This window comes from Oryx dammah, unplaced genomic scaffold, assembly GCF_014754425.2.
Source record: "Oryx dammah isolate SB20612 unplaced genomic scaffold, SCBI_Odam_1.1 HiC_scaffold_4, whole genome shotgun sequence".
Lineage (NCBI taxonomy): Eukaryota > Metazoa > Chordata > Mammalia > Artiodactyla > Bovidae > Oryx > Oryx dammah.
In genome coordinates this window covers 29373141-29517319 of record NW_024070188.1, presented here as the reverse complement: position 1 = coordinate 29517319, position 144179 = coordinate 29373141, and the positions used below count along the sequence as shown (strand labels likewise).

The 144179-nt window shown below is 41.4% G+C and overlaps 3 protein-coding genes, 1 non-coding gene and 1 pseudogene across 4 annotated transcripts; 4 read left to right on the top strand and 1 right to left on the bottom strand.

Annotated features, from left to right (window-relative positions):
- The first annotated feature begins 10825 nt into the window (after positions 1-10825).
- On the top strand, positions 10826-11882 carry LOC120862535 (annotated as a pseudogene).
- Positions 11883-53655: 41773 nt separating this feature from the next.
- Positions 53656-71415, top strand: NR2E1 (nuclear receptor subfamily 2 group E member 1). The gene is made up of 10 exons (XM_040239339.1): positions 53656-53704; positions 53776-53921; positions 54933-55265; positions 58512-58599; positions 60301-60536; positions 61795-61941; positions 64010-64106; positions 64494-64643; positions 65734-65839; positions 69887-71415. The coding sequence occupies exons 1-10, from the start codon at positions 53656-53658 to the stop codon at positions 70047-70049; spliced, it is 1515 nt and encodes a 504-aa protein (XP_040095273.1). The 3' UTR covers positions 70050-71415.
- Positions 71416-74883: 3468 nt separating this feature from the next.
- On the top strand, positions 74884-74955 carry TRNAE-UUC. The gene has a single exon. It is a non-coding gene; the product is annotated as a tRNA-Glu (tRNA).
- A 13416-nt stretch (positions 74956-88371) lies between these two features.
- Positions 88372-139892, bottom strand: SNX3 (sorting nexin 3). The gene is made up of 4 exons (XM_040238555.1): positions 139389-139892; positions 99791-99886; positions 90591-90715; positions 88372-89132 (listed from the first exon to the last, which is right to left on the bottom strand). Exons 1-4 carry the CDS (start codon positions 139548-139550, stop codon positions 89027-89029), a joined length of 489 nt encoding a protein of 162 aa, XP_040094489.1. The 5' UTR covers positions 139551-139892; the 3' UTR covers positions 88372-89026.
- LOC120862532 (actin-related protein 2/3 complex subunit 1A-like) lies at positions 102355-103910 on the top strand. Its single transcript, XM_040238554.1, has one exon. The coding sequence runs from the start codon at positions 102477-102479 to the stop codon at positions 103578-103580; it is 1104 nt and encodes a 367-aa protein (XP_040094488.1). The 5' UTR covers positions 102355-102476; the 3' UTR covers positions 103581-103910.
- Positions 139893-144179: the final 4287 nt, after the last annotated feature.

The following is a 144179-nucleotide window of genomic DNA, read 5'->3' as shown; positions in this document are numbered from 1 at the left end:
TCCCACTCACCCCCCTTCTCAAGTTTAAAAAGAATAAATGCAGCAGGCAAGTCTGTAGCCCTGAAGGTTTAACTTTTTTTCTTTGCAGCTTGTCAATGCGACCATTGCTTTGATGGGAGGCTCCTCAAGGTGACACATTTCTGAACTTCACCCCCTTTTCAAACTAACTCCCTACCTCCTTGTTAGTGGCCAGCTCTGAACTTCTGCAGAGTGTTTTTGTGTGAGTCAAGGCTCATTCACGGGCGCTTTTGTGGGCCTCTCCTCCTTTCAGGCCTCAGCGTGTTACACCAATTAAAGGGCGACGTGCTGTAAATGTAATGGGCCGCGCAGCAATTGTTTCTGACAAGCAACAAAACACATAGATCCACCCCTTAGATTAGGCCGTTGAAGGGGAGGTTGAGGCCGGTCAGTTTACTGAATAGTTTGTGAACTGTAATTCTGAGGACTCCTGTGAAAAAAAGTCTCTTCCCCTCTCCCTTGCCTTGCTCCCCCTCCCCAAAAGTACCAAAGAAGAAAAGAGAGAGAAACAAGCGACATCTATGGCGCAAAATCGGGGTCACTAGAGAAAAAAACCTGGGTGAGGGACTTGTCCTTTCATTTGGACTGTCTGGAAAACTCCTTCAGTTCTTTCCTCTCCTCCCTACTCTTTGAACCTGGACATCAGTTTTACTGACCACAGCAGCCTTCTCCCCTGATGGTGAGCTTGGTCCCCCGACATTAGACGTTGGATCAGGGTAAGAATTAGAAATAGGTTGCTATAGAAAATTCTGTTGATTTCATTGATCTGGTCCTGGTGGGACATCAGTGAGTCACAGGCTGCAGCTTCCCCTAGCAGACCACTCAACCCTGGCTTCCCCTCCAGCCTCCAGTCCTTCTTCTCAGCCTTGCATGCTATAAAGGTCTCTAATGCCAGCACTCTGCCTGCGCTCTCTCTGTCCTCCTAAGATTTCCTTCTCTTTTCCAGTGTGTTGGATCTTACCTGGTTTCTGCAACTCTTTATCACCACCTGAACTGTAAAGAGCACATTTTACCTGGAAAGGAGATGTTAAGAAATCACCTACTCACTCCATCTTCATCACAAGTTCTGTGGCCAAGAAAAGAGAAGTGACTTGTTCAAGGTCACAAAGCAAGTAGCTGAGCTGTGACTGGAGTTCAGATCTCCCATCCCATCAAGCATGCTCCCACACCTCACTGCCCTGCCTTCCCAACCTGCCTCTTAGATGGTTCTTTGCCTTGCATCATGCTCAGGTACTCCCAGCTCCTGAGGCTTTGCTTATTTGGTCTTGCTCTCACTCTTCTGCTCTCCCATCCTACCACACTCTGCCCATCCCTAGCTTTCTCAAACCAATTCTGTTCAACAGATAGTTATTGAATATCAGTTACATACAAAGAACATTTTGCCTTTTCTGTGAAACTTTCCCCAGCTACTCTTATCCACTAAGTCCACTCTCCACTCAAATTCCTCTAGCTGGAAAACACCCCATCAGTTTCTGCCTGGAAATCTCCTATCTATTCTTCAAAACCCTGCTCAAAAGATACATCTGTGAAGCCCTCTCACAGGCAGAGTCCCTTGAGGAAGGAAGGAGGTTTAACCTGACTAAGGAACTTAATGAAGCCCAGTGTAAGTGGAGAGAGGGGCAAAGGTCAGATCTCCTAGCTTGTGGGTCACATTAAGGATTTGGGATTTTACTTTGGAAGCAATGGGAAGCCATTAAACAGCTTTGAGCAGTGAAAGCCCCTTGTCTAGATTGAATTTCTTGAGAACAGAGACCGAGTTCTTTCCATCTTTGTGTCCTTCTTCTGCTGTCCCAGTGTCTGGTATTTAAGGCTCAAAAACCATTTCCTTAGTACATAAGTGAACCAATAACTCATTAAATGCACATCACCCAGCCCTTCCTATCTCTTAATTCTGGCTAACCAGGTTGTAAATGCCAGGGTGGTAGGAACCAAGTGACGATGTCTTTGAATTCTTAATAGAACCTAATTGAACTCGTTCCGTGCTAGGAATAAAGTATACACTTATCTATTGACTATTGACTAAAGGTATGTAAGGGAAAGAACCAAGAGTAAGAAGATGGAGACTTCTTATCTTTCCCAGTACTAACAGCTTTAACTTGGGGAATGTGTGGCTTAAACCACTCTGAAGCCTTGGTTTCTTCGTTAATAAAATGGGGACAGTGCTACTTTTTTCATGGATTATGAGGACTAAGCACCATTTGTATGATAATAACTTTATTGCAAAGTAATATGTTAATGAATGAAAATTAGTGCACTCTCCTGGGTCAAGGCAAGACCAGTGGTAAAGACCACTTTTAAGACCACTTTAAAATGACAAGATGGTCCAGGAGCAGTAGGGGTCCTGGAAGAACTACTCTGACTCACAGCAGCCTTCTCTTCTCTTACTGTTGGCTCAGAGCCCAGCTGGTCCCACATCTTCCCTCAGGGCGTGTCACCACCACTGACACCCTTCACGCTTGGCTCCCTCTGCTCTTGGTCTCAGAAGCCTGTTTCAGAAAAGCCTAAATTCCCTTGTTGCACGTAGAAGGCTGCACTTGGAGACAGGACAACTAGATGCTGGGACACCATGCTGAAATCACACAGATTCTCAACCCTGCTAAACCAGGCCAAAGAACCACTCATGGCAAGAGCAGACGGAGCCCACAAGCCCCCTGGCTGCTCACCAGACTCTACTGCCCAGTGACTGTGGTTCTTGTCCTGGAGGCCTGCACGTCCTCAGGGATGAAATGTGAGTGAAAGAGCAGAGACTATGGTGTGTTGGGGTGAGCATGCTTGTGTGTGTGTGTGTGTGTTCATGTTCCAAAAGCACCTTAGTTTTAGCCTCTGACAAACATAGTGGAAAAGAATCCTCAAAGAGGAAAGGGAATTTTTCGTTTAAGTTTCTATATCCAAATGAAATATCTTTAAAAAAAAAAACTACCTCTTAACTACCATTTAAGAACAGAGAGGAGAGAGACATAGGCTTCTTACCTTTCCCTGTTGTGCCTTCATCTGAACTTTTTTTTTTTAATTTCAAGGAGCAGGAGTAAAAGCTCATATTCATAAAACTGTGAAGCGAAGCCACCCTGCCAGGGAGAACTCCAGGAGCTTGCAGAGGCATGGGGCGGGGGGTGGGGGTGGGAATCGTTTGACTAGTCACGTCCTCCCCCTCCCATGGAGATGGCTGGTGAGTCTGAGGAGCTAAGTAGATGCCAAACCAGAGGCCTGCTGTGGGAATGAATATGTTTTTAGAGACTTTTCACTCCATCCTGATGTGTGTGTGGTTAAATCCTCTCCCATGGACCCCAGACAGCAACAAGAGCTATCTTTCTTCCTCCTACTGATGCATACATCCCTCTGCCCCAAGGAATGCATGTTCCTTCTTCAGCTTAGTGTCACCTCTCGCAACGGTCAGTGATTGCAGTCAAAGATTCTAGACGGTTCTTTGTATTTTCCTGCACCAGAATCCTCTCAGAGGATATTTCTCAGATGATCTTCTCCATAGCTGATGGAGTTGTTCATTTTCACAGGATAACTTTTGGGCCTGGGGAGTGCAAGGTAGTGAAGGGGGTGGGTTGCTGAACATCACTGGGGGAGTGGAGGGTATAGAGGAATTTCCCTGGGGTGTGAGAAGACAGGAGCTTTGGAAGAAAAGACTTAGAGGCTCTGATACCTGGAGAAGAGATATTCAAACGTGGTTTATGACTGCACCTGTGCCACATGAAAGCAGAGCAGCACTGCCCTTACCTCTGCGTGGAAGGTGGGGAGGCAGAAACCAAAACAAGTGAATTCAGTTATATCTGAAAAAAGAATAGGCTAAATGAGGATTCAGTCCTTCGGCCTGTTCCAGGAAATATATGTGAAAAGTTGGTTGAAAGAATACCACTATCCAATCCTAATTTCTCTGTTATATAAAGGCCCAAACTTCTTTGCAGTTTCTGATTAGAAAATGTTTCCCTGATTTTGTCTTTGCTACTGGCATGTGACCTCTTAATTTAATTTTGGTCTTTGCTTATACAAACCAATTGCTGTGGAAACTTTTTCCTGTGGTGCAGCAAAGACAGGGGGGAAAGTAGAACATCAGTAATTATATATTGTGTTTCTAATTTACTTAATTAGTAGTTATCAAGCATCCTTAATGGTTCATAGCCACAAACTAGGTTTATATCTGAGGGCATCAGCCTGCTTCAGAAATCTCTCATGTGTGTCTCCGTGATACAGAAAGAGGGAGATTGTTTTTAGTAGACTGAAGTTAGAATTCAGCGGTCTGATGCCCTAATACTTTTCTGCTGCCTATGCCTCGCTCCTAGCTGAGCCACTGAGGTTGCTGCCCGGTCAGTTATGCCACTGCCCAATTTACCCAAATAGTCAGTCAGAGGGAAGCTCTAAAATCTGATTTTATAAAAAAAATTAATTTTTGACTTTTCAGTCACTTGCCTGAGCTGCTAAAGAAAATGTTCCTGGGTTTCTCCAATTCCTCTTCTCAGAGAGTGCTGTTAACTTTTTGAGAGAACTCTCATGTCTATGGGAAATGCTCTGCATTTGAGAAAATAGACTAAATTAGTGAGAAAGCACAGACTTAGAATATGCGATGCATTTTTTATCATGTGCCATTCCACAGCAGATGAAATTCAGAGATATTACATTCAGTTGTGTAAGTTTCACACTGCACAATGACAGAGGAAAATGTTCCATCAGACTATGAATGGAATTGGGTCTTGTACTCATGGGGGTGGGAGGTAAGGAAGGAGGGTCCCTCACATGCTAGTGATCTTTATTTCACCAATTAATGAAACTGTGATAGACATTGAAAATAATGTATTTCATTTGGATGAAATGACAGATTTTAATCTCTGGCCCCAGGCAACTTGGGTCTGACTCTGTCTCTGCCATATATCAGCTGAGTTATCATGGACAAATTGCTTCATCTCTCTGTGTTTTAATTTATCTATAAAATAATAGATAAAGTTTAATAAAAAGAGTAACTGCTTCATAGGTTTTTGAGGATTGAATAAATTCATACATATAAATTAGGATAGTATCTAGCACATAGTAATTGCTGAATTAATATTAGCTGTTGTTATTATCATGTAGTATATTGAAAGACATGTATTTTGTGACAAGGGATAGAAACACAGGTTTCTTACTGTTCTGTTTGCATTCATGCTAAGTTGCTTCAGTTGTGTCCGACTCTTTGCGACCCTACAGACTATAGCCCACCAGGCTATTCTGTCCATGGGATTCTCCAAGCAAGAATACTGGAGTGGTTTGTCATGTCCTCCTCCAGGGGATCTTCCCAACCCAGGGATTGAACCCACGTCTCTTATGTTTCCTGCATTAGCAGGCAGATTCTTTACCACTAGTGCTACCTGGAAAGCCCACTGTTCTGTTTAGAAAATAGTAAAGGCCTTACATGGTTTGGCAGGAAGAAGTTATGTACTCAAGTAGGACAGAACAGGTTTAATTCTGTTATAACCATCTTTTGTGACCTTGGCCATGTTCTCTACAGCTGCAGTCTCCTCATAAGCAAACTGAGGATGATGAAAGTATCTATCTTGCAAAGCTGGTGTGAAGATTAAAGACAAAACATGGAAAGTGTTCAGTACAGTGCCTGACCTGGACAGACTCTCAAATAGTGTTAGCTATTGGAGTAGCTATTGGAATAGTGTTAGTATATTGGAGTAGAGACAACACATGATATTTGGATAAGTAAAGTAAAGTCGCTCAGTCGTGTCCGACTCTTTGTGACCCCATGGACTGTAGCCTACCAGGCTCCTCCCTCCACGGGATTCTCCAGGCAAGAGTACTGGAGTGGGTTGCCATTTCCTTCTCCAGAGGATCTTCCCAACCCAGGGATCGAACCCGGGTCTCCCGCATTCCAGGCAGACACTTCAACCTCTGAGCCACCAGGGAAGCAGTATTTGGATACTGTTATATATAGTCAATGTTCCAGCTTTGGTGAAAAAAATCTTCTCCCCAACCTCAACCAAGGACAGTGATCTAAAAATTATGTGGGATTTATATTCAGGCCCAAGCCCTCTTCTCAGTTGCTGGACCTTGATGTTTGTCCTGCTTCCCCCAACTCGTTCTAGGCCCTGGTCAAAAGAAACATTTCCAGGAACTCAGGAAATAGGCCAGGGGAGATGGAGCATATATCCTTAGTGCCTTTCTGATGTGTGAGTGTTTCAAGTACGAGACTGTCAGCTCCTTGAGGACAAGGATCTTGTCTATTCAACATGTTTCCAATATCCTTGGTGAATATTTGTTGAATAAGCTTAAAAGAAATGAATACACTATTGACTTTGTTGTATAGTAGCAACTTAGTTAAATGTATACTCAGTGAATGAGCCCTCAACTTATATATTTGTTTTCCTACTTTCCTACTTTCACTTTGTGAGAAAAAAGAAAAAAAGCCCAAAGAACCAGTTCCTATGAGGAATTTGGTATCACACACAAAAAAAGCCTAATATGATCTAGAATATGCACAAATTCTGGAGAAGGCAGTGGCACCCTACTCCAGTACTCTTGCCTGGAAAATCCCATGGATGGAGGAGCCTGGAAGGCTGCAGGCCATGGGGTCGCTGAGGGTCAGACACGACTGAGCGACTTCACTTTCACTATTCACTTTCATGCATTGGAGAAGGAAATGACAACCCACTCCAGTGTTCTTGCCTGGAGAATCCCAGAGACGGGGGAGCCTGGTGGGCTGCTGTCTATGGGGTCACACAGGGTCGGACACGACTGAAGCGACTTAACAGCAGCAGCATGCACAAATTCAGCCCAATTTCCTATCCTTGTATATGGAGATCATTCACACTGTGAAAGTCATTCAGCAAACATTTATAGTGCAAGTTCTATATACCAGAGATAAAAGCTGAAGCTTTCCACTTTCAAGTTAATTCTACATATAAATTGAAAGTGATTACCCCCAGATAAAAAGAAAAGTATTCCTACCATCATTTCCTCTTTCTCATATGAGGAAAGCAGGGCTCAGAGAGGCTCAGTGACATGCCTGAGGTTCCTTGTATGATACAGCTGGGATGAATGTGGTATTGTGACTCTCTAAACTCAGTACTGTTTCTATTTTTCCCTGAGATCTCTTCTATGGGAATTGCTATTAAAACTTATGATTCACGTATCACCAAAAGGGAGCAAATATTGTCACTATCTTAAAAAGAGAGAAAAGTAAACATTTTAGAAATACTTTACAATAGAGTTTTTTTAATAAAAGAATTTTGTGGTTAACACAAAATTTTTATCAGAAAATGAGTCATAATACTTCACTAAGTATGCCTATTATCCAAACTTAAATCTAATTATTTAGGACTTAAAATAGACAAAATAAGGTATCTTTGGACATTTCTAACAATCTGAACAGAAATTTTCAGCGTGAATTTCCTCGTGGATGTTTCATGATTGACAACCCTGTCCAGGGCCATCCCACCTTGAGGTGGCTGAGAGAGCCTTTGTAAGAGAGGGTGGGTAGACCTGCCCAGGTAAACTAACACAAGAAGCCACAGGGCCTGGTGGTAAGGAGCAGGGTTGGGGGAAGAGGAAGAAATAACTGTAGTTTCCCAAGAAGTCCCGCTAGATTTCCACTGTATCCATTCAATAACGACCCCTCCTCCAATACATAAGTACATTTGAATGGGTCTTTAACCCTTACAGTTAAATTTGCTTTGATTAGGACAGTTATGACAAAGGCCACCCTCAAGACGAATTGGAGGTGAGGGGTAAAGAATCATCCCAGGGAAAACTGCAGTGCCTGGTGTCCTTCAATCTCCCCACCCTCACCTACTTCTTAGCCACTCTCCTATAGGTGTCCCACACTCACATTCTGACCTTTGCTTCTGAAAGATTCTAACTGCTGTCCTTTTAAGCCTGTCCTTTTTGGAAAGTGCCTCAAGTTTCAAAATCACTGTTACAGTGAGCTTTTCAGGTAGGTGCTATGATCTGACCAAGTAACTTACCCTAACGTGAGTTGTGCCTAGAGAATTCACAATGCAAAAGAAGATCTTATGAGCGTAAATGAAACTCTGATCTGTGGGGTTTATGCGTGAAATGTTTCAGGGGCCCATGGATAGAGTCTTCTGGGTCAGGTGCTCACCCTGACCAATAAGCTGAGGACACAGGGGCATGTACCCCATGGGGCAGGTGAGGGTAGATTATTTTAGAAGGGGATATGTGTGGGGGCAGCGATTGCTATCTCCTTTAGATGGTCCTTATATTTGTCTACTCAAGCTACCATAACAAAATACTATAGACTGTGTAACTCAAACAACAGAAATTTATTTTCTCATAGCTTTGGAAGCTGGGAAGCCCAAGATCAAAGTACTGGTTAATCTGGTTTCTGGTGAGAGCTCTCTTCCTAGCTTACAGATGTGCGTCCTCACGTGAGGAAGAGAGGGCTCCAGTGTCTCTTCCTCTTCTTATAAGGATGCCAGCCCTATTGATTTAAGGCCCCACTTTTATGGCCTCATTAAACCCATATCACCCCCCAATAAGCCCTATCTCCAAATATAGTCACATTGGGGGGTTAGGACTTAAGCATATGAATTGAGGGGGCATATTCAGTCCATAACATTCTGACCCCTGGGCCCCCCCAAATTCATGTCCTTCTCACAGGCAAATACATGTACTCCATCCTAACAACCCCTAAGGTTTTAATTTATTCTAGCATCAACTCTAAAGTCTAAAGTCCAGAGTCTAATCTAAATAGCATCTAAACCAGAAATGGGTGAGACTCATCCTAAAGAAAATTTCCTTTCCTAACCAGACAAGTTATATGTTCAAAATACAGGGGAGAGGCAGGCATAGTATAGACATTCTTGTTCTAGAAGGAAGAGACAGGAAAGAAGGAAAGGGTGACAGGTCCCAGGCAAGTCTAAAACCTAGCAAGAGAAATTCCATTAGATCTTAAAGGCTTGGGTATAATCCTCTTTGGTTTGATGCATTGCCCTCGGGGCCCCTGAGGTGGCAGTGTCACCCCCAAGGCTCTGTGGGCAGCCCTGCTCCTCCAGTTCTCTGCTGAGAGCCCCCACCATGGCTTTTTTCAAGGGCCCCAAGTTCTGAAACCAGGAAGGAAACAGCCTTGCCCCCTGGGCCTATGTTAGGCAGCCCTCTGAATCACCTTCATATCATTCTCTTTTCTTGAAGCATAGCCCATGTTAGCAACCTTCCTTCATTCTGTCCCATTTTCTTGAAGCTAGCAGCATTTCTGGTGGTATAATCTCTATTTCTGGCATCTGCTGAGGTGACTGATTGGATCTATGGTTCACACTCATCTTAATTTCATTAAAAGGCTGTTCAGCCACCCACACCCTTAGAGTTCTCTTCAAAACATCTACTTCATTTTTTTTGCGATGGATAGTTTGAGAATTTTCCAGTCTTTAAGTTCTAGTTCCTTTTTGCTTAAAGATTCTTTCTTCAACTCATCTCTTTCCTCTTGTATTTTATTAAAAGTAGTAAGGATGACTAAAGCTACATCTTCAATACTTTGCTTTAGAAATCACCTTTCCTAAATACCCAGTTTCATTGCTGGCAAGTTTCAGTTCAGTTCAGTCGCTCAGTTGTGTCCGACTCTTTGCGACCCCATGAATCACAGCACGCCAGGCCTCCCTGTCCATCACCAACTCCCAGAGTTGACTCAGACTCACGTCCATTGAGTCACTAATGCCATCCAGCCATCTCATCCTCTGTCGTCCCCTTCTCCTCCTGCCCCCAATCCCTCCCAGCATCAGAGTCTTTTCCGATGAGTCAACTCTTCACATGAGGTGGCCAGAGTACTGGAGTTTCAGCTTTAGCATCATTCCTTCCAAAGAAATCCCAGGGCTGATCTCCTTCAGAATGGACTGGTTGGATCTCCTTGCAGTCCAAGGGACTCTCAAGAGTCTTCTCCAACACCACAGTTCAAAAGCATCAATTCTTCAGCGCTCAGCTTTCTTCACACTGACTGATTGGATCTATGGTTCACACTCATCTTAATTTCATTAAAAAGCTGTTCAGCCACCCACACCCTTAGAGTTCTTTTCAGAACATCTACTTCATTTTTTTTTTGCGATGGATAGTTTGAGACTTTTCCAGTCTTTAAGTTCCAGTTCCTTTTTGCTTTAAGATTCTTTCTTCAACTCATCTCTTTCCTCTTGTATTTTATTAAAAGTAGTAAGGATGACTAAAGCTACATCTTCAATACTTTGCTTTAGAAATCACCTTTGCTAAATACCCAGTTTCATTGCTGGCAAGTTTAATCTTTCACAAAACACTAGAGCACAGTTCAGCCAAGTTCTTATCCATTATATAATAAAAAGCACCTTTCCTCCAGTTTCCAATAACCTATTCCTCACTTCTGCTTGAAATTTCATGAGAATAGTCTTTAACATTCACATTTCTACAAACATTCTGCTAAGTATTTTCTAAGAAGATGCAGGCTTTCTCTCTAGCTCTCTTTTTCTTTCTGAGCTCTCACCAGAATCACCTTTAACATCCGTGTTTCTATACCACTAGTCCCTTATTGGCAATATAGACTTTTTATTAGCATGCACCTCAAAGCTCTTCTGGCCTCCACCTATTTTCCAGTTCCAAAGCAGCTTCCACATTTTTAGGTATTTGTTACAGCAGCATTCCACTTCATGGTACCAAAATCTGTGTTTGTCAGGGTTCTCTGGAGAATCAGAACCAATAGGATGAATATCTATATAGAAATAGATTTGTTGTAAGGAATTGTCTCACACAGTTATGGAGGTTGACAAGTCCCAGAATCTGCAGTCAGCACCTGGACGCACAAGAGTTAATGGTGTAGTTGCAGTCCAAGTTCAAAGGCCTGAGAACAAGGAGAGCCAATGATGTACAGTTAACCCTTGAACAACATCAGTTTGAACTTTACAAGTCCATTTATATGCAAATTTTTTCACTAAATACTTATTGCACCACCCAAGGTTGGTTGATTTTGCAGATGCAGCTTTGCAGATAAAGGCTAACTGTACAAAGTTACGCTTGGGTTTTTTTTTTACTGAGTTGAGGGTCGGCACCCCAACAGTGGCATTGTTCAAGAACCAAGTATAGGCAGGAGGATGGCAGCTCAGCAGCAGAGGCATTGCTCTCACTTTGCAAAGCAGCTGTGGGGTGACTTTTGTGATGGGGATAAGAAGGCGATTGATGAACCTTCTTTTACAACTTCCATGGAGTGGGACATGCAAGTGGTGAAAGGGTCTTCTTTGCTCAGCCCTGCAGGGCTGGGGCTGGAGGAGATGCCATCCAACCCACAACTGCTGTGGTGGTTGAAACCAGAGAGGTGCTCCATGTTCCAGTATGCACAGTACCATGCTGTGCTCACTGACTCTGTGCACCTCCCCTGGGACCTGTTGAGAGCCCTTGGGGCCAGGAGCTTCTCCAGAGTCACAATAATGTAGTTTAGGAGGCTCCCTTCCTCATTGGCCTTGAAAGTTCCCTCAAAGGCAACACTTAAAACCTTTTACTCTGTAGTTCCTGTGAGATTTCCATTGGTTTCCATCTGTATTCTGCCTATGCTGCCCTGACTGCCTTGAGAGGTCACTTCTGCCTTTCCAGTGACAAAATGGTGTATTTCCTCTTAAAAACAAAAGCCATAGTAGATGCACCCGAGATGGATATTCACAACACATCTCTACCAGAAATGGTTGCAAATCTGAAAGAGAAGATGATGTTAGTGCATACTCATTTAAATTTGCTCTTGAAGATTCTAAAGGAAGTGACTGTTGATCAGTTCAAGACAAAAGACTGATCCAGAATCAAAGCTGGAGTATCAGGGTCAGGCCTGATTGCTGCCTTCAACAATAGGTGCTATTTGATCACTTCCCAAGAAAGATCAACTTCAAGAATGGATGAGAGGGGCTTCCCTGGTGGCTTAGTGGTAAAGGGTCTGCCTGCCAGTGCAGGAGGTGTGGGTTCCATCACTCATCCAGGAAGATCCTACATGTTGTGGAACAACTAAGCCTGTGACCACAGCTACTGAGCCTGTGCTCTAGAGTCTGGAAGCCACAACTACTGAATCCACATGCCACAACTACTAAAGCTCATGCACAAAACGGCCCATGCTGTGCAACAAGAGAAGCCACTGCAATGAGAAGCCCATGCACCACAACTAAGAGAGTAGCCCCTGCTCACCACAACTAGAGAAAAGCCTGCACAGCAGTGAAGACCCAGCACAGCCAATAAATAAATAAAATTATAAAAAAGAAAAAAAATCAGCTATAGCTCCAGGCCAAGGGCTGGTGGTCTCAAGATCCAAGAAGAACCAATGTTTCATTTCAAGTCCAAAGGCAGGAAAAAACTGATATCCCAGCTCAAAGGCTGTCAAGTAGGAGATGTTCCCTCTTACTCCTCTTTTTGTTTTATTCAAGTCCTCAACTGATGCATAAGGCCCACCCACACTAGGAAGGCCAGTCTGCTTTACTCAGCTACTGATTTGAATGTTTACTTCAATCCAAAACACCCCTACAGACACATCCAGAATAATGTCTGACCAAATATCTGGGCATCCCTTGGCTCATTCAAGTTCATACATAAAATTAAACATCACAGTTCTCAACCTCATAAATCACCTTAGATACATAAGTGCACATTGGAATCCCACTTTAAATTGGAGCTTTAAAAACATACCATTCTATAGTCCTACCCTCAGAAATCCTTATGTAGTTGGTCTGAGGTGCATCTTAGAAATTTTCAGAGCTCCTCTGATGACTCTTAAAATGCAGTTAAGATGGCCAGATAAAGTGCTTCAGCAAGCAATCTTTGAAGCAGAGAAGTCATATGGGAGCACTTTATGTGTGTAGCTCAGCCACCACCAGCTAGCCACTAAGAGACTGTTAATTCAATTAGTTGAGGGTCCTTTATACATTCCTAACCATAACAGCAAAAGAAATATGTAGCAATTTAACAACATGCTAAGTACACATTACAATAAAACTGAAATCAAAGGTACAAAGCTTTGGGGGGTGGGAATAGAGATCCTTTGGATGGGGAAGATAATTGCTTTACAATGTTGTGTTAGTTTCTATTGTACAACAATGAGAATCAGCTGTAAGTATACATATATCCCCTCCCTCTTGAGCCTCTCTCCCACCCCTTCCCCATCCCACCCCCTAGGTCATCACAGAGTACCAAGCTGAGCTCCCTGTGCTATACAACAGCTTCAGTGTTGGGGTATTATTTTAAATTTTCATGTCAATAACCTAAAGAGCTATGACATGGGCTTCTCCATGTGGCTCAGTGATAAAGAATCCTTCTGCCAATTCAGGAGGTACAGGAGATAGGAGTTCAATCCCTGGGTTGAGAAGATCCCCTGAAGGAGGGCATGGCAACCCACTCTAGTGTTTTTGCCTGGAGAATCCCATGGACAGAGGAGCCTGGTGGGCTAAAGTCCATAGTGTTGAAAAGAGCTGGGCACGACAGAAGCAACTGAGCACACAGAGAGAGCTAAGAGATGTAAAGCTTGTGTTTCATAATTTATGTGTTTTTTTATTCCATGCGCTTTTAATCATTTAGCTGTTTTACAGTTACTACTATTTCCTCTGTAAAGCTGGGGACACTTGCCCTCCCTCTTTTTTCCTCAGCCCTGTGCCTTCAGCCAGGAAGGGGGAGGGATAACTAAAGGGGCTGCTCACAGGATGTTAGTGGCAGCTGCTGTTTCAGGCCCTGGTCTGAGCCATGAAGTTTAGCCTCCTGTGTGGGGAGGAGCTGGGAAGATGACAGAGGAAAGGAACTCTCCTTGGCCTAGAAAGACAAGGGCCTCGGTGTGAGTAACTTTTATGTGTATAATAGTAGTTTTGGTCCTTTCCATGGTGATGCTAAGAACTGAGAGTGACACTTCCTTCTCTGAGCAACTTACCCACACTCTGGGGTGGCCTAAGTAAGGCAAACCAAAATGGCAATGTACTGTCTAGGTGAGGTTTTGTACGGTATTTGCTCAATATCAGTCCAGAGAGACACAGAGGTACATGGAAATGTTTTGCATGGTAAACAAGGGCCACATTGTATTGTTCCAACTTTTGCCGTTGAAGAATTATGCAAAAACTCCCAAGACTAAAAGATGCTGATTCCTTAAGAACTTACTGATAACTTAGAAAACGATGGAACCAACCCTGTAATGTAGTTTAAAAAATAAGTATCACAGTGTAGACAGTTGGGGAAGATGGATGGTGGTGATAGGTACACAATAAAGTGAATGTACTTAATGCCACCAAATTGTACACTTAAAAATAGTTTAAATGAATAGTTTAAATGATGTAAAGGAAAAAAGTTCTATATTAAAAAATAAAGGCATTTCATATTCAGAATTAACACCACCTTAAATACATGATACCAAAACAGAAGCCCTGAAGGCTCTACTGTCTAAATTACAAATTCTGGGTTCAGGTAAGCACCAGAGGAGACAACAAACGGGATGGCAGAGAGGTCATGACTATGCAACCACCACCAAATACTCAGACTTTTCTATTTCCCTTGTGGTTCTCAAGATGGCAAAGAGACTCAAAAGTTTTTCCTTAGTTGAGCTGGTGTTTTGATTGCAGATAATCAACAGGAAGGGAAAGAGACAGGGAGAAATCTTCCTCCTCAAAGCAACCAAAAGAGTCCGGGCGCCCACCAGACCTGGACAGCCGCGCCCAGCCCGAGCTGCCCTCCTCCTCCGGCTGCTGGAGCCGCGGTGCTGCCGCAGAGCGTCTGGCAGTGCGGCCCACCCTGGGGGAGAGCTCCTAAATCCCAGGGCCTCCTGTGGCTTCGAGGCGGGAGCAGAAGCTTCTCCCGCCTCCCTCGCGCTCCCTCGCCTTCCAGGTTCAATAAGGATTACATCATGGAACAAGAATGCGGGGCAGCCTGAGAATCAAAGCCGTCACAATCAGCGGCTGGTTAACTGTACTGTTGCTGAAACACATCCTTCCCACCCCCTCCTCTCTCCCCTCCCCCACCCCAGATCTCTGCTTTTCGTACTATTAAGGATAGCATTATTGGGGAGAGGAAAATCTGATCAAAACTGTCGGCCGCCAACAGCAGACTTTCTATGGATTCTATAAAGGCCACCTTAACGATTTCCCTAATTAATGGATGACATCTTTGGCTGAAGGAGAGGCGATGGATTCGACTCTGTCTTCGTCTTTGTTAACCTTCTAATTAACTTTCGTAGGTCACCCAGGTCTCCCAAACCTAAAAAGTGAAGAGGCCCATTGTGCCAGGAGCAGTAAACTTACTTTTTCTGCTGGGGTACTTAAAAGGGAGAACGATTATAGGCTGAGAAAAATAACTCCATTTAAAAGCTTTGTGGCTGCAGAGAATGCATAGGTCCCTCCCTTAGAAAATAATTGAAACACCTTTTATACCAATATTTCTATGCATAATAAAAACAAATTAGCAAAATGCATCTAAATTCAGCAGCACTTTCAAATTACCTTTTTTGGAATGTAAGCCTCTACAAGTCAACAAAGGAGCAGGAGTTTAGAGAGAATATTGCAACTGCAACAGCTCTCAGTCTGTATGAAGAGTGAGTGCAGCATTGGGCCAGGCTGGGATATCTGAGTCACCTCCTGGAAGAAATGCTTCTAATTCACTGCCTTTGCCCAGGCTGGGTATGGACTGCCAGGGGGACCCAAAGACTGTTAGCAAGTGAGCAGGTCTTTTTTTTTGGATAGCATTGTCTTTGGAAGTTCAGAATGTTTAATGGTCGTGGTGAAAAACAGAAAACACCATCGTAGAAAAGCCAGAAAGCAAGTGAAACTCCACCATGATCATTGAAATTGATAAAACACATTTTAAAAATATAAGAAGCATTCTTGTTGGAATTTTCATTTTGTTAGCTTTTTCAGACTATGCAGATGTGTTGTGGTTTCTGCCCCAGTTCCTTGGCGTCTCTGGCCCAGCAGAGGAGACACTGAGGGAAGAGCAGGTACTCAGCCTAAAGAGGAACTGAAATGAAGGCTGATTTAAAGGAGAGCTTTGCCTAAAGGGAATGAGGTTCCTAACCCAAGGACAACAGTAGTGTGACTTTACTATTGTTTTCTGATTACAAACAGAACCAGAGTTAGTTGTAGAAAAGTATAAAGATTTTAAATACTGTCAATATTTTAATCATGCTTTCCGTTCATTCTCCTATGCATCCTCAAATTTTTACCCATTTCATTGTTATATTCTTTTTTTAGTTCCTGTAATACCAATTTTTTCTGTATTAAAAGTGAGAACAAGATCTTGTCCTGCCCACACACCCAGATTGAAGGTGCAGGGGGTAACTTTAAGAAATCTCTTTTCTGGGATGCTGCCACTTTTGGAGAAAACAGTGCTCTCATGCATTGCTGTGGGAATTTAAATTGCTATAACCTCTCTGGAATAGAGAGAAATTTGGCTTTATTTATAATATTACAAAAACATACCTTCTTTGAGGTAGTAATGTCTCTTTAGGAAGCTTCCCTAGAGATATAACTAGCATAAGTACAAAATGACATATGTAGAAGTTACTCTTTGCAGCACTATTCATAATATATTGAAAGCTATCTAAATGTCCACTAATAGGGGACTGGTTAAAGAAATACAGTATATCCACTGAGTGGAATATTATGGAGCCATAAAGAAGAGATGAGTATGCTCATTATATGCCAATTTGGAATGGTCTTCATAACAGTCTGTTGGGTAAAAAACAGCAACAAAATGCAGCAGAACAGTGGTGTAAATTATGCTATTTGTAGGGAAAGGCGAGGTTTAAATATTCATAAACATTTTCTTCTAGTAGCAGTTATTTTGGGAGAAGAGACCTGAGTGGCTGAGGAACAACTGTGGGAGGGAGAATGCTATATAACTTTTGTATCTTTTGAATTTTTACTGTATGAATATGTTGCCTATTCAAAAAATTAAAACATAATTTAAAAATGTCAAAGAGAGAAAGGTTGTCATTTTCTAATCTGCTCTGTGTATAGCTCTATACAATTCAAGGGTAGCCCAGTCATGAGACGTCCTATTCATTTCCATACACTAAATAGCTTATTTTAGATTTCTCAAAGTCTGCCTAGATTAAAAGACCCCTAAAATGGAAGGTACACAGTCACTCTCTCTTTGAAATCTTTAAATGTTTCTTAATGAAAACAGAATAATGCATTCTGTGATTTAATTGTTCAAAATTAAAATTCAACAAACTGTTAAGTCTGTATAAATGAAACATTCATGGGCTTCATCAGCACGTACATTGGGACAAATGCTTTGGGCCTCAGAATAGTGGTGATACTTTGAGATGTGCCAAGAAACATATAAAGAAGTCAAATAAAATATTTTGTTATTATTCTGTTGTTTATTTTGGCTGCACAGCATGGCTTTCAGGATCTTAGTTACCCGACCAAGGATTGAACCCTGGCTTAAGGCAGTGAAAGCATAGTCCCAACCACTGGACTGCCAGGGACTTTCCAAATAAAATCCTGTATTACACAAATTCATTTTGCTCACAATAGTCTGATTTACTTGTATCAATCAATTTAAGTTATTCATGGTTTATGAGCTATACTATTTTTAGTGATTAAACTAAAACCTGGAACCAATGTTACCCTCTCCTCATTCCTCAGCCCAGTCTGTCAAATGGCATTGGAAATGATTAGGCTGAACATATAAATTAGTGTGTGTCAGTGGTACAATAGCAGCAGTTTCAAGTTTCAGCCTAATATTTTTCATCATCTTAATGTTGTTGCCTATAGCTGTATAACAGGGATATTGTTATAGTTGTCTGTCCACCATCCATTTCTCCTTTCTTCCTTGTTAGCAGAATTCCCATTTAATTCCCATTTAGTAAGGCAGTAAATCTCAATTCAACTATATACATGGGATTCTCATTTCTTTTGTCTGTGATTGGTTTAGATTTGGGCATGTGATACAGTTCTAGGCCAATGAGATATAAGAAAAGACAACTAAAAGTTTCTGAGATAGATTTCTCTTCCACCAGACATTTTCAGGTCCAGATGGATTGCCCAGAGTTCCTGCAGTCATCTTGCTACTGTTAATACAAAATGTGCAGACATAATGGGCATGCTAGATGACACAATAGGAGAAAGGAAGTTGGATCTGCATAATAGTACTGAGTGGTTGTATTAACCAGCTCTGTAATCCTCTGACCTTGTGCTTTTTGTTAAATGACATGATAATTTCCTGCACAGTTTAAGCCATTTTGAATTGGTTTTCTGTTACATTCCAAATACTAATAGAACATCATGGTAAATATTTTTACCACTTTAAGTGGTGTGAAGCCCAGGTAGTATCCTGTAAAAGCTCCTCAAGAAAAAAAAGCTCCTCAAGTAGTTCTGTTTTGTAGTCCTCTAGTAAAAATTATCTTAAATCATAAAAATATATGCCCCCTCAACATCTTTAGTCATTAGTGAAATGCAAATTAACACCATAATGAGATACTGCTTCACACCCACTAGAATGGCTATAAGCAAAAAGATGGACAATTACAAATGTTGGCAATGATGTACAATGCTGATGAAAATATAAAAATGATGCAGCCACTTTGGAAAATAGTTTGGTGATTCCCCTGAAAGGTTAAACATAGAATTATTGTATAACCAGGTAATTCTACTCCTAGATATATATTCAAGAATATTAAAAATATAACATTCACACAAAAACATACATAGGAATGTTCATAACAGCATTATTCATAAAAACCAAAAGGGAGGAAAAGCACAAATATCTATCAACTGATGAATGGATAAATAAAATGTGGCATATTCATATATAGAATATTATTTGGTAATAAAAAGAAATGAAATACTGATGCATACTACAAGATGAATCTTGAAAACATTATGCTAAATGAAAGCCAAACATAAAATACCACACAGTATATGATTTCACTTATATGAAATGTCCAGAATAGGCAAATTCATAGAAACAGAAAGTTTCAAAATACATATGACAAATTTGTTAAAAGACTAATTTTTATGTAATCAAAGCTGCATTTTTGCAGTCATTTAAGCAAAAATGAGTGAAGATTCTATCCTCCAGAAAACTATAAACTTCATGAAAGCATTGTCCCCCTCCTGGGTCTTGGTGCCAGCACATCCAACTGGACCACACACACTGCAGAATACATAAGTGAATGGATCTTGGTGCATTTGCTGAACAATTCTGGGCTTAGTTCCTAAAATAGGCCTCTGTTTACTTATCTGCAAAATGGGGCTAGGGCAGTAACTACTTTAGAGGATGAATGTGAGGATTAAATGAGATATGAGAGCTCATTTAAACTTTGCAGAGTTCCTGGGACATAATAAGCATCAATAAGAGGTAGTTATTGCTGTTTTGTTTTATTGTTGTTTTAAGTATTAGTACTGTTATTGTATTTTGGAACCTTATGCCCACTCATCACAAGATGTAGAAATTTCTTATCAGCTGGCATGAGCAGTTCTTGAGTGATACTGTTTAAGTATATATTCCTTCTTATAAATTAAAGAAGAAAGGATTAGTAATTTTCAGGGTTAGTAATTTCCAACAAAAATGGTTGGAAATTCAGATTCAGCAATCATAGGATTTTATAACAGTATATTAGTACATGAAAAAAATTTACAAAAGTATAGTAGATTTGCTATTGTTCAGTTGTTCAGTCTTGTCCAACTCTTTGCAACCCCATGGACTTCAGCAGGCTAGGCTTCCCTGTCCTTCACTGTCTCCCGGAGTTTGCTCAAACTCATGTCCACTGAGTCAGTGATGCCATCCAACCATCTCGTCCTCTGTCATCCCTTTCTCCTCCTGCCTTCTGTCTTTCCCAGCATCAGGGTCTTTTCCAGTGAGTCAGCTCTTTGCATCAGGTGGCCAAAGTATTGTAGCTTCAGCTTCAGCATCAGTCCTTCCAATGAATATTTAGGGTTGACTTCCTTTAGAATTGATTGGTTTGATCTCCTTGCTGTCCAAGGCACTGTCAAGAGTCTTCTCCAGCACCACAATTCAAAAGCATCAATTCTTTGATGCTCAGCCCTCTTTGTGGTTCAATTCTCACATCCATACATGACTACTGGAAAAACTACGTGTGCTTAGTTGCTCAGTCATGTCTGACCCTTTGCGACCCCATGGACTGTAGCCCGCCAAGCTCCTTTGTCCATGGGCACTCTCCAGGCAAGAACGCTGGAGTGGGTTGCCATGCCCTCCTCCAGGGTATCTTCCCAACCCAGGGATCGAACCCATGTCTCCCACATTGCAAGTGGATTCTCTACTGACTGAGCTACCAGGGAAGCCTGGAAAAACCGTAGCTTTGTCTATACAGACAAAGTATAGACAAAGTAATAGCTCTGCTTTTTAATATGCTGTCTTGGTTTGTCATAGCTTTCCTTCCAAGGAGCAAGCGTCTTTTAATTTCATGGCTGCAGTCACCGTCCACAGTGATTTTGGAGCCCAAGAAAATAAAGTCTGGCACTGTTCCCATTTCCCCACCATCTATTTGCCATGAAGTAATGGGACCAGATGCCATGATCTTAGTTTTCTGAATGTTGTGTTTTATTGAATTTCTATAAATGACCAGTCTGAAACATTATTTTTCTAAACTATTTTTCATATACTCCACTAAACTTAGAATACCAGAGTCCTTAAGTTAACTTTAGGTCATTTTTCAGCCTCTGTTACAAGTTTATAAATTATCTCCCTCATCCCCCACCCTTCCCACTTACCAATTTATAACATGTATCTTATTTGAATGAAATATTTTTCACCATATGTGAAATTTAACATATACTCATAGGATATAGATTGAGTCAACAATTGTTTGGGGGTAGGTAGGGGTGTGCTGGAGGCCAAACTTTTCTTCCCATCTCAAGGAAAAAATTTAGGTAATGATTTATCTAGTGTCACATAACCTGCTAATGGGATTTTAAAAGGAAATTTGGGACAAAGGTACTCTTCTTTTCTGCTGCTACAGCACACAAACCCTCTCCATCATACAACACATGGGCAAACAATAGACAAGCAGCAAAACATTCCCCTAGCTGTGACATCAAATATTATGAGGACAAGCATAGGGAAAATGAAAAGTACATAGTTTTTAAGTGCATTCTTCCAGGTTTCAATCCATATTTTGATCATTTATATGTTCACAAGTTTCCATTAGGTCAATATGCTTCATTAATCTTGTTTGCCCTTGTGAGAAAAATATAGTGGCCAGGAGAAAATAGGGAAAAGATGAGCAAATAAGTATTTGCTGGAGAGGTTAGAAAATCTGTCAGAATCAATTCTGTGTATTCACACCAACCCTTAACTACACTCTCTTCACCCCACAAAAATAGAACAGACAGTAGCAAAGAAATAGGAGATCTTCTGATACTAGGCAGTAATAGAGTTAGCTGTCACCAAACTGGGCCAGAAATAATGGATGGCAACCTCACCCTTGCACACCATTTCTAGTATCAGTTCCTTTCCCTTTCTTCTCATTACCAGTAAGACCCACCTACAAGGGAGAAGATTTCCTCCCAGTGTGAAGAAACTCACATAAGTTGGATGTTTTCTCTGCATAAAAAAGTTATATCTTGTTTATGGACAGGGTTCTCTATGGTTCTTAAAAGTCCATGGGGAGAGGGGCCCTGTGGAGATGGATTATTCCTCATTTCCCCAAAATTTAATCCCTTCATTCAATTCCCCCTTGCTGATTCCTCTCTTCCTTTCTCTTCTCTCTTATTTTGTGCCTCCATCTCCACTTTCCTTCCCTTCTCTTTTATCATATCAGTCTTTAGTAGTATATTAATGTTACTCACCAAAGTGATAAAGCCTTGATTCTGAAATTCTAAGTCTTGATTCTGAATTTGTTTTTCTAAACAAGATAGGTTTAACATTAAGAACTACAGGTGGCCCAGCAACCCTTTTTATATCCATCCATCCACCAAACAAAGAGGCCATATATTTATCTAGGGATGTATTGTATAACATAATTCAGTATACATGCAATTTATGTATACATGTACCTTAAAGAATCTTCTGGATCTGTGTAAGGGTCTTTGAAGTTTCTTCTGCATGTTAATTTCTCTCCTAATCCAGATGCCACTGCTCTTTGTGACATTTCAGAGAGGTCACTGAGCACCATCCTTATAACCCTCTAGAGAAGAACAATGGAATGCAGAACTTTTTTTTATTACCCAACCTTTTAGTATTCTTCTTTTTCTTTTCAAGAAACTTCAGTCAAGTCCTAGGAGGTCTTGCCACTAATACTGCTTTCTCTCTAGTTCAGTCAGTATTTACCCTCTGCAGAGAAAATTATGAATGTATCTGTGTTCACAGATTTATACATTTCCTGTTTTATGTGATTACTCCCCAGAAGAGACTACCTTGAGCCTCTGCCTAAACCAGTCTTTCTGGCCTCCCCATGATTATGCAGTTCAAAGAATCACAGCTTTTACAAAAGAACTTCCCTCCTGATTTGGAATTCTAAGAGCTCCAACTATAATTAACCTGTATATAAACTATAGGGATTTGAAAAAGGTAACAAATGTTAGAGACTGCAGCTTTTCAAGCTATATATTTCATAAACAAAATGCAAGCTTAAATTAGAAGCTAGAAAAATATTTTAGTTTTAGCAAAGCAGGTTTTTAAAATCTGCTAATAAAAAATTCATAAATTCTAGAGGAATTAATCTAAAATATTGATACTTCCCACATAAATGTATCAGATGATCTAAATATATAACCATTTGGGGAGTTTTAATTTTTCTAGCATGAAAACAAGTTTTCTGACACTGGAATATCTTATTTGAATATGGTTTTATACAGTGTAAAAGCTTAGTCTTATATACTGTGCATAAGGAAAACCCATTTGTGTTTAAAATAAAAATTCCTCAAGATATTTTAGGTTCTTGCTGTGTGCTATGCATTTAAAGATAAATTACATTCTGAGTATAAAGTTGTTTTTGTTTATGTAGAAGAATATAAAGAAGAAAATAATTGATAATTCCACCATCCAAATAACCACTATTCATATTTTCTTTCAGTCTTTTGCCTATGCATATATTTTGAAATTCCTTATTTAGACTTTCACTGTTCTGTTTTAAGCAATAAAACTTCATGCTGAGGCAAGGCTTGATTTTTAGTGACAGGGAGGGAGAAAAAAAGAGAAAGATCAAGAAAGAGGAGCATGGAGGGCACAGGATTCTCTTGCCTTCCTTCCTACTGACTGTTGACACTTTCTTCTAGAGGCACTCCCCAAATCCTCAAATAGAAAGAACACACACACACGAAAGAAAACTTTTCCAAACCTGAAAAACATTGTGAACCTACTGATAATCACTGTGAAGAAAACATCAGCATTCTCTATGTGGCTAGCTGGGCTTCCTTGTAGCTCAGACAGTGAAGAATCCACCTGCAATGCGGGAGACCTAGGTTTGATCCCTGGGTTGGAAAGAGCCCCTGGAGAAGGGAATGGCAACCCACTCCTGTATTCTTGCCTCGAGAATCCCCATGGACAGAGGAGCATGGCAGGCTGCAGTCCATGGGATCTCAAAGAGTTGGACACAACTAAGAGACTAAGCACACAGGTAATTTGTGGATTTTTGCATTTCTATATTCATCTGTTTCTAGGCTTCTAAGAAATCATGAATATCTTTTTAAAAAAAGAATTGACAGTATATTTTTAATCACCTGAAAACACCCTTTAGAATCTAAAATGGGTATGCCCATTATTCTTATCTCCCTGCAGTATATCAACAGTAGTAACTCTTCTCAGCCTAGCGCACTTTCTATTTTTAGCTTGAGATACTTACTGAATTTTGACAAGATTGAGTAAATGTCATAGTTTTTCAGAATAGCCTGCATCATTATGACCTAGAACTTAAAACAATTGTGTCTTCCTTTTCCTGTAGTTTTATATGAAAAGTACATTTACCACAAGAACCCCTGGAGAAGGGAATGGCTACCCCTTCCAGGATTCTTGCCTGGAGAATTCGTGGACAGAGGAGCCTGGCGGGCTATAGGCCATGGCGTCACAAAGAGTCAGATATGACTAACACTTTCACTTTCATAGTACTCATAGTAAGCACTGTAGGCTTATAGTAGCGCTAGACTGTGAAAACAGAGTGGCGTGTCAGCCTCCTAAGAGGATGCTCAATGTCCCCTCAGACCTGTTTTCACTGAAGCCTCCAAGAATGACATTACTGTAATGTGCTCCGTGATTGTGCTATCGTTTCACCACCAGAAATTAGAGCACTGGCTTCTGTTTCCAGCACTTTGGTGGATTTGCTGCTGCAAAAGTTAGTTTTACATGGCAACTTGGCTAGGCTATGGTGCACAGAGTTTGGTCAAACACTAGTCCACATATTGCTATAAAGGTATTTCTTAAATGTGGTTAAAGTAAATTTTTGAGTAAAGCAGATTACTCTCCACAATGTGAGTAAGCCTCATCCACTCAGTTGATGGTCTTAAGAGAAAAGACAGGTCCCCTGAAGATGAAGGAATTCTGCATCCAGACCTGCCTTTGGACTCAAAACTGTAATATCTACTCTTGCTAGAATTTCCAGCCTACCAGTCTGCCCTGTGAATTTTGGATTTGCCAGTCCCCACAGTCTCATGGGTCAATTCCTTAGATTCTCTCTATAGATATATTGTGTTGGCCAATAAGTTCATTTGGATTTTTCCATAACATCTGACAGAAAAACTTGAACAAACATTTTGGGCATCCCAATAGATATATACATATTCTATATTGTGATAATGTATAGAATATATTCTTTGGAGGACTGTGACTTATACAGATACCCTGAATGATAGTCTCAGCTAAGATGACTAAAATGTTTGTTAAAATATTTTTTAAATGGCTTTTTACATACATCACTGAGCCTGCGCAAAATGGAAGGCTTTTTCAGATCCCAAAAAGTGAACTAAAGCAGGAATCCTGATAGATAAACAAGTTCCAAAGCCAGCTTTCACCCTGAAACTTTCCATCAGACTCTGGAGACCCTGAATCTCAACTCTGAGATGATGGTCAGGGATTGCCTAAAGTGGGGGACCTGTTAGGAGAATCTTTACATAAAGTTGAAAATACAAAGAACTACATCCTCAGTGTAAAGATAAGTTAAAAAAAAAAAAAAAACTCTGTCCCAAAGAGGGATGCTATTGCAAGGACAATTGCCTATCTTAATGTTGACGCTGGGAAGACAGAAAGAAAGAAAAAACTTCTCTAAGAATTTGGAAGCACAATAAGATCCATCACAGGAGACCTTCCTACCTAAATCCATACCACCTATATAACCTCTCAAAGTTTGGAACTATAAAATTTGAGTACTTCAATATAAAAGGATTCCACGTTGGTAATACAACCAAGTAACTCAGCCAGAAAGAGCAACTGCGGATCTCCCCCACACCAGTCTATCTCCAACTTTGGCTTTTAAGAATCCCCATAGATAAACTGTCAAGACAAATGAGAAACTCACAGAAGAAAAACTTCATAGAACCTAGGAAGAAATGTGGTACCATGAGGTTAACAACCAGAAGCAAGTAGCAGACATCAAAAGTGGTCCTGCAAAGACATCAAATATTGACATTAGTGACCAAATACAGATTTTATATGATTAATGAAATAAAAGAGAAGCTTGAAAATATTAGAAAGGAATAAGACATTGTAGAAAAACATCCAAGCAGATCTGATATGGAGCCAAATAGCACTTCAGGAAATGAAAAATAATTTTTTTAATGGAGGAAAGTGACTTTTAAACAGCTGTTTAGGCCCCATGAAAAAAAGAATCAGTGAACTAGAAAATATATTTAAACATTTTCCAGAACACAGTCCAGGAGACAAAGAGACAAAAACTATAAAAGATGTATTGAGTTTTATAACTCCTTATCAGAATTCAGGATCTAACAGAGTAGGGAGAAAGTAACTTCCAAAGAGATAAAGAGATAATAATAGAGGAGAATTTCCCAGTATTGTTAAAGGCAACAGTGATCAGATTCAGGAAGCCAAGTGCATCACAAGCACGATAAATAAAATCTATATGGAGAATTCCAAAGGGTTTCCATGACTGTAAAAATGTAGAACTCCAAAGGGGAGGGAAAACTTTAAAAGCAGACAGAAAGGAAAGATCATCTGTGAATGTGCAGCCTTAGACCCAATAACTGACTTTTTAACAAAAAGCAGTAGGAACATGAGTGTGCACAGACACACACACACAAAATAGCAGAATCATCATCAGTGTGCTGAGAGAAAATAACTATGAATAAACTTAGACAGCATATTAAAAAGCAAAGACATCGTTTTGCTGACAAAGGTCCATACAGTCAAAGCTATGGTTTTTCCAGTAGTCATGTACAGAGATGTGAGTGTTGAACCATAAAGAAGGCTGAGTGCTGAAGAATTGATGCTTTTGAACTGTGGTGCAGAAGAAGACTCTTGAGAGTCCCTTGGACAGCAAGTAGATCAAACCAGTCTATCCTAAAGAAAATCAACCCTGAATATTCATTGGAAGGACTGACACTGAAGCTGAAGCTCCAGTACTTTGGCCACATGATGCAAAGAACCGACTCACTGAAAAAGACCCTGATGCTGGGAAAGATTGAAGGCAAGAGGAGAAGAGGGTAACAGAGGATGTGATGGTTGGATGACATCACTGACTCAATGGACATGAGTTTGAGTGAACTCCCAAGAGACAGTGAAAGACATGAAAGCCTGGTGTGCTGCAGCCCATGTGCTCGCAAAGAGTCAGACACGACTGAGCGACTGAACAACAAGTATTATATTCCCAGTGAAATATCTTCTAAGAGTGAGTGTAAAATGTATTTTCAGTCAGCCAAAAATTGAGAGACTTTAACATCTGGTAGACCCTCACCAAGGAAAAGTTTAAGGAGTGTAATCCAGAAAGAAGGAAATATTAATAATCAAAAAAAGTGAAAGTGAAGTCACTCAGTCGTGTCCAACTCTTTGCGACCCCGTGGACTGTAGCCCACCAAGCTCCTCTGTCTATGGGATTCTCCAGGCAAGAATACTGGAGTGGGTTGCTATTTCCTTTTCCAGGGGATCTTCCCAACCCAGGGATCGAACCCAGGTCTCCTGCATTGCAGGCAGACACTTTAACCTCTGAGCCACCAGGGAAGCAGAATAATCAGAAAAAATACAGCCAAATATGTGGGTAAATCTAAATAAATTTGATTTTATTAATAATTTCTAATCTGTGAGGGGAAAGTAATTAACTAGAATTGGATTCCAAAACTACAAAAGGATACAGTGAAAAGATCTCTAAGGTCCTCATATTGTTTAGGAGGAAGAAAGATACTGATTAACCTTTTTAAGTGAAAACATTAAAATAGTTGGCAACCACTAAAAGAACAGACACACAGAGACCATCATCACCCTAATACCAAAACCAAAGATATTGCAAAAATAGAAAATTACAGGTCGATATCACTGATGAGCATAGGTACAAAAATCCTCAATTAAATCCTAGCAAACAGAATTCAATAATACATTAAAAGGATCACCAGAGATGCAAGGATTCTTCAATATATGCAAATCAATCAATGTGATACACTATATTAACAAATTGAAAGATTAAAAACTATATGACCATCTCAATAGATGCAGAGAAAGCTTTCAACAAAATTCAACGCCCATTTATAATAAAAACTCTCCAGAAAGTAGGCATGGAAGGAACATTGCTGTTGTTCAGTTGCCCAGTTGTGTCCAACTCTTTGTGACCCGATGGTCTACAGCACCCTAGGCCTCCCTGTCCCTCACCATCTCCCAAAACTTGCCCAAGTTCAGGTCCGTTGCATCATGATTCCATCCAGCCATCTCATCCTCTGACGCCCTCAGAGTTATGTTCCTCAGAAGGAACATACCTCAACATAATAAAGCCCATATATGACAAACCCACAGCAAACTTTATTCTCAACAGTGAGAAACTGAAAGCATTTCCTCTAAGATCAGAAACAAGACAAGTGTGCCCACTCTCGCCACTATTATTCAACATGGTATTGGAAGTCCTAGCCACAGCAGTCAGAGAAGAAATATCATATATTAACACACATATATGGAATCTAGAATGGTACTTATGAACCTATTTACAGGGAAGGAATGGAGACTCAGATAAAGAGAATGGACTAGTGGACCCAGTGGGGGAAGGAGAGAGTGGGACGAATGGAGAAAGTAGCATCGACATATATACACGTGTTTTACCATGTGTAAAACAGATATCTGATGAGAAGTTGCTGTATAACACAGGGACCCCAGCCTGGCACTCTGTGATGACCTAAAGGGGCAAGATGGGGAGGGATTTGGAGGGAAGCTTAGGAGGGAAGGAAGATTCACACATACACACATACATATAGTTATGACTGATTCACGTTTTATGGTAGAAACCAATACAATACTGTAAAGCAATTTCCCTCAATTAAAAATAAATAGAAAAAAAAAAACAACAAAAAAGAATAGACACGCAAAGAATATAACTTCCAAACAAAAAATTCTCAATCAATGCAAAGTAAGCAAAAAAAGAAGAAACAAAGAAATATAAAGCAATAAAAAGATCACAGTAATAAATCCAAGTACCCATATCAGTATTTATAATAATGTAAATGTATGAATAAGTAAATGTACAGTTTAATGATAAAGATTATCAGAATGAATTAAAAAATTATAAATTTGTTTAAAAGAGATTCTTAAAACATAAAGTTACAGAAAGGTTGAACGTCAAAGGATGGAAAACCAAGTATTAACCGAAGAAAGCTAGTGTGGCAAAATTAATACCAGAGAAAATAAACTATGGCCAAAGCATTACTAGAAATGAAAACAGTTGCCACCTAATTCACCAAGATGTCGAGAGACCCTGGCAGTCCAGTGGTTAAGACTCCATTTCCTGATCAGAGAACTAATATCCTACTTGCCATGCAGCCAAGAAAAAAAAGATAATGTCAAATCTATACCTGGGTGTACCCACAATCATATACTTCCTTTTAGTTCAGCAAAAATGCAAAGTTACTGCCATTACCACTGCTATTCAATATTGTATTCAAAATCCTAACCTGTGTAAGTATGACAAAAACAGAAAATAAGTTAAAGGTTTAGGGATTTTTAAAAAAGATTAAAAGGCTGTTATTTATACATAATATTATTAGTCACATAGAAAACTCAAAAGAAACTATAGGTGAATTATTAGAATTAATAAGAATTTTTCAGTGAGTATACACTTCCATATAGCAAAACTGTCAAGAAGAAAAGATAACTGTGAAAGAATGCCATTATATAGCAAAAATATAATAAATCTGGATACAATCTAATAGAAGTTGTGTACCTCATTTATAGAGAAAAATTATACCTTATTGAAAGGAATATTAAAGAAGACTTAAATAAGTACCAGGTTATTAGTAGAAAGCTTCAACATATGAAAATGTCAATTCTCCCCATATTGATTAAATCCAATTCTGATGAAAATCTCAGAAATATTTTTTTCTGGAACTTGACAAACTAATTCTGAAATTAAAATGGAAGAACAAAGGGTCAAATGTAGCCAAGTATCCCTAAGAAAAAGTACAAGGTAAGGAGAATTGCCTTCCTGATTATTAAGACTTAGCATACAAGCTAAGTAAGTAAGAAAATAGGATGCTGGCAAAGGGCTAGATAAGGGGGGTAAAGGAATTATGACAGGGAAGCTGGAAATAAGGCATATATAGAGACTTGCTTTTATAATAGAGTGGGCACTAGAGATAAACAGAGAAAAGATTAAACTAATAGTACTAAGAAAATTTATTAAACAACTGTTAAAAAAAGAAAAGAAAAACCTAAATTGAACCCTTCAGTGCAGTTCAGTTCAGTTGCTCTGTTGTGTCCGACTCTTTGCCACCCCATGGACTGCAGCACGCCAGGCCTCCCTGTCCATCACCAACTCAAACTCATGTCCATTGAGTCAGTGATGCCATCCAACCATCTCACCCTCTGTTGTCCCCTCTCCTCCTGCCTTCAATCTTTCCCAGCATCAGGGTCTTTTCAGCTGGGTCAGTTCTTCGCACCAGGTGGCCAAAGTATTGGAGTTTCAGCTTCAACATCAGTCCTTCCAATGAATATTCAGGACTGATTTCCTTTAGGATGGACTGGTTTGATCTCCTTGCTGTTCAAGCGACTCTCAAGAGTCTTCTCCAATACCATAGTTCAAAAGCATCAATTCTTTGGCCCTCAACTTTCTTTATAGTACAACTCTCACAACCATACATGACTACTGGAAAAACCATAGCTTTGACTAGATGGACCTTTGTTGGCAAAGTGATGTCTCTGCTGTCTAGGTTGGTCATAACTTTTCTTCCAAGTTGTACCATCTTTTAATTTCATGGCTGCAGTCACCATCTGCAGTGATTTTGGAGCCCCCCAAAATAAAGTCTTCCACTGTTTCCACTGTTTCCCCATCTATTTGCCATGAAGTGATGGGACCTGATGCCATGATCTTAGTTTTTTGAATGTTGAGCATTAAGCCAACTTTTTCACTCTCCTCTTTCACTTTCATCAAGAGGCTCTTTAGTTCCTCTTCACTATCTGCCATAAGGGTGGTGTCATCTGCATATCTGATTCCAGCTTGTGCTTCATCCAGTCCAGCATTTCTCATGATGTACTCTGCTTACAAGTTAAATAAGAAGGGTGACAATATACAGCCCTGACATACTCCTTTTCCTATTTGGAACCAGTCTGTTGTTCTATGTCCAGTTCTAACTGTTGCTTCCTGACCTGCATATAGATTTCTCAAGAAGCAGGTCAGGTGGTCTGGTATTCCCATCTCTTAAAGAATTTTCCACAGTTTGTGGTGATCCACACAGTCAAAGGCTTTGGCATAATCAATAAAGCAGAAATAAATGTTTCCTGGAACCCTTACCTCAAACTGTACACAAAAATTCACTCCAGTTGGATTAAAAACTTAGATATGGAAAGGTGAAGCTATAAAAGTTTTGGGAAACAGTTCAGAAGCACATTACAATCTTGCAGTAGTGAAGGCTTTCTAAAATAAGACACAAAAACATCAACCAATGAAGGGAAATAGTGATAAATTCCACCATAAAATCAAAACTTTAGTTCATCAAAAGACATTAGAAGACAAATGAAAAGACAGTCACTAAAGGGGAGAGAAGATTTGCCATTCCTATAATTCAGACAATAAATTAGTATCCAAAATATATTCAGAAATTTCCAGCAAATAAAAGCCCAGGACCAGACGGCTTCACAGCAGAATTCTATGAAAATTTAGAGAAGAGCTTTTTCACTTTTATGCATTGGAGAAGGAAATGGCAACCCACTCCAGTGTTCTTGCCTGGAGAATCCCAGGGACGGGAACCTGGTGGGCTGCCATCTATGGGGTCGCACAGAGTCAGACACAACTGACGTGACTTAGCAGCAGCAGCAGCAACACCTATCCTACTCAAACTCTTCCAGAAAATTTCAGAGGAAGGTAAACTTCCAAACTCATTCTATGAGGCCACCATCACCCTAATGCCAAAACCAGACAAAGATGCCACAAAAAAAGAAAACTACAGGCCAATATCACTGATGAACATATATACAAAAATCCTTAATAAAATTCTAGCAAATAGAATCCAACAACATATTAAAAAGATCATACACCATGACCAAGTGGGCTTTATCCCAGGGATGCAAGGATTCTTCAATATTTTCAAATCTATCAGTGTGATACACCACATTAACAAGTTGAAAGATAAAAACCATATGATTATCTCAATAGATGCAGAGAAAGCCTTTGACAAAATTCAACATCCATTTATGATAAAAACCCTCCAGAAATCAGGCATAGGAGGAACATACCTCAACATAACAAAAGCCATATATAATAAACCCACAGCAAACATTATCCTCAATGGTGTAAAATTGAAAGCATTTCCCCTTAAATCAGGAACAAGACAAGAGTGCCCACTCTCACCACTACTATTCAACATAGTTTTGGAAGTTTTAGCCACAGCAATCAGAGAAGAAAAAGAAATAAAAGGAATCCAGATTGGAAAAGAAGAAGTAAAACTCTTACTATTTGCAGATAACATGATCCTCTACATAGAAAACCCTAAAGACTCCACCAGAAAATTACTAGAGCTAATCAATGAATATAGTAAAGTTGCAGGATATAAAATTAACACACAGAAATCCCTTGCATTCCTATACACTAACAATGAGAAAACAGAAAGAGAAATTAAGGAAACAATTCCATTCACCATTGCAATGAAAAGAATAAAATACTTAAGAATAAATCTACCTAAAGAAAGAAAAGACCTCTATATAGAAAACTGTAAAACACTGATGAAAGAAATCAAAGATGACACAAACAGATGGAGAAATATACCATGTTCATGGATTCGAAGAATCAATATAGTGAAAATGAGTATACTACCCAAAGCAATCTACAGATTCAATGCAATCCCTATCAAGCTACCAACAGTATTTTTCAGAGAACTGGAACAAATAATTCCACAATTTGTATGGAAATACAAAAAAATTCAAATAACCAAAGCAATCTTGGGGAAGAAGAATGGAACTGGAGTAATCACCTGCCTGACTTCAGATTATACTACAAAGCTACAGTCATCAAGACAGTATGGTAGTGGCACAAAGACAGAAATATAGATCAATGGAACAAAATAGAAAGCCCAGAGATAAACCCATGCAGCTATGGACACCTTATCTTTGACAAAGGAGGCAAGAATATACAATGGAGAAAAGACAGTATCTTTAACAAATGGTGCTGGGAAAACTGGTCAACCACTTGTAAAAGAATGAAACTAGAACACTTTCAACACCATACACAAAGATAAACTCAAAATGAATTAAAGATCTAAATGTAAGACCAGAAACTATAAAAATCCTAGAGGAAAACATAGGCAAAACATTCTCTGACATAAATCACAGCAGGATCCTCTATGACCCACTTCCCAGAGTAATGGAAATAAAAGCAAAAATAAACAAATGGGACCTAATTAAACTTAAAAGCTTTTGCACAATGAAGGAAACTATAAGCAAGGTGAAAAGACAGCCTTCAGAATGGGAGAAAATAATAGCAAACAAAGCAACTGACAAAGAATTAATCTCAAAAATATACAAGCAGTTCCTGCAGCTCAATTCCCGAAAAATAAATGACCCAATCAAAAAATGGGCCAAAGAACTAAACAGACATTTCTCCAAAGAAGACATACAGATGGCTAACAAACACATGAAAGATACTCAACATCACTCATCAGAGAAATGCAAATCAAAACCACAATGAGGTACCATCTCACGCTGGTCAGAATGGCTGCTATCAGAAAGTCTACAAACAATAAATGCTGGAAAGGGTGCGAAGAAAAGAGAACCCTTTTACACTGTTGGTGGGAATGAAAACTAGTACAGCCACTATGGAGAACAGCATGAAGATTCCTTTAAAAACTGGAAATAGAACTGCCATATGAACCAGCAGTCCCACTACTGGGCATACACAACAAGGAAACCAGAATTGAAAGAGACATGTGTACCCCAGTGTTCATCGCAGCACTGTTTACAATAGCCAGGACATGGAAGCAACCTGGATGTCCATCAGCAGATGAATGGAAAGCTGTGGCACATATACACAATAGAATGTGACTCAGCCATTAAAAAGAATGCATTTGAATCAGTTCTAATGAGGTGGATAAAACTGGAGCCTATTATACAGAGTGAAGTAAGTCAGAAAGAAAAACACCAATACAGTATCAGTTCAGTTCAGTCACTCAGTCGTGTCCAACTCTTTGCGACCCCATGAATCGCAGCACGCCAGGCCTCCCTGTCCATCACCATCTCCCGGAGTTCACTCAGACTCATGTCCATCGAGTTCGTGATGCCATCCAGCCATCTCATCCTGGGTCGTCCCCTTCTCCTCCTGCCCCCAATCCCTCCCAGCATCAGACTCTTTTCCAATGAGTCAACTCTTCGCATGAGGTGTCCAAAGTACTGGAGCTTCAGCTTTAGCATCATTCCTTCCAAAGAAATCCCAGGGTTAATCTCCTTCAGAATGGACTGGTTGGATCTCCTTGCAGTCCAAGGGACTCTCAAGAGTCTTCTCCAGTACCACAATTCAAAAGCATCAATTTTTCGGCCCTCAGCCTTCTTCCCCGGTGGCTCAGAGGTTAAAGCGTCTGCCTGGAATTCAGGAGACCCGGGTTCGATCCCTGGGTTGGGAAGATCCCCTGGAGAAGGAAATGGCAACCCACTCCAGTACTCTTGCCTGGAGAATCCCATGGAGGGAGGAGCCTGGTAGGCTACTAGTTCATGGGGTCACAAAGAGTCGGACACGACTGGGCGACTTCACTCAGCCTTCTTCACAGTCTAACTCTCACATTCATACACGACCACAGGAAAAACCGTAGCCTTGACTAGATGGACCTTAGTTGGCAAAGTAATGTCTCTGCTTTTGAATATACTGTCTAGGTTGGTCATAACTTTTCTTCCAAGGAGTAAGCGTCTTTTAATTTCATGGCTGCAATCACCATCTGCAGTGATTTTAGAGCCCCCCAAAATAAAGTCTGACACTGTTTCCACTGTTTCCCCATCTATTTCCCATGAAGTAATGGGACCAGATGCCATGATCTTCATTTTCTGAATGTTGAGCTTTAAGCCAACTTTTTCACTCTCCTCTTTCACTTTCATCAAGAGGCTTTTTAGCTCCTCTTCACTTTCTGCCATAAGGGTGGTGTCATCTGCATATCTGAGGTTATTGATATTTCTCCCGGCAGTCTTGATTCCAGCTTGTGTTTCTTCCAGTCCAGCGTTTCTCATGATGTACTCTGCATATAAGTTAAATAAGCAGGGTGACAGTATACAGCCTTGACGTACTCCTTTTCCTATTTGGAACCAGTCTGTTGTTCCATGTCCAGTTCTAACTGCTGCTTCCTGACCTGCATACAGATTTCTCAAGAGGCAGGTTAGGTGGTCTGGTATTCCCATCTCTTTCAGAATTTTCCACAGTTTATTGTGATCCACACAGTCAAAGGCTTTGGCATAGTCAATAAAGCAGAAATAGATGCTTTTCTGGAACTCTCTTGCTTTTTCCATGATCCAGTGGATGTTGGCAATTTGATCTCTGGTTCCTCTGCCTTTTTGAAAACCAGCTTGAACATCAGGGAGTTCACGGTTCACGTATTGCTGAAGCCTGGCTTGGAGAATTTTGAGCATTTACTTTACTGTCATGTGAGATGAGTGCAATTGTGTGGTAGTTTGAGCATTCTTTGGCATTGCCTTTCTTTGGAATTGGAATGAAAACTGACCTTTTCCAGTCCTGTGGCCACTGCTGAGTTTTCCAAATTTGCTGGCATATTGAGTTGCAGCACTTTCACAGCATCGTGTTTCAGGATTTGAAACAGCTCTACTGGAATTCCATCACCTCCACTAGTTTTGTTCGTAGTGATGCTTTCTAAGGCCCACTTGACTTCACATTCCAAGATGTCTGGCTCAAGATTAGTGATCACATCATCATGATTATCTGGGTTGTGAAGATCTTTTTTGTACAGTTCTTCCATGTATTCTTGCCACCTCTTCTTAATATCTTTTGCTTCTGTGAGGTCCATACCATTTCTGTCCTTTATTGAGCCCATCTTTGCATGAAATGTTCCCTTGGTATCTCTAATTTTCTTAAAGAGATCTCTAGTCTTTCCCATTGTGTTCTTTTCCTCTATTTCTTTGCATTGGTCGCTGAAGAAGGCTTTCTTATCTCTTCTTGCTATTCTCTGGAACTCTGCATTCAGACGCTTATATCTTTCCTTTTCGCCTCTCTTCTTTTCACAGCTATTTGTAAGGCCTCCCCAGACAGCCATTTTGCTTTTTTGCATTTCTTTTCCATGGGGATGGTCTTGATCCCTGTCTCCTGTACAATGTCACGAACCTCAGTCCATAGTTCATCAGGCACTCTATCTATCAGGTCTAGGCCCTTAAATCTATTTCTCACTTCCACTGTATAATCATAAGGGATTTGATTTAGGTCATACCTGAATGGTCTAGCGGTTTTCCCTACTTTCTTCAATTTGAGTCTGAATTTGGTAATAAGGAGTTCATGATCTGAGCCACAGTCAGCTCCTGGTCTTGTTTTTGTTGACTGTATAGAGCTTCTCCATCTTTGGCTGCAAAGAATATAATCAATCTGATTTTGGTGTTGACCATCTGGTGATGTGCATGTGTAGAGTCTTCTCTTGTAAGTGCAGGCAGCGGCGGTGGTAGGCTGGCGCACTAAGCGCAGCTGAGAGCTACCCCACGTCCGAAGTCAGGGACAGCGGCCCAGAGTGCCAGGCTGCAACCGCGCAGGAATGGCCGGGAGGAGCCACCCCGCGTCCGAGGTCAGGGGCGGCGGCCAAGAGGAGCTACCCGGCGTCCAATACAGTATACTAATGCATATATATGGAAATTAGAAAGATGGTAATGATGACCCTATATACGAGACATCAAAAGAGACACAGATGTAAAGAACAGTGTTTTGGACTCTGTGGGAGAAGGTAAGGGTGGGATGGGAGAAGGTAAGGGTGGGATGGGAGAAGGTAAGGGTGGGATGATTTGAGAGAATAGCATTGAAACATATATATTACCATATGTGTAATAGATCGCCAGCCCAGGTTCGGTGCATGAGACAGGGTGCTCAAGGGTGGTGCACTGGGATAACCCTGAGGGATGGGATGGGGAGGGAGGTGGGAGTGGGGTTCAGGAGGGGGAACACATGTACACCCATGGCTGATTCATGTCAATGTATGGCGAAAACCACTACAATAATGTAAAGTAATTAGCCTCCAATTAAAATTAATTAATTAATTAAAAATATATATATACACTTTAGGGCTCCTGTGAATCAAATGAAAAACAACTCAATGGGAAAATGAGAAACATCATAAACAGGTATTTCACAAAAGAAAATAAAAGTGGCTAATAGCACAAGGACCTACTCTATAGCACAGGGAACTATATTAAATATCTTGTAATAACTTACAATAGAAAAGAATCATAAATATATATGTTAAATCACTTTGTTGTACACTTGAAAATTGTAAATCAACTGTACTTCAATTTTTAAAAAATAGATGGCCCACAGACACCTGAAAAATGTTCAACCTTATTAGTAGTCAGAAAAATACAAATTAAAACTAGAGATAATTATCTGATATGAATAACAAAAATTTTAAATAAGCCAATAATAACTGTTGACCAGGATGGGAAGCAGGATCTTCCCTGGTGGTCCAGTGGTTAAGAATTCACCTGCCAGTGCAGGGGACATGGGTTGGATTCCTGGTCCAGGAAGATTCCACATGCCACAGGGCAACTAAGCTGGTGCATCACAGCTGCTGATGCTGGCATGCCTAGAGCCCACGCTCCACAACAAGAGAAGCCACTGCAGCAAGAAGCCCACACACTGCAACAAAGAGTAGCCCTGCTCCCCACAGCTAGAGGAAGCCTGAGAGCAGCAGTGAGGACCCAGCGCAGTCATAAACACAGAACTGGTTTTAAAAAGGACAGGAAGCACAGTCACTCTTATCACCTCTTGCTGGGAATGTACGTTAATAGAATCATATAAGGGAAACAGTTTGAGTAGGTAATAAGGCTGAATAAGAAAGAAGTTCTACTCCTGGGTTTATATACTAGAGAAACTCTAGCATATGTATATAAGAGGCATGCACAAGAGAGAATCTGAGAGATAAGAGACAGAGAAAGGGAAATGGAAGGGAAGAAGCCAAATGTCCATTCCTAGTAGTGAGGAGCAAGCACCTGTGGCATGCTCACACAGTGGATTACTACATAACAATGAGAATGAAGAAACCATACTGTGTAAGTGTACAATTCATTTAATACCAAAACTAAACACAGTGTTGGGAGAAAAATCACTGAAGACTATGTTATATGTTATTATATAATATACATAATTTAGGGATACATACATAAGTAGTAAAATTGTGAAGAAAGCAAGCAACTGAATAAAACACAATTCAAAGTGGTGATTATTTCTGGTGTGTTGGTAGGGAGGAGAGATGCAATCCAAGAAGCACAAAGGAGTCTCCTTTCAGATACTACTGAGATTGTTTTTTCTAATGTGCTGCTAGGATAGAGCAGTCATTTTATTTCATTCTTTAGTGGAAGTCAGTCAGTCATGTCCAGCTCTTAGTGACTCCATGGACTGTAGCCCAGCAGGGTCTTCTGTCCGTGGAATTCTCCAGGCAAGAATACTGGAGTGGATTGGCATTCCCTTCTCCAGAGGATCTTCCCAACGCAGGGATCGAACCTGGTTCTCCTGCACTGTAGGCGGATTCTTTACCATCTGAGTATATTTATATTCATACAGTATTTTATATGTATGATACAGTCACAGTCAAATGTTAGATATATGTTAGGATCTTAGCTTCATTCTCTTGTTGATTTAAATCTAGTCCATCTTTGGGTGAAGTGCCCTTCATTTTGACTTATGACTATCATATTCTAGATCTGGAGCTGACCTTGCACCTGCTCTACCATTATCAGAAGTCAGGTTTCTGTCCTTTTCTGGCAACCTAAGCCTGGGGGTACCAAGATCATCATCCTTTCCAGCAGTGTTTGCCCAGCCAGTAAATGTAAGAGGAGAAAAAAAGAGTTTAATTATAATCAAATTTCCAGGAGATTCTTTCCTCTAATGATGTTCACATAAAGTGACTCCAAAATAATTCAAGAGAGTAATGTAGGCCTTGAAAGCTAACCAGGTTACTGACAAGAGTGAGTGATGGAAAGACTTGATGCCAGTATATCACCCCTTTCAGGAGTGGACCTTATCAAAATTATTTAGTGTCCCCCTCTCAGAAGACCTTCATTGGTAAAATAAAAATGATAAGCAGTTGTGCTGGGTATTCTTAGAAGCTGTGGTTATAAGCTCTCTATTAATAGACAGTAGAGCCTGTCATCAGTTCTGTCTAAACCTACACATTGCTGTTAAATGATTCCTTCAATGTGGAAGTTTTATCACTGACTCATACTTGTACTTTCATTTTTCATCCTAATAATGTATTATCGCAGTCTTTACACACTCAACTTTTGCTGACAGGGAAAAGGCAAAAGATCCTGTCATTTATTTTATTGGAATTTGCAAAGGCATCAATAAACTAAAATCATACTGAGAATTGGTGGGGAAAAATGTTGATTCCCAAATGGGAATTCACAATATACAGTGGAGTAACAGCTATTCTAGATTTCCACCAGAGATTAGCACATAAGGTACTACTGAAATTTCAGAGTTGTGACATCTTTAGATAAATATTTGCCCTTAATTTTCACAGCCTTAGATTCAAAAGAAATCTACAATGGCTCAGATTCTGGCCCAGAGAAGATCATTTTAAATCTACAGTTTTAAACTGCGGTTGAAAAGGAGCCCAGGTTGGATTCTGCCAGCAGGTATCTGCTGCTATTGTTTTCTGTCGTCGATGTCTAGGTCTTTCTGTCTCCAACCATGGTTCAGCCTATCCTTGAAGGCGTTCCTCACTCCTCTTATTGAGCCTGCCACAGATTCAGCACCTGCCATCAGAGCTCCCCTCTCACTGTGCCAGTACCCTAGCCTGATGTCTTTGGAGGGTTTCTGTACTAAAGCTTAGCCATTTAAGACTTCAGTTAGACTCAGAGCACAAAAATGCCTGCGGGTTCAAGACAAGAAGTGTTCCCCCATAAGATAAAAACATTGGGATATCATCTGTTAGCACATGCCAGCCCTTCACCCAATAAATGGCTTCCCTTACACCAGCACTTGGTCCTTCCTTCCTATTGATTCACTTGGGAACCTGGTCCTTGAAGAAGAATGCACCAATCACTTGTATGCAACCACTGCCAACCAAGCTTAGGACTATGTCAGAGAGGCTTCTGCATTCCTGTTTTGAAAGGAAACAAGAAGAGATGAACTCCTAGTTCATAAGTGCTTTTCAGACCAGTGACAATATTAATCCTACAATTTGTTTTCTTAAATTACTGCCACTTCTTGCACTACTGTGTATCTACAAAGTAACTAGATATCTTTTCCCATATACTAAATGGGCAAGTCCACCTCATAACTACATAGGGATGGTGAAGTCTTTCTTAGAGGCCCCCATCCTGGTATCCTGTCTCCCTCATCTGCTCATTGATATAGGAATCTGCCTTCCCAACGTGTGTGTAAACAGAGGGCAACTTCATTTTTGTCTCCCTTCTATCAGGACCACAGTAGTTGTTCAGTCTGATGAATGGTCACACGAGGTACCAAGGGGACGTTTCTTTTCCTTCCTCCTCAACCACTTGCCAATACTTCCGCCAGCCTGGTGCATTCTACCCTCACAGGGTCCCTGCCATCACCTCATCCGCATTTTCTGAAGCTGCTAGGCCTTGGGCAGGAATCTAGGATCCTGCCTGGAAGGTGGGTTCGGCCAGGAGGTGGCAGCGGAGGCGGGGACAGGGACGCGGCAGCCCCACCCACGTCCCTTCCCACTCGGCTGCTCCCCCATGCCCCTCTCCTTCCAGTCTCCCCCCACCCAATCCCCCCACCCTTGCAGCAGGACCGAGGCAAAGGAGCAAGAGGAGAATCTTGGCCGCGGCCCCCTCCCCCGCCTTATAAAAAAGAAATTGACTTTTGTTTGGAGTTTGTGAAAAGTGGGGCTCGGGGCCCAGTCAATGGGGCGCCCCGCGGTGCGGGCTGAGTGGAGCTAGCGCGAATCGCTCAGCCGCGGCCCCAATTAATCCGCCCTTTGTGCGGCCGGCCCGGCCGCCCCCGCCGCAGTAGCACCAGCGGCCCATTGTTCAGCCTCGCCGGGCCGCGGGATTTACCCTTTTCAAACAGCCGGTTTTGTCCACGGCAGTTCGAGCGGAAGTTTCTCACTGACAATTTGCCCCAAATAGATAGATTTGTCAGAAGCGACCTTCGGGAAGGAAGCAAAAAGCCACCGGCCTGAAGGTTGGGCCGAAGACTCGACGTCCCACCCGCGGTAACGCCGCCCTCGGCGCCCCTAGCCCGGCGGCCCGAAGCCCCTCGGGGGTCCCTGATCCCTGGCACAGGCTGAGCAAGACACTTCGAGGATTGATCTCCATTTACCCATCTGTAAAATGGAACAGCTTGGCGCTTACAAGCCGTAAGTCCAGTGCTTTGGGTCAGTTATCGCGTACAGCGTTCATTTCCTCTCTCCCCTCTCACCTCCTTAAAAAAAAAAAAAAAAAAAAAAAAAAAAACTAAGAAAATAAAACCTTTCGACCTCAGGGGCGACTTGAAACAGTCTTGAAGGTGAGTCTTGGTAACAAGTTCCGGATTGCGCACGTGTTGTTTCTCTTCTGCTCTCCGGCTCATTCTTAACAAAGATGTCAACCGTGCTAAATCACAGGTGGTGCCTTTGTAAGACCGACTATTGTCCCCTCATAAGTCAAGATATAAAACGCTTTGTACTGAATGGGCCGTGATCTGGAGCTCTCAACTTGGGAGTCAGGCTGTTAGATTTTTTTCCCACCCACCAGAGCCGCTCTTCCCCCAAATGACCTCACTTAATAAGCAAAATCTAAAGGTGGGGGGAACCCAACATGCTGTTGATGAAAAGAATAGTTACTGATTTCTTCACACTTAATGGCAAGTATGAGTCTTTTAAAATACCAAACAGTTCTGTGAATTTTAAGCAGAACTGAATTGTATTAATCAGTTGATGGTTTGTTCATTTTGTATCACTAGAGGAGAAATACAAAGGTTGGGACTCTACAGATTCTATTTTTACTGTACTCAGGCAATCTCTTGCCTTAGAAAATTTCCTGCTAGTTGCACATGAGAGAAAAAATTTTTTAATCTGTTTTTTGTTTATCCATCAGGTGAATACACACTTCAGCATCATACAGAGGAAACCCTAGGTGGTCTTTAACAAGATTTCAGTGGTTAAGAGCTACAATTTAGAGAAGATGACAATACATACACAGTGTCAATAGTATTTAAACAAACATCCCAGACAACAGAATAATGATTATTAACTATGATGCTTTGGGCTTCTGACTAATTTCCCCTGCCTGTCTGCAGCCAAACAGCTGCAGGATTTCCACACATACCCCCTCCTTAAAACTGTTTATGTGCATCATTTTAAAAATTGCATTTAACAACCATATCCTTCAAACAGTCCGTCTGTGTGAAATGGTTTAATAATAGTGACAAAGCCAGTAGCAAGAATGTCTTTCATGCTAAAAGGACTCTAACAGAAATCAACTCCTTCAAAAGATTTTACATCTCTTGAAATGTGGACCAGTGTCTGATGCTGTATGTTCTGGAGCATGGGTTTACATGTCTAAATAAATAAAGCTTTTTAACCCTACTCAACATTTATACAGTGTTTTCAAAAGTGATTAAATTGTACAACTATCCTGAAGTGTACACCCTCCTAGGATTTGAAAATATTATAGAAATCAAAAGAAAAGGTAATCCAGTTACCAAAAAAAAAAAGGTAAGATTATTTTGTGTAATTCCTTTCTCACTTCCAGACAAATACTAAGTTTTAAAAATTACTTTAGTGATCAGGACATTAAAATGAATACATTCCTTGTACACTCCCAACATGCAACTCCAAACATAATTGCTCATGCAACTGGAAAACATATTTAGAGATCCAAATATGTGCTGTTATGAATACTTGGGTAATTATACATTATTTTAGCTAATCATAAGTGTATGGATTAAAGTTGAATTACCTCCACTGTTCTCATTGTCGTTTAGCCTTTATTAAGCATCTCCTTGTACTAAAAGGTGGTCAAAATAGCCTTCAAAAAAGGCATCTAAATAGTTATATCTTATCTTTAGAGAGAGAAATATATGTTATACATGGTACATGTGGACATTTCAAATATCTCATTATTCAATATCCTCATCTGAAAAAAAAAACAGTAGATTTCAAATGTTTCATCTATTCCAAAATCATGTCAATTACACCTGAAATTTTAGAGCCTGGGAGAAATATCTGCAGCCTACCTCCTGGGTTGTGCAGTGCTATACCTGAAAGGCCAAATCCTCCTCCTCTCAGCAGGCAATCATCTTATGCCCTGAAGCATGAGATCTGATTACCCCTATCATCATCTTAGCTTGCATAGATACAGATGTTATTAACGGCTGTAGTTTATCCAACCCCTTTTAAAAACGCAGCTGCAGCATTTGACTTGGGGACCTCCTGTGAATCCCACTGGTTGACTCCGTCTTGCACAAAACACGTGGGGTTGGGGGGAGGGAGACAAGAGGGGGAGGTTTGTTTTGTTTTGGAGGATTTTTTTTTTTTTTTTTTTGATTCAGACTTCCCTAAATAGCCACTCGGCATCTTTGTAAGTGATGTGAATTCTGAAATTACTTACTAGAATAGGGGGACAACAGAGTACTGTGTGAACTAGATCATTTAGAAACAAAGCATACTAGAATGTAAGCTTTTCACTGCATTGGCGGAAATGGATATGTGGTCCTGACACACTTATTGACTGAATGAAAAATCGAATCTCTAGTTTATTCTCAAATACATTAGTGACATTTAACCCAGGCTATCCCATTTTACATAACAATTGTTTCTACTAGTGTAATCTGGATAAAGCAGGTTCTCAACCTGCTGTGGAGGGAATAGAGAGGTGTTTTTAAAATCTGAAAGGCCCAGATTGACAGTCCACACTGATCAAATTCAGTGATTAATTGTTCAGTCTAATCATTGACCTTTTTCTCTGCATCTACAATTAGTGTCTCTAAGTAGTTTCTCTTGTAGCCTACATCATCCCCTCTACAAAATAAAAAGAGACCTCATATGTCTTCTATCCATTTGGACAAGTAAATTTTAAGTACTTACAGAGGGAGAGTTTGAAAAAAAATCTGTTAAGTGGAAGAGTCTGAAGTTCCAGAAATACTGAACTATTGCTTCAAGATGCACAAAACACTTTTCTTAATTCTGATTACTTCTCTTGTGAGTGAAATTGCCTTAATTGGAGCTTCTAGAAACCCTCCTAGGAAATGAGAGGTAGCTCAGTGCAATGGAATTAATATTTCAAAGAGCATTAGATTCAGCAAGAAGAAATCTGGGTTCTGGGATTGGCCTTTGTCTCTAGAAGAGTGACTTAGGACAAGCTTTGTCTCTAAGGGTCTCAGTTTCCTCATCTGTAAAATGATGAAATTGGATGAGTACTGATCTCCAAGGTTGCCTCTAACTTGTATGCTCTATATTTCTGGGCTAAATGGAAGCCAAGTTGAACTGTGCAATTCACAGGAAATTAAGAGGTTGAAGGAGGCTTGGTGGTTAATCCTTCCCTTTCTTGTTTCTCTAGTCATGATTTTGTTTTAGAAAATAAAAAATTACCTCTTCCCAAGGTTTGGGGTCTAGAGGACCTGACCCTACTCCCTGTCCTCCCCATTGCTGGGGCAAAGCAAAAGCAAGTCCCTCACCCAGTCTCAGCTTTCTTTGTGAGTACCATCAGTTAGGACCACTATTACAGCCCACGTTTATCAAGCAGTGGTATGTGCCAGAGTGTTAGGGCTGGCAACCGAAAATGACTCAGACAGTCGGCTTCATGGAGCTCCCTGTCTAGTTGGAAAGCTGGGTATCCCTTACGTGTCTTCTGAACTTTTTGCTCTGGTGATTAGGAGCAAAGAAGACAGACATAAAAAAGAGGCAGCTTTTTCTCTGTTGATCTATCTTTCTGGGGAACACCATTTTCTTTTTCTTTGTTCCTAGTAACATCTCAGGTTGTTTCTGTTTTAAATATATTTCAGGTGTGTCATCTTGTCGGGAGGGATACTAGGTCTTAAAGCAATTTGACATGACAGCCATAGTAAATTCTTCCTGCCACAAGGCAGGATACAAACAACTAAAATATATGTAGGAAATAAAAGTAAAATATGGGAGAAAGATGTTTCCATTTGCTTATTCTTGGGGCAAGATGAATATAAAAGCACAGTGAGACTCTAGAAGCTTCTAATCCTCAGCCTGCCCCTAAACTTTAATTTCTCCTGCTGATGTGACCCTAAGAGAATGTGTGAATAAATATAGAGATACAATTTGTTATTTGTTAAGAAAAAAAATGAGCCCATCACACAGGGCATTGTCTTACTGCTGCTGCTATTAGCACCAATACTAGATTTGAGAGGCATGGCGCAGGGGTGCTATTAGTGAGGAGTGACAGACAGTTAGCTAACAGAGTTCTAGAAAATGTCAAGGAAAAACTCTACAACTCAGCACCAGTTGAGTCTAGAGCACCTGGGTCTCTTTTCTGGATTATTCTCAGTGTTGATGAGTAGCATTACCTAACAGGAGCCAAACAACTTGTAGAGAGATCCACAACAGACTCAGGAGCAAGCCTGACGAGATTCACTTACTGAGTCCTCACTGAGTACCTGCTTTGTACTGGACACTCTGCTCCATGACCCACCTTTTCTCTAACTCCCCATCCACTTAGGAAGCAATACCAACTGTAGGTTGAATTATGACCTGGAAACAAATGAAAATCAACTCTCCCTTTCATGTGAACAAACAAAACTTGTGCTTATCTTTTAGAAACTGAACATCAAACCTCAGTCAACCTTAACTGGTAGATTTTTGCCAGATGTTTTCTGGGTCTGGGTATTTCTCAACTCTGCTTCTCCTTGAGGTGAGGGGAATTTTAAAGGAATGGATCTCTACAGGAAGGATAACCTCTGAAAGGGGGCTGATCACTGGTTGGGGAGGGGAGTCTGTTCCACACCAACTTTAGGTCTGCTTGATGATGGGAAAGCTTTTCCTTTCTTCTTTACTGTTTTAATTTAGCATATTGGAAGAGACAGTTAATGGAGAAAATGGTACCTCTTTTGGGGGAAGCTAAGTGAATGGAGATCTAGGGGTCAGGTCCAGATAATCTGATGCTAGAGGGGTGTCCGGCACCCCTGCACCTCTCATGCAATCTAGTTCATAGGACTCTACTTCCCCCCTTCTTTTGTTGTTCTAAAACGTTTTTAAAACTAAGTATAATTGATTTACAATATTTCAGGTGTATAGCAAAGTGATTCAGCTGTATATGTAACATTTTTTCAGATTCTTCTCCGTTACAGATTACTATAAGATTATTGAATACAGTTCCTTGTGCTATACAGTAGGTCCTTGTTGATTATCTACTTTATATATAGTAGCATGTATCTATTAATCTCAAATTCCTAATTTATCCCTCTCCCTCCATTCCCCTTTGGTAACTGTAAGTTTGTCTCCTATGTCTGTGAGTCTGTTTTTCTGCTTCCCTGTTTAAATGATGAGAAGGAGGATTAGTAGGAGAGTGAGCTATGGTAGAAGACATTTTTCAGAGGCAATAGATTCCCCTGACTCATAACCAGTTTTCCAAGGGGCATTGACAGCCTACCTAACTCCTCACTGATTTAGGGTCCCTTGGATATTTTTCCAGAATGTCCTGTATTTTCCTCCAGTCCAGAGCACTTACCACCTTTTATGAGTCCGCTCTCCCTGTGACTCCTTGAAAAAGAAGTCATGTCATTAATCTCTGGCACATAGTAGGTGCTCAGTGTTTGATGAATGGGGTAGATTGCTGGATGGCAAGAGAGACCCCTAGATTCCATCATCCTTCTCACGGTCCATCTTATTTCTTATCTCCTGGACAAAAATGTAACCCTGTAATAAAAGATGTCTTCCCTTCTTTTTTTGCTTCCCTTTTGTTGAGAACCCCATTCTCACAAAAGGATAGAGGAAGTTAGAGACTGTGTTTGGACCTGATCAGAAATGCTTCAGAACCTCTGGGGTATGACCACCCCTTTCCAAGCTAACTTTATAAACCCGTCCTTACAGTTAATATCTTGTCTGTGTTAAAAGGTATTTCTGATACATGGCCTTTCCCCTTTATCAATCACTTCTCATTGTAGAGTCACAGGAAAAAATCTTTGAAAGTTAATATTGAACAGGACTTAATCATTTTACAGATAATTACCTGGAGCCCAGAGAGGTCTAGTCACTTGCCCAAGTTTACACAGCTTGTTGGGACAGAGCCTGAACACCCCCTCAGTCTCCCCTCCCACCACCACCCCCAACCCCATCAGCCACCCTCTCCGGGCGGGCTCCCAGTGATTAGCCTTGCTGTGTCTCCAGCTACTTCTTGGGAAGTCTGCAGGCAACTTCCACCTTCATTCATGTGCCCAGTGTTTCCGCAGCACATAATAGGAATCAGGCAGCGTACTTGAGCCCATGGACACGAAGGTGAAAAGTAACAGTCCCTACCTTGCAGAGTCTTTCTTCTCTGAGGTCCGACCTCAAGAGTTCCAAGTTTCTGCACCTTAGATCCGAGGTCCCTGTGTCCTGCAGCAGCTTCCAGTGAGCAGAAGCCAAAGAACACTCAGGTGCCAGGCTCCTCCTGGACCTGGTGGGCAACTGGGCCCTAGCCCCTCCTGCCTACCCTGGATCTTGTAGCTGCCGTTGCCACCGAACCAATCATGCCAGAAAGTCATCATGATGATTTCAGAACTGCATTGTGATTTATGCAAAGCGTGCAGATAATTACAGCCAGGCGCACAGAACACAGGACGAATATGCTGTGGGTGTGTGCGCGTGTTGTGTCTTTTGCCAGAGCTGGATGGTGTGTGTGTGTTTCTATTTAGTGGAATTCTTGACACCCTGTGAATCGAAAACAGTGGCAGGAGAAAAGACGGGACATTCCCGTTTTGACTGAGACAATTGGTGAACCTCAGGAGTATTTTCCACAAGTTTAGGTGCCTACAACTGAGCCGGTAGGGCGAGTGTCTGGAGTAGGGAAATCAGTCTTTATACCCTCTACCACAGTCCTGCTACCTCCAAGCCTCCACACCTGCAAAGTGATGTTCAGCTTCCAGTGAGCACATACTAGGTCTCTTTCAGGTCTCCCGGTCACAGACTACTAAACTTTTATCTTGAAGACGGGCAGGGCCGAATCTTCCACGCCGGCCTTCATCTTTGCCCGAAATAAATTATTTGGACTCTTTAAAGTTCTTTAGCTTTAACTAAGCTCCCCTCTTTGCATCCACATGGCAGGTGTTTTGGGTGGTGATGGCGATTGTGGTAGCGGTGGTGGCAAGTGTATTTCTGAAAGTCATAATCCCAGTGTCCAAAATAGAGCCTGGGATAGTAACTGTGTTTCTGAAACGCCGCCGGGAAATCATTTTTCTAGGTGCGGAGTTTGTACTACTTCTCGGGCAGAGCCAGCTGAGCACAAGTCTGCCCAACTTGTCAAAAATGTTGACTTACTGTCCTGTCTCCTAAAAAACCCTCAGGATTTTGGTTTTGTATCTCATTTCCCTGATCTCCTTCCACTTCGAAAAACAGACGAGGTATAACTTGGGAGGTAGTCGTCTCCTTTCTTGCTGTTTCTGGGTATCCGCAGACCCGGGTCCTGCTTGCTGCGCAGCACTAGCACCGCGAGGCGTACACGGGCGGGGGCTCCAGGCCCAGCCCAGGCGTCTGCGGAAAGTTGCGGTCACGTGCCGTGGCAGCGAACAGGGGCGCACAGCCCGCGCCCCTGAGCCTCCGGGGCCGAGGAACTGCTGCTCCCTCCAGAGGCCGGGGGCGGGGCGGGGAAGGGAGGAGAGGACGGGACGCAAACACTCACTTGCACACACATACTCAGATCGAAAGCCTGGAAAAGTGGGATCCGGAGCGGGCGGATAGAATTCCGGAGTTCTAGTATCTGTTCACCTCCCCCAGAGCGTGCGCTGAGGGCCAGAGAGCAGGAGGTGTGACCCTTGACCTTCAGCCAAGCCCACGCCAGGAGGTGAGGCTGGCAAACTCTTGTTCGACAAGTTCAAGCTGCTGGGAGAGCTTAAATAAGAATTAATCTCTTAGAGCTCGGGGATCACTCTCTAGGCGTGCGCTCTCCCGGCGCAGAACAGGAACCAGGGCACGAGAGAGCACAAGAATCGCGGGAAGGCAGGCAGGAGGAGTGGGGGACTAAGGCGGGGGAGGGAGCTCTCCAGAATCCCCGAACCCTGAGGGGAGGGGCCGGCCAGCGAAGTCCGCTGGGGACGAGCGGCGGGAGGAAAGCAGCTCTACCCTCCCGCCGTGCAAATGCAGAAATAATGGAGGCGAAATAGATTCGCCCTGCTCGGTATGGGCTTTACTTCTGCAAGCCGGCAGCACCCTCCCGGCGGCTGGTACCCAAATAGACAACGCGAAGGCCCCGGGAACTCGGAGCCTCCAGCAAACCCCATCCCAGGCCCCACGTCCGCACACAGCGTCCTCGCAGATAACTTTCCGTAGATAGTTGCAAAATGAATAATTACTCACCTCGGACCAGATCCAAGTTTTACCCAACAGAAGGGGCACGGGACCAAGAATGAACCAACTCACATGGCCATATCCGGCGTGCATAATCACACACAAACACACAGCCACCCAGTTCTTCCACGAATCTGTCTGGCCCTCTGGAGAGAAAGAGGAAAGCGTTTTGAGAAAGCTCCGGCTCCCCTCCCCTTCCCCCTTGCCATGAATATAATAATAATTCATTTTTTACTACAAGAGCAGCACCATCTTCACCGACGCACCCGCACAGAGCCACACTTCCATATTCACACTTAACTCCTCAGCTCCGAGAGCGCCTGCATTTTCTTTGGGAGCCGCTTGGAGGTTCATTAATATCATTAGCATTTAACCCCCTCCCTCTTACCATCCCCTCCCCGCACATGGCTGACGTCAGACCCCGCCAGGAGTTGGGGGAAAAGCTAAGTGGGCCAGGGACGCCCTATTCCCCTCCCCGCGGCTGCCTGTCAGAGCGCTTCTGGAGATATTACAGGGGACCCAGTCCTCAGCGACAGGCACAAAGTCACCGGGTAATGAACTTCGGAGACCCTCTGACGCTGCGTGCTCGGCTCTCCCCGGATACCGGGAGCTGGCCGCCTTTTCCCTCGGAAGACTTCCCAGCAATCTAGTTTTCCCACTCCGCGCTCGGATTTGGGCAGCGCGGAGCCCATCTGCCTGAGACTGCGGTTGTGCGTTTCCCTTCTTTCCGTAAAAGAGCAGCGGTCTGTAGCGATCTGCCCACACTCTGCATATGCCTAATATAGAGGGAGAAATTGAAGACTGAGATACAGGAACGGTGAAAGAGAGGGGTTTTGCCCTTTTTTTTGCTCCGTAGAAAGACCATTTTCGTGTCTCCATCTCTGTTCTTCAATACCCCTCTCTTGCCTGTCCTCCCTTCTCCCTCGATCTGCCTGTCCATCTATCCATTTGTCCGTACATGCCTGTGTTCATACCAAGCAACATTCCCAGCGGCTGCGGTTTTGCAAGAGACGGGAAGAAACTTAAGGATGCTTAAATTTCCACTGTGGAACGAATTCTGAGCGCCCAGAGAGCAGCGCAGCGCGCAACCGACACCCACCTGTCTGGCCCCGGAGCCTCCCAGGCTGGAGGGCGGCTGGAGAGCGGCGGCGCCCGGCGGCGAAGCGGGCGTTGCCGGCCGAGACTCGGGCAGCGCCCACCAACCGCTCCGCCCCGGGACCGCCAGCATGAGCAAGCCGGCCGGATCAACAAGTGGGTACCTATCGGGCCGCAGCAGGGCTCCGGCCCGCAGGCTGGGGCGGGCGCGCGGGGTGGCCAGGGAGGTCCAACCCGGCTCTCCAAGGCTCCGAGCCCGGGAGAGGGATTCCAGCGGTGTGTGCGCTTTGGCCCAGCTCCCTGTATACTATGAGTCAGTGCCTTTCGTGGTGAGGGATGAACAATTTCGTTACCTCTGCATTGCTTGACCCCCACCCCCACCCCCAACTTCTCTCTGGTATGGTGGGAAGGTTGCGACCCAGGCAGCCCACCAGTTCCTGTCGAGTAGCCTCCACTTAGCCGCCAGGTGGGAAGTGGGGGTGTAGGGGGAGTCGGCGGGGGCGGGAACTAGGCCGCAGCCCCAGGCAGCAGCACAATAACACGCTCACTCAAAACTCCGAGCTCCAGAGCGCAAAAGCAACTCTGCGCAAAGCGGATTTTGAATGGAATGCTTTGCACCCCGTTTCTAGCTATTTCAAATAATCCTGTAAATTGGGAAGCAGAAACAATTTAAAAGTCACATTTTCCTTAATCCTAAATCCGCGTAGGTCATAACTGGGGAATTTAAAGTATGGCGAACCGCTCTAGCAAGGCGAGGACCAAATCCCTAATCCCAAGGACTTTTCGAGCGGGAGTTCGGCAGAGGCAGGAGAGTGCGGCCTGTTCCCTTCGCGCGCTTCTCTCCTTCCTTAAACTTGCTTAGCTGGAGGCTCTCCCTTGGGACACCAAATCGCCGCCGATCTCTAACCGCCCCTAGACGCTCACGTGCAGGGCTGAGTGTGTATGTACAAGGGTTTTTGCGTGCACCGTGTTTGCGGAACCCGAGAATCCGCAGGACAGAGCAGGCGCTGGGCTGGCGCGGCCGCAATGCTGGATCTCTGTGGGGGCGTTTCAGTTCCCGCCATCCGGTGGCCCGGGGCTGCGGTTTCCAGGGTCCCACGGCTGGAGGTGGCCGCTGCCGAAGTCCCCACATCCCGAAGTGCTCTCGCTGCCCTTGTTTTCGCTTATAGCATTTATGGCGCTTGTGATTTCCTCAAACACTCCCTCCCCTCACTCTCCCTTATTGTCCCGAGTCTTTGAAAGTTGGGAGAGTCCGAGATGCTTCTGAGGACTGATAATGAAGTCGCACTTGAGTGGGATGCAATTCTTCCCCGCCCTCCCAAGAAGTGAGTTGTGTTTTCACTTTGTCCGTTTGTTTTGGTTTTGGGCGCTGCCATGTTAAAGATTAAAGTAAAGTGAACGTGAACTAAAAGAAAAAAATGAGAAATGTTTGGAACTAAGGCAGAGAGAGGAGAGAAGGGATCTTAGATGCCGCGGGAATCAGAGCCGACCCTCGCAGAGGACTGACGTTTCCAGTTTGCCTCGGGCCTACCTGACCTTGGCTGTCCGAATCTCTGAGAAAGAAGGCGAATTCGCATATTTTTTGTGTGGCCCATGTTCTGGCGTGTGACTGTCCTTCCCAGGAGGCTCAGGAGGAAAGCTTTCCTGGTGCATTCCGAGCCTCCGTTGCAAAAACCGAAGCCGACAGTCCTAGGCAGGCCTCGGTGTGCTTGCTTGCCCTGTGACAGGCCCTTGGCTCTTTCCCTGGAAGTAAGGCGCCTAGCCCACTTAGGGTGCAGGGTCGCTGGGGTTGAGGGGCCTTGAAAAGTGAGGCCTCGAAAGTGAGAGAAGGGGCGGGCGCGAACTGGGTTCGCTGGGGAACGCGCCCCTGTGCAGCAGATGGCCTAGGACGCAGGCAGACCGTTCGGACTTTTAAGGGAAAAGGCAGAGGGCCACTGGGGAAGCTTTGGAGTTTTCCAGCTTCCCAAGAGCCTGAGCTGGGCCTCCTAAACCTCGAGGCCGACACTGGTCCAGACGCCTCCACAGAGGTTTCTCAGGGCCGCAGGACAGCAGCCCCCGCCCGCGGCGCCGCGGCATGCAGGCCTTCTCCAGACCGGTGGCGGCAGCCAGACCGAGGCTTGCAGCCCTCGAGCCCCGGGAGCGAGGAGGTCGGCTCGCAGCGGGCGAGGTCAGACCCGAGCCAGGCTGCGAGGTCTGCAACCCCAGCCTCGCTCGGATTCTCACAGCTGGAGAGCAGAGCGATGTCACCCGGGAGCCCCGCCTGGGTGGTAACAAGACCCCGGCCAGTCACCCCTGCAGCCCAGACTAACTTCTTTCAACAGCCTCTGATGGTAATTACAGTAATCGAAGCTGCCATATATCTTTAGGCAATTATGACACACAAAAAGCCCCGAGGGGACCCCCTGGCGAGGGAAGTTAAGAACGGTTTTCCAGCCTCAGGAAACTCCCGCCTGCCTCACGTCGGAGCTCGCTCGACTTGCTAAATGAGAGGAGCTTTGCAACGGGGTTAACCAGCTTGTCTCGTGACCCAAGTCACCTTAACGTGGCTGGGTGGCGGAGTCTGAGGCGCACACCCGCTCTGCCTCGGAATTTTCTCGTCCTCCCTCCTGTGCTCCGCCCCAGACGGGTGGGCCGGCTTCTACTGTGCCCCGGGAGCCGCGGCCCGGAGGTCTGCTCAGGGACAGGGCCGACCTGGCGCGCCGGCTGGCCCCGGGGCAGAGGATCGAGGAGCCCCGCCCCGGGAGGCCGAAGGTGTGGCCCGCACCTCTGGTCCTTTCTTCACCGCACCGGGGTTCTCCAGAGATGCCTGTCCCTGGCCTCCTTTTTGGATAGGAAGCGGAAAAGAGAACCCTCACCACTGCTCCTCCCTCGCGCTTATCTTGGCATCATCAAAAGTGCCACCGGAAAGAGGAGGGTAGAGAAGGTGGCAAGATGACTGGACCCCCAAATACAGACCCCAGCTCAGCCAGAGGGAGCGTGTTGTGCAGAGGAGTATGGCTGCAAAACATGGAGACCAAGTTTACTGCTTTCCAGAGTGAGGGCGGCTGCTGGGCAGCTGTTGAGTTCCCTTGGGCGCAGTGACAGGCCCGAAGGGGTGAGGGACAAGACCCGAGGTGACCTCCCCTGGCTCCCTCCGACTCCCTCCTCCCCCACCCAGCACAACCTCTCCTCCTACCCTGTGGGAGAGGGGGCGCCGAGGCGGTGGTCGCCTCGCCGCGCGCCTCCCCCGCCGGCCTTTGTCGCCATCCGAATTCCCATGCTACTCTTTTTGACGGGTCACTGGTGGCTCTATAGGCAGGTGCTATGGCGGGGTTGTAATTACCCGGGCCGAGCCTGGTGGTTACCAAACCCCCTCCCCAACCCTGCCGCCCGCGTTCTCCCCGCCCCCACCCCCTGCAGCTCCTCCATGGCCGCGCTCGGAGGTGCTCGCCCACTGGACGCCTCAGAATCCACTAGCAAGTTTCCACCCTGAGGCCTCAGGTCTTCCCCGCGCTGCGCCCACGCTTCCCTTACTCCCCTGGCCCAGCTGTCCTCACCCTCGCCTCTCATCACCCCAGTGGTCCCCAACCCGAGTGCTCCTGGTACCAGCTGGCAGCTTCACCCAGACCAAGCCGGAGGCCGCCCGGGCCCAGACTAGAGGCCTTCGAAGCGGTAGCAACGGGAAAATTAAATGTAAAGAAGTTAATTATTAAGTAGTATTGTTGACTATCCCATCATCATTATCAGAGTATTAATTAAGGTAACCTTTTATTTACTCCTTTTGTTTGCGGGAGGAAGGATTTCTAAATCTCTAAGAACCGCTTCAGTCTTGCTGGACCCTTGAGACCTATGGAAATATAGTCCCTTTCCTTCTGAGTTTTTGAATTTTACCCTCTCCGAAACAGTCCTCTGGGCTCCGCGGTCACCCCAGACTTGAGGGAATTCTAAGGAGATTTCCCTTGAGTCAAGCGACTCTCAAGGCCACTGGGGTTGGAGGGCAGTCAAGAGAAACCAGTCAGATGGCTTTTAAAAATCAGCCTCAGACAGCGGTGAAAAAGTGGGAGTGAGGGACCCCATGCAGGATCTAGTGTGAGGAGATAGGACTTCAAGTAGGAAGACCCTGGGAAGTGGAGGGGGTGCTGTCCCACCCTAACTTGCCAGGAAATCAACATACTTACAACACTCTCCCCCTACTTGCCTAGCTCAGTGCTAGTTACTTTGGGGAGAAAAAAAAAAATTTTTTTTCCTGAAAGAAATTGTCAAAAGCGATCCATCAAGCATTATTTTAAATAGGTAAAGTGAAAGTTGGGCAATTACCACTACCCTTATTATCATTAATAATCCTAGTATTAGCATTACAATAATAATCCTAATAATAACCACCGCCCGGCAGCTCAGCGAAACCTCGATTGCCTTCCAGCTGCCATCCCTGGTTCCAGCCGTGTTTGTTTTTCTTCTTTTCCCTTTTACATTTCAAGTTTGTCTCCTCGCGCGCTCACTAACAACTTTCTCTGTTAAATGCAAGAGCAAGGGAGGGAGGCGGCCAAACTTTCCGCGGAGCAGAAAGGCAGCAGCGGGCCGCGCTGCCGCCCCGGCCTGCTGTAATCTTTTATTCCAAAATGGGTCTCGGCGATTAGAGGAGACCCAAATACATGTAGCGGTGCATGAATAATGCTCATTGTAGGAAACTGACACTTGCTCAAGGAAAAAAAGTTTGGCTATAAAATCACTTCATTATTTGCTTTTACCGCAGCTTCGGTGCTAATCCCTTCGGAGGTCAGATTGCTTAGCATCTCTCTCCCTCTCCCCTTTCCTCCTTCTCCACCCTCCTCTCTCTCTCACCCCTTCCACACACACCCCCACCCCTTCCTTGTCTTTCCTGCGATTTCAGGCCGTATTTTAGATATTCCCTGTAAAGTGTGTGGCGACCGAAGCTCGGGGAAACACTACGGGGTCTACGCCTGCGACGGCTGCTCGGGGTTTTTCAAACGAAGTATCCGAAGGAATAGGACGTATGTCTGCAAATCTGGAAACCAGGTACCTTAGCAGGGCTGCACTGCCCGGCTCCCCTCTGCCACCTCCCCTTCTTTTGTTTGTGCCAAGACCTCCTCTGAGTTTCCAAACTGCTAGGGAGAGACCAGGCCCTGACCACTCCTGCCCTCTCCCCTCCTTCCTGCCTCAACTCTCAGTGGCGCTTTTGCTTGGGAAAGGTGGGAAGAGGTAAGGGAAGAGAGCTGAGTATGAAGGGGGAAAGCTGAAATCCCAGTGCCTCTTTATGTCCTCTCTCAATCCCCCACCCCGCCCTTTTTTTCTAAATCCTCTGACACATTTTTACACTGGATAAGGCCCATACTCTGACTATAAAGGCAGCCCAGGGGATCTAAGGAAATTTAGGATCTAAACCACAAGCGCAGGCAGGTGAAAGGGCTGTTATATGTTGCCTGCCACCCCACCGCCATTTTTAGCAGCACCCAAGCTCAATGCTGTGACCTGGGTCTAAGGGCAGAAGTGAATCGCACAGGGCATCTCAGTCAAGGTTGAGATGCGAAGTGAGTATTGGCCAGTTGGGAAAGACAGGATGTGCTGAATGAAGAACTGTGCCCTTTCCGTTTCAGAGAAGCAGGGCTGCTTGGCAGTGGGTAGTGGGCCTTCAGCACCCTCGTGAATCCAGTTGAGCCTTGTCAGAAAAGGACAGAGTGAGCAAGAAGAGAAGGTGCCCAAGGAAGGAGTAACTGGCAGCCTTTCCGTGGTTCCCATATCTTCTCCTTCTCTGCTTAGAAGGGGTGCTTCGTTGATTCTGTTTTGGTCTTGAGCAGGAACTGTCTTAAAGAGACATAGGAGTAGGGGCATGGGCTAAGTGTGAGCTAAAACTCCCAGAAAGAGTGAGTAGACCCCTCCCCCTGACTCAGTTTCCAGCTCAGAAGATCAGCGTTTTGGTCCCACACTTTCTTGGCCTTCTCCTTGGCCAGGCATACAGATCCTAAGTATAGAATGACCATCTCCACTCCCAAGAAGATCCTGAAGAGTGCAGTGGTCAGAAGTCATCCTTTGGTTACCAAAATGGTAAAAACATTTTCACTAATTAGTATATGTATTAATGTCTATGATATACTTACATATATATTGCTTGCTGCTAGTGAATTATTTATCTTTTTCTGAAGCTATGTCTGCTCATGCCAAGTTCTGATAGATTTGGATTATCAACAGAAACAAGAACAAGAAGATACTGCATTTGGATAAGTTATTTTGAACTCTCCAGCCCTATTACCTGTTTAGTTAAGTCCATAACTCTGTATCAGTTTCTCATGTCACCATTTGAACATCATGTTATATATACCCAGGACTGTATCCCAGTAGCTCCACAGGAATATGGGATTACTGTGGGTCATCACATTTGAGCAGGCCTCCACTTTATCTTTTATGCAATGGACAGAATTGGGGAATCAAAATCTCAGATGTTATGCTTGATATTTTCAAAGGGGTTGGCTGTCAACTCAAACATATTGATGTCAGTCCAAGTGCTTGTAAAGGAGTGATAATAGACTCATCAGGCATGGTGGTCCTCTTCTTGCACAGAGAATAAATGGCCCAAACGGAGGTATGCATCTTTCTCTCAGGCTCCAGATATTTATATGCAGTTGATCTGATTTGAAGGCACTCTTAAGAACTAACATAAGCTTCTATTTTGCTTTAGTATGTTTATCAGAATACTAGAAGGATAACATTTGAGGATAGACATATGATTGCATTTATTTACGTTGAGCAATTTAAACTTCTTTACATTGAGCTATTACACTAGCCAGCAAAGATGCCCAGAATTCAGTTAGGAAAAAAAAAATATTTCCGTTTTCTCTTTTATTCTAAGATTAGGTAAATAGCATTCCAATTCATCATTAACAGTAATGAGAATGTTTAGAAATTGTTATGAACTTCTGCTCTACCTTCATTTTGAATAAATCAACATATTTCAAATCAGAGGGGTATGATCTCATAAAACTGTGGTTTGAGTGTGTAATTTTTTCCTAAGGGGTATTTCCGAAAAATATGCTTACTCCAAATTCAGAGTATATGAGTTTTGAGGTTATGGAACAAAATAAAAATACATTTATTTTATTATCTTCCTTTCCACTGTAAATGTAACAATAGCACGTAATAAAAACAGAGGAGAGCACCAAAACTTCTTATGTATTTACTGTGTATAAAATACACGTGTAGATATGACTCTTTATGTATCTATATATATGTTCCCTCAGTAATAACACCAAACACTGAATAAATTTCATTAGAAATTTTCTCTGTACTTTCCTCTTTTAATGGACAATATTTTTCCAGAAAATTTCACTGGATAAAACATTATTTTCTCATGCGTCTCAGATAAATATTTCTAAGGCAGCAGTTACCTCTATTTTTTTAGTTATCATGCTAATATTCTCAGTCCATATTATAATTTTTTCAGACAGTCCATCACATTGTTTTCCAGGTCATATTTACATTGTGGACATTTCTAGAATTTGTCCAGGCCTTGGGCTCTTCCTTTCCTACCCTCATATCTGTAAGCCTTGCCCTCCTAACCACTCTGGCTTCTGCCTCACCTTCCAGGAATGGCTGTTTCTATGAATCTGGGCTGAGGGTAGTCTTTAAAACAACTCTCAACCTGCTGGTTATAAGGATGGCTTCGAACACGTAGACAAGAGAGGAAACAGGAGAGTGGAGAATAATGAAATATTTATCTGACAGATAAATGGGCTCACCCAGAGAGTGACAGAAAGAGGTAGACTCAAGAGCTGAAAGCAGAAAGAACAGTCCGCGGGAGAGGGATGTAGCAGGGATCGGGGCAGGCAAGCCGGCTCAGTACGGAGCTCTGAAGCCTCCCTCCACCCGGGCAGGTCGCTGTCTTCGGTCCTGAAAAGTCTCGCCCCTGCTCCACCACCACTGCGCCTGGCGGAAGTTCCCTCTCGTGAGCTCCTCCCCGCACAGCGGGGTCTGGCAGTCCAGTCGCTCTGACCCTTCACCTGCTTGGACTCCAGCAGGACTTTCCTTCCTGTCTGCTTTCATAGGGTCAGGGACTGGTTTTGTTGAAGTAGCTCTGAGAATCCTAGCCCTTTCTCCCCCTGGCCCTGCCAGTGCCCAAGGCCCTCGCGTTTTGCGGACCCAGGCTTGCCGCTTGGCGGTCTTTGGCCGGGTCGGTACTCGGCCTCCACGCGTTTTCCTCCTCCCAGAGCCGGCTTCTAGTCCCCACTCTAAAGGCCTTTGGGGCCGCTGACCACCTGCGCTCTGTTCCAGGGAGGCTGCCCGGTGGACAAGACTCACAGAAACCAGTGCAGGGCGTGTCGTCTGAAGAAGTGTTTGGAAGTCAACATGAACAAAGATGGTAATCTGCTTATTCTTAGTTCATCTTATGTTGGTTGAGTAGTAAGTAAATTATGTATACAGAAAATAATGGCACTCCTATGCATGGAAATCATCTCCTGAGCATTTCTTTCCAGACTCTGGGAATTGGCCTCAGGCTTTAGTCATCTCTCGGCTTGAGTCCCAGCCCCACCCCACTGAACTCCCCAGGGTAACGCCCATTCATGGGTCCCTTGCACCTCACAACCATCCCCACGAAGCTAGCGTTCCTGAGGCCCCCACTCTGCTGGGGACACACTTGTGACGTTTCCAATCTCCCATCCAGATTCCTCTTCTCACCTCTCCTGGCAGCCCTTTTGTGGCCAGTCTTAAGCCTGTTAGCCTCCCACAGGTTCTTGCTGTCTGGATGTCTCTGGTAGAGACTATCCTATGGACTAGGAGACTGGTTGAAGGAGGAAGGGCAGAGACATGAACAGGCAGAAAGTCTAGCCCTTGTTTGTAGACTCACCAAGATCACAAAATTAGGACAGTTGTGATCTGGGCTTCTCTCAGTTCTAAAGAAAGGGGCTGTAGCGGCAATTTAACACTAGTGGGTGCCTGGGGCACCCAGCTCCCCAAAGTCTCAGCAAGAACTAGGTCGTCAGGATGCTTCTTGGGCTTAGAGCGCAATCCAAGGGCGTGGCCGGCGGTGGCCTGGCCAGGGCGCCCCAGGCCTGGAAGGGAGCGGGAAGCGGGGGGAGTCCTGGCCAGGAGGGAGGAACAGGGCCTCAGGACTGGGTGTGGAGTGGGCTTTGCCGTGAAGGAGGCCTGCCGTGAAGGAGGCATCCCCCTGAGGTACATACAGCTCCCACTGGGGAAGTTACTTCCTCCGCGGCGCAGGAAGCAGGAGGGAGCGTCCAACCTGTTGAACTTGTGTATTGACAAGTTGTCAAGCTCGTGGAGCGGAAGATTGCCCTGAATTAATTTGTTTGTTTAAACTGTTGGTGGTAATTGTCACATCTCCCTTGCCTTCCTCCAGCACATTCTGAGAGGGCTTTCCCTCATCCCATCCCCCGGCGGGCCCGGGCTCGGGTTCTTTTCTCCCGGGCCCTCTGGGGCCAAGTGGTATTTCCAAGTAGGGCGGGGGATGGAGGTGGGCGGAGTGGTCGTCGGACTGATTGACTAAGGTCTGTGCACAGACGCTGTGTGTGTGCGCGTGTGTGTGCGCGCGCGCAGATGCGCGCTCAGTGGCTCAATCCTGTGTTACTCTTTGCGACGCCATGGATTGACTGTAGTCCTGACAGGCTCCTCTATCCATGGGATCTCCCAGGCAAGAATACTGGAGTGGGTTGCCATTTCCTCCTCCAGGAATCTTCCCGACCCAGGGATCTAACGCTAGTCTCCTGCAATGCTCCCTCTACATTCGATTGAGGTCGAGACCTAGCCACCTGCCTGGGCGCGGAGGAGCTCTGAACAGACAGAACACACGTAGTCTTGCCTGCGGCTCGGGCATTAGTGTGACACTGTGGGCCGCTCTTTTCGGCTTCAGCTTCCTTATGCAAACAGTGTAAGGGTTAGACGGTCTCAGAGCGCCTCCACCCTCACGTTCCTTCTCCCCGCTTCTCTTCACCTCCCGGGTGCCCTTGCCTGCCTAGACGCGCCGGTTGGCCGGAGAGCGCGGCAGCGTCTGTGTGATGACCACGTCTCTGATCTCGGGCGCACGCCGGTCTGTGTGTCTCTGCAGCCGTGCAGCATGAGCGGGGCCCTCGGACGTCCACCATCCGCAAGCAGGTGGCCCTCTACTTCCGTGGACACAAGGAAGAGAACGGAGCGGCCGCGCACTTCCCCTCCTCCGCACTGCCCGCGCCGGCGTTCTTCACCGCGGTCACGCAGCTGGATCCCCACGGCCTGGAGCTGGCCGCTGTGTCAGCCACACCGGAGCGCCAGACACTTGTGAGCCTGGCTCAGCCCACGCCCAAGGTCAGTGGCCTTGCTGGGCCCGAGGCCGTTCTGAGCGGAGGGCGGAGAGGGGCACGCCCATTCTTTCTCAGCTGGGATAGCTCAAGCAACTCTTAGGGAGAGAGACCTGGCGGGGTTCTCAGTGCTTGGCCGAGCTCTGCGGGGAGCACTCGACCTCCCGTCTCCCCTGTTGAGCTGGGGTGCTCAAGCTTCAGTGTGTGGTAAAGTCACTCTCTGAGCTGACTACAACTGTGGACTTCTAGGCCCATTCCCCCTTACAGCAAATTTGAGTGGATCCCACCCAGGAACCTGCACCTTTAGAAAATACCTCTAGTGTGAAAGCCTGTCTGAACTAAGAGGGCAGCCTAAAGTATTCCTGAAGGACAGAAGAGCAGAGTTGTTTTTAGAAGAAAGAAGTTGCCTGCAGCTGACAAAAGAGCACCTTGAATTCCGACTGCAGGGATCTAATCTCTTGGACAAAGGTCCTTAATGCAAGAGAGAAATGTGGAGCTCACCCTGTTAGGACAGTATGAAGAACCTGGCTTCATTTCCCACTCCACTTCTGAGTCACATGAATTTACATAAGGAATGAGCCTCTCCTAGCAGGGCCACAGCCAGAACCACCTCAAAAGGTACCCCTAGGGACTACCTTCCAGACTTCCAGCTGGTACCTACACAGATCCCCCACTTCAGGCCAAAAAGTCCTCCAGATCTCCCCCAGACAAGGGCCAGCTGTAGCCCCACACTGCAGGGAAGCCAAACACCTGGGCGCATGCACAATATTTAATATTGCTTTCTTACCCTTGATGTGTATAATAAGCTTGGGAAAGTAGTGTTATGAATATGTTGTCAGTTATGAATGGGAATGCTCTGTGAATGATTAAGATGTCTAATTGAAATATTTCCATAATATACTAATCCTTTCTAAAAATACTCATATGCATATTTGTGTTTGGGATGCCTATTAATTTATACTTTTTTCCCACATCTATTTTTATTTACTCAAATGCAAGAAGCTCTAGTCTAAATTGGGAGACAGGCCTGGCACTTGGCTCAGCCCGAGGAAAATTTGCTGCAGAGGATAGAAAAGCCACAAGCCCCTCTTGATGGAAAAGGCCGCCAAAGAGTGGAATGAGCCTCTCCCAGTAATTATTATTTCCCAGACTCTGTAGATGTTCCTGTCTCCTTCCTTGGTCTAGTTAGGAAACTTTAACAGTGGCTCTTCTTGCAGAGCTGTTGTTTCCTTACTCCCTGATTTTTCTCTTTCTTCCCCACCCAGTATCCCCATGAAGTGAATGGGACCCCAATGTATCTCTATGAAGTGGCCACAGAGTCAGTGTGTGAATCAGCTGCCAGGCTTCTATTTATGAGCATCAAGTGGGCTAAGAGTGTGCCAGCTTTCTCCACGCTATCTTTGCAAGACCAGGTAGGACCAAGAGGGCACTGAGCTCTTGGGGGAAGAGGGTTGGGAAAGAAGCAACAGTTGTTAGGCTTATTAAACTAAATGTTACTTGGATAAATCACCAGAGCCAGGCATCCATTCTTAACAGCAGTGAAAATGATTTTTCTTAGCTTCTTGCTATGGCTTCAAAATATCTAGCTATGGAATCCTTACTAAGAAGTGTAATTGTGTTATTTCAGGAAAGTTGGATATGATCTGCAAGAAACAAATACACAAGATCATTTTCTTTTTTAGTTTAATTGGAACATCAAATTTAATCACAAATTTTAAAAATCATAAATCTTAATGATGTTTTAAATTTTTAATAAAGCAATGTTTGCTTAAGAACACTGGAACTGAGAGAAATAGAAGATGATGAGAGTATTCCCTGGTTAGATTTTGAGAACTAGTCTCATATTTGCAGCTTTTATTTTTCATTGTGATGCTCACAGTTTTGGCCACTGATGTATCAGCATGAAGGATTAAAGGGTGTGTTGCACAGCTCCCTTGATTCTTTAAATGCTTTTAGACATTTTGTGAACAAATAGGTCTGGTGCATAATCCTGTGATTGTAAATGACAGTAAGTGGGAGAAAAAAAGTATGTGTTGTTAAAATTGTATCATACCAAAACTCAGAAGTTTTATTGTTAGGAATATCATAAATGGCCTCTGCCATAATTTTTCTATCCTTAAGGGAAAAAAAGAAAATGAAGTATTCACAAAAATTGGCTGTTACCAGTACATTCATGGAAATTAATGACAAATTTCCCAAAAGGCTAATAAGTAGTTCCAAAAGCAAAGGATTTGTTTCTTTAATTCATTTTATACCTAATTAAAGCATAATAGTGCCCCTTAATATGAAGTATGTTTCCTACAGAGAGACTTGGCAATGTGCTCAAAACATTTAATCTTCTAGCATGGGATATTCTTTCTTTTGTGGCCTGGACTTTCAGACATGGTTAGAATTAGACATTGTTTACCTTGCATTTTGAAAGTATTATTTTATGTACTTAATGCAATAAAGCTGAAAATAAAGCATTTTGAAAATTAAACCCTTTGGTCTAATTGTGATTTTGGTTACAAGCCTTCACAATTCAGCCCTTAGTACTCAGAAAGAAATCCTCTCACGTAAATCATCCAGGATTACTGGTTTTGGAGAGATTTTTCAAGATGGTTAGTTTTTATCTTTGACCAGATTTACTTGTAGACTCTGACCATTTGCTGTGTGTGTGTGTGTGTGTGTGTGTCTGTCTGTCTGTCTGTCTGTAAGTTGGCTATTTTTTCTGAAAACAAGTATTTGTAGACTCCTTAATCCAAACAAAATTTACTTACTATCTGCCACTTAGCCCTTCAGTGGAAACCCTTCAACAAGCAAACTGTAGTGAAGTGGAATCCAGTATATTAATTTGGAAAAGGAGCCAGATTTTCATTTTAAATATTCAGTAGCACATTTCAATAGAATGAAAATGACAAGCACCTTGATGCTGTCCACTTATGAGTCTCAGAAAAATCAGGCAGTGAGATGAGGTAAACTCAGCAAAACCCAATTAACATAATTACACCCTGATTTCCCTGCATGCCTCTTGGGAATTAGTGATCGCTCTCCCAGCCCAGCCCCCTCAACCCTCCAGGGAGATTGGGGCCCACATCAGCATGCTTAGTCTGGAATCCTCAACCCTGATAATATCAACATTTTCTATGAGGGGAATCTGCCTGCTGACCTGTTGTTGGCATTTCATAGGACCTGGGTCACCCATGAAGTTTCTAGGTAGTCAGGAACAAATGGATGCAAGGACAAGAAGGGTAAACCCTTTTCCAAGGGAAGCAAAATTGGGGGAATTGGAGTGACTGACTCTCGAGTGCATGTGCAAGTATAGACACCTTTTAAAAAGGAAAATATGAGAAAATAAGGGAAAGCTAAAATATTCAGAGGAAAAACTACCAGGACAGGCATTTAAAACACTTTTTAAAATGATAGAAATTTACATATTGCAATTGTTTATAAATTTATAAATTACACACTATATTATATTATACATCTATTGTATGACAGCTGATGCTTTTGGAAGATGCTTGGAGAGAACTGTTTGTTCTAGGAATAGCACAATGGGCCATTCCGGTTGATGCTAACACTCTACTGGCTGTATCTGGTAAGAATTGCACAATTTAATGACTTTGTTGTAGAAATTACCATAAAAATACATTACTGAAAAAAGAACAACATGTAAAGAATAACAAATTCCTGCTGAACAATAGAGTATACCTGTCATTTATAAATCTATATTTAAATGCAAATAATGTTGTTTTGTTGTATTCATGACTGCTTGCATTGTTATTTAAATGCAAATTACTGTGTTTGTTATTATCCAAGAGAAGATTTTATATTAACTTTCATACAATATAGCCAGTTTACATAGAATCAGATATCTTAGAGTGACAATTGAATAGATATTGATATGCAGGATTTTGTCAAAAATCAATATTAAATCATGAAAATGCCTTCATGTTAGAGCACTTATTGCATATTTTTATTCTAGGCATGAATGGTGACAACACAGATTCCCAGAAGCTGAACAAGATCATATCTGAAATACAGGCTTTACAAGAGGTGGTGGCTCGGTTTAGACAACTCCGGTTAGATGCTACCGAATTTGCCTGTCTAAAATGTATCGTCACTTTCAAAGCTGGTAAGCAGACACAGACTGCTGTCTCTTCTTCCAGTTTTGCCATCTCACTAACTCAGTTCAGTTCAGTCTCTCAGTTGTGTCCGACCCCTTGTGGCCCCATGGACTGCAGCACGCCAGGTCTCCCTGTCCATCACCAGCTCCCAGAGCTCACTCAAACTCATGTCCATTGAGTCAGTGATGCCATCCAACCATCTCATCCCATCGTCCCCTTCTCCTCCCACCTTCAATCTTTCCCAGTATCAGGGTCTTTTCAAATGAGTCAGTTCTTCACATCAGGTGGCCAAAGTATTTGAGTTTCAGCTTTAGCATCAGTCCTTCCAATGAATATTCAGGACTAATTTCTTTTAGGATGGACTAGCTGGATCTTCTTGCAGTCCATGAGACTCTCAAGAGTCTTCTCTAACACCACAGTTCAGAAGCATCTTCTTTGGCGCTCAGCTTTCTTTATAGTCCAACTCTCACATCCATACATGACTACTGGAAAAACCATAGCTTTGACTAAATGGACCTTTGTTGGCAAAGTAATGTCTCTGCTTTTTAATATGCTGTCTAGGTTGGCCATAACTTTTCTTCCAAGCTGTAAGCATCTTTTAATTTCATGGCTGCAGTCACCATCTCCAGTGATTTTGCAGCCCCCCAAAATAAAGTCTCTCACTGTTTCCACTGTTTCCCCATCTATTTGCCATGAAGTGATGGGACCAAATGCCATGATCTTAGTTTTCTGAATGTTGAGCTTTAAGCCAGCTTTTTCACTCTCTTTCACTTTCATCAGGAAGCTCTTTATTTAGCTCTTTTTTGCTTTCTGCCATAAGGGTGGTGTCATCTGCATATCTGAGGTTATTGATATTTCTCCTGGCAATCTTGATTCCAGCTTGTGCTTCATCCAGTCCAGCGCTTCTCATGATGTACTCACTCTCATCCACCTCCAAGTCCAAAAGAGAGGTGATGGTTTTCAAGAGAGCTGATACTCTTAGTCTGACTCCACTGGACCTGCATGTTCTTCTTCTTGTTGACTATCCACTTCCAGAGAGTGCTTTCCCCATCTGCATTCCTGTGCTGCTTCTCACAATTTCCTGGTCTTCATTTCTAGTTCCTACACACAGTGGTTCTGAACTGAGAAGTTTCCGGAATGCTGCCGCCATCGCAGCTCTTCAAGACGAGGCTCAGCTAACTCTCAACAGCTACATCCATACCAGGTGACCCTTGTTTGCCTTGAACATGTACTTAAGAAAACTGTTTCCATTGTGAATGTGTGAGCAGGCAGTAAAAAGCCAGTTCAAACACTGCAACTAAATATCCTGTTGCCAAACTAGTTAATTTAGTTAAAATCTATGTCCTCATCTATTTCTAAGGGTAGGGGAGAGAAGCAAATCAAATTAGGTTATCAAAGTGAAACCACTGCCAGACACCTTACTCTTGTCCCAGATGAACAAGTTGATCCATCAATATGGCTGAACACATCTAGGTAAATGCGTATCACCCCTCGGCTACCTGTAGAAACTCTCAGTCACTGGGGTTCCGGCAGTGCTCCTCCTGGCCCACCAAACAGGCAAATCCACCACAAGGTCTGTAGACCTTCTGTTTCCATTTTCATATGAAAAAAGTAAGGCCTTTAAAAGAGCAGTGGAACCTTGCTAGTTTACTAAGTTAGGACTGCAGTATATCTGAGGTTAGAATACAGTTGCTATTCTTTTTTATTCTCTAGATTGATCTTGAAGGGAAGCCCATGGAAACCTGTCTCTATCATCTCAGCATCACCCACAGACACTCTGCTGGGAGTATCTATATCAAATGGGTAGAGGGCATTAATACTTTCGTTATTAAAGGGGGTCAGAGAAACCCTGAGTCGCCTGTATTCATTGGGGATGATACCACTTCTGCAAAGATCACCTTATTTCTTTATAAATCCTCTTTTGAATACTAGTAAGTAAAACTGTTCCCTGTCCCAGAGTTGTTGAAGGTCACATTCAGAGCTCCTATTCCTGAAAGCTTTACGGTTCACAGCAGATCTTTAGTAGCTGACAGCAACCAGTATCTGTTGAGTGCTTACCATGTATCCTACAACCCAGCATGTTGTGAATTTCCCTGAAAGTAGAGGGAGTATATAAACAAATAAATTTGTAAAATGTGAGTTTAAAAACAACACCACTGTTCCCTGTCCATGGAATATCACTGAAACTGTGATGTGTGATAGTGCATGTATATGTTTTTCCAAACTAAAGTCCCATGGCTTTTAAATTTAAAATCCACATTAAATTTTAGAATCTATATAGTAAGCACTTAAGACTTGTTCAGAATTATAAAATGGAGCAGTGCATAATTTGGGCACTGTTTCCCCCATTAAAAACTAACTTGTATAACATAACTGACCTCTGACATACAGAGTCTTTAAGGTATAAAGAACATCACACCAGAAGAATATGACACTAGGTTTGATTCAGCCCTTGTTGAGTCCCCACTTTTTGTAGGGTGGCTCGTGAACACTGTGGGATATGAGAAAGGACTGTCCATTATCATTGCAGGAAGTAGGCAGAAGTGTTCATCAGACCAGGGAAGAGAAAAAGCAAAGTGGGGAGTGAGAGAGATGAATTCTAGTTGGATGGAGTAGGAAAACAATCTGGAAAGTCTGGTGGGTGGAGAAGACAGGTGAGCTGGTCCTTGGATTCCAGCAAGGGAAAAGGTGACCAACAGGAGCCAGAGAAAGGGCTGGTAGAGGGGCCAGGGGAGGTGCCAGAGAGGGAGTAAGGAGAGTCTGAGAGAACCTGACGTTTTGAGAGCTGCCTTTAGATGACTTAAGAGAGTTAAGGGCTTCCCAGGTGGTACTAGTGGTAAAGAACCTGCCTGCCAATTCAGGAGATGTAACAGAAGTAGGTTCTATCCCTAGGTCAGGAAGACCCCTTCGTGGAGGGCATGGCAATCTGCTTCAGTATGCTTGCCTAGAGAATACCATTACAGAGGAGCCTGGGGGGCTATAGTCAGTCTAGAGAGTCACACAGTCAGACATGACTGAAGTGACTTAGCATGCATGAGAGCATTAAACCACAAATTAACAGAAGTCTATTTTGGAAAAATGATAACTATACTACTTCTCCCTTACCCTCAAAACAAAGAAATTATTAAGGGAAGGAACACATCTACTTTGACGTGAGCTTTGTATTTTATGATATCAGTTACGCTATAATTTAATATTGATGTCTAGAGTCATAAACGTGACAAAACTAACTATACCTTACTTCTTAGCTCCTTCGAGTCAGTGAACATTCTCCTCTAGCACTTTCCTGTCTAGAAGAATCTGAAATCTAAATGAAAAGTTAATGTTGCAAACTGAGCTAATTATGCATTAATTGTTAAACCTGCAAACTGACCTAATTGTTACAGCCCTGTAAGTGATTTCTCTAATAATCTAGGACATAAGGAGAGGGCTAGAAATTGGCATTTCACACAAACTATACATAACTATGTGTAATAACCATATATAATAATGAACAATTTAGTTATATATAATAAACTATATAGCTGACAATCAAATACATGGATCTGTGACAGACAGAACAGTTACACTTGAAACAAGAAAGCTTCCAGTTATGTATGCTGATGGATGGAGTCAGGGGCCTAGATATTCTGCAGAATAATTTTGAGCAGTCAGAGAGCCTCTTTCTTTCTCTGTCGCTGTCTCTCACACACACGCATACGCATGGTTGTTGTTTCTGGGTAATACAGTACTCCACATATAATAAACACTTAATTTGTGTTGACTGACTAACCAGCCCCTTCCTAATTAGAGGATAAAAGAAGTGGGTGAGTAGGTGAGTGGATAGTCTACTCACGGAAAATCAAGAGTTAATTGTCTATGAAGTCTCCCAAAGCCATCCTTTCTGTCATTATTTCCCTGTGTTTTCTTTCTCACTGGGGGAAACGTCAGCACATTGAGTGGTTGCTGCAGACAAGATGGGGGCTTGGTTAGGCCACCACTGCTTCCCACCCACTGCAGGGGGCTTCTCTCTTCTGCCTGCCTGGGAAAGGAAACAGAGTTGTTGAAGAGTAAGTGGCCAAGGTGAAAGGGGAACATGGGTCTTCCTTTACTTTCCAGGAAACATAGGAGATGCTTTCAGCAAGGAGAGCAAATGTGATTTATGTGGTGTTGTTTTTTTTCTCCTGTGGGGAGGCTCCACCATGTCCATTCCACATGATTAAATGTGGTCTGGCTGGGCAGTGAAAGAGCCAAATGAGATCCTCAGAGGCCCAGGATGAATTGTCAGCCTGAATAAAGTATCAGGTTGAAGAGAGGGACTCTCTTGTGCTCAGAACTTAGAGACAAGCATGAAAGTTGTTCCCCTGGTCTCTGTTTGCACCGTTGGGTTATTGGGCATTTAAACTCAATGTTCAGTTACCTAAGTCCTGTGTAGGATATATCTGTCAGTTTCTAGCACTTGTGGCCATAAGTTGAACCTGGCTGAGTCAGTCTTTTGGGTGGTTTGTGTCAGTGCATGGAGCCCTCCTGTATTGATAACCTGATTCCAAGCTATAGACTGAAGAAGCATCAGAGCTGCAGTGAGGAGTTGGCTTATATAGGCATCTAAAAGCAGCAGAAGATTGAACTTGCACATCTGAGTACAGATATATGTTGGACATCAAGAGAGGAAATTGTTCAGCAATTTCTCACATCTTTAATTATATGCCAATTTCATTGACATGAAAGTTGGGTGGCACTGCCATGCAACAGAGCTTAGTCTTTAATTTGCAGTGTAATAAAGATGGAATTATTCCTGAGAGTGACTAAGTATAGTGGCTGAATAATAATTTGGATAATTGCTCGGAAAAAGAATCCATTTCACTTGAGGGAAATAGCCTGGTGAAGGAATCTTGAGAATCAGAAAATGTGGATGTTGTCACTAGTTTTTACATCAGTACTAGTGGTTGGTGTCTATACTAGCAACCGTAAGTTTATTATTTGGTCTAAATTGACTATCATATTTCTTAAAAAAATTTTTTTTCCAAATAAAATGCAACCCCTGTGCTAATGACGAGACTGTCACCACGTGCTTTTGGCAGTGTCATTATGTTCTCTGTGCCTGTTATTCCACCTGCCGAATAGGGACAGTACTGCCTGGATAGGACCCTGTAGTATGTTATTAAAGAGGCCGAGTCAGGAAGTTATGCTGAAGATGCAGTGTGTTCAAGGACCAATATTAAGCCTGTTCGTGATGGATCTTATCTTGCTTTCATGGCTTCTCCTCTTCCAGATACCCCACTCAACCTTGTCGCTTTGGAAAACTCCTGTTACTTTTGCCAGCTTTACGTTCTATTAGCCCATCAACCATAGAGGAAGTGTTTTTCAAAAAAACCATCGGCAATGTGCCAATTACAAGACTGCTTTCAGATATGTACAAATCCAGTGATATCTAAGCTCTCCAAGTCCCCACTTTTCAGGATGGAACAGTATCTGATGAACTTCAACCCACGGAGAACAAACCTCAACTAACAAACCCTTCAGGAAGCATAAACCTGGGAATGTGTAGCCTTCAGAAAAGAAATGTCAATTGACACGAAACGATTCCAGTAGCTCTGACCTGCTGCCTCACCCGGGGTAGGGTGGCCTGGAAGGAAAGGGGTGTGGAAGGACCGCCTGAGCAGAGAGGACTCACTGCTGCCATGCCCTGGGAGGGGGCCGAATTTGGGGTTGCCACAGGCCGTGCCATTCTGCCTCTTACCTGGAAGATCAGGCCGAACTACCAATAGCTGAAACATAAGTAGAACTTTCTTTTCCCTTTTAGCATATAAAGTTGGGTAACCAAATATAGCTCTGTGTATAACATCATACAGCAGCCTTCAGAACTATTTTATGTTGAAGAATTTATTTTAAAAATAATGGTTAGGTTTTAAATCAAAAGTTTTATCAAAAGTTTCCCTTCTATTGTACTGCATCATAAAGTGGCCTTCAGAACTGAATTAATATGTGAAGGGTAGCTTATGCTGTGAGATTTGCTTTTTCTCTTTCTTTTTCCTTTCTTTCTTGCTTCCTCCTCCTCCTCCTTCCCTTCTCTCTCCCCTTCCGCCTCCCCTTCCCCCCCTCCCCTCCTCCTCCTTCTTCTCAGTACCATAGGCCAGGCAACCTTGTCAAAGGAATTGGTGGACAAAAATGAGATTCTCACCACGACTTCAGGTTGGATAACATCTCAAAATTAGAAGAGCTTTACTAAAAGAACCAAGTCGAGGGAGGATGAATAAAAACAGCAAAACCAAATAAAGTGGAGATGAATGATAGAGTGAGGCAGACCACTGTCCCATTAACATAGTGCTGAAACCAAAGGCAATGGGGGTCGAAACTCATGTTTCAGTGAGTTACACCAGATAGCAAATGACGAGAGACATGAGACCAGAAGGAATTTCAAGGAGATGGATGCTAAAAGGCTTCTTGACCCATTGCTAACAGCCTGGGACTCTTCAATGCCTTTCAGAAAACTGGTTTCTAGTAAAGCTTTGAATGCCTGCACATGCACACACACACACACTTCATCTTACACTGTAAGCTGCTCCTTTGGTATGAATCTCTACTTATGGAAGTGTAGAAACAGACATTTTAAAATAGCTGCTGTACTTTTCACATTTTGATTTATTAGGTACTAGCACTGAGGGAAAATATTCAGCACTTGGGCTATTATAGGATGAGTAAAACTTTCCTTGTACAAAGTGGAATTAACTGATTTGTGAAGTTAAAAGGTTGTACTCATTGTATTTACAAAGAATAAAAAATATATTGAATTTAAATGAACTTTGCCTGGTTTCTTAGCCTCCATCCCTGGCTGGTCCTCATCTACTAGTGACAAGGTAGCAGTGGCAGCTGGTATAAAAACTGAAGCTCAGAGCACTGCAGCCTGAAGAACTGAACTACAAAGGCAATTTCCTTGTTACAGTGAATCCCATTTGTAAAACGATGAATAAAGAAATAAAACATAAGATTCCGTTTTCTGCCGCTTTCAAGTGTAATTGCATCCGTTAGAAAAATTGCTGTGTGAGGAAGAAAGAGGCCGATTAACAGTCTTCATTCACTTACTCCTCTGTTTCTAACTCTCTTGCCAACATTTCAGTCCTGACCAGGAACTTAAGAATTATTTAATGATAAGAAAGATAAAGTGTGAAGAACCATATTGGTGAGTAAGACGTGCAAGGAGCAGTAGAAAGTGAGTTGAGATGTTCTCAGCAAATCTCAGGGCACTGGTCCCACAGCCAAAAGCCAGTGATGGAAATCAGAGGTGCTGAAGACCATGGGCACTGTAGGCTCCTCCTGGGCAGCATCTCCAGCAGGAGTCTGGAGCAGAGATACTTGCCACTCTTGATTAAACTGACCTGGTGATAGCATGTGTGGAAGTTCAGTCAGCCATCCACTCCTAGTCCACTGATTCCACTGAGAAAGAGAGGTTCCTCTTAAAGAAGAGCAAGATACTAAAAAATGTGTACAAGAATGTTCTTTTCAACATTGTAGAGAATAGACACATTGCAGTAAATACAGATGGTGTTACAATAGTTAAAGTGAAGAGCTGATGTATAACATGGGTAAATCTGGAATATGCTGTTGGGAGTGGTGGTATGTGAATCCCAGAGGATACATACAGGTTGGTTTTTATATAAAGTTTTGCAACCTACAGAACAATACTCCACCATGTTTATAGACATACAAATGTATAGCATATGTTAAAAACAAACATGAGTATGGTAACACTAACTGTATGATAGTGGTGTCCTTTGGGAATGGGTGGGACTGGTGAAGGGTAGCAAGACAACCCTTCCTCACATGTTTCTGAAATGGTCTATTTCGTAAGACAAAGGAGACTTGGGAACAAATATAAGATCAATGACAAGATTTGGTAAAGAATAGCAATGGATTCAAGGCTGTTTATCCATGTATTAGTCAATTTTTACTTCAATAATGCTGAATTGCTTCCAACAACAAACCTGTATTTCTTGTTCATGGGACTGCTGGGCTGGGCACCTGGCTACAGTTTGGGTGCAAATAGGATCCAGTGTTTCTTCATTCTGGACTAGCATCTTCTCTAGAGCAACTTATTTGTGTGGCAGAGTGTGAAAGTGCAAGGGGCTGAGCCAAACCATGCAAACACATTTAAAGCTGCTGCTCCCATCACAGGTATTCACTTTCCACAGGTCAAAGCCAAACACAAACACATGGCCAAACCCAACCTCATGAGGGCCGGGAGTGTATGCTTCTCATGGAAGAGGACGGAATCACTGACCTGTAATAAAAGCTATTACAGTCCTAATCTGCTTTAATCTATTTGAAATATTCTCGGCAAAGTTAAAAAGGGAGTAAGTTTCCTGTGACATGCCACAAAATACTGATTTCCCAATGGAATTGCCTTTGTTTGGGGGCATCTCTGCCTTTACAAAGAAGAATCAAACCTGGCTGTCATAAATCAACTATAGTTTAAAAACAGAACAAAACCCTCGCTTTCAATTTTTGACAAAGCCCAGAATTAAAAATCCAGTAGCAATGTCTTTTGGGATTTTGGAATCTTTACTGTATGCAGCCTGGATACTTTGAGAACCTCACTGCTTGCTTGGATTTTAAGGCAGACATTCTCTAGGGCTGGTATTGTGGGGGAGGTGCCACAGTTGTCTTGGAATATACAAATTCCAGATAATGCAATTTCAATATATGCAACTTGAATATACAAGCAAGAGAAGATGAACCCAGTCAAGTGATGACAACAGTCAAAGAATAGTCTTCAGTGCTTCTCCTTTGGCAACTTTTTTTTCTAAATCTAGGAGGGTCATCTTAAAGCAGTATTTGCATACAATGACAATTAGATATGGAGTCTCACATTTGTGTTTGAATTACTTTTAGTTGTTCTTTGATTCTGGGAAAGAGAGAGAACAGAGGATGTTTAGAAACTGAATTGAGATTCCCAGTTTACCACTTAGGGTTCAAGGTTTCAGTACAATTTAGGAGTATAAGAACTGAACCCACTGGCTAGAGACCAGCACGGGGGTTGCTGTCTTTAATCATCTATACAAAAATAGAAAGCTTCTGTGGAGATTGTTTTGTAATGTAAAGAAATACCAAATCACTGTGTTGTGCACCTGTATCTAACAGTGTTGTTTATATCTCAATTATACCTCAGTTTTATAAAAAGAAAGGACATAGAATCACAGTATTCTAATAGATTGTACAGGGAATAATATTCATGTTGTTTTAATGATGCAAATGCTAATTATTGGTCTAATTAAAAGTATAAAATTTTGGGGAAAAGAGGGAGGAGTGGTGGAGGTACTAAGTCTTCATCTCATAATATTTATAAATTTAAAAATTGCTTGTTTCTTTTTATTTATGAGATGATAGATGTTAACTGAACCTATTGTGGTAATCATTTCATAGTACATGTAAATCAAACCATCGTGCTATGCAACTTAAACTTATAGAGTGATGTATGTCAATTATTTCTAAATATAACTGGGGGAAAAACAAGGTAGAGAGCAGGAAAAAAAAAAGGAAACTGTCTACTTTTCTGCAAGTTACTTGTGTATGTGTGGCTCTCTCTCCCGTTGGTACATACGGCTCTACCTCATTCGTGTTACCGTCTGCCTAGTACTTCATTGTATGCCCTATAGTTTACCCAACAAATTTCTTATTGGTAGACTTGGGTTGCTTGCAGTTTTTTTACTGTCATAAATTAAACTACAAAGTGCCATCCTTCTATGTACACTCCTGTGAACTTGTGGGGATTTTCTGTAGGATAAATTCTTAGAAGTGGTATTTCTGGGTCAAAAAGATTATATGCATTTTTAATTTTGACACATACAACCAAATGGCTCTCCAAAAGGGTTGCATCAATTTGCACTCCTGCCAAGAGGGTGTGAGAGAGCCCATTGCATTGCTCAGAATTTAAAAGTGCTTAATCAGACAGGCTTGATGAACACTTCAGAAGCTGTTAGAAAAATACAGAGAATACATATGTTTCAATTATGAATATGCCTCTGCTACTGGACTGATGAAGTAGGTTTCACTTTGCACCCATGGTTAGAGCTTGCTTCCCTAAATTTTGCAGTCCAGGCCACTTATATGAACTTTTGACAGTACCCATATCATGATGAAGGCTGAGAGACATTGGATAAATGAAAATATAGAAAGAACTTGGCAGACACTTTCTGCTGCTAAGAAGCTGCACTAAGACTTTCAAATCATTCATTTTACAATAACATTTTTATAATCACTTATGGAGGGAGATCCCTGATGGTCTAGTGGTTAGGATTCTGGGTTTTCACTACAGTGGCCTAGGTTCAATCCCTGGTCAGGGAACTGAGATTGTGCAAAAAAGAAAAAAAATCATTTATGGAAACTGAAGAATAATAATAACTCTCTTTGAGTAGTTCCAGTACCTTTATGACACATGGCTTAATTTTTTTTTTAATGTAGTCTGTTTTTTAAATCACAATTTTAGATTTTTGAAGCTCATTTTGGAACATGAAGTGTTTTGTTTTTTTTTTCCTCTGAATAATTCTGACTTGCATATAAACCATTAGGGAGGGTGGTCAGAGTTTTCTACCACTGCTGAGCTGGGCTTGTCAGCAATGTGCAAAGGGCATTCTCTCTGATGGAGAAACCAGGATGTTGCCACATAGCCTGGGCATCTTTCTGACTTACCAAAGTGTTGCAATGTTCTGCTGGGAAACTGTGAGTAGGGTCAAGTATTGAGGAAGCCATAGTCATAGGTTTGATCCTCAAGGAGTCAGGCTTTGTTTGTGGCCCTAGTATCCCTAAAGTCCTTCAATGGCTATGTCCTAGGACGCTGAGCAAGTGGCAGTAGAGGCCTGGGGTCCTCCACTGTGAAGGCTGGAGAACAGCTCCCAGCTCTTGTCCTACAAGTGTTATCCAGGGCATCTTTGCAATGACCCAGCCATGAGCCTGGAGGAAGCAGTGCTGGCCAGGGTGAGGAGACTTGGGTTCTAGTTATGACCAATGTGATCTCAGGCAAGTCAGTTAACCTCTCTGCACATCAGTGTTTTCATCTGTGCAAAGGAGCACTAGGCTTAATGATACCTAATTTCCCTTCCTCTTTGGGGGCACAAACTAATGAGATTGATTGGATTTCCAAAGGTGTTCACCCTTGACTACATGCTCACCAAATCCTTTCATTTGAACAAGTAGTTTCAATCTTGGCTGCACATAGAATCACTTTGGTAGCTTTTGAAATGCTCAGGGCCTAGGCTGCATCCACACCAGAGCAAGTACACCAGAATCTCTGAGGCAGGGTCCAGTTATTTGAAAACTCCCCAATGATTCCAGTGTGCAGCTAAGGATGAGAAGCCCTGATGTGGTCTTTGGTTGGGAGACCTGAGGCTGGACTCACATTCAGGCTCCCAGATCATCTGTGTCCCTTGTTCCTCATGTCTGGTTATGCTCCCCCTACGCACTGGTGACCTTTAAAAAAGTTAATTCTTTCCCCTTTATCCCTGCTCTGGCCTGTCATTGAACTCACCCAGCTGATTGTGGTGCTTATGATTGAGAACCTCTTCTGACCGCTTCCCTTTCCCCAGAAATTAATGTGATCATTAAGGCTTATAATTTCACTCACCAGTGCTATCAATCAAGGGGCTGTGAAACAGAGTTAAGAGTGCTTTTGTAATTGGCAGCAGCCTGTGATTTGGAGCAGGGCATCCAGAGGCGGTGAGCAGGCTGGAGGAGGGGAGAGCTGGTGTGCAGGGAATGGCTATGCCTCTTTGAACTGACTCCTTCAGCTCTTTGTGACCAGCTCCCCAGGGGTCAGTAAGCTCCCAGCATCATCTGGCCTGAGTATCAAAGGGAGAAAACCAGTTCTTTGCTAGCAGTGCTTCAGGCTACCCCTTGCCTACCCCAAGCTCTCTGCAGTTGAAAGGAAGCTCTCCTCAGGTTCTGAAGAGAGGAATAGGAAAGATCAGTGGATTCTTTATACACTGGGCAACTTGAGTCTTGTCAGGGAGGAGCAGTCCGTCAGGATTATCTGTAGTTCAGAAGTGAGGTTAAGGCTGTCAAGCCTGAGGGACTGACACATTCCTCCTCTGTAAAACCCTTGCTTTGGAGAAGGCAATGGCAACCCACTCCAGTACTCTTGCCTGAAAAATCCCATGGATGGAAGAGCCTGATGGGCTGCAGTCCATGGGGTTGTGAAGAGTCAGACACGACTGAGCGACTTCACTTTCACTTTTCACTTTCCTGCATTGGAGAAGGAAATGGCAACCCACTCCAGTGTTCTTGCCTGGAGAATCCCAGGGATGGGGGAGCCTGGTGGACTGCCGTCCATGGGGTCGCACAGAGTCGGACATGACTGAAGTGACTTAGCAGTAGCAAAACCCTTGCTTAGAGATACCTTTTGTGTGTGCTTGGCCCCTCAGTCGTATCCGACTCTTTGCAACGCTATGGACTGTAGCCCACCAAGCTCCTCTGTCCATGGGATTCTCCAGGCAAGAATACTAGAGTGGGTTGCTATGCCCTCCTCCAGGGGATCTTCCCAATCCAGGGATTGAACCCAGGTCTCCTGCTTACCCGGGCCTCCGGGTAAAGGTGGATTCTTTACCACTGTGCCACCTGGGAAGCCTCAGAGATACCTTGGAACCCCATAAACAGCAGCTGAGCATGGAGTAATCATACTCTGTGCCCCATCACCCCGCCCAGATTGCTTCCAGGCTTCCTCCTGCATACTGAGAGCTGGTGATCAGGGTGGCCCTGAGACTCTTATCCCTTGTGGGAGGATTAGGGGGCTGACTCAGTTTCTGCTACACACAGTGCCTAGTGGAATATCTCATACATATATGTAGGTGGGCCAGAGGTGAAGGAGTAGTAATTTTTGAAATAAATAAAACATAACATTAAAAGTGACTTTCATTTGATAGTAATACAAGAAATTTGGAGGGGAAAATTATCTATAATTCCACCTCCCTTACACTATTTTTATTTTTACCTTTTTTTCTAGTTCTTACATGTACACCTATATATTTTAACATAATCAGTGAACATATTTTCCATTCTGACACTACTCTTAACATTCTATCAGTTGCATTTTTATAGTATCCGTGAAACTTCAGAATTCCTTTTGGTGCTTGCATAATAATTCTGATACTTGGTGTATGCCATAGTTTTCCTCTTTCACTGTTTTGGATAATTATTAACCCAAATGTTTAATAAAATAAGTTTATATTATATGGAGCAACATGGAAATATTGTTAAAATGTTTCACATCACCCATTGAGAATGTTAAAATGTGGTTTCCTGGTTCCCGCTTCTTGAGATTGGGATTCAGCAAGTGTGCGGGGGGGCCTAGGCATCTGCATTTTGACAGTCCTGATGCAGGGGGTCCCAGCACCGTAGGCTTAGGCAGGTGCTGTATCTGCCTAAGATAGTCAGATCACACTGCTGCTCTGAGCCCAGAAGCTCCTCAGCTTCTACAACTGAATTTTGCAGTCCACATAAGAGACCAGTCCCCTGCTTCTTAATATGGAATGTGTCTACTGAGTTAGGGTGTTTATCAGGAGCTTACTTTTCTTCTTACTCATCTCCCAGGGCTCCTTCCAAGTGCTGCCTCCTCAGCAGTACTGGGATGCCAAGACTCAATGTGCTTGCATGCTCCCAGGAAGGGAAGAAAGTCTGGCCAGTGGTGTCATATTTCTGCATAAGAACTAGAGCTCTAGTTTGCTGGTTGCCTAGTGGTTAGGATTCTGGGCTGTCACTGCCATGGCCCAGATTCAGAACCTGATTAGGGAACTGACATCCTGTAAGCTGCATAGTGTGGTTAAAACAAACAAAAAAAACCCCCAGCAAAACAGAGATCAAGGGAGGAAAACACATTTTCTTTAAAAAAAAATTTTTATTTGGCTGCATTGAGTCTTAGTTGCTGCACCTGGGTTGGCCCCAAACATGTGGGATCTTAGCTCCCTGATCAGGGATTGAACCCGCATCCCATTGGAAAGTGGATTCTTACCACCAGAGAAGTCCCAACACATTTTCTCAACAAATTCTTAGAAATCATGGCTGCTCCCTTAAAGAACTGTTTTTTCCTTTGTTTGGTCTTTTAAGCAAATTACTGACACATGCACAACATGACTGAATTTTAAAATGTTATGTTGAACAAAAGAATCCAGAAAAAAGAGAGCGCTGGCCCGAGGATACAGAGCTGGGATTTGAAGCCACGTCTGAGTGACTTTAAAGCTTATCCCCTTTCTACTAGTCCTCAGCTCACCTCTTGGTTTTTAGCCTGGGGTCTGTGTCTGCTGTTAGGGGAGGCCTTGGCCAAGTCCCTTCCTGCATCTGAGAAATGAGAGGCTTGGATGGAATTGCTTCTAAGATTCCTTACAGTTCTAATGTCCTATGAGTTTATAAATCTAGTTCATTTAAAAATTTTACTTATTCTTGAATAGTTAATAGTCATATGATACAGATCCAAAAAGTTCTAAAGGGTATGTATACATGTCACAGAGCAGAAGAGATTAAGAGACATGACAAATAAGGGTACTGGGTGTTCTGGGTGGGATCCTGGGACAGAAAGCATGTTAGTAGAAAAGCTGGTGAAAGTCAGTTTGGAGTTTAGTTAATAGTAATGTACCAAAGCTGGCTTCCTAATTTTGACAAAATATTTTGGTCATATAAGATAAGGGGAAACTGAGTGATAGGGTGCATAGGAACTCTTTGTATTACCTTTGCAGCTTTTCTGTAGATCTGAAATTATTCCAAAATAAAAAAGCTTTTTCCTCTCACCTCCTCATCCTTGGGGCATCCACCCAGTCCACCCAACCAGGCAACCAATGTTGCTTGTTTTGAGATATTTAATTAATAAACAGAGAAAATAACTATATTGTATAAATATCATTTCTCAAAACAGAAAGTATGTCTGTGAGATAAATTCCTGGAAGTGAAATTCCTGGGCATATAGTTTTGATACTTATTGCCAAGTTGTCTTCCGTGAAGGGTGTGCCAATTTAGCCTCCTGCCAGACACTGCGTATGAGGGCCTGTCATTTCACCAACACAGAATGTTGTCTGAGAGACCGGTTTACTTCAGTTTAAGTCAGACTGTCAACTTCCAAAATATTCATGAACAAACTTCTCTAGAATGCTGCCAACAGAATGTGGGTCCATTCTGAAGGGTATAGCCAAGGCACATGGGGTAGCTACTATGGGCAGAAGCAGCAAGGCTCTGAAGAAGTGATAGCAAATGAATAACATTCTTAACTTCAGTCACTACTGTCCTCAGGAGAGGATATTCACAGAAGGCCATTGTCTCTGCTCCCCAGCACACAAAGAGTCAAGCCTCACAAATTTGCTCATAGTGGGAAAAAAAAAAAAAAACCAGCAGGTCAAAGTGTTCAGATTACAGGTCCAGGAAAATCCCTTTGCAGAAAGAAGACAGCAAATCCCCAGTGTGGTTGAAAAGACAAAACTTTCTTCACCTCAGAGACTCTTCACATGAATAAACCGGTTAAACATGGTTTGGATTTACTGAACATGAAAACAACTGGATTAAAGTATAATCTAGCCAGAAAGGAAAGGAAATGTACCGAGACAGCTAAGTAATGACAAAGCTGCAGTGTCTACATGTGCCAAGAAGGGATGACCATTGCAGTTTTATAACCAAATTTTCTTAAAATGTTTAGCTTTCTTTTAGATCACAGTAATGAGTCTCTGCCTGCACTGGCCTCTTTGATAACAACACTGGCATCAAGGCAACCGTGTGAGCACAAGGGACAATGATGCCCAGGAGGCCGGAGGCTCCGGCTGTCGGGATGTTCTGGTCTGGGCCCTGGCCTGACTGCCAACAGTCTGTGCAATCCATATGGGAGACAGCATTGCACAGGCACAAGCTTTAGAATCAGCAAGACCCGGATATGTATCTCAGTGTTACTTTTTTCTGGCTCTGTGACCTTGGACAAATTACTTATACTGTCTCAGCTCTTCTTTTGGTAAAATGAGGATAACATTTTGAGGTTTAAGAGGTGATAGATGTGAAAAGCCCAGGCTGAAACCTAAGCTCTCAATCGATGGTTGGTTGTTTCCCAGTCTCCCTCTCATGTGTGAACACCAGGTGAACCCATCCCATGCCATGCAGTCTTAAGTGCATCCAAATCATGTTCTGTGACAAGAGAGTTCCAAATTTTTTATACCGAGGGTTCCTAACCTTTTTGTGCCAAAGATCCCTACTCAGATGTTGATAAAAGCATAAAACACATAGGAATACAAAAAGAAACTAATTTGTTGAAATACATTTATTCAAGTATTTTTTTTTAACCTGTGAAAAATATGTGCCTTTCTTTAACACATTAAATAAGATCTTGGGATGGGTCTAATCACTACAGTAGTTTTCAAACAGAGTATTTCAAGATCTGCAGCATCGTATGTAATATAACCTATCTGCATTTTTAAATTGGTGACAATCACAAGTTACGCTTAACTGCTACTCTGGTTTGCTCCTATTTTCATAATGAAAAAATGCTACGTTTTAGTTAGAGAAAACTAAATATGAAGAAGCAACTTTTTTCCTATCCCAATTCAGACATCAGGTTAAGAACTCAGGTATGGTCAAATATCACCACCTCTGGCCTCGAGATGACTAATAATTTTGTCAGTCAAAAGCTGTCAAACCAGTGCTCCTTTATCTTACTCTTTCCCTCTGGCTTCATTCAAGATTTTCCGTTGGTCTTTGGTTTTCTGCAGGCTTCCCTGATAGCTCAGCTGGTAAAGAATCCACCTGTGATGCGAGAGATCCCGGTTCAATTCCTGGGTCAGGAAGATCCCCTGGAGAAGGGATAGGCTACCTACTCCAGTGTTTTGGGGCTTCCCTTGTGGCTCAGCTGGTAAAGAATCCACCTGTAGTGCAGGAGACCGGGGCTTGATTCCTAGGTTGGGAAGATCCCTTGGAGAAGTGACCAGCTACCCATTCCAGTACTATACAGTCCACAGGGTCCCAAAGTGTCAGACATGACTGACTTTCACTTTCACTTTGATTTTCTGCAATTAGAATGATATGCCTGTGCTGTTTTGAATTTACCTTGGTATTTTCTCAGCTTGTTGGATCTGTGGTTTGTTGTCTTTAAGTTTGGAAAGTTCTCAGCCATTTAGAACTTAAAATATTTATTTTGCTCTGTCCTTTTTGGTATTCCAGTTACACATGTGTTACACCTTTTGCAATGATCTCAGAGTTTTTGGAAGTTTTGTTGATTTTCTGTTGTTTACTTTTTGCATTTAAGTTTGGGCAGTTTCTACTGATAGATCTTGAGATGTACTTATTTTATGTTGAGTCTACTGATGAGCCCATTAAAAAGCATTCTTCATTTTTATGACAGTGATTTAGATCTCTAGTATTTCCTTTGAGTCTTAAAGTTTCTACTTCTCTAATTACATTACCCTTCTGTTCTTGAATTTTTTTTCCCCCTCATTAAAACTTTTAACAGTTATTTTAAATTCTGTTTGATAATTCCAATGTCATATCTGACTCTGGTATCATATGTGACTCTGGTTCTGATGATTGCTTCTTCTTCTGAATGTTTTTTCTTGTTTTTTGGCATACCTTGGAATTTTTTGTTGAAAGCCACATATGTTGCACTAGATAACAGAAACTAAAACAAAACCAATACGATATTGTAAAGTAAAAAAAAGAAAGAAAGAAACTAAAATAAATGGGTCTTTTCTGTTTAAGATTTATGGTTATCTGGCTGGGGAGTGGACTTGTTTAATGTTTGTTCTGATTTTAGGTACCAGAGGCTTCAAATTCCTTGTCTCTATGCTTTTCTCTTTCTTAACTCTAGGTTCCCCTCCTCCTCAGAGTCTGTCCTGCAGCTTTCAGCTATAATCCACTATTATACTGGAGCCCTGGTGTGGTGTGCTGCTACAATGGGAGGCAAGAGGACATTCTAGAGTTTCTAGATGTCCAGTGCCCAGTGGGCCTATGGCCTTCACAGGAGTCTCCAGTGGCACAGCTTCCCCCTACCCCCTTCCTCCCTTCTCTGGCTGCAGCATTTCCTTGAAGTCTTGACCTCTGTTGACTATGTTTTATTTTTCCTTCAGGTAAGACAGGAAGGCTAGAGGTGTGGGAGGAATGCCCTTCCCTCATCAGGGATAAGGTTCTGGCAAAGGCTTATCCTGGAGGATAGGCCTTTGTAATAGACTTTCCTGGTGGCTCAGCGGTAATGCCTGCAATGCAGGAGACACAGGTTCAATCCCTGGGTCGGGAAGATCCTTGGAGGAAGGCATGGCAACCCATGCCAGTATTCTTGCCTGGAGAATCTCATGGACAGAGGAGCCTGGTGGGCTCCAAAGAGTTGGACACAAATGAAGCGTCTGAGCACACACATGCACGGGCCATTGTAGCAAAGCAGACGCTGGTACTTCACATTGATTATTCATCTCCTCTTCCTGTTAGAGACATAAGGGGTCTGTCTTGATCTTCACTGTGGAAATCTGGTGGGGTTCCTGGAAGTACAGCCTAGGTGCATGTGGGGGCCCTTCTAAGACTGTGGTCTCCAGGAGTTACTCTCATGCTAGACCACACTTGTGTGTGCGTGTTCACTCGCTTCAGTTGTGTCTGACTCTTTGTGACCCTATGGACTGTAGCCCGCCAAGCTCCTTTGTCCATGGGATTTTCCAGGCAAGAATACAGGAGTTGGTTGCCATTTAATTTTCCAGGGGATCTTTCCAACCCAGGGATCAAATCCATGTCTCAATGCCTCTTGCATTGGTAGGTGGGTTCTTTACTAGTGCCACCTGGGAAGGTCACACTCAACCTCCACAAATTCAGTATCACCGTATGTGTGATCCTACCAGTTTATGACTAGCAGTTCCTGCTCAGAGATAAACAGATTTTGACCATGTCTGTCTAGATGAGCATGTCTCTCCAGATTTGAGGGTGGAGGTTTGCTCTGCAACCTCTATTCTCTGATGGGTGGGCTTAAGATAAGATAAGGTGGGTCATTGATTTTTTCACTTTGTCGAGCTTTTCCTTGTTGTGAAGCCAAGGATGCCAACTTTCAAGCTTTTTACACTTTGGGGCTGAAATTCAAGTGGCATTTATTTTAAATGACCATTTCCCTCCCTCCACTTGAACTCATGTGTCCCTTCCCTCCTCACATTTGCTGTCTTCTGTCTGTACCTTGTGAGTCTTTTCATGACAGTGTCCTAACAAGACTGAGTTTCTTGAGAAAAGGGCCTTTGTTAACCTCTTGTGTGTTTACACTTTGCTCATGTAAAATGCTTAGTGTTGCTGTTTGGTTTTGCTGAGTCACTTCCATTTATGGCACTCATTCTAAAAGGCATCCGTGGTGAGGTGTCACCCAGCACCCTGAAAACTTCCCTTTGGGCTTTTAAACAAATTGTCCTGGTCTCCAAAATCAAGGTCTTATTTTCTTAGCAAGGTCAGAATAAGGCAAACTTCATTTACTATAAATCAAGATTTACAAAAGTAATTTCTCAAGATAAGTCCTGACTTTTTCTTAATTTCCTGATTTCTTTTCATAATGATCTAGTCAGGTTAAGATCAAATCGAACCAAATTCCAGGAAATCAAAGGGCCTTCTAGCTAAGTGCCCAAACATGGCTATTTCAGAATTACCCACGAAGCTTTAAAAAAATAAAAAACCTGGACAGTCTTAGACAGTAATTGTGGTACACAGCTAAGTTTAGGAACTTCTGATCAGTTACCTCTGCATGCCCCAAAGCACTTATTATACCTACACTTACAATCACACTAAAACAAAACCAATTCACATTGACTCATGCTTATCCTAGAGGACCCTGGAAATGCTACTGGAAATTCACCCATTCACTCAATCAATACATTTATTGAGCATTAAATAAAGGCTGGGTAGGTACCAAGTCACAGGCCTGGTCCTAAGAAAGAAGTGCACCAAGGCATGGCTTTTAGAGGCAGACATCTTTCTAGTGTTAATCTAGAGCCATAACATCCTGGATAACCTTGGTCATATTACTTAAGCTTGCAGAGCCTCAGTCTTCTCATCTGTAAAGGAAAATATCATTTACTTTATAAGGAGTTGTATGACGGAGATCATAAAGGAACTATCAAGAAAGACATACTCTATCCTCCTAAAAGTTTCTAACTTGTTTCCCAGTCCAAACACTTATATATTCTAACAATCACAGCTAGAACTTCCAGACAGACGTTCAAGCTGGTTTTAGAAAAGGCAGAGGAACCAGAAATCAAATTGCCAACATCAGCTGGATCATCAAAAAAGCAAGAGAGTTCCAGAAAAACATCTATCTTTGTTTTATTGACTATGCCAAAGCCTTTGACTATATGGATCGCAATAAACTGTGGAAAATTCTGAGAGATGGGAATACCAGACCACCTGAGCTGTCTCTTCAGAAACCTACATGCAGGTGAGGAAGCAACAGTTAGAACTGGACATGGAACAACAGACTGGTTCCAAATAGGAAAAGGAGTATGTCAAGGCTGTATATTGTCACCCTGCTTATTTACTTCTATGCAGAGTACATCATGAGAAACGCTGGGCTGGAAGAAGCACAAGCTGGAATCAAGATTGCCGGGAGAAATATCAATAACCTCAGCTATGCAGATGACACCACCCTTATGGCAGAAAGTGAAGAGGAACTAAAAAGCCTCTTGATGAAAGAGGAGAGTGAAAAAGTTGGCTTAAAGCTCAACATTCAGAAAACAAAGATCATGGCATCTGGTCCCATCACTTCATGGGAAATAGATGGGGAAACAGTATCAGATTTTATTTTTGGGGGCTCCAAAATCACTGAAGATGGTGATTGCAGCCATGAAATTAGAAGACGCTTACTCCTTGGAAGGAAAGTTATGACCAACCTAGACAGCATATTCAAAAGCAAAGACATTACTTTGCCAACAAAGGTCTGTCTAGTCAAGGCTATGGTTTTTCCTGTGGTCATGTATGGATGTGAGTTGGACTGTGAAGAAAGCTTAGTGCCGAAGAATTGATGCTTTTGAACTGTGGTGTTGGAGAAGACTCTTGAGTGTCCCTTGGACTGCAAGAGGATCCAACCAGTCCATCCTAAAGGAGATCAGTCCTGGGTGTTCATTGGAAGGACTGATGCTAAAGCTGAAACTCCAATACTTTGGCCACCTCATGTGAAGAGTTGACTCATTGGAAAAGACCCTGATGCTAGGAGGGATTGGGGGCAGGAGAAGAAGGGGATGACAGAAGATGAGATGGCTGGATGGAATCACCGACTCGATGGACATGAGTTTGGGTAAACTCCAGGAGTTGGTGATAGACAGGGAGGCCTGACGTGCTGCGATTCACGGGGTCGCAGAGTCGGACACGACTGAGCGACTGAACTGAGCGCTCACAGAGCAGTTAACCTATAAACCAGGCAGTGTGCTAAGCTCTCTGTCCATCCACACCTTAAACAAATTTTATCTGTAAAGACTTACAGGCGAGGAGCCTTCTCCTTTCATTGGCTATATTCACCCCAAACGGGCAAAGCAAGCTGAAGCACAGGAATGGCCCTTAATGAGAAGGCTGAGTTAAAAAGAAGCAGGATGTAATAAAAAGATGCTCTCCGGCATCCAGCCCAGAGGTCATCTTCACTACTGAGGGTCACCACAGCAGAACCGCCCAGAAGGAAACCAAATACCAGATAAACCTATTCAGGAACTGCCAGGGGCTGAGTGGTATCATTTGCTGTGGGTAATACTTCATCTGTGATTCCCACTGCCATCAGCTAACTATCATTAAGCCTTTATATGTCTCAGGAACTGCTGTTCTGTGGATTTTACATTGGGTCTTCAATAATTAAGTTACCAATAGTATCACTGCTGTTGAAATTTTACATCTCGCAGAAGTTGGGACAAGGTGGTAACTTACTGAGAGGACACGGAGCTGGAGACTCTCGCTGTATAACTTGCTGCCAATTCAACTTCTTTTAGGAAGACTCTTTAAGGGCTTCTAGAAACTTCTCCTGTGTCACCTGAGTTGACAGCACCTGCATTTGTAGTTCATAGGGTTAAAGGTGTTGTTGTTTTCAGAGCTTTTTAAAAAAATTTAGTTTTGGCTGTACTGGGCCTTAATTGCTGCTGAGTGGGCTTTCTCTAGTTGTGGTGAGTGGGGGCTACTCTTGGTTGCAGTGTGTGGGCTTGTTGTTGTGGTGGCTTCTCTTGTTGTGGAACACAGTCTCTAGGCACACAAGCCTCCATAGTTGTGGTTCACAGGCTTAGTCGCTCTGTGACACGTGGGATCTTCTGGGAACAGGGATTGAACCCATGTCTTCTGCACTGGCAGGTGGATTCTTACCAGTGTACCACTATAGAAGTCCAAAGGTACTGTTTTAATGCAGACCATGGTTTCAGTTCTCTAAGAATCAACAGTGAGATGTATCCTCCTCCACTAGTAAAAACATGTTACCTAGAATAAACCACCTTTCATCTAACTTTAAACCTTCAACTTTCTAAAAGCATGCCTACCCTAAGGAAATTGTAGAGATTAAAAGTAAGCAAGGCCAGTACAACCAATCCTAAATCACACTATTCATTTGTCTGTAAATGATCAAAAGAATTCCACACCGTGTAGAAACGTTAGCACTGTTGACATTTTTCTGTTGTAGGAAGCAGTTCTGTGTACATTGTACGGAGTTTAGTAGCATCTTTAACCTTCTGCCTGATAGATTCCAGTAGCATTTCCCAGTTATGACAGCCAAAAATGTCTTGCTATATTGCCAAATGTTCCCCAGGAGGCAAAATCACCCATACTTTGGAGGAATTACTGAGTTTAGCAAAGCTACTGTTAACTCTGTTCTGCATGCCACAAAACTTTCAATTTTACTGCATACCGAAAACTTTTGATGTTACTGACCACCTTTTACTGCTCTCAGTGAAACACAATTCACATGCTATTTATTCTATACCTTAATTTACAGTAACTGAAATGTCCAGTATTATGCAACTGTGACATATATAAGCAATAAGACATACTAGGACAGCTCTGACTTCTTCCTATGACATCCATCTGCTTGGGGGGACATCCTGGGTATTAGGCCAAGGCCTAAGGTGGTTTTCTCTCAAATGGACTGATCTGTCTCTATAGGAGACACATCTGGAGTGTGAGGGAACACCTTCCCTACCTTGGAGTTTAACTCTAGGTCACAATGGGTCTCCAAACCAGATGTAGTACAGATTCAAATTAGAGACCACATTCTGGCTGCAACACAAGTTAGGCAGCAAGGAGTCCTTCCTGCATTTTCTGGTTATACAAGTCAGGCTAGAACACTGTGCGAGGCCCTCTCCCTTGGTTAGAGGAGAAGAGGAGAAAACGTGCCACTGCCTAAACCAAGTCAGAAAGCATGAATCTGCTAAGAAAAGGTTAGTACACTCGTGCTAAGTTTCTTTAAACAAGTCACTCAGATGAGCTAGGAAGAAAATTCTTCTGAAAAATAGGAGGCATGCTATTGACTTATCTTAAAAGGATTTTTGAATAGAATGACTTCAGATTATAGAGCATTTTCCAAATACACAAAGTGCTTCATAATGACTCAATAAGCTTTAAGGAATACTTTTTCTAGTACATCGCATTTTTGTTGTTGTTGTGTAAAAGAAAATACCTCCATTGAAAGGGTAGTAGAATATTTGATATCACCACTGTTTAAAGAGGAATGGAGTTACAGGAATGAGAAGTATATAATTAGTAAATAATCCCGCTCAGCAAGTGAGTTAAGTAGGAAAGCCTTCTGAAGAGAGAAAAGAAAACCCAGAGGCAACACAATCAGTGCATATCAGAAATGCATTTTTATTTGAAAACAACTTAAATTTTTAGACAAATGATTTTAGTATATAAATTTGATTTTGTTTTTATACAGAATATAAAGATTTCCCTCATTGATCTTCCATGTGAAGGGTATTACAAGCCTGAAGGGGGATACTTTCTGCATACAAGCATGTATCTTACGTGTAGGGTATTGGAAACCAATGTGTAGTGCTTCCACACATAAATTAGGTCAAGTAACACCACATATTAAAAAGGGGTAAAAGAAAGATTCTATTAATTGGATTCAAGAAGCAAACATGACACAAAAAACTGCGGGTAAGACCAGGTGAGTAAGTTTAGTTAGGACACCGCAGGTTATGCTGGAGCAACAGGTTTGTGAAGCTAGAGTGTATACCACATTAAAACAGCAAGGAAGAGCTATTTATATAGAAAGGTTGGAATGAGGGATTTTTCACTAAAGCAAATTAACTTCTTGTCAACTGCCAAAACAAAGCAAAACAAAATTAAGCATATGAGTGTTAGTATACTGAAGGCATATTATACCAGTTTTTTGTGCAGCATGCTAAAGTTAGTTAGAACTTCTTCACTGGTGCATATGAATCATTAAGTCATGGAAAGTTTGTTTTTTTTTTCCGCCCCTTCTTGTGAAATTTCAGGCATGTCTTATTTTAGATGGAGTATAGCTTTTATCTATAATTTCATCCTGTAAAAACATGTGAAGACAACGTTCATTCTGTGCCAGAGGGTGACCAGCGACCCTAGAAATAAAAAATACAAGTTCAGTCAAATTTTTATAAAAGCAGGGGAGGGGGACCAAACATATACATTTTAAGATTAGGAAACATGAACAATTTAGTTACAATGTTACTAAATAGAGCTATGGTCTATCTAGTGACTACCGGTATATTTGCTTTCCTTCTGTCTGTAAGGGTAATTTAGAAAACATTTAACCACTAGCTTTACACTGTCCTTGGCAATATGTACCCAGATAGCTTCTTTACATAGTAGTTGGTGAATTCGTAAGAAACCTAAATGAATTTTAATGTTAAAAGTGAAACAATGTCATTGATTCAAAGAATACATTTTAAAAGAGAAAAAGATATAGGATCACAAGTTCAATAAAATCCCCAAATACTAAGAAACAAGCACAAATGTGCAAAGTTTTGGGGTTCTTTTTTTTTTTTTTTTGCTTGCTTTTCAAGGTTTCTATCAGAACAAATATAAGATCAGACTGGCAACCAGACTTTATTTCAGAATTTAAAAACATCCAAGCTAGCACTGCCTTTTCCAAAAAGAAAGTAGACAATGAAGGTTGTGTGCTATATCAGATAACTAAAAGTTAAGGGCTTTGTGTAACTTTCCCTGTTTACCACTCACAGATCTTCAAATTACTAGATAAAAAAGTACTGCTAATAAATAAGCACACACAACAGTATTCTCTAGGATTTGACTTTATGTGGCCAAACTTAAGGCCAAATGCACAATTACAGTGAGCCCTTTGCAGGCATAACTCTTCCTATAATTTTGGCTTTTAAAAAATGGCTATATTTATAGAGAACTCTCTGGTGGTCCAGTGGTTAGGACTCTGTGATTTCACTGCTGAGGACCCAGGTTCAATCCCTCGCTGGGGAACTAAGATTTAGCAAGTTGAGAAGTGCAGTCAAAACAAAACAAAACAAATACTGGATCTTAAATAGGCATAAAATTAAAAGCTAGAGGTTGATTTTATTAAAAGTTTCAAAAGTAAAAGATAAATGATACAATGTTTTACATTTTCAAAAGTATATATTTTGCCTTGAAAATGTAAAATGTGCCACTTTTACACAAGACATGCTGATAATACCTTCCATCTGCAATCGAACAAAATGATTGCAAGTGTATTGTTCATGCTAGAACATACCTTAAATCAAAAAGAATCATAGGTAAAACTTTTTTAAATGCTGTAATTTTAAATGTAATTGGCATAAATTAACCATGAAAAACATACAAAACTCAGGTCAACAAAAAGATACTCATATCACTCTTAAGTTTATTAATATTTAGCACATGCTATTCAATTTGTTATATATTTTTACTTTGTTTAAATGGTACAAAGAAGTTAGAAAATGACCAAAAGGAAGAAGTCGTATTAGTGTGATATCTAAATTACTAGCAGTCACCTAAAGAATCTCAGAACACTATTCACTCTTAGACTCTGAGCAACAGAAAGCACTTACTTGTTTATAAACTGCTCCAACCCTTGCTTCCTTTCTTCAATGAAGTTGTCATCAAATATGCCATCATCTCCTCTAAAAGGAAGTTGACGCAAAAATGCCTTCCCAGGGAGTGGGGGGACTACAACCTAAAACATGGTAAGAAAGTTCTTCAACAACATGCTGGCTGAAATGGGAAAATTTACAGAGCACAACACAAACACAAAGTATATCTTCACTATGAGAGCCATCCCACTGTCAAACTAGTTTAAATATACAGTAAAAGGGGCTCAATAAAATACACTGAAAAATGATTTAGTGTTTTAGAGGCAAGATAAACAAAATGCCAGAATAGTCCATCAGACCAAAGCTCCTCAATGGCTTAATTTTCATTTTTCCTGGACTTACCAAAGCACAAGTATACACAGGGAATAAGCAACACTGAAATAAAGGCTACCATGCCCCTCAGACAGTTTTGATGTCACTTGGCGAGAACACTGCTTTATTACAGAGATAACTGTAGAGATCAATCTGAACTCCCAATTAAATGAGGAAGTAAAATATTAACAATGTTCTTTCTGGCATGGGCAGCTAAGAATTCTGTGGTCAATTTCTTCTACTTCATACTATCTGCATATAATCTTTCCTGCTTGTGTTTGAGGTGATGACAAAATAACCAATAATTACTACTTGTAGCCACTCTTCTATGGAGAAGGCAATGGCACCCCACTCCAGTACTCTTGCCTGGAAAAGCCCATGGACGGAGGAGCCTGGTGGGCTGTAGTCCATGGGGTCGCGAAGAGTCGGACACAACTGAGCGACTTCACTTTCACTTTTCACTTTCATGCATTGGAGAAGGAAATGGCAACCCACTCCAGTGTTCTTGCCTGGAGAATCCCAGGGAGGGGGAGCCTGGTAGGCTGCCATCTATAGGGTCGCCCACAGAGTCGGACATGACTGAAGCGACTTAGCAGCAGCAGCAGCATTACTAGGCTAAGAAACACATCAACTTTCTCCCAAACCCACTACCCTACCTTTCCCCAAAGACCTGTCATTTCTTCCTTCTACAATAAAGGAACATCCCAAATTTTCCCTGTCAAAGTCTAGCTTTCCTTTAGGGACAACTTATGACTGATCTCCCTCTTCTAGGAATTATCTGGAGCTCAAATATTTGTTTAAATGCTGCTGCTGCTTCTTTAGTCACTAAGCTGTGTCTGACACTTTGCAACTCCATGGATGGTAACCCGCCAGCCTCCTCTGTCTGTGGGATTTCCCAGGTAAGAATACTGGAGTGGGTTGCCATTTTCTTCTCTGGGGGATCTTCCCAACCCAAGGATTGAACCTGTGTGTCCTGCTTGGCAGGCAGATTCTTTATCACTGAGTAACCTGGGATGCCCCTGAATTAAATAGTACCTAGCTATTTATTTCACAGCTTCATCAGGTTCTCTATCCCAGAATTTCTCAACCATGGCACTATTAACATGTTGAACTAGATAATGTACTGGGGGGAAGGGTTTCTTGTACACTGTAGAATACCTATTCAACAGCATCCTGGACTCTACTCACTAGATTGTCACCAATAGGCACTCCACACAGACAGGTGTGACAATCACAATGGTCTCCAGACACTGTCAAATGTCTTCCTCGGGGACAAAACTACCCCTCCTGGAGAGCCACCAATCTATCCTATTAATGCCTTCAAATCATGGACCCTTGTCTCAGGCTTCTTATGGTTATTTTAAGGAAAGCTGCACATACAACAGAAGTTCAAATATCTGTTAAATGACTAACCACTTAGGTGAATCCTTATCTTACATTAAAACAGAAAAAAGGTGTAGGCAAACAATTCACACAAGAAAAAATATAAACAGTAAACACCAGTAATAAAATGATACATATTCTAAGAGGTAAGATCTAAAACCCCTGATGAAGAGTTTCTATCCTAAAACAATAATTCAACAAGGTAAAAAAGGGAAAGATTACACAACTTCTTACAGATGCACAAAAAACAAAGAGTACAAAAGAAACACAAAACTAACGCCCTACATAAACTCTGTAATTCCTTCCTAGATCTACTCTTCCCAGATGCCAATGATTAAGACATCTAAAGATTTGTCATCATAAGTTTGCTTCAGCAATCTTAAGTCTCTCCCTTATATTATAAAAGCATTTGTCAGGCTGACGATTTGAAACCTGCAGGTAACTACAACTGGAAAACAGGGATTATGACCACTAGCTGTGCTCCAACAGAATAGCTATACGATGGGCAGGGAAAAACATCTATATCCATAAAGCTATTATTTAAAAAAGGAATCTAGAACTAGTGCATTAAAGACATGACCACCATTAATTCAGGGAAGAATTTAGCATGGAATTTAGATTACTGTGTATCATCATCAACAGAGATATACTTTTACTAACACTCAAAATACTCATTGAATTGGATGGTGACATTGTAGGCAACAGGATTAATCACCTACAAAAATCATAAATGATTTGTTAACAAAGATCTTCAACATCAAACTATTTTTGCTCAAGCAGTCTGAAAAGATCTGCTTAGAATTCTCACACCAATTTAAAAAGTCATGAGTCTGATGATATGTGTTTATATGTGGGCAAGATGAGGACAGGACGATATCTGGCCAGCATAATATAGTGAAAGCATACTGAAATAAAAGCTAAAAAATTAAACCATAATGACTAATAAACACAATAAATGTCACCAACTTTCTCATCTAGTGTAACAGATCTTAAGTAGAAGTAGTAATTTATAAATACAACAACTAGCAATTTTGTTGTTCAGTTGCTCAGTTGTGTCCAACTCTTTGTGACCCCATGGACTGCAGCACGCCAGGCCTCCCTGTCCTTCACTATCTCCTGGAGCTTGCTCAAACCCACTGAGTCAGTGATGCGATTCAACCATCTCATTCTCTGTCATCCCCTTTTCCTCCTGCCTTCAATCTTTCCCAGCATCAGGGTCTTTTGTAATGAGTCAGCCTTTGCATTAGGTGGCCAAAGTATTGGAGCTTCAGCTTCGGCATCAGTCCTAATGAATATTCAGGGTTAATTTCCCTAAGAATTGACTGGATTGATCTCCTTGCAGTCCAAGGGACTTTCAAGAATTCACTAATGTAAATACAACTTTCACACACGTTAAATGCCCAAAATAATAAACTGATCTAATGTTAAAAGTGAAGTACTATGCTTCAAAGGACATCATCAAGTGAAAACAATCCACAGGATGGGATAAGATTTTTGCAAATTGTAAATCTGATAAGAGACTTCTAAGAGTTTCTTTTTAATATATTCTATATACAACTCAATAATAAAAGAAACTCAATTAAATGGGCAAAGGATCTGAAAAAAATAATTTCTCCACCGAAATAATGGCTGATACATAAGTACTTGAAAAGATGATCATCATTAGCCATCAGGAAAATGAAAACCACAAGGAGACACCATTTGATACATGCTAAGAAAGCTGTAATAAAGAAATTAATAATACTAAGTGTTGGTGAAGTTGTGGAGCAAAGTGGAACCTTAATACACTGTTGGGGGAAATGTAGCTGCTTTGGAAAACAGTCTGGGAATGCCCAAAAAGTTAAACAGTTATCATATGGCCATAAATCCACTCCTAAGTATATCAGTTCAGTCACTCAGGCATGTCCGAGTCTTTGTGACCCCAGGGACCTCAGCACACCAGGTCTCCCTGTCTGTCACCAACTCCTGGAGCTTACTCAAACTCAGGTCCATTGAGTCGATGATGCCATCCAACCATCTCATCCTCTGTCAACCCCTTCTTCTCCACCTTCAATCTTTCCCAGCATCAGGATCTTTTCAAATGAGTCAGTTCTTCACATTAGGTGGCCAAAGTATTGGAGTTTCAGCTTCAGCATCAGCCCTTCCAATGAATATTCAGGACTGATTTCTTTTAGGACTGACTAGCTGGATCTCCTTGCTTGCCAGTCCAAGAGTCTTCTCAAACACCACAGTTCAAAAGCATCAATTTTTCAGTGCTCAGCTTTCTTTATAATCCAAGTCTCACATCCATACATGACTACTGGAGAAACCATAGCTTTGACTAGACCTTTGTTGGTAAAGTAATGTCTCTGCTTTTTAATATACTGTCTAGGTTGGTCATAGCTTTTCTTCCAAAGAGCAAGCATCTTTTAATTTTATGGCTGCAGTCACCATCTGCAGTGATTTTGGAGCCCAAGAAAACAAAGTCTCTTACTGTTTCCATTTTTTCCCCATCTATTTACCATGAAGTGATGGGACCAATGCCATGATCTTCGTTTTATGAATGTTGCATTTTAAGCCAGCTTTTTCACTCTCCTCTTTCACCTTCATCAAGAGGCTCTTTAGTTCCTCTTCACTTTCTGCCATAAGGGTGGTGTCATCTGCATATCTGAGGTTATTGATATTTCTCCCAGCAATCCTGATTCCAGCTTGTGCTTCATCCAGCCCAGCATTTCTCATGATGTACTCTGCATAGAAGTTAAATAAGCAGGGTGACAATATACAATCTTGACGTACTCCTTTCCCAATTTGGAACCAGTCTGTTGTTTCATGTCCAGTTCTAACTGTTGCTTCTTGACCTGCCTACAGATTTCTCAAGAGGCAGGTCAGGTGGTCTGGTATTCCCATCTCTTGAAGAATTTTCCAGTTTGTTGTGATCCACACAGTCAAAGGCTTTGGCATCGTCAATAAAGCAGAAGCCGATGTTTTTCTGGTACTCTTTTGCTTTTTCGATGATCCAACCCATGTTGGCAATTTGATCTCTGGTTCCTCTGCCTTTTCTAAATCTAGCTTGAACATCTGGAAGTTCACAGTTCACATACTACTGAAGCCTGGCTTGGAGAATTTTGAGCATACCCGAGAGATACAAGAGTTATATACCCAAGATATACAAACACATGTCCATGCAAAAACCTGTACATGAATGTTCACAGCAGCATTATTCACAATAGTCAGAAAGCAGGAAAAACTCAAATGTCTGCCAATGATAAATGTGTAAATAAAAAATGATATATCCACACAAAAGAATAAAGAAATGAAGCAGTGATTAACAATACAAAAGGATGAACCCTGAAAACACACTCAGTGAAAAAAGCCAGACAGAAAAGACTACATATTCTATGCTTCTATTTATACACAATGCCCAGAACAGGAAAATCCATAAGAAAGAAAATTAGTGGTTGTGAAGGGCTGGGTGAGGAGAAATCAGTAATGATTACTAATGGGTATGGTGTTTCTCTTAGAGAGAGATTACAATGTCCTAAAACTGACTGCAGTAATGGTTGCACAACTCTGAATATACTAAGAACCATTACACTTAATGGTAAGAATTAAGAACTAATACACTTTAAATTGGTGAGTTGTGGACTTCCTTTGTGGCACAGTGGACAGGAATCTGTCTGCCAGTGTCGGGGACATGGGTTCAATCCCTGGTCTGGGGAAGACCTCACATGCTGCAGAGCAACTAAGGCTGTGCACCTCAATGACTAAGGCCACCCTCTATAGCCTGAGAGCCGCAATACTGAAGCCCATGTGCCTAAAGCCTGTGCTCCACAACAAGAGAAGCCACCTCAATGAGAAGCCCACACATGGCAACAAAGAGCGGCCCCCGCCTGCTGCAATTAGAGAAAGCCCATGTGCAGCAATGAAGACCCAGGGCCAAAAATAAATGAATGTAAAAATTGGTGAATTGGCAGTCCTTTCTGAAGGAGATCAGCCCTGGGATTTCTTTGGAAGGAATGATGCTAAAGGTGAAACTTCAGTACTTTGGCCACCTCATGAGAAGAGCTGACTCATTGGAAAAGACTCTGATGATGGGAGGGATTGGGGGCAGGAGGAGAAGGGGACGACAGAGGATGAGATGGCTGGATGGCATCACCGACTCGATGGACGTAAGTCTGAGTGAACTCCGGGAGATGGTGATGGACAGGGAGGCCTGGCGTGCTGCGATTCATGGGGTCGCAGAGTCGGACACAACTGAGCGACTGAACTGAACTAATGGCATGTTATGTCAATAAAGCTGTCATGAAAAAAAGTGATGTATACATTTATGAAATGCTTATTAAACACTCCAGTAAGCCAGGTACTATGTTAAGCAAAGTCAAAAGCCTATCAAGACACTTCTTATCATAAATCAGACAGAAAAAGTCAAATACCATATGATCCCACTTTTGTGTGGAATCTGCAAGAGTTGAACTAATAGAAACAGAGAGTAGTATTAATAGATTAGTGGTTTTCAGGGGTTGGGGGGTAGGGGAAATAGGCAGATTTTGGTCGAATGGCACAAGCTTTCAGTTAAAGAATGAATGAGTTCTGGAGATCTGTGTGCTGTGCTGTCCGAAGTCGTTTCAGTCACGTCCAACTCTGTGACCCCATGGACTGTAGTCCACAGGCTCCTCTCTCCATGGGACTCTCTCCAGGCAAGAATACTGGAGTGGGCTGCCATGCCCTTCTCCAGGGGGGTCTTCTGGAGATCTAATGTATAGCATTGTAACTACAGTTAACAAGATTGTATTATAGTTTTAAAAGTTGCTAACAGAAACAGAGTTTGAATTTTACCACCACCACCACCAAAACAAAGCCTTCTATGTGACATGATAGATGTATTAACTAACCTTATTACTGGACTTCCCTGGTGGCCCAGACGGTAAAGCGTCTGTCTACAATGCGGAAGACCTGGGTTCGATCCCTGGGTCGGGAAGATCTGCTGGAGAAGGAAAGAGCAATCCACTCCAGTACTATTGCCTGGAAAATCCCATGGACAGAGGAGCCTGGTAGGCCCCAGTCCATGGGATCACAAAGAGTCGGACATGACTGAGCGACTTCACTTTCAACCTTATTATGGTAATCATTTTATAAGATATACATACATCATTGTGTTAAACAACTTAAACTTATACTATGTTATTTGTCAATTATATCTCAAATAAAGGTGGGGGGAAAAAGACACTTCTCCCTGTGGTCATAAAAAATTTCTTCTTTGTAACTTAAAACTTTCTTAACTTGTTTTGTATATTTAGATCTTCAAACCATCTGTAATTTATATACAGCAAATTATACAGCTTTATTCCCAAATAGCCACATGTTTCAACCCCATTTGCTGAATATAAATTTTTCTATACTAATTGACAAAGTTATTTTTGTTACGAACTAAATTTCCAATAAACACATGGTCAGCTTCTCAATTCTCTGACATTCTGCTAATCTATTTGCTCATCCCTAAAGCAATACTTTGCTAACAAAGGTCCGTATAGTCAAAACTGTTGTTTTTCCAGTAGTCATGTATGGATGTGAGAGTTGGACCATAAAGAAGGCTGAATGCTGAAGAACTGATGCTTTCAAATTGTGGTGCTGGAAGAAGACTCTTGAGAGTCCACTGGACGACAAGGAGATCCAACCAGTCCATTATAAAGGAAATCAACCCTGAATATTCACTGGAAGGACTGATACCAAAGCTTAAGCTCCAATATACTTTGGCTACCTGATGTGAAGAGCCAACTCACTGGAGAAGAGCCAACTCATTGGAAAAGACCCTGATGCTGGGAAAGACAGGGCAAGAGAAGAAGGCAGTGACAGAGGATGAGATGGTTGGATGGCATCACTAACTCAATGGACATGAGTTTGAGCAAACATAGGGAGATAGTGAAGGACAGGGAAGCCTGGCGTGCTGCAGTTCATGGGGCTGCAGAGAGTCGGACATGACTTGGTGACTGAACAAAACAACAAAGCAATACTACCCTGTTTTAATTACTATAGCCTTAACATATGTTGATGTCTGCAGGTGCTACATCACTGGTAAAAATAATTTTTGGCTATTCTTGCACTTTCTCTGATTCTTAAAGTCTTACCTGCAGGCTTATAAAGAACTCCATTAAGACTCCTATTAGAATTTCACAAGTTTATAAATAAGTTAGGAGATACTGCCTTATTTCTGTTGGGTCTACTGCTAAAATGCCAGCTCTAAGTGAGGCCTTCCCTTGACCATCCTATATGAGACTAGCACTCTCTATTTTCCTTAGATTTTTTTTAGAGCATATTACCATCTGACATATTATATAATCTTACTATTTTTTTCTGGTTTCCTTTTCATCACCACCCCAACTTACCCAATAAAGTGCCAGAAAAGTGGGGACCTTCATTTGTTCACAGCTCTATCTGCAACTCATACATAACATATAGAATGAACTCACAAATATTTATAGAGTAAATGAATCTTCAGAAGTGAATATTCCAAACCAGGAATGTAGTATTTCTGTTTATAAGGTCTTCTTTTTGCCTTTCAATGAAGTTTTAAGGTTTTCTTTACATGGGCCTTATACTTTCAGTTTTACTTGGAAATATTTTATACTTGGATAAAATAGTAAAACTATTTTTCCATTTTTGATGGAATGCTATGACTTGTATATGTTGCTCTTGTATCCAGCCACATTTATCTGGTTAAGAAAGATCTCCTTCTTTTTCTATCTTAGTATGCTTCAAAAGGAAGCACAAGCTAATCTTTTGAGTGTACTTTTCATCATTCTGAGGGTACTTTGCAAGACTCTATGCTATGTATGTCATTCTGACGTAGGGCTGAAGTAAGAGACATTAGAATGAGACTTTCTCTATTTTGCAGCCAAAGCCACCAAATTTTCTTCTAAGAGAAGATGGTTCTTACCAGGAATATGTAACAGTGTTCTGAAACTGCAGGTAGCAAACTAAAGGTATATCATGGCCATCATTTAAAAAGTGAATCTGAGGATTATTAGCACCTATCATACAGATTAAGGTAAGTACTGGTTTATGATATTTCTGTTATATATAAATGTATGATGATAAAAAAAAATGTAGAGTCAGTTAAAAAAACCAAAGCTACAAATACAATGCAATAGGAGATGTACTGAGAAGAGAAACTTAGCAAGGGTGGGAGGAGAAAGTGAATAGGAAGATGAGAAAAAGGAAGGAAGCAACAGCAAGAAAGTTCTAAGAAGTGTCATGTAAGTGTGAGTCAGCAAAGGCCTCTGTGGGCCACTGAAGTAGACATGAGAAGGAAGAGTTCTAAGGAAAAACTACACACTTCCCCATCTCCTAGGAAATAAAATGAAATTGAACTATTTGGGGGGAAAAATTGCTTTTACTCATTTTATTCAAGATTATTTTCCTGAGAGGTGTTAAACATTAAAATTTGGAATGTTTTGCTTTAAAGTAACATTACAAATAATTCCTACCTTGCTCTCTCTTTCTAGTTCACTTCGCAGCCATTCAAAGTCACTGTATCTTCTTCTAACGGTAGATTCCTTTAGCTTGAAAATAGGCAGATTTGTCTGAAACAAACAAACAAACAAAATCACTCCTAAACTGAAGCATATTACAGGGATTTCAAACAAGCTGGGGTTAGGGGGGAATCTGTTGTCAAACTGATAAAATGACAAACCCAGTTACCTTAAGATAAGAAAATCACAAAAGTTATTAAGATGACATTTTACCTTTAATAAAGCTTAGCTGTTAAAAAGTATGTTACATATACCAGAATACAAATTTTTAAATGCATATTTGTACATATGCTTTTGGATGTCATTCTTCCTGAGGTCAGTTACATAAATACAGGTCATTTTTTCTATTTTCAGTAAGTGGTAAAAATATCAGAGGAGTGAGATGAAGCCAGCTCTGATTGCTATACAGTTTAGTATACAATGCTTACAGGGGAAACAGAGCTTTACTAGTTTGAAATGAAATACATAATATTTTGACTAGATTAGAAGTCATAATGAAAGAAAAGAATAAAGGACGATTACTCTTAATGGTCTTCTTAAAAAAGCCAAAAAACAGCAGGGAAAGAGCGCAGTGTGCTCTTACTGTCAACAGGAAATCAGGAGTCATACACATAAGGTCCAGAGCTTTCAGACTGCAGGCAGCTTTAGGAACTGAAAGCATAATGCCCGGTACTTTAAGGTTACATCGGAATGGAAGACTGTTCTTTACAAGAAAGACCACTTCTGTCAAATTCTAAACTTAAAGAATCAAGAATAGATTTTAATTGCATGTATCACAAAGTTGGTGCAAATGACCTAACATAATTCATGCCATAATATACTGAAAATGCTATTTGATACTATATACTCTCAGATTATATTTTGTTCTTTATCCGGTCTTTGCACTTGTAGAACTGCAAACTGTATTAAAGCTGAAAGGAAAAAGTGCCACTGGAAGGAAAGACTGACACAGAGACAGCATCATCATGTAAAATTCCCCTTAAGAAAATTCCAATCACTTGTTAAACCTAATGCCCTAGTGTCATTCAATAAAAGAAAAGCTTTTTATTCAGGACCTTAAACCCATTTTGTAGTGGTTTCAATTTTTTCCAACGTGTATTAACTGCTCTACGTTGTACACCTTATAGCTTGGAATCTTCTACAGATGCTATTGGGCATAACCCTGTATAGATTTCAAGCATGAAACCAAATCTCACAAGAGGTTTAAAAGCACTTGAATTTTCTTTCCCAGGTAACCACAACATTTGTTCATTGTATTAATGACTAAGAGCAAAATTGCACCTAACAAGACTCTTATTATACTAAAAGTCAAGCTTATATTTAGAGATGCTGGCTTGCTGTACAAGAGGGGTATTCTCATTACCCACAGGGAATAAAATTAGGTCCCCTGGAGAGCAAGATGGTAATTCCCAGAAAGAAAGCACTGGATTATTTCTCTCTAATTTCACCCATTGGCTTTTTAACCAAGTTCACCCTTCCACACTAAAATATTAAGTCTTTGTAAGTGTCTAAAGATAGAAAGGCCTTTACAGAATAGAGTGTTTTCTGCAGGTGAGATTTTACATTTTGAATTCCCTCCTCTCAAATTACCTTACAAAAGGGATTAGCTGCTCTCTTTATTCAGTATGTTAAGATCAAGTTTGTGAAAAGAGTTCCCTAAGAATTTTCATACTTCTGGGTACGGAAGTCTATAAAGTTAATCTCTGAAACAACATATCAAGCTTACAGGTACAATGTTGAGGGAAGAATGCCAATTCAGCTCATTTTACCTCCATTTTCCCTTTTGAACTTTTGACACAATCATGATTATATCTGATTCACTTTAATAGATGGGTAGTGGGAGGGAGAAAAAGTCCACTCCTTTCTATGACTAGGTAATAGATTGAAGATTATATATCAAAAAAAGGATCAAGGTTATTTTAAGAAAATTTTATAGTTTTCTCAGCTGGCTATTTCTCTTTATATGAAGACTGCTTTACAGTTTTTATAAAGTCATATCAAGTAATTTTATTATTTGCCCATTACATTTAGAGTGGTGAGTGTACCTGTTAACTTCTCCTTGATCATCACAAGGACTTTCAATTCAAATTGATCAGCATACAAATAAAAGATGCTGAGGTTTTTTTGTTTATGCCACTGAACTATCACTTTAAATTACAAACGCTCATGATTGGTAATTTTCAACTTATTTAACTTATAAAATACTGTATTTTGGTTTTCTAAAGAGAGAAGAGTAAGAGTAATGTTTTTCTCCTACAGTTTTGGAAGGATTCAACTATTATTACAGTTTAAGAACATCCACAAAAGGGCACAGTGCTAGACAAGGTGGGGAATATGACGATGAGTAAGATGCAGCCTTGGCCCTTATGAAGCTTGTAGCGTATTTGGTTGAAGCAAATAGTATAAAATTACTACACACCATGAACAAAACAGAGTTGAAAGACCATAAAGTGTAGATAAATGTCTGCAATAGAAAACAAAGAGAAAATTTCATTAAAATGTAAAGAACTGCACTCGGTCCTCCGCCCGCGCCCGCCAGAGCCTGTTCGCATCGACTGACCAGAGTCCGCGAATTCAACGCTCCGAGCCCGTCCGGACGGCCCCGATCCCAGCTTTCTATCCTTTGAAAACACTAATAATAATGTCCCTGCATCAGTTTTTACTGGAGCCAATCACCTGTCATGCCTGGAACAGGGATCGTACCCAGATCGCCCTTAGCCCCAATAATCACAAGGTCCACATCTGTAAGAACGGGGGCCAGTGGGTGAAAGCCCATGAGCTCAAGGAACACAATGGACACACCACAGGTATCAACTGGGCTCCCAAGAGTGACTGCATCGTCACTTGCGGGGCCGACCACAACGCTTACGTCTGGAGTCAGAAGGATGGTGTCTGGAAGCCAACCCTGGTGATCCTGAGAATTAACCGGGCGGCCACTTTCGTCAAGTGGTCCCCGCTAGAGAACGTTTGCCGTGGGCAGCGGAGCACGACTCATCTCTGTTACTTTGAGTCTGAAAATGACTGGTGGGTGAGCAAGCACATTAAAAAACCCATCTGCTCCACGGTCTTCAGCTTGGATTGGCATCCCAACGACGTCTTGCTGGCCGCGGGATCCTGCGACTTCAAATGCAGAGTGTTTTCTGCCTACATTAAAGAAGTGGATGAGAAGCCAGCCAGCACGCCCTGGGGCAGCAAGATGCCTTTCGGTCAGCTGATGTCCGAGTTTGGGGGCAGCGGCACCTGCGGCTGGGTGCACGGGGTCAGCTTCTCGGCCAGCGGCAGCCGACTGGCCTGGGTCAGCCATGACAGCACCGTGTCTGTTGCCGATGCCTCAAAAAGTGTTCAGGTCTCAACTCTGAAGACAGAGTTCCTGCCCCTCCTGAGTGTGTCTTTTGTCTCAGAGAACAGCGTCGTGGCTGCTGGCCATGATCGCTGCCCCATGCTCTTTAACTATGACGACCGCGGCTGCTTGACCTTCGTCTCCAAGCTGGACATCCCCAAACAGAGCATCCAGCTCAACATGTTGGCCATGGAGCGCTTCCGCAACATGGACAAGCGGGCCACGACCGAGGACCGCAACACGGCCCTGGAGACGCTGCACCAGAACAGCATTACTCAAGTGTCTATTTATGAAGTGGACAAGCAAGACTGTCGCAAGTTCTGCACTACCGGCATCGACGGGGCCATGACCATTTGGGATTTCAAGACCTTAGAGTCTTCCATCCAGGGTCTTCGGATAATGTGAAGCTGAGCGAGCCTCCAGACACAGCATGAGGACGGACCGGCTGCGCCGGGGCAGCGCTGCCATTGCACGCGGAGGGGAGCCCGCCGCCAGGAAACACTGAAGACGCACATGGCGCGAACCTCGTTGTGTGTTTTGTTTGAATGTAATTGGTGAAAGTGTTGGTTTTTTTAAAGCAGCAGTGATTTGGGTTTTGTTTGGGGGGTTGTTTTGTTTTGCTATTTCATTCCATTCTTGACCAAAGCTTCTCCTTACGTAGTTTATTATGGAACATTGTCAACACTAACTTAAAGGAAGGGGTGGGGAGGTATGTAAATTGTCTGCTAAAAAAAATTTAAATAAAAACACTGAATATGTTTCTGAAAAAAAAATGTAGAGAACTTAAAACTAGTGAAAGATAAAGATGAATAAACTGACAGACTTTAGAAAAACTATGTCAATAACAGTCAACTTCACTCACACAAGGAATGACAGTCAAAACAGTAAGAGCCCATTTTCATTTATCAGACAGGCAGGTATTCAATTTTAATACCCAATGATGGTGAAGATAGATAGGCATCTAAAAAACTAGCTGCTACTAGTGAAAACAACCTTAAAGAAGGGCATTTTGGTGACATCTATCACTCTTTTAAATGCATATTATCTTTTGAGCCAATGATTCCACCAAGAATTATTCTATGAATATTTACACATATGCAAAAAGGTATCAGTGCATAGAAATTGACTTGAACATCTTTTATATAATAGCAAAAAAAAAAAAAAAAAAAAAAAAGCCCAGAAACTGAAAATCTTATTAAACTGCTAAAAATATAAAATGAAATATTATACAGCTTTTACAAAATGTAACTCAGCCAAAGACTGATCAGGAAGCTTCCCTGAGATGTGTTAAGTATAGGAAGTTTCAGAACAGCATCTATATAGTATACCATTTGTATAATTTTTTTAAAAAGCATAAAGGAACTGATAATTTATTTGGTCAGTATTCTTTTAACATATGGAGTCAGGCATACTACAGGAAGACAGTTGAGAATGATGAAAATACCATGAACTACATGCAGAGAAGAAAACTATATTCAGGAAGTAATTCTTGTACATTCTAAACCATAGGAGATGGTGGGAAATAAAACTGAAAGCCTGAATATCTGGCTAAGGTATCTCCCTGTGGGCACCAGGAATTAATAAACATCTCTCAACAGGAGTATCTTTAAAAAAAATAACAGAGAAGTTACTACAAATTCAACAGGGAGCTACATATACACTAAAGGGCAGCATGAAAAGTTGGCTCATTCTTATCACATACAGAAGCATTATTTATTTTTAAGTAACTATGTATAATGCTAGATATTAACTAGACTTATTTTTACAATGTATACAAATATAAAATCATTATGGTGTACACATGAAACTAATATGTCAATTATTTCTTAGAAAAAGGGCTGGTTCTAGCTAGTTTTAAGTTTTATCTGCTTGAAGAGCTTTAAGGGAAAGAGACAGACTGAGGCAAATTATAGCAAAAATTCTTTAAAGTTTTTCTTTTGGATATCATTTAAAATGCTTCTGATTTATCCAGAGAGAAATAAGTGCTGAATTCTGAAATTAAATGTAAATCAGACTTAACGATGTTAAGATGACTAAAACTTTTGAACCTTAAAAGGCAAGATTTAGTATTTTCTCATCCTTACATTCGAATTTTATTTTAAGAAAAGTTGCTCTAGTTTCTCAAGCTGAGCATAAACTAGAAACTACTATTTTCCTCCATCTATAGGTCATTTTACCTAACAGGTAAAAGTGTCAAACTCAGCCATCTGTATGAAATAACAGCATTTGAGGAACAGTAACCTAAGACAGGCAAAACTAAAGCCAATCATTAGGCAAAAACCATAAACTAAGCCACACCTGGCAGCTATTTGTGTAGGTATGTGATATTAGTGAATGCTGAAAGTGAGTTTGAGTAACCTTGGTCTATTTTAGACTTTTCAATTCCATTCATGGAGTTATGAATGTCTGGCAAAGCAAAGACAGAGGTACCTATAAATATTTACATTAACCATTGTCATATACATAAGAAACTGCAAATTAACAATAATTTAAAGCTATGTCAGGGCTGTGGCCCAAACTAACATTTAAAAAGCAGAGAATCATTTGACCCCCAAAAAGTTAAATTGGCTGCTTGGAATCCATAAAGTCTATAAAAACTATTTTATTTTACATTAAAAATATGCTTCTGTTAATCATTATAAACCAAATCCTAGTTAAATGTCAGCACTATTTAATAACATTTTTGGGGAAAGCTGTAACACAGTCTTAACTATGTTTTAACTCTAACTATGTGTGTGCACTCAATCACTAAGTCGTGTCCAACTCATTGACGACCTCAGGAAATATAGCCCACCAGTCTGCTCTGTCCATGGGATTCCCCAGGCAAGAATACTAAACAGGGGTGCCATTTCCTTCTCCAGGGGATCTTCCCAACCCAGGGATCGAACCTACATCTCCTGTGTCTCCTGCACTGCACGTGGATTCTTTACCACTGAGCCACCTGGAAAGCCCTAACTATAACACAGTTTTAACTATATTCCTTTGCTGAGAGGTTAAAGCATCTGCCTGCAATGCGGGAGACCTGGGTTTGATCCCTGGATGGGGAAGATCCCCTGGAGAAGGAAATGGCAACCCACTCCAATATTCTTGCCTAGAGAATCTCATGGACGGAGGAGCCTGGTAGGCTACAGTCCACGGGGTTGCAAAGAGTCAGACACGACTGAGCGACTTCACTTCACTTCACTTATGTACAACATAGTGATACAAGATTTTTTAGATATTATACCTCATTTAAAGTCATTATAAAATACTGGCTATTTTCGTTGTGCTATACAATATATCCCTGTAGCTTATTTATAATATATATGCCTTGTTATTTCTCTTAAGTCTTCTTCAATCTAGAGCAATCCTCCTGCCCTTTTGCCATTTAAGACAGTGACAGGCCAGATATTTGAGATATTATACCCCTGAGTTTGTCCTTTTCCTCATGACGAGTTCCATGTCGTTCATCTTTGTCAGGAATGTTCCTAATGGCAGGAATTTGAAGCGTTCTCAGTACCCCACATCAGAAAAAACACGATGTCAGCTTGTCCTGCTGTTCAATCACTTGGTGAAGGTGAGGTCAGTTAGATCTCTCCCTTGTAAGGTTATTTTTTTCTCTCTTATATTGAGTTGTTTTTTTTTTCCTTGCACTTACCTTTCATAATAAAATTTAGTGCCATTTGGAATCTACCCAGCTAAATTTAAAACCTATGGAATGGGCAAAGCACAGAATGAATTCTTAGAGAATTCACTTTTAGGGGAAGTTATCTGCCTGACTTTAACCATCAGGACAGAGACTGGCTTACTGCAGGAAAACGCCATTCTGCCAGATACAGTGTGAACACACAGATGTGTAAGTACATTATGTTTGCAATTTGTTGATTCAGAAAAATTAAGACTTACAGTCTACTTGGCTAGAATGAGGCCATAGATATTTGTTACTTATCCTATGCAAAATTCAGGGCAATTCTGAAGCTTCTGTGTAGCTTATGAAAAGGTGATGGACTAGTCATTATATAAGAAACCTGGGACATTCAGAAAATTAGAAAAGAACAAGAGTAACCCTATGCAGGGTTTCCCTGGTGGCTCAGAAGGTAAAGAATCCACCTGCAATGCAGGAGACCTGTGTTCGATCCCTCAGTCAGGAAGATCCCCTGGAGAAGGGAATGACTACCCACTCCAGTACTCTTGTCTGGAGAATTCCACAGACAGAGGAGCCTGGCGGGCTACATACAGTCCATGGAATCACAAACAGTCAGACACGACTGAGTGACTAACACACACTAACACACATAACCCTGTTCAAAATTATTCGTTGCTCTTTACTTTTCCTCATAACATACCCAAAACAAAACTCCAAAGGGATAAAGTGTTATGAGAGATGCCTATATGCATGATACTCTTAAACTGCTATTTATATAAAAGAGAAACTGCTAGTCATTTCCCACAAGGTATTACTAACCACATAGGGTAAAACCATCAGGAATTCAAATGGACATTATACACTACAGAACAGATTTTGAAACCATGGTACAGAGCTCTAAAACAAGTGCTCCCTTCACATTCAAACAGAGGAAATGGCCATATTACTGGTCTCCAAAAAGCTAGGTCTTACACACTTACAGAGGCTGACCTATCAAAGTCAGCAGCTCACAGATACCCAATATGTACCCTGATTATCACTGATAGCCAAGCAGAAAACCAAGCCTCAAAATGTGGTCACCTGAATATAGCTTAACAATAGATATTCGAAAAATGTTTACTAGGTGTTTCTAGCATTTCTTCAGATAGTGTCATGTGCACATTTGAAAAAAGAGACTGGCAACGACATCAAAAGTATACTCAATAGGCCATACTCTATTCAACCAATCCTAAGAGATGTAAATGGATGCCTCACTTCAGTTCTCATTAAAAGGCTGTATTTCTTCAAATATCTACATCTAGAGATAAAGGATAAGCTGAGAAGTGCTTAAGCTATTACCTCGCCCTTCAGTACTTTTGATACTTGTTTTACCCAATCTGGAACAGCATGAATAACTGGAGATATGGTTTATAACCTAGATGAACTCTAAATATGGCTTGGGAGAAGTCATTTAAGCAAAGAATAAGCTTTTAGTCTGGAGAACCTTTGAAATGTAGATTGTCATTAAGCCAAGGTATTGTGTTTAGTTTCTTTTTTTTTAAAATAAGGATGTGGCCTTCCAGTGATACAATTTCCTGTTATTTTAAAAGAAGTATCCTTTAGGTATAATTTCTGAAACAGTAGAGAAGACATTATTGAGACTAGTTTAATGTATAAACCAAGTAATTTCATATATGTCTTCTACTTTGTCCATATTCTTCATTTGTGAATGACAAGATTTATTTGTGAGCTCAAGCAAGATCTTCAATGAGCAACCTTTAATGAAACTGTGCAGTAATAATTTTACTGTAAAGGAAAACTCGTTCTTAATAGTTCTTGAACACTTACATAATCCTACAAGTGTCTGCTGAAAGAAAACTGCCTATTAATAGCATAAGACCTATTTTGAACAATTTTTAAAGTGCAAAACTATTTTCCATCTCTTTCCAACTTGCCTAATTCTAAGAATTACTTCAAGGGGTTTTAAACACACTCCCATCCCCACACTCTTAAGTGCCCTCATCTAGAGAATCTCATTCAAATTAGTATAGGTTGGAATCCAAACATCAGTATTTTTAGGTGATTCTAAGATACAACCATGGTCAAGAACCACTTCCCTAGACTTATTAAAGGTGAAACAGAATACTGGGTGCTTAGGTATCTGTATGATTCCCAGTGATTCCAGTTTAGCCAGGACAGATACGGGCAATATTTTACATCCTCAAGGATTTGGAACTGACACTATGAGAACAATGGAAATGGGATGCAAAGTCACCAGAAATAAAACTATAATGTAGAAATCAGTGAAAGAATACTAGTTAAGAAGCTCTGGACTTCCCTGGTGGTCTGGTGGTTGAGAATCCACCTGGCAATGCAAGGGACAAGGGTTTGATTCAGGAAGATTCCACATGCCACAAGGCAAGTAAGCCCTTGCACCACAACTACTGAAGCCTGGGCACCCTGGAGCCTGTGCTCCACAGTAAGAGAAGCCACAGCAATGAGGAGCCCACACACCAAAACGAAGCCCCTGCTCACCACAACTACAGAAAGCCTGCACAACTATGAAGACCTAGCACAGCCAAAAGTAAATATAATAAATAAAAACAAAAGCAGCTCTTTTCAGTAAGTGTATTCTAAACTTCTATGTATGCATTACCAGGCACATATGGATTACAGAGATCTAAAAAAAAATGTTCCTTAAGAGATATTTACAGCATAAAACTAGGGGGTTGGATAGAGGAGAGCAAAGTCATCTTCCAAGACTTAAAACCTTTATCAGTTATAATTCATTGTAGACTTACTACTGTTTAGATGAAAGGGTGGAAACCCACACTAAAGTAATCAGGGTAGAAATGAAACAGACATAAAACACATACAGATGAATGTATTAAGTTTGCATGGCAGGCTCATAGGAAGTATCCATACCAAAAAAAGAAGAAGAACAGTGATACATGCTCATTTGCAGATATGTCATTCTAATACATGACTGACCCTTGACCAATGCTGGAGGTTAGGGACACTGACCCTCCTGAGAGTTGAAAATCCAAGTATAATTTATAGCTGGTCCTCTGTATACATGATTCCTCCATATTTGCCGTTCTGCATCCACAGATTCAACTGACCATGGACTGTGTAGTCCTGTAGTATTTACTATTGAAAAAAACCCATAAATAAGAGGACCCATGCAGTTCAACACCATGTTGTTTAAGGGCCAACTGTATATCCTTCCAGATTTTATATATACAGATTTTATTCTTATTAAAAATACTAGCTTCTCATTTGATATTATTAACATGATTGTATACAGATATCATCTACCTGAGAGATATAGGACATGGTTAAATCACACAGCTCTGGAACCAGACAACCTGGTTTTAAATCCCAACTCTGGCATCAACCAGTTACCTGACCCTGGGTAAAATGTACTGGGTGAAAGCTAGATGAAGCTTTAGTACAGATCTGGAGAACTAACACTTTCCTTAGAACAAACCCCTAAGGGTAAAATTACTGGGTCAAAAGCTATGAATGTTAAGGTTTCCAAACGTCCTTCAGAGAGGCTACTTTGCTATAGACAGAGAAGGTATACAACTGGAGTAGGCTATTACTTTGGTGGCTTACAAAATACAATGCCTCTCGGTATCTTTCTTTCTGTATCCTCCATATCTTCCTGTGGTGGTGGTGAAGTAGCTAAGTCATGTCTGACTCTTGCGACCCCATTGACGGTAGTCTGCCAGGCTCCTCCGTCCATGGGGTTTTCCAGGCAAGAATACTGGAGTGAATTGCCATTTCCTTCCCATATCACCTTGGCCACGTGACTGCCTCTGGTCAATGGCATATTAGCGAATATTTATTAATTACATTAAGACTCATCCTCTTGGAATATTTCTTCATAAAGATACTGACTTTTGGAATCCAGCCACCATTTTTCTATTAGAAATCTAACTATCCACATGGAAGAAAACTCAGGACTTGATCAATAGCCTCAGCTTATCTCCCAGATGGTAGCCAGCAACAACGTGCCAGCTAGCCAAATGACTTGAGTCATCTTAGAAATAAATCCTCCAGCCCCAATCAAGCTGTTCCAGCAGATATCAAGAACAGAGATGAGCTATTCCTTCTAAAGTCTGACAAAGCTGTAGAACTGTGATAAAATGAATGTTGTTTTAAGATATCAACTTTTCAGTTTTTATTACAAAGCAACAGATAACTGATTCAGTAACCTGACTTTGGTAGAATCAGGCTAAACATGAAGAGATTAAGAGCATAGTATTTCACATACAAAAACGTGATACCTAAAAAAGTGAATAGACTTTAATTTTTAAAAAACTCTTTGCTGTTTATACTTTTTTGCTTCCTTATCAGTTCTTGACTATTTTCTGAGTAGCTAAAGTTCCCAGAAAATCCACCGATTGTGGATTATTCAACAAAGGAAGTGTTCTTCCATAACTTAAGCTGATCCAATGAGCTGAACCTAAAGATTTCCCAAGGCAACATTCTAAAATAACAGTTGTAATTTAAGATTGAGTTGCTTTCTCTACAGTAATTTGATAAACCTCTAGGAACAGATAGTATAAAAGAGTCTGCCACTTATAAAATAATGAAGCTGAGGTGTTTCTTCAAAAAATTACCTGGAAAACTATTTTTAAAAATGTAAAAGGGTATTTAATGAGTCCTAATTCTCTATGACATGAATGATCCCCACAGTAGTAGACTCTTTTCTCCTCTATTCAGAGGAGAGTAATTAGTTGTAATAGAGCAACTAGACAATGATACTAAACACTATAGGCATGTGTGTTTTACAAGTTGACAGCGGTGCTGTTACAATATTTTATTCCTTTCATAAGGCCTCATAGAATGATTATTGTTCTAATAACCTGAAAGTACTCAAATCACCAATGCAAGATCTTTTTATTAGAAATAGTAACTAAGAATAATCACTGCAGATGGTGACTGCAGTCAGGAAATTAAAAGACACTCCTTGGAAGGAAAGTTATCACCAACCTAGACAGCATATTCAAAAGCAGAGATATTACTTTGCCAACAAAGGTCCGTCTAGTCAAGGCTATGGTTTTTCCAGTGGTCATGTATGGATGTGAGAGCTGGACGGTGAACAAAGCTGAGCACTGAAGAATTGATGCTTTTGAACTGTGGTGTTGGAGAAGACTCTTGAGAGTCCCTTGGACTGCAAGGAGGTCCAACCAGTCCATCCTAAAGGAGATCAGTCCTGGGTGTTCATTGGACTGATGCTAAAGCTGAAACCCCAGTAGTTTGGCCATCTCATGCGAAGAGTTGACTCATTGGAAAAGACCCTGATGCTGGGAGGGATTGGGGGCAGGAGGACTGAACTGAACTGAAGAATCCTCATAATAAACCATAGCTAAGAGCACAGTCACAAAAGAATTCGTAACTTGTCATTGAAAGTTTCAATACATTAATAATTACATTGGTTTAATTAAAAAAATTTTCTGGCCAACAGATCCTCGTTAACTGTTAGATGTAATCAGTGTTTCTCAGGTAGCACTGGAGAGCAGGGCATTCTGGTTCTTTTCCTTATAATTTAGGTTCATTTCAGAGTACCCTTTTCTTCACATGGTTTCCATTCCTTGACCTCTCCTCCAAGCTGTGTTGTGAAGTTTCCAAGAAAAGGAAATCATTCCAGATCGTTCACCTTTAACCCCCAAGCCCTACTTGAAAGTAAGGCAAATATATTTTAAGTCATGACATTTATAAATATTAATTATGACTATGAAGTCTCATAAATCATTAAACCGATGCTACCTTGAATGCTGAGTACAAAGAATACAAAGCATTTACTGAGAATTATGAATGTTGACTAAATATATGGACATGGTCCCTGACTTAGCAGATTTTATACAGAGAAAGAAAAGTCACGGTTAAGAGGTAGACATTAAGATGAGTAGATACCGTGGGGGAGTTTCTATAAGACAGTATTCAATCTGGGGAGTACACTATTATGCTAAAGACATGTACGTACACCCTGTTAGGCTTAACGGCCTTAAAGCTAACAGAAACTTTTTCTATGTATCCTTTCATGACTGCTTGTATTATTACGTATCAGAAGTTCTCAAGTTTAGATGTGGATGAAAAGAGTAAAGTCCCCGTTTTTTCCCATTCACTTAAGGTATTCAAGGTTAGAGTCATTAAGGTTGTATCTCAGAGAAAGACTTAAGGTTTAAACAACTGTTGTAATACTTTTTGTTGTGGAAGTTCCTGACATGATACATGCTGGGGGAACCAAATGGAAGCACATATATATTAGTACATATACAATCATTATTTCCTTTGTATGACTGTAGACTTAACATAATAGAAGCTAATTACAAATTTGTAACACAATTTCTGATTCTTGGAAGCAGCCAAAAAAAACAAAACAAAACAAAAAAACACACCCCAAACCAGATAAATTAATCAAGCAGACCAGGGCTCAAGCCTGCCTCTGAAACTCAACAGTATGACCATGTGACCATGGTAAGTTACTTTACTCCTATAAATCTGAGGTGCAGCATCTTTCGGAGAAGGCAATGGCAGTCCACTCCAGTACTCTTGCCTGGAAAATCCTATGGACAGAGGAGCCTGGTAGGCTGCAGTCCATGGGGTCGCACAGAGTCAGACACGACTGAAGTGACTTAGCAGCAGCAGCAGCAGCAGCATCTTTAAAAAGAAGATACTGCCACTTAGCTCAATTAAACAGGAACTATTATTACTTCACACATATCATGACTGGTACTTAGTGCAGTGCAAATACTATGTCATATGTCACATTTAATCCTTTGGGGTTTCACTTCATGGCTGAATAAAACTTAAAAAGAGGAGTTATGAAACTTGTTCAGGGTCACATGTCTATTAGTAGGCAAACAGATAAATATTTCAACAAGTACTGTGCAAGGAGCTAAGTAATACCTGGTTAAGAGGCTTTTAAAAATATTTAAGCATTGCATAAAAAGTGCTTCATTTCACATGGTAGTGAAGTCACGCTCAAAATTCTCCAAGCTAGGCTTCAACAGTATGTGAACTGAGAACTTCTAGATGTTCAACCTGGATTTAGAAAAGGCAAAGGAACCAGAGATCAAATTGCCAGCATCTGCTGGATCACAGAAAAATCAAGAGAATTCCAGAAAAACATCTACTTCTGCTTCATTGACTATGCTAAAGCCTATGATTGTGTGGATCACAACAAACTGTGGAAAGTTCTTCAAGAGATAGGAATGCCAGACCACCTTACCTACCTCCTGTGAAACCTGTATGCAGGTCAAGAAGCAACAGTTAGAACTGGACACGGAACAACAGACTGCTATATTGTCACCCTGCTTATTTAACTTCTATGCAGAGTACATCATGTGAAATGCTGGGCTGGAAGAAGCACAAGCTGAAATCAAGATTGCTGGGAGAAATATCAATAACCTCAGATATGCAGATAACATGACCCATATGCCAGAAAGCGAAGAGGAACTAAAGAGCCTCCTGATGAAAGTGAAAGAGGAGAGTGAAAAGCTGGCTTAAAATTCAACCTTCAAAAAACAAAGATCACAGCATCCGAACCCATCACTTCATGCAAAATAGATGGGAAACAATGCAAACAGTGACAGACTTTATTTCCTTGGGCTCCAAAATCACTGCAGATGGTAACTGCAGCCATGAAATGAAAAGACGCTTGCTCCTTGGAAGAAAAGCTATGACCAACCTAGACAGCATATTAAAAAGCAGAAACATTACTTTGCCAACAAAGGTCTGTCTAGTCAAAGCTATGATGTTTCAGAGTCATGTATGGACGGGAGAACTGGACCATAAAGAAAGCTGAGCATTGAAGAATTGATGCTTTTGAACTGTGGTGTTAGCAAAGTCTCTTGAGAGTGCCTTGGACTATAACGGGATCAAACCAGTCAACCCAAAAGGAAATCAATCCTGAATATTCACTAGAAGGACTGATACTGAGGCTGAAGCTCCAATACTTTGGCTACCTGATGCGAAGAACTGACTCATTAGAAAAGACCCCGATGCCAAACTATTTAATTACAATAGTTCACAGTTCAACAGATGAAAGGATAAAGAAACTGTGGTACATATACAAAATGGACTATTACGCAGCCATAAAGGAACATATTTGAGTCAGTTCTATGAGGTGGATGAACCTAGAGCCTATTACACAGAGTGAAGTAAGTCAGAAAGAGAAAGAAAAATATCGTCTACTAACGCATACATACGGCACCTAGAAAGATGGTACCAAAGAATTTATGTGCAGGGCAGCAGTGGACAAACAGACATAGAGAACAGACTTATGGACATGGGGAGAGGGGAGGAGAGGGTGAGATGTATGGAGAGAGTAACATGGAAACTTACATTACTGTATGTAAAACAGATAGACAATGGGAATTTGCTGTATGTCTCAGGAAACTCAAACAGGGGCTCTGTATCAACCTAGAGGGGTGGGATGGGGAGGGAGATGGGAGGGAGGTTCAAGAGGGAGGGGATATACGTATACCTATGGCTGATATATGCCGAGGTTTGACCGAAAACAACAAAATTCTGTAAAGTAATTATCCTTCAATTAAAAAATAAATAAATTACAAAAAGAAAAGACAAGACCCTGATACTGGGAAAGATTGACAGCAGGAGGATAAGGGGACAACAGAGGATGAGATGGTTGGATGGCATCACCAGCTCACTGGACATGAGTTGAGCAAGCTCCAGGAGATGCTGAAGGACAGGGAAGCCTGTCGTGCTGCAGTCCATGGGGTCACAAAGAGGTGGACATGACTGAGTGACTGAACAAGAAGTGCTTCTGAGCACCCATAAATTAACATTAAAACATAATATGAACTAACACAACATTGTAAATCAACTATATTACAATATAAAATAAAAATTAAAATGCCAAACTAAGGGGAAAAAACCTGTACTAATGAGTGGGGACTACAAATGTCTCCTGCCATATCAGAAACAAAGGACACTGAGTCCAATGGTCACTGAAGCTGCCCCCTCCCCACTGTGCACCCTGAGGGTATTCAGGACAGAGAACAGCAGGATACTGATCCTAGATAGTTAAGATGTACATATCAAAGATATGATTTCATTGAGCCCACACTCTTGCAACTTCCCATCATAGAAAGCACGAAATTCATTAATTTGATGTCTGTTTTTCTTTAATTAACAGTAATCTTTTGATGTTCCAAGCACCTGGTATTTGTTGCAGAAACTCCTATGTATTTCCCTTGCCTCTTTAGAACAGTCCCTCAGAGCTATCCGAGAGTTTGCCTCCCAGGCTTATGTCTTCAGCAGGTCTGCTGAATGAAACATGATTCTCAACTTTCAGGTTGTGCTTTTTATTTTTCAGTCAAAAAATGTAAAAAAGATAAGGGTGGAACTGCTGAAATGCTAGAGCGATGAGCTTGGTAAACCCTTTACCCCCAAAATCAAATATAAAACTAGACAAACATGTCAAAATAACCCTCTCAGGAAAACAAACAAACATGCCTATCAGAACTCTGGAAATTGGCTGAAGACATGTAACAAATCAAAAAGCATTTACTGAAGAAAAACAACTGAATGTCAAGTAAGAACAGTGGAAATCTGTGGTGTTTTAGGCCACCAGCTCCATAATGGTAGTTCCACTGGTGTGAGGCAAGCTGTGCAAACCAGCACCACTGCTGCTAAAGGAAGACCACTGACTAAAAATAGAATGTAGAAAGCAGAAAAGTTCCACATACAGGAGTGATGTTGCGAACAACAGTGATTCTGCTGAAGAACAATACTGCAGTAGCCCAAGGCTGCAATACTGACTGAGGCAAGAAACAAATCAGCAGACTTGCCAGAAAGTTAGGAGGGATATCCTGAGAATGGCACAGTAACGACAAGCCTTGACAGTTCTCTTATCCCTGGAGGTCTGAAAGGCTGTATGCTTGCACAAAGCTGTATGCAGGCTCAGAAAAAACTCGTGAGGATCCACAGTTATCTATGTATCTGTGACCCAATATGAGATCTTTCAGAGATATAGGAGTGATATGGACATGAGAAGACTTGGCACAAAGTAAAAGCTGAAACAAACCTATTACTTGCCTAAACATTCAAGTCATTCCCCAACCTACATACAAATCCACTATCAAAGGGCAGAAGCCTTACTGGCTCTCTAAGTGTTTAATGCAGAACCTCTGACCAGTCACTGCCTGACCACTAAAGCTGTCCTGATCCAAGGGTGACCCCCTAGGAAGCCAGGCTTAAAAAAAAAAAAAGCACACACAAGAAAAATATCAGCGACAGCAAAGACTACAGACTTAGTGCAAGCAAGTCCTTAAAAAAAAAGATACTGCAACAAAGCTCCCCTGGGAAGAAAGACAAGAGGTGATCTAACTCAATAGTCTTGAAAACACATTATCTAAAATGCTTGGTTTAACAAAAAATGATAAAACATGCAGAGAAATAAGAAAATATAACTCACATGGGGTTAAAAACAGTCGATAGAAACTGTCTCTGAAGGAATTCAGTTCTTGGACTAGGCTGACAATAATTTCAAAGCAGCTATCACAAACACATTTAAAGAACCAAAGGAAATCATACTTACAGAATTCGAAGTATGATGACAATGACTCAATGAAATAGAGAATCTCAACAAAAAGAGATTATAAAGAAGAAGTAAATTGGAATTCTGGAACTGAAAAGTACAATAACAAAATGAAAATTTCACTGAAGGGGCTCAACAGCAGATCTGAGCTGGCAGACAAAAGAATAACAAATCTGAAGACAGATCAACCAGATTTTCTATTGTGAGACTCCATCAAGCATACCAACACAGGTAAAATAGGAATCTCACAAAAAAACAAAGGAAGAATAAATAATGGCTGCTGCTGCTAAGTCACTTCAGTTGTGTCTGACTCTGTGCGACCCCATAAGACGGCAGCCCACCAGGCTCCCCCATCCCTGGGATTCTCCAGGCAAGAACACTGGAGTGGGTTGCCATTTCCTTCTCCAATGCGGGAAAGTGAAAAGTGAAAATGAAGTCGCTCAGTCGTGCCCAACTCTTAGCGACCCATGGACTGCAGCCTACCAGGCTCCTCCATCCATGGGATTTTCCAGGCAAGAGTACTGGAGTGGGGTGCCACTGCCTTCTGACGATTCCCCAGATTGGACTAAAATCTTTAATCTGACATTCAAGAAGCTCAATGAATTTCAAGTAGCAGAAACATAAAGAGACCTTACAGACATACTGGCCAAAATGTTGAAAGACAAGACTGCCTAGTGGTCTAGTGGTTAAGAATCTGCCTGCCAATGCAGGGGCCAGGGGTTCGAACCCTCGTTCAGGAAGATCCCACAAGCCTCAGAGGAGCAACTAAGCCTTTGTGCCACAACTACTGAGCCCATGAGCAACAATTACTGAAGCCCACAAGGCTAGAGCCCATGTGCTACAACAAGAAAAGCCACCGCGATGAGAAGCCTGAGAACCACAACCAGAGAGGACCCCCCACTCTCTGCAACTAGAAAAAGCCGAGCGCAGCAATGAAGACCCAGCACAGTCCTAAATAATAAATAAATAAAATGTTGAAAGACAAAAATGAGAAAATTTTGAAAGTAACAAAAGAAAAATGACTCATCATATCCCCCCGACCTCCCCTAATAAAGATTAACAAGATTAACAGCTGACTTTCCCCTGAAACAATGAGGACCAGGAAGCAGTGGAATATTCAGAATGCTGAAAGCAAACACAAGAACAAATAATTCTGTACTTAGTGTGGTGGAAAGAATTCTAACATGGCCCCCCAAATTTCCACTCCATGGTGTACACACCTCCTAAGTGTGAGTGAGTCCTATGGCTGTCAGTCCGATGATTAAATTACATTTTATGACAAAGGAGAAAGAATTTTGTGGATGGAATTAAAGTCCCTAATCATTGTGACTTTAAGTTCATCAAAAGGGAGTTTTTTTGGGGTAGGTTTGACTGAAATCAGGTGAATCTCTTAAAAGAGGGCTTTAGTCCCTCTTAGATCAAAGAGGCAGTCTGATTAGGCTTGAAGAGGAAGGCTACTATAAATTCTATAACCTGCAAGAAAATGAATTCTTTCAACAACTGTGAGCCTGGAAAGAATCCCAAGCCTCAGATGAGACCAAAACCTTGGCCAACCCCTGACTGTAGGCATTCTGAAACCTGAACAAAGGGCCTAGCTAAGCCATGCCCAGACCTCTAATTTACAGAAACTAGTAAGGCAGTATTTTAAGGTAATAGATTCATGATAATTTTTAATGCAGGAATGGAAAACTAATACATCCAGCAAAACTATCCTTCAAATCTAAAAATTAAATAAGACATTCCCGGATGAACAAAGACTGAGAATTCATAGTAAGCATATCTACCTTACGAGAAATACTAAAGAAAGTCTTTCAGGCTGAAAAGAAGTGATACCAGATGGTAACTAGGATCCACATGAAGAAATAAAGGGCAGCAGTAAAGGCACTGGGGCTTCCCTGGTGGCTCAGACAGTACAGAATCTGCCTGCAACGCAGGAAACCCAGGTTCAACCCCCGGGAGGAATACACAGAAGACTGTACGAAAAAGGTCTCAAAGACTCAGTTAACCAAGATGATGTGGTCACTCAAGTAGAGCCAGATATTCTTGGAGTGTGAAGCCAAGTGGGCCTTAGGATGCATTATTACAAACAAAGCTAGTGGAGGTGATGGAATTCTAGCTGAGCTAGTTAAAATTCCAAAACATGATGCTGTTAAAGCACCGTACTCAATATGTCAGCCAATTTAGAAAATTCAGCAGTGGCCACAGGACCAGAAAAGATCAGTTTTCATTTCAATACCAAAGAAGGGCAATGCCAAACAATGTTCAAACTATAGTATGGTTGCACTCATTTAGCATGCAAATAAGGTTATGCTCAAAATCGTTAAAGCTAGGCTTCAGCAATACATGAACCGAGAACTTCCAGACGTACAAGATGGATTTAGAAAAGGCAGAGGAACCAGAGATCAAACCACCAACATTTGCTGGATCATAGAGAAAACAAGGGAATTTCAGAAAAACATTTACTTCACTGACGATGCTAAAGTCATCACAACAAACTGTGGAAAATTCTTAAAGAGATGGGAATAACAGACCACTTGTCTCCTGAGAAATCTGTATGCAGAACAAGAAGGAACAGTTAGAACCTTACATAGAACAATAGACTGGTTCAAAATTGGGAAAGGAGTACATCAAGGCTGTATATTGTCATCTTGTTAACTTATATGCAGAGTACATCATGCGAAATGCCGGCTGGATGAATCACAAGTTGGAATCAAGATTGCCAGGAGAAGTACCAATAACCTCATATATGCAGATGACACCACCCTCATGGCAGAAAGGGAAGGGGAACTAAAGATCCTCTTGATGAAGATGAAAGAGGAGAGTAAAAAGCTGGGTTAAAACTCAACATTCAAAAAACGAAGATCATGGCATCTGGTCCTATCACTTAATGGCAAATAGAAGAAGAAAAAGTGGAAGCAGTAACAGACTTTATTTTCTTGGGCTCCAAAATCACTATGGATGGTAACTGCAGCCATGAAAGTAAAGGACACTTGCTCCTTGGAAGGAAACCTATGACAAACCTAGAAAGCATATTAAAAAGCAGAGATATTACTCTGCCAACAAAGGTCCGTCTAGTCAAGGCTGTGGTTTTTCCAGTAGTCACGTATGGATGTGAGAGTTGGACTATAAAGAAAGCTGAGCGCCGAAGAATTGATGCTTTTGAACTGTGGTGCTGGAGAAGATTCTTGAGAGTCCCCTGGACAGCAAGGAGATCAAACCAGTCCATCCTAAAGGAAATCAATCCTGAATCTTCATTGGAAGGACTGATGCTCAAGGTAAAGCTCTAATACTCTGGCTACCTGAGGCAAAGAGCCAACTCACTGGAAAAGACCCTGATGCTGGGAAAGACTGAAGGCAAAAGGAGAGGGCGGCAGAGGATGAGATGGTTATCAGATAGTATCACTGACTCAATGGATGTGAATTTGAGCAAATTCCAGGAGACGGTGAAGGACAGGGAAGCCTGTTGTGCTGCAGTCCATGGGGTCACAAAGAGCTGGACATAACGACCAAACAACAACAAATGAAGGCAACTACAAATGTAAACATGTAAGACAGTAAAAAATAAATTTTTCTCTTTTCTTAGCTGATTAAAAAAACAACTGCCTGAAACAATTATAAAACTGTACTATTCTAACATATACAAATGTAATATATATGACAATATTAGCACAAAGGAAGGAGAAGGTGTATTGGACCAAGGTTCCTATTTCACTGGAATTAAGTTGGTATTAATCTGAAGTACACTGTGAAAAGCTGAGGCATACTGTAATTTCAATATCAAACACTAACAATAATTTTTAAGAAGTAAAAAGAATCTCGGGCATTTAAACAGTACAACAGAAAATATCTAACACAGAAAGCAGTAAAGGAGGAACAGAAAAACATGAGACATAGAACACAAGTATCAAAATGGCAGAAATAAACCCATCATACTGGTGATTTCATTAAAAATAAATGCAGGGACTTCCCTACTGGTCTAGTGGCTAAGACTCAACACTCCTAAGGCAGAAGCCCCAGGTTTGATCCCTGGTGAGGGAACTAGATCCCATATGCAACAACTAAGAGTTGTTAAACTACAAGTACTCCTGTACCACAAGGAAGATAGACGATCCCACATACTGCAACCAAGACCTGGCACAACCAAATAAATAATGTTTTGTTTTTTTTTTAATAAATAGATTAAGGGAGAAAATATTTGCAAATGAAATGACCAATAAGGGGTTAATCTCAAAAACACAAAAAAAGCTCACACAACTGGACAGCAAAAAAGCAAACAAGCTGATTAAAAAAACAAAGACACGCACAGGCCAATAGGCACAGGAAAAGATGCCCAACACGGTTAATTGTCAGAGTAACACAAATTAAAACCACAATGAAATATCACCTCACAGCTGTTAGAATGGCTATTGTCAAAAAGACCACAAATAACAAACGCTGGGAAGGATGTGAAGAAGAGGGAACCCTTGTACACTGTTGGTGAGGATATAAATTGGAGCAGCCGCTGTGGAAAATAGTAAGACTCAGCAATTCCACTCCTGGGTAAATACCAGATAAAAAAGAAAACACTAATTTCAAAAGATGCCTGCACCCCAGTGTTCATGGGGGTGAGTGGACTCAACTGTATCTGATTCATTGAGAACCCATGGACTGTAGCCTGCCAGGCTCCTCTGTCCATGGAATTTACCAGGCAAGAATACTGGAGTAGGCTGCCATTTCCTACTCTGAGGATCTTCCCAACCCAAGGAACAAACCTGCATTTCTGGAGTCTCTTGCACTGGTAGGTGGATTCTTTACTCTGAGCCACCTGGGAAGCCCTCCAATGTTCATAGCAGCATTATTTTCAATTCCTATATATGGAAGCAACCTAAGTGTTCATCAATAGATGAATGGATAAAGAAGATGTGGTTTTTAGTATATATGTATGTGTGTGTAAGTGTTTATTACAATGGACTACTACTCAACCATTTAAAAATAATGAAAGTTTGCCATTTTCGGTAACAATGGACTTGGAGTGTATTATGTTAAGTCAGACACACAAAGACAAATACTGTATGATACCATTTATATGTAGAATCTAAAAAATAAAACTAATGAACAGACTCACAGATAGAGAACAAACTAGCAGTACCTACCCACGTGGTTAGAGCCCACGCTCCACGGCAAGTGTAGCTGCTGCAATAAGAAGCCCATGCACCGCAACAGAGTAGCCCCTGCTCATTCCAACTAGAGAAAGCCTGCAGGTAGCAACAAAGACCCAGCACAGCTGTGGGGTGGAGGGGGGGAGGAGTAAATAAATCTCAAAAAAAATAATAATGAGTAACCGGATTCTTAAGCGTTTTGACCTTTCATGAAGCACACTCCAAGGGTAAATCAGTGGGAAGAAAAAAGAAGGGAAGGGCAAAATAGGGATGGGGATTAAGAGGTACGAACTACTGTGCATAAAATAGATAAGCTACAAGGGTATATCGTACAACACAGGGAATGCAGGCAGTATTTTTTAATAACTATAAATGGAGTACAGCCTTTAAAAATTGTAAATCACTATGCTGTACTCTTGAAACTTATACATGAACTGTACCTCAATTAAAAAAATTTTTTAACAATTGTAAAACAAAATGAATTACATACACCAATCAAAAGGCAGACATTATTAAACTGAATAAAAAACTTATATCCTGTCTACAAGAGACACATGTAAGATTCAAAAACAAAAATAGGTTAAAAGTGGAAGGATGAGAAATGATATACAGCTTACAATTAACCATAAGAAAGCTGGAGTCACTGTGTAAGTATCAGATAAAACCGACTTTAAGACCAAAGAACTGAGATTCTTGGCAAAAAGTCTTAAAGAAATGTTTTCCTCCTTGGCTTTGGTTAACTTGAAAGGAAAGAGGATACAAATTTTATAACTGTCCCTCCCCCACAGGAGAAGGAAATGGCAACCCACTCCAGTATTCTTAGCTGGGAAATCTCATGGACAGAGGAGCCTGACGGGCTACTGTCTATGGAGTCACAAAAGAGTCAGACATGACTTAGCAACTAAACCACCACCACCTCCTCTATTATCCATTTCTATGCTTTTTTTATTGTGGTAAAATGTACATAACATAAAAATTACTATTTTACATGTATGGAGTTCTGCACCGTTAAGTACATTCATTGTTGTGCAACCCTCCCTACCATCCACTGACAAAACTCCCATGTTTAAAAGAATACATTCTATAAGAATATGAGTACTGGCCTTCTCTGGTGGTCTAGTGGTTAAAAATAAACCTGCCAGTGCAGGGGACACAGGTTCAATCCCTGGTCAGGGAAGATCCCAAATGATGCGGAGCAACAAAGCCCTCGACCTGCAACTATTGAGCCCACATGCCCCAACACTGAAGCCCACGTGGTTAGAGCCCACATGGTTAGAGCCCACGCTCCACGGCAAGTGTAGCTGCTGCAATAAGAAGCCCATGCACCGCAACAGAGTAGCCCCCGCTCATTCCAACTAGAGAAAGCCTGCAGGTAGCAACAAAGACCCAGCACAGCTGTGGGGTGGAGGGGGGGAGGAGTAAATAAATCTCAAAAAAAATAATAATGAGTAACCGGATTCTTAAGAGTTTTGACCTTTCATGAAGCACACTCCAAGGGTAAATCAGAGTGCTTGTGGGGCAAAGAAATGCAGATCCGGTAATATATACGCTACAAAACTCATCTTTTACTGAAATCACTCTCGTTTTTCTGACAGTGCAATAAAAACCTAGAGGCAATTATCAGATAATGACAGCAGCAGCTAGTATTAAATAAACAAGATAGTACTTAAAAGTCCGTAACACTCATCATTTAATTTTAGGAAGATCCTAACACTTTCATCTTAGGATGGACAAAAGGTTCAGAGAGGTTAACTGCCCAAGGGCACTCAATTAGTAGGTAGTGTAAAACCAGGCATGAATTCATGTTCATAGTTCACGTGTTCTTAGAACACATTAAACATTATCTCCCTCAAAGTTAGTAGAAGCTCTGGAAAAATGAAAGTCCATGGTACATAAGGTACTACATAAGCAGCACCTCAGTAGAGATTGTTTTGTTCTTCTGCCACAATGTCCTCTGCTCCAGTCTGCCTCCAGTTCCCTTCTACCAACACTAGGCTGGGAAAGACTGTCCCAGATGTTTAGATCAAATGGGAGAGAAGTCTAGCTTCCTTGAGAGGAATACTTAAAACACTATGCCAGACCTATTAGTTAAAGCTCAAAAAGAAAATGAGATATCAGGTCTTTGGCTAGTGGATTAGCAGTAGTGAGCGCTATACAGAGGCTGATGGAGAGAGAGAAACAAAATGTAACGTCAGGGCAAGGGTAGGAGATAACAATAGTAAATAACAGCAACTATGAACTAAAACAAAATGTCTCTGTGGACTCTGACAGAGAATACTGATATCAAAATTTCTAATTTTCTAGCAATACTGATATTAAAAAACTGCTACGATATCTCTGAAACTAGATGATACTCAGTTTCCTAATGTAATAAAAAGGTCCTATCAAGAAAATAAGTCTATAACCTTTGTTTGGTTGGATTAAGAAAATCTATCTATTCTTAATGAAGAATGGGATGTGTATGAAGTCAGTTACACCTAAAGTTTGGCACGGGCTAACAGTGACCAGATTGTGAGTGACCACTAACCAGAAACAGTGAGATAGGACTAAAAGGTAAAAAGCAAACAAAATCTCAGATCAAAAAGCGCTGAGTGCACTGGTCCCTTCATATATGAGCCATCCTGTATATTTGAGGCCAGTATCAACTACAGTCAACTAGACAAATCATACAAGTCAATGTCAATGCCAAGGAAACTGGACAAAGAGATGTCTGATAATTTGAATCTTAAACTTTAAATAGTCCAATATAGCGAATGGCTACTGTATTAAAGTTGTTTTAGACAAAAATATCAGAAGTTCTAGAGGAAAGTAAATCGAAGAACATACTCATTCTAAATAATCCATTGATATTCGTAACTGATGTCTTACTTCAACCTAGAAAGTTTTTCTTAATTTTGTTTGATCAGATTCTATATAATTATAATCCTTCTAAAATACTCTGTTAGCTTTGACATTCTTGAAGCTCTGGGTACCATATGTTTGATACATATTTTTATGGGTTTCATAACTGGATTTAAAAAAATCTATTCTGTCACAAATCAATGTAGGAGTTTTCAAAAGATTGTTTTTGTTCATTTTGAATGAATGCCTTGTTAAGATTCAGGTTTCTTCTCAAAACAGAAACAAACAAAAAAATCTGACATTAGAAGAAATTGTATAGTTATACATTCACTGCTTGAAATCCTTAAATATATTTTAGACTTTGAGGCCTAGAATCACAAGTTGCAAAGGTCAAAATACTTTTCTCTTAAGGTGTGCAGTGAATGGAAGATACTAGTGTTTTTAAGACTAGGCTTGAAATTATGGAGGGTCAAAGACCTTATAATAGAGTAGGAAATTTTTTCTAAGTTAAATTTTAAGCAAGAGCTAATAAGCTAAGATATTCATCACCCAAAACATTACTTGTCTAGTCTCAGAAGTTAGCACTCTCTTATACAAAGGTACTAGATCACAACAGCAAGGGCAAACAACTGAATCAAAAATTATGTGGTTCTTTCTCTTATACTCAATCTTCTTAAAAAATATACTAGTCATGCAGCGTTGTTAATTTTGACTTACACATGAACAGCCAAAGCAACACTCTTTTAGTAATTTTCTCTGTAGTTTGGAAAAATAATCCTCTACAGGCGATTAAAGTAACACATTCAATTTTTTCCATAAGAAAAAGTGTTTTTCTATGCCTTTGGTAAAACATCTTGGCAGACTAGAAGGCAAGGGATAATGAGAGCTGATGGTGCTAGATTCTGATGGAGACAAGAAAGATAAGGCTGTGTGGCCTATACCCAAGGCTCAGAATCAGGCTGAGCCCAGTCCCCACTGACTCTCATTCTCTTGGAGTGAGTCTATTGTGTTTCCTTCTGTTGGAAATTATCGTTAAGACAGGGCCATGTCATTGTTATTAGTTTCCTATTGCTGCTTTAACAAATTACCACTAGTTTAATAGCTTAAAACAACACCTATTATCTTACGGTTTTGGAGGTCAGAAGCTTGAAATGAGTCTCACTGGGACAAATCAAGATGTCACTAAGGCTGCATTCCTTCTGGAGGATCTAGGGGATATGCGTCCTTGTCTTACCTAGCCTCTGGAGGCTACTCGCATTCTTCAGCCCACGGTCCTTTCTTCCATCTTCAAAGTCAGCGATTAGATCACTCCAACCTCTACGTCCACTGTCACATCTTCTGTGACTAACTCTCCCACCTGTTTCACTTATAAGGGCCCTTGTGATTATACCAGACCCACCCAGATAATCCGGGACAACCTCTCCATCTCATCATCCTTAATTTGATCATATCTCCAAAGGTAACATTCTCATATGTTAACACATTCAGATTCTAATTATTAGGAAGCAGAAATCTTTGGGGAGTTATTATTTCTGCACCCACAATAACCCAAGCCACAGGTGCCACCAATTATGACATTTGAAGATTCCTAACAAGTAATGTATGGTAGATAATGTTGCCACAAATTCTTTGAAACTACTTTCATCTGAGAGGTGGAGTTTATTTCCCCACCTCTGAATCTAGACTAGCCAGGAGTTGCTTTGAGCAAGAGAATGTGGTAGAAGTGACAAGCAATTTTCTAAGCCCAAAACTCCAGAGGTCTTGCAACTTTCTATCTTCATTCTCTGGGAATGCTATTCTGAGACAGCCATATAAGAAGGTCAGTAGAGCCTACTGGAGAATGAGAGGCCATGTGGAAGACAATGAGGCGCCCCAGGAGACAGACAGCCAGACATGCCAGCTCTCCAGCTCAAAACAGTTGCACAAATCAGCACACAGAAACTGCCCAGCCAGACCACAGAATGGTAGGAAATAAATCACTGCTGTATGTCATTAAGTTGGGGTGGTCAGTTATGCAACTGACATAATATTGGTTACTGGGAAAAACCAGTCTACAATATTTACATATCTGGATGAGCTTTTGGCAGGAGGAATAAAGAAGGTCATTTGGGTTAGATGGGAGAGGAGAACAGCAGGTAGACTTTCATGGCTGTATCACAAAGCATGATCAGGCTGATACAGGAAATGACTGTTAAATAAGAATGACCCTGGCTATTTTTATGAACTGTTCTAACTGGAAATAAGAGCCATTACAATTTCTAAGAAGAGGCAGATAACTAAAACTATATCAAAGAAAACAGAGAAGAAAGTGCCTACCATACCAGATGAGACACAGCAACTGCCCAAGACATGCTTAAAATAAAACAAACCATAAAGAAAGAGGCAGGGAAAGACGTTTGAGCCAGACAGTAACAATAGGTCCCAGGGCATAAAGTGGTCAAAATCCAGTATTAATACTTTGTGACTTTGGCAGGTCACTGACAATGGAAAAGACAGCTGTTCTCTCTGGTCCTTCATGCAGGCTTGGGTTCTACTGTACATTATGACTATTTTCACAAAGTTCAGTTCAGTTCAGTCGCTCAGTCGTGTCCGACTCTTTGCGACCCCATGAATCACAGCACGCCAGGCCTCCTTGTCCATCACCAACTCCCAGAGTTCACTCAAACTCACATCCATCGAGTCGGTGATGCCATCCAGCCATCTCATCCTCTGTCGTCCCCTTTTCCTCCTGCCCCCAATCCGTCCCAGCATCAGAGTCTTTTCCAATGAGTCAACTCTTCTCATGAGGTAGCCAAAGTATTGGAATTTCAGCTTTAGCATCATTCCTTCCAAAGAACACCCAGGACTGATCCCCTTTAGAATGCACTGGTTGGATCTCCTTGCAGTCCAAGGGACTCTCAAGAGTCCTCTCCAACACCACAGTTCAAAAGCATCAATTCTTCAGCGCTCAGCTTTCTTCACAGTCCAACTCTCACATCCACACATGACTACTGAAAAAAACATAGCCTTGACTAGACGGACCTTTGTTGGCAAAGTAATGTCTCTGCTTTTGAATATGCTATCTAGGTTGTATCATTAAATTGAACTGAATGGAATCAAACTGACCTACCTCCAGTCTATAAGCTTCCTGCCTTTAAGAACAAGCCATACATTAACATAGTGACTGGCATGTACTAGGTGGTTCATAAATGTTCATTTATTGGACAGTTTTAGGGAAAACTGATAAAAGAAAACATCCAGTCCTGTTTCAGGTTGGTGTGAACTTCTAAATGCAGCAACCACATCTTTTTAAACTTAGCATTCCAGTTCAGTTCAGTCGCTCAGTCGGGTCTGACTCTGCAACCCCATGAACTGCAGCACAATGGGCCTCCCTCTCCATCACCAACTCCCGGAGTCCACCCAAACCCATGTCCATTGAGTTGGCCCACGGGAGCCACTCAAATGTTAAGTTGAATCTAAAAAGAAATGTAGTTAGGAAAAAACTGATTAGAGTCTTAAGAGAATAAAACTGGGCAAATACACAGATTACAGATAAGAACCATATCTAACATCTAAGTGAAAATCTCTACAATTTATTTCAGCTTAAGTATATCAACATCATCTGCCCTTTTAAACTAAGATAAAAATTCTATCAATTTACTATATTGTTCCATTTTGAGAATATCACAGTTCCTCAATTTTCAACTTAACCCCTTTCCACAATTCACACATTAAACTTACCCACATCAGTAGTTCAACTAATACCAATTTAATTATTTAATAATGGCATACTGCTATAACATGTAGAGAATTACCATGTAAGAACACAAAATATTAAATGATGATATGGTATGAAAAAATTAATTCTGAGCTAGAAAATATCTAAACCCCAATCCTGGCTGGAACAAACTATAGTTTTGTCAGGCACCACCTTCAGTTTTGTCACTGGTTTATCAACTGAAACTAAACCACCATGAACTAGCTACCTAACAGTTTTTATCAGCCCCAACTCTCTCTCTCTCTAGATATTCAAAGGAGTTTACAAAAGTATTCAAGTGAGAAAACTAGTTTTACAAACTGAAAATCTTTGTGGCTGGCCTTAATATGAATAGCAGACGTAATGACTCACAAGGTTAGATTGTGTCTTTGCAAAAACTCGACCTTTAGAAGGAAAAAATGGTGTCTACTATTTCATTCAGCACCCAAGAACAGGACCATGCTTTACAATCAAATAAGATCCTCCAAGTGCTTTGCTTTCCACTACTCCAAAGCTACATAAAATATAGACTGGCCAACTTTTTCTCAAATGGCGAGACAGTAAATATTTTAGGCTGTTGAAACTACTCAACTCTGTCCTTTCAGTGCCAAAGTGGTCATAAATACTATGTAAACAAAATATTAAAAGATATGCTGTGTTCTAATAAAACATTAAATAGGGAAGCCCATAGCTGCTGATCCCTGTTCTATAGTGATCAGTGTTTTAAGACTGTTCTCCGTTATATAATATGAGGGAAATCTTTGAGTGTAAATTGAAACAAAGGTCTGGTGATACACAGAAGTATGCCTAGCCAACAAGACTTTTATCTTTGTTTCCACATGAAAATGATCCGTAATGTCATGGCAAAAGAGGAGATATTGAGAACTAGACATAAGAAAAGGAACTTTGAGGCTCCTTTGTTCCTCTAAATGAATTAGAATTTTCGAACTTACTATAGAACAGAGAAGCTCATCCCACAAGGACAGGAAGGGGAAAAACATAAAGTAAACAAGCTATAGGTGGCAGGTGTGGAATAATTTTAGGAAAGCTAAGGAAACAGAGATGCTACTTCATTTATAAAAGTCTAGAGAGCAAAGAATTATAAAGTCATCATTCCAGTATTGTTAGGCACTAAGTAGTTTTGTTGAAGTTATTTTGTCTTCCTAGGATTCCCTAGGAAGAGACACTGTAAGAGACACTGACCTCACTCATTTAGGTAGCTCAAACAAATACTCCATTATACAATGTCATCAACTAAAACACTGGTCCCAAGTAAAACCTCCTACATAGTTTTCAACAGTCACTGAAGGCAAAAAAAAAAAAAAAAAAAAAAGTTAATCACGTATTTTCCGTACTTCTAACCCAAACTCGACCCCATGACATACTTCTATCGAACATGCCATGTCTTCATGCCTGCCTCCTTTTTCTACTCACCAAAATTTTCTCTGGAAGGGGTCAAACTTATTTACATCAAAAAAAATAAAACAAAATCCAACTTACATTCAAGGGTGTCAAAACTAACAGGAGCTCAAATTTTCTTACAAATCAAATAAACTTTCTCTAAACTTTGAAATCTCAGTCATCAGCAAACAAAGAAAAAAAAGACAAGATGAGAATGTTGCCAGTGCCACACCCTAGAAGACGGACTCCAATCACTTATTTACCACTGTGCGGAAGCAGAGAACAGTGTCTGTTCCTCCTTTCTTCACATGGCTGCCTAGCTAGACTAAATTCCGCAGCTTCCTTTATCGCCAAATGTGGCAATGGGACAGAAATGTGCCTTCGCCTTGCCTAGAATGTGGATGTGATACCGGGAAGCTCACAGTCAAGTCACAATGCCAGCCCTGGCCTGCTCAAGACTTCTTCACATGAAAAAATTAACTCGGTTTTTGAGGTCTCTGTGAGAACAGTCCAAACTATACCTTAACTGACCATATGTCATATTTTACTATGCTGTCCAATTTCATAGGTTCTAAGTTAAATATTTCTTTAAAAGAATATCTTATTTGGCTGAAAGCTTTAAATCATTTAACTAAGCAATCCGTAAACAGCAGTACCAGGATTATAGTATTGATTTTCTTGGATACCATCTTACTTATTTGATAGTCAAAAAACTGCTGTCTCTGCTTACATGGAAGGAACATATCATGGTACAAACATAAAAGTATCTAAAAATAACATTTCAATCCTTTTTTTGGTAAGTATGATTGTGAAAGTGAGATGAAAAATCTCATGGAATCACCAAAATACCTGAAAATTAAGCACTAGTAGATTTTCCACTTTAAAGGTATAGAGTGGCAATACTACTAAAATACAAAGATTTCTTAAATGGATATAAATTTTGTCTCTTCCTGATTTCTGGCTTACTTTCATGATTATTACATAGAGATAGACATGGATGGTATAAAACAGGGGTGAAAAGATCAGGCTTGGTTGAATGTAGTAAATGCTTCTCCTTCTTCCCCCAAAGCTAAGTTGTTGGCATGCTTTGATAGTATCTAAACTGTCTCCCCTTTAAAAATAGTTTTCATCTTTGGCCAATATCACTGGTTTTCCTCTCTGCTACATGTAAGGATCTGCTTCTTTTTTCTCCCTTCCCTCCCCCCCACCACCCTAGAATTTGCCCTTTTTAAAAATATAAATTTATTTATTTAAATTGGAGGTTAATTACTTTACAATATTGTATTTGTTTTGTCATACATCTACATGAATCCGTCACAGGTATACACATGTTCCCCATCCTGAACCCCCCTCCCTCCTTCCTCCCTGTATCATCCCTCTGGGTTGTCCCAGTGCACCAGCCCCAAGCATCCAGTATCATGCATTTACCCTGGACTGGTGATTCATTTCATATATGATATTATACATGTTTCAATGCCATTCTCCCAAATCATCCCACCCTCGCCCTCTCCCACAGAGTCCAAAAGACTGTTCTATACATCTGTGTCTCTTTTGCTGTCTCTCATACAGGGTTACCGTTACCATCTTTCTAAATTCCATATATATGCATTAGTATACTGTATTGGTGTTTTTCTTTCTGGCTTACTTCACTCTGTATAATAGGCTCCAACTTCATCCACCTCATTAGAACTGATTCAAATGTAATCTTTTTAATGGCTGAGTAATACTCCATTGTGTATATGTACCACAGCTTTCTTATCCATTCATCTGCTGATGGACATCTAGGTTGTTTCCATGTCCTGGCTATTATAAACAGTGCTGCGATGAACACTGGGGTACACGTGTCTCTTTCAATTCTGGTTTCCTCAGTGTGTATGCCCAGCAGTGGGACTGCTGGGTCATAAGGCAGTTCTATTTCCAGTTTTTTAAGGAATCTCCACACTGTTCTCCATAGTGGCTGTACTCGCTTGCATTCCCACCAACAGTGTAAGAGGGTTCCCTTTTCTCCACACCCTCTCCAGCATCTATTGCTTGTAGACTTTTGGATCACAGCCATTCTGACTGGCGTGAAATGGTACCTCATTGTGGTTTTGATTTGCATTTCTCTGATAATGAGTGATGTTGAGCATCTTTTCATGTGTTTGTTAGCCATCTGTATGTCTTCTTTGGAGAAATGTCTATTTAGTTCTTTGGCCCATTTTTTGATTGGGTCATTTATTTTTCTGGAATTGAGCTGCAGGAGTTGCTTGTATATTTTTGAGATTAGTTGTCTGTCAGTTGCTTCATTTGCTATTATTTTCTCCCATTCTGAAGGCTGTCTTTTCACCTTGCTTATAGTTTCCTTTGTTGTGCAGAAGCTACTACCCAAAGCAATCTATAGATTCAATGCAATCCCTATCAAGCCACCAACGGTACTTTTCACAGAGCTAGAACAAATAATTTCACAATTTGTATGGAATACAAAAAAACCTCGAATAGCCAAAGCAATCTTGAGAAAGAAGAATGGAACTGGAGGAATCAACCTGCCTGACTTCAGGCTCTACTACGAAGCCACAGTCATCAAGACAGTATGGTACTGGCACAAAGACAGAAATATAGATCAATGGAACAAAATAGAAAGCCCAGAGATAAATCCACACACCTCTGGACACCTTATCTTTGACAAAGGAGGCAAGAATATACAATGGATTAAAGACAATCTCTTTAACAAGTGGTGCTGGGAAAACTTGTCAACAACTTGTAAAAGAATGAAACTAGAACACTTTCTAACACCATACACAAAAATAAACTCAAAATGGATTAAAGATCTAAACGTAAGACCAGAAACTATAAAACTCCTAGAGGAGAACATAGGCAAAACACTCTCTGACATAAATCACAGCAGGATCCTCTATGACCTACCTCCCAGAATATTGGAAATGAAAGCAAAAATAAACAAATGGGACCTAATTAAACTTAGAATTTGCCTTTTAAAAAATCTCATTGAGGCTACCAACCACTGTGGCTCTATTTTTTTTTTCATACTTCTCTGTTGCCTGTCATATCTCAAGAGACAGAGAGCCTGGTGCACATCAGTAATGTGCCCTTGCTGGGGTGCTTTTTAAATTACCATTTCCCAATCCCACCCTAACCCAATTAAAAAAGAATCTAAAGGATTTCAAAAGCTCCCCAGGTGATAACGAATGTTCAGTGAAGGTGAAAGAAAAAACATGGCCTCTGAAGATCAGAAAATCTATATTCAAATCCCAGTTTTGCAATTTAATAGCTGTGAATTTGGACAAGTTACTCAACCTTCCTAAAGTTCATTTATTCCTAAAGTATCCACTACATGTCAAGCACAATGTCAGATGTTGAGTTAGGGTGACCATGACAGTCCCGTCCTCTAGAAGGTTACAGAAGAAACAGGAATTAAAGGGAAAAAAAGTGAGTCACTCAGTCATGAACAATTCTTTGTAACCCCCATAGGCTGGAGCTCACCATGCTCCTTTGTCCATGGAATTCTCCAAGCAAGAATACTGGAATGGGTAGCCATTCCCTCCCCAGGGCATTTTCCAAACCCAGGGATTGAACCCAAGTCTCCTGCATTGCAGGATTACCATCTGAGCCATCAGGGAAGCCCATACAAGCAAACAAATGTAATCCTAAAAGGGCTACAAGGACACACAGGGAGGAAATCCAGTCTAGATTCCAGGGATCAGCAAAATCTCTAAAAAGGTAAAAGCAAGGCTGAGTTCTGCAGGACAAGTAATGATAGCCAGATAAAGCTGCTAAAGCAAGGCAGAGGAGGAAGTGTACACAAAGGCCTGGATAGAAGTCAGCTTATTTGGGAGATATAAGTAGTTCAGCAAGACTAAAATGAGAATGAGGGAGGAACAAGAGATGAAGATCAACAATGACTTCAGCTTCCACATTTGCAAAACAAAGATATTTGCTCTGCTTGGTTACTCAAAGATCAAATTATATATATAGCAAACTGTCTGGAACACAACAGGTACTCAGGTGATAAATTCCCTCACTTTTCAGCTTATACATGAGAAGAAGCTTGCCTTTTATAAGCATTTCGAGCCAATCAACCACACACTTTTTCTTCAGGTGATTTTATCATAGCACAGAATTCAACAGTATGTTCTTTTCCACTGTTTTGTTTTTCTGGGGTGCATCTTATCTACTGTGGATTAATGAACAGTCAACTCTTAGGTCTCAAAGATGCTAACATGAGACTTCCTTCTAAAGGTTCAGACACTTGAGGGTTCCCCAGGCTGTAGGTAAAAAAGGTTTTAATGTATCGTTTAAATGAACTGAAGCTGTGAAGCAATACAGAATGAGGACCACAATACTTCAAATCCAACCCTGACTCTGATACTCATATGAGCTTTGAGCTTAGTCGCTCAGTGGTGTCTGACTCTTTACATCCCCATGGACTGTAGCCTGCCAGGCTCCTCTGTCCATGGGATTCTCCAGGCAAGAATACTGGAGTGGGTAGCCATTTTCTTTTCCAGGGGATCTTTCAGACCCAGGGATCAAATCCAGATCTCCTTCATTGCACACAAATTCTTTACTGTCTGAGCCATCAGGGGAGCCCTGACTTTGACTTGAGTTAGATATCAATGATTTACGCTGGGTAAGAGACATCTTTCTGTGTGTTGGTTCCCTTATCTGCCATAATGAACAATATAAAACAGGATCCCTTAACACAATATAACAGAGCTACTTTTAATTGCCACTGCCTCACTACCCCCACATTAAGGGATGGGTTAGGTAAGAACAGACTCTTCAAAGCTATCTTTCCCTGATAGAGATCCTGGAGGTCAGCCATAGCTGGCAGCAAAGATGTATATCAGACTTTTCATGGTCAATTGATAAACCGACCTAGATTCTGCAGATGTCCTTTGGCTCCAAAATGCTTTGATTCTTTTAAATACTATTTTGGCCCTTTAAAAATTAATTCACATAAACCCTAAAAACAAGTCTAAAAATTAATTTATTTCTGAAGAGAATATTAATGAATCAATTTAAAATGAGAGGACTCATCCAGAGAAGAATTACCAACACAAGTTTAGAATGGCAAATACTGTCAAGATGCTACTTTCATTATCTTTCCCGGTACAAGGTTTATTTAGTAAACTTTACTGTTCAGTTTTATGTTTCAATATGCCTCAACTTAAAAGAGCTACTTTTAGAAGCATATGAGGTGATAATGTTAATTAAAATTGCGGTGGTAATAATTTACGTATATAGCAATCATTATGTTGTACACCTTAAATACAATTTTATATGTCAATTAGATCTCAAACTGAAAAAAAAAAAAAAACAATACTAGCACAATCATAGGAAACATACTACCTTAAAACATGTCTGTGTGTGCTTAGGTGCTTAGTTGCTCAGTTGTCTCTGACTCTTTGTGACCCCATGAACTGTAGCCCACCAGACTCCTCTCTCATGAATTTCCAGGCAAGAATACTGGAGTGGGGTGCCATTTCCTACTCCAAGGGATCTTCCCGACCCAGATATTGAACCTGAGTCTCTTGGGTCCCCTGCACTGGCAGGCAGATTCTTTACCACTAGAACCATGTGGGAAGCCCTCATCTTAAAATATGGAGACTTCTATTAAATATTTTTGGTCTTAAGTGTGAAATTTACTACATTCTAAATGGCATCACAGCTTCCCACATGGAATGACACAAATATATTAGATTTCTTGGTAAGAAAATCAAATGATTTTAGTAACTCACCTGCACATTAACGTAGAGAATATAGTCAGCTGATCAATGACTTTTAATTTAGAAGTAACTGTACTTAGAAAGAAGTAACTTTTGAGTGCCTATTATATACCAATCGCTGTGCTAAAGAGACTTATGTGTATTATTATCATTAGTCCTCTGAGGTAAGTACAGTCATCTCTCAGTATCCATGGGGGATCTGGTTCCAGGACACACACACCTCCATATTAAAATCTGCAGATGCTCAAGTTCCTTATATAAAATGGTTTAGTATTTGCATATAACCTACGCACATCCTCTCTTTCACTTTAAACCATTTCTAGGTTACTTATAATACCTAACACACAATGCATATGTTATATATATATAGCTGCTGGTATGCAGCAAATTCAACTACTTTAGATCTGTGGTTGGTTGAATACTCATATGCAGAACCAGCATCCTCAAATACAAAGAACCAACTGTACTATTATTAGCACACTTATTTTACAGAAGGGAAGTGGACCTTAGATTTTGCACCTTACTCAGTTATTCTTTGAACTCAGAGCTCAAGAGAAATCCTTAAACTCACTCTGGTTCAAAGCAGTTTTCTCTAGGTACAGTATACCTTAATTAACTTAAAGTCTTCAGAAAATTAAAGCCACATTATAGCACAAACTTTATAAACAGTGACTGAATTTCCCTCCAGTTTTCTCTTTAACATTCCAAAATAATTCTAGAACCTGAGCTTTCCAAATCCTTTAATCATTTATGGTGCTCTCTGCTATGCCTACCCTTAGAATGATTTTAAAAAACATTAATACTGTATCAATTATTTTTAAAAGCACAGAGATAATCAAGAGAGCCTAATAGTCTTAAACACTACCCTCAAACCAAAAGATAAATGGAGATTGGGAAACTTGCATTCTAAAGTGCCACCATCCAGATAAAATTACTCTGTGAATTAGGGTAATTTCAATCAGATTCTATAAAATGGAACATTTTTCTCAAGACTAAAATTAAGAGTGTAACCATAGGATAGTTTAAGGGCCCAAACTTTGGAACATAAAATGGTCTGACACGTGTAAAATTCAACAGCAGAAGGCAAGCAGCAGGGGCTAGGGAGAGAAGGAACAGTTTAGAAAAATAGTAATAAATGACAAAATGACTTACCTATTCATCTCACTGGCAGTTGTACCTTAACTACTCTCAAAAATCACATGCTACTAAAATAAGTGCTAATATCTTACTACACGGTGTCCTGCATTTACAGTTAACACATTACATTATTAAGAGAATCCCCAATGGCATTTCATAAGCATTAGAAACAATTATATTTTCTTAGAAGGCACAAGCACTTATGACTTAACAGTTACTAACACACAACAAACTGGTGTACATAATCTAACAAACCAGTGTAGGTGTATAGACTCTGTTAATTCCTTAACTCATTAATCACTCTTAAAAAGGATTACTTTCTTCAAAATACAAATGACAATAACATAAGCACAATTTAAAGTGTCACATAAGCTATTTGGTAATAAAAATCAAATGAATTTTTTTTTAATTGTTATTATATTTAAAGTCCATTTACTATGTAATAACTCAGCATGACAAACACAAAGTTATTAAATGAGGAGATTCCACTTCAGTTGTGTGACAGGAAGTACTAGCTCTGGAAGTTTAGAAACAGGAATACCAAGCTCTGCTGTAGCACAAGAAATAAAGGAAAATATGCTGGTGAATGAGAGTAAAAGAAGTTCTTTTCAGCTACAACCTGCAATATATTAAAGGCAATCCAAAACCATTCCAAAAGTTAAGGGGGAAAAAAATGCCTCATTTTTTTTCACTAGGCTTACGGACAATATGCTTCCTTAGGTACACTGGAATTCAGATTCTGCAGTTTCTCTGTAACAGGACTGCTTGTGACTCATGTTTTACACATCCTTAGAGAGACAAGGGTGACTTGTAACATTTAACAGGTTAGTTTCATATTTTAAGTTGGATGATTATTACATTTTTTATAGCAACACATAAGTAATATTTTTAAGTGTCTAAGTTTCACAACAGTGAATAAACTGAACGTTACTAAACTGTACAGTTAAAAATGGTTAAGATGGTATATTCTATTATATCTTACCACACAAAAAATGAGAAAGTTAATGAGAAATTACTCCACTTGAATGTTAATAGTAACTTGTTACATAAAATTTGATTACTGGTAAACCAAATTCTTAGGCTTAATTTTTAGTAATTTGTTACTGTCATTAGCAGCTGGATTCGTTTCACTGTAACTAATTTTTAAAGATACTTCCATACATGAGGAAATTTTTTAATTCTGAAGTAGAGTGTGAGAGTGAAGCACTATTCTCAATTAGCATCTTTCAAATCATCTGAATTACTTACTGCCAACAAATACTGGTTATGAAATTATAAATGTGGTTCTACTTCAGCTGATTCTTTCATTCAGTGAAGTGCAAATCTCGAAATTAGGAGAGCAAGATCCCTAAATGAACAGGCTTTTCTTAAAGCAGTGGTAGTCTTGATTGTGAGGCAGGCAACACTTCCCACTCCTCAGGCTTTAGCACAATTATGGCCCAAAATACTAAGGTCAATAATTTTCCATCACCGTTTTCTCACCTGGCTCAGCCCTACCAAATTTGACAGGCTTTTGTAAACTTTCTGGGGGTTCTGTTCAGAAAAGCGTGCAATCTACGTGAGTTTGGCAGCACGGAAGGGCCTGAGAGGAATCAGCTTGGCTTGGCCGACTCGGGGTGGGGCGGGGGGAATAGTCTCCAGGAAAAAAAAACCGGATTGGCTTCAACTTTGCGCAAACCCTCTTTCTCAGTCACAGATAGCTCCATTCTCGATAAAGGGCTGTGTTCTGGAAAGATCTACCCCTTTCCAACTCAGATGTCATTCCCAGATCAGCTGCTTGAGGAGCCAGAGGCGCTCAACCCACGCCCTCTTCTCCGAGTACCTTCTTCAAGTGCCAGCGCTGGCCTCAGCTCACCCTACAAGCCCCCATCCAAGCCCTGCACGAAAGCCCTACATGAAGACTGGCCCTGGCCTGGACCCCGCCCGTGGACAAGTCTGCCCCACCGTGTCAGCAGGGGGCCCCGCCTGGGCGGCCGTGGCCGTTTGAGGGTCTGCGCTCCCGGATCCGCGGCGGACAGCCGGGATCAGAGTCTCTCCGTAGGGGGAAAAGACGGCCTCACCTTGACCCTGATCTCGTAGGTGGTGAAGCGGCCCCGGCCGACCCCCACTGTCTGCGGGTTGCTCACATCGATCTCGAGGAAGTTGCTGGGAGGCCCGTAGGCGTCATTCAGGTTCTGCGGCTTGGTGATCAGCCGCCGGGTGTCCGCCACGGTTTCCGCCATTTCGCTGCTGCAGCCGCCGCCGCCGCCGCCGCCGCGGACTCCCTCCGCCCCCTCAGCGTTCTACCGACACCTCCGCCGCCGCTACTGCTGCCCGCCGCGGGGACACCAGGCTCGCGCGCAGCGGTCGCAAGGCGAACGAGCACGTAGAGCGGGCGTTCACCCCCACGCGCGTAGCTCCTCCCCGCGTCCCTCCGGCTTCCGCCTCCTGTGCCCTGGAGGGAAACAACTGACCTGTCGAAACTTCGCGCTCGAGAGCCCGGAGACCCAGCGGAAGCCGCGGAAGGGGACTGGGTCTAGGCAGAGGAGGGGAAACGCAGTCTTGGAACTTGTAGGTGCGGACAGGTTCCGGCCGGACTACAGAGCCCACAATGCACCGGGCGAGCGCGCCCCCGCCGGGCTGAAGCAGAGCTGCTACGGGCTCGGTTTCCGTGTCGGGCTCGGTTTCCGTGTCGGCCTCGGCCTGGAGCAGTAGAAAGAGCACTAGATGAGATCTTCGCGGCCTTGGAAGACGTCGGGACAAAAGTTAAATGGCGAGCTAGGGGAGGTTTGCCCACAGTCCGAGCAAAATTGCCTACGCTAATTCAATGCCAACCTATCCACCGTCTCGCTGTGAACCACTGAAAATGCCTTTCCAGATAACTTTGAATTAACGCCTCAGGTGATGATTTTTGACATCAATTTGATAGTTTTACCGTACATGCGTCTGGCTTGGTAAATTGAATGTGGTAGAGTGGTCAAAAAACTACTTCATAAGATCATACCGTAAGGTCAACCCGTTTGGGGAGACTGATCGGTCCTCTAAAACAAGATAACATAATATTGCCTTGACTTTCTGATGGTCGAGTGATCTGCAGCTTTTCCCCTTGACTTCCCACACAGTTGCAGTAAATTTAAAAAAAAAAAAAAAAGGAGGGGGGTAAACATTGCTGCAGCATTTGAAATGGAATTCAGATAACCTTTATCAGAAACGAAAAACGGCAAAGCAAGTAGATCATAGTTAATCTCCGACAAATGCAAACTTTGAGCATTGAGGTAAAAGGACAGATGTCTATCCCTGCCTCGGGAGTTCTCTCTCTTGTTACGGTCTCATAACCCTTTCTGCGTTTCTTTATATGTTGAGTTTCAGAAAACCCATTCACTTTAAATAATCTGATTTGTCCCTTAAACTAAAAAATTACCTGGATCTTTAGCAACGCTCAGAAAAGTTGTTATAAAAAATTACTTAAGCACGATGTCAATCCTTTTCAGGAAAACTCAACATTCATTCATTAAGCAAGTATTTATTGAAGACCTGCTAGGTGTTTTCAACTCTAGATATTAGAGGTAAAAGGGTGAGGAAGACATTAAAATTCCCTGATCTCATCAGGTTGTTTTATATTAATATATGGTCTATCTTGGGTAGACAAATAATAAACCAATAAGTAATACATCTACCAATATGATTAATACTATAAAGAAAATAATACTGGGTAATGTGAATGAAAGTGACCCAACAAGCTCAATAAGTTGGTCAGAGAAGTTCTTTGAGTGTATCTCTCCAAGAGTGAGAGTAATATCAGAGTAAGTATGCCCAGACAGGACTCCCAGAATAAGGGCATACTTATGCTGTTGCAAGAGACCAAAGGGAAACTTGACAGGTATAATTACACCAGTGAGCTCAAGAATGTATTTAATAATTCTTTGAATTGAACTATGTGAGACCTGAGAGACCAAGAACCACTCCATTGTGTTGTCATCCATGACACTTGAACAAAGCAGTTATGGAATATTTGCTTAGAAAGCTTCTGTCTCATTGGAGGCCATGGCAGAATAGCTTTGGGCAGCAGCAACAATTGGCTGCAGTGAAGTAGCATCTACAGAAAATAGCACCACAGTCACACAGCTAAAGAGCTTCCCAGGATAAACATCTGGAAAAAAATCATCTTTATTTTTCAAGGTGATACAATTGCATTCCTAGAAAAACCTATGAAGAATAAGCTAGTAGAATTAGCAAGAGAATTTAGTGACTGAATGAAGGTATCAAACTTAATTTATTGTCTTCCTCTGAGTAAGCAATGTCTAGTTAGACTGGAGATGGAAAAAATATCATATTCATAATATTGACCAAAGTAAAAAAGAAAACAAGAATGGAAGGCACAGGAGCTATAGGAAACAAAATTATGAAATTTTAATAAAAGATATAAGCCAAAACCTAAATGAAGACTCCATGTTCTTAGATAGGAGGACTTAATATAAAACAAATCACCTAATCTATTATTAATAATGCAAATAGAATCAGAATCCCACTGCAGTTGGTTTTACCCTCCTCTTTGTCTTGGGTGCATAGGGTAGTTCAGTTCAGTTCAGTCACTCAGTCGTGTCCGACTCTTTGCAACCCCATGAATCGCAGCACGCCAGGCCTTCCTGTCCATCACCAACTCCCGGAGTTCACTCAGACTCACGTCCATCGAGTCAGTGATGCCATTCAGCCATCTCATCCTCTGTCATCCCCTTCTCCTCCTGCCCCCAATCCCTCCCAGCATCAGAGTCTTTTCCAATGAGTCAACTCTTTGCATGAGGTGGCCAAAGTACTGCATAGGGTAGTAGTGGACAAGAATTCTCTTTTTTAAGTTCGTATGTTGGAGATCAAGAAGACCATGAACATGAAAAGGAAAGTGTGATTTGCTTTACCGAATGTTAAAACTTACTATAAAACTAACTGTAAGCAAGAGCATAGGGAATTCCCTGGCAGTCCAGTGGTTAGACTCCTCGCTTTCACTGCAAGGCCCCATTTGGATCCCTGGTCTGGGAACTAAGACCTCACAAGCTTCTCCGCACAGACCAAAAAAAAAAAAAAAAAAGTCACAAGAGTATGGTTTTGGCTGTGTATAAGATAGAGTGCAGTACAGAGGGAGTGTTTCAAATCATTGGTGAAATATTTCTGGCACAGTTGAATGTCTAGGCAATAGGAAGACCACATAGCTAATCCCCTGTATTATGTGTGTCTGACTCCTTGTGACCCGTGGATTGTAGCCTGCCAGGTTCCACTGTCTGTGGGATTTTCCAAGCAAGAATACTGTAGTGGATTGCCATTCCCTTCTTCAGAGGATCTTCCTGACTCAGAAATTGAACTCATGTCTCTTGCATCGTCTACATTTTCAGGCAGATTCTTTACCACTCAGCCACCTGGGAAGCCCACCCGTGCATTATACCATATATGAAAAAATTCTAGATAGAACTTATTTATTTATTTATTGTTGATGGTGGGGTGTTTTTCTTGGCCACACCACATGGATTGTGGGATCTTACTTCCCCAACCAGGGATTGAACCCAGGCCCTCAGCAATGAGAGCATGGAGTCCTAAACATTAGACCACCGGGGAATTCCAAGATACAATTCAAATATTAATATATGTATGTGTGTGTGTTTAGAGAAAATTTAGGAGAAAAATTGTATAACCTTGAGTAAAAAAGTGCTTCCTAAGCAATATGGGAAACAAACTATAAAGAAAAAGTAGTCATTTAAGTGCATAAATTTTTAGTAAAAATTACTTATTAAAAGGCATTATAATAAAAGAATTGAAGGAAATATATTTGTAACAAGTAAGATAGTAAAAGTCTAATATTCCTAATGTGAAAACAACTCCTCATAAATTGATAAGATAAAGAACCCCATAGAAAAATGGACAAAGAATGTGGATAGGTCCTATTTTATACTTTTTCAGATAATGAATTTATCAAATCCGCATAATAACCCTAAAAGTGGGTACTATTATTGTCTGCATTTTAAAACTGGGAAAACTGAGGCACAAAGGCAAAATAACTTGAGTACAGAATGATAAAACTAGCTCCAGTATTTACATATGTAACCACTATTTTTTGCTCTGTCTTAGGAAAAGAAATTCAAATGGACTTAAATGAGAAAAATATGCTCAATCTTATTAAGCAAATACATGTGCGTATGTGCTAAGTTGCTTCAGTAATGGCTGGCTGTTTGGGACCCCTTGAACTGTAGCCCATCAGGCTCCCCTGACAATGGGATTCTCCAGGCAAGAATACTGGGGTTGGTTGCCATGCCCTCCTCGAGGGGATCTTTCCGACACAGGAATCAAATCCTCACTGATCAAATATGAAATACTGTTTTCTGTCTAGCATATTGGCAAAAATAAAAAATAACAGGGAAATAACAGGGAAACAAGGATTTCCCTGGTGGTCCAGTGGTTAAGACTCTGCACACCCAACACAGAGAGCCCTGGTTGGAACCCTGGTGCTGCAACTAAGACTTCATAAGCTGAAACTAAGGATCCTGCAGGCCACAACTGAGATCTAGTGCAGCAAAATAAATAACTAAAACAAAAAACAAGAACAGAAACCGTGTTATGGAGACTATAAGGAAATAGACAATTTGCTCATATTTATCAAAATTAAAGATATTTGGAAAAAATATTTAGGATACTTTGATCCCCAAATCCAACTTTTGCTGCAAGAGACTGTAGTACTTAAGAATGTAACCACAAGAATGTTTATTGCAGCTTTATTTGTAGTGGCAAAAACTGAAAACAGCCTGAATTAGAAATGCTTGGATTATAGTATATTCAAACTATGGGAAAGTATATAATATTTTATGTAATTTACATGTAATATATAAATT

What these genes read in the sequence shown, in the direction of transcription:
- NR2E1 (XM_040239339.1), top strand. Translation starts at nt 53,656, where the DNA reads ATGGCCGCGCTCGGAGGTGCTCGCCCACTGGACGCCTCAGAATCCACT. An exon ending in TAGCAACGGGAAAATTAAAT is followed by an intron (nt 53,922 to 54,932) that starts GTAAAGAAGTTA and finishes CACTTGCTCAAG; the next exon opens with GAAAAAAAGTTTGGCTATAA. An exon ending in TGGCTCAGCCCACGCCCAAG is followed by an intron (nt 60,537 to 61,794) that starts GTCAGTGGCCTT and finishes TTCCCCACCCAG; the next exon opens with TATCCCCATGAAGTGAATGG.
- LOC120862532 (XM_040238554.1), top strand. Translation starts at nt 102,477, where the DNA reads ATGTCCCTGCATCAGTTTTTACTGGAGCCAATCACCTGTCATGCCTGG.
- SNX3 (XM_040238555.1), bottom strand. Translation starts at nt 139,550, where the DNA reads ATGGCGGAAACCGTGGCGGACACCCGGCGGCTGATCACCAAGCCGCAG. An exon ending in AACTAGAAAGAGAGAGCAAG is followed by an intron (nt 90,716 to 99,790) that starts GTAGGAATTATT and finishes ACCATGTTTTAG; the next exon opens with GTTGTAGTCCCCCCACTCCC. An exon ending in TTGGAGCAGTTTATAAACAA is followed by an intron (nt 89,133 to 90,590) that starts GTAAGTGCTTTC and finishes TTTTATTTCTAG; the next exon opens with GGTCGCTGGTCACCCTCTGG.